Source organism: Bos mutus, chromosome 8 (assembly GCF_027580195.1).
Source record: "Bos mutus isolate GX-2022 chromosome 8, NWIPB_WYAK_1.1, whole genome shotgun sequence".
Taxonomy (NCBI): domain Eukaryota; kingdom Metazoa; phylum Chordata; class Mammalia; order Artiodactyla; family Bovidae; genus Bos; species Bos mutus.
This window is the reverse complement of record NC_091624.1, coordinates 89,705,116-89,849,294: the sequence shown is the minus strand read 5'-3', so window position 1 is coordinate 89,849,294 and position 144,179 is coordinate 89,705,116. Positions and strand designations below refer to the sequence as shown.

The 144,179-nt window shown below is 39.1% G+C and overlaps 1 long non-coding RNA gene across 1 annotated transcript; it reads right to left on the bottom strand.

Annotated features, from left to right (window-relative positions):
- Nucleotides 1-41,107: 41,107 nt before the first annotated feature.
- On the bottom strand, nucleotides 41,108-100,704 carry LOC138988921 (uncharacterized). Its single transcript, XR_011465189.1, has 4 exons — nucleotides 100,462-100,704; nucleotides 56,458-56,625; nucleotides 54,768-54,949; nucleotides 41,108-52,740 (listed from the first exon to the last, which is right to left on the bottom strand). It is a non-coding gene; the product is annotated as an uncharacterized lncRNA (long non-coding RNA).
- Nucleotides 100,705-144,179: the final 43,475 nt, after the last annotated feature.

Here is a 144,179-nt window from a genome sequence, read left to right as displayed (position 1 = left end):
GACTCTCAAGAGTCTTCTCCAACACCACAGTTCAAAAGCATCAATTCTTCCGCACTCAGCCTTCTTCACAGTCCAACTCTCACATCCATACATGACCACAGGAAAAACCATAGCCTTGACTAGACAGACCTTTGTTGGCAAAGTAATGTCTCTGCTTTTGAATATGCTATCTAGGTTGGACATAACTTTCCTTCCAAGGAGTAAGCATCTTTTAATTTTATGGCTGCAGTCACCATCTGCAGTGATTTTGGAGCCCAAAAAAATAAAGTCTGACACTGTTTCCACAGTTTCCCCATCTATTTCCCATGAAGTGATGGGACCAGATGCCATGATCTTCGTTTTCTGAATGTTGAGCTTTAAGCCAACTTTTTCACTCTCCTCTTTCACTTTTATCAAGAGGCTTTTGAGTTCCTCTTCACTTTCTGCCATAGGGTGGTTTCATCTGCATATCTGAGGTTTATTGATATTTCTCCCGGCAATCTTGATTCCAGGTTGTGTTTCTAAATATGGCCCAGCACTAAGACTCTGAAGCAATTTTCAACTCTAGTCTCAATTAAAACAAAGGAAATCATCTTTTTAGGGAAAATGTCAGTGGAGATAATGTATCACTTTGTAATCGTCTATAGCTACCAAGACACCTGGGAGATCAAAGCTCTCTGACCAATTTCTTCATAGAAGCACAGTCTTAAAGGTTTTGCCGTTTCTTGACTCAAAGCACTGAGATAAGCTGGGCCAGCTGCTGTATTCAGCTAACCACCACAAACGACTTCGCCCTGTGGCCAGTTTTGCTGAACTTCAATGAGAGAGTTACAAGGTTATTGAAAAACTCTTAAAAGGGGAGAAAAATAAAAGAAAAACTCTCACTAAGAATTCAAGGTTTTTTCCCCCTACAACATGCCGTATCAAGGTTATAGGTCAGTTTTCATTCCAATGCCAAAGAAAGGCAATGCCAAAGAATGCTCAAACTACCGCACAATTGCACTCATCTCACACGCTAGTAAAGTAATGCTCAAAATTCTCCAAGCCAGGCTTCAGCAATACGTGAACCGTGAACTTCCAGATGTTCAAGCTGGTTTTAGAAAAGGCAGAGGAACCAGAGATCAAATTGCCAACATCCACTGGATTATCGAAAAAGCAAGAGAGTTCCAGAAAAACATCTATTTCTGCTTTATTGACTATGCCAAAGCCTTTGACTGTGTGGATCACAATAAACTTTGGAAAGTTCTGAAAGAGATGGGAATACCAGACCACCTGACCTGCCTTTTGAGAAACCTATATGCAGGTCTGGAGAAGGCAATGGCACCCCACTCCAGCACTCTTGCCTGGAAAATCCCATGGACGGAGGAGCCTGGTGGGCTGCAGTCCATGGGGTCGCTAAGAGTCGGACACGACTGAGCGACTTCACTTTCACTTTTCACTTTCATGCATTGGAGAAGGAAATAGCAACCCACTCCAGTGTTCTTGCCTGGAGAATCCCAGGGACGGGGGATCCTGGTAGGCTACCGTCTATGGGGTCACACAGAGTCGGACATGACTGAAGTGACTTAGCATAGCATAGCATAGGCCCCTATTGATCACAAAAATAATTTCAATAATGCCCTCACATTGGATTTCTCTCCTTCCCTGTCTTAATCTTGAAACCACTTCACAAATAAGCTACTGGTACAAAAATCTGTGTTTTAGATTCTGCTTTCTGGGAAGCCAAAGTAAGACAAAATGATTCATATTTTAATTATAAAGATTTCTAGTCTTAAGGTCTGGTTAGTTTTTGAAAAATTATAATGCTGGATCTAAATATACTGCTCTTCATACTGTGCGTGTGTGCTAAGTTGCTTCAGTTGTGTCCAACTCTTTGCAACCCCATCGACTGTACCTGCCAGGCTCCTCTGCCCATGGGATTTTCCAGGCAAGAATACTGGAGTGGGTTGCCATTCCCTCCTCCAGGGGATCTTCCCCATCCAGGGATCGAATCTGCCTCTCTTAGTTCTCCTGCACTGGCAGGTGGGTTCTTTACCACTAGCACCAACTGGGAAGCCCCAGTAAGTTAGGCTTAACCACATGTAAAGAAAAAGAACTATGAAATTCTATGAAATTCTGAACTACGGAATTGTGCATTACTCACTGAGTGAAAAACAGACTTGGATTTTTGGATTACTTCTCAACCCACAAAACTCAGGGCATGAAAAAATCTTTTCATTACACAAAGCTATCTGTTGTGATGGGAATTTGTCCAAGAAGAATTTGTGCTATTATAAGTTTAAACAAAAAGATATGTAAGGAGCATTAATTGAATTGTCTATTTTAAGGGGGAAAAGTATCTTCTGAATGGTAAAAAGATAGAGATTCTTCTTAGGAAACAATTTTTGTTCATTAGAAACTATCAGCAGCCAAAAATAACCTCTGAGGCAAAGGGGAATCCCCAGAAGGCTGCTGAACAAAAATACTTTGTGGATGGAAATGTAGGGCAGGTTAGTGTGCGGAAATGATAAATGGACTTTCCTCATTAATAGCGTTGGCTTCATTCATTCAATAATGAGTGCTCTGCATGAGCCAATATCTTGCTAGGTAAATGAAATAAATAAAAATGCCATGTCCCTATTTTCACTGAAAATCTGTTTCTAGTGGGAACACAGACAATAAACAAAATATAAACATAAACACATAGCTAGAAATTATGATAGGTGCTAAGAAGAGGAGTATAAGGAAGAGACTAAATTTAGATTAGTGTCAGGAAGGAACTTTCCAGGGAAGCAACCTGTATGAATCCTCTAAGAAGGAGTTAGTCAGATAAAGAGTAGAAGAATGAGAGGTCCGGAAACAACCCTCGTGTACAAATTTCACAAGGCAATAAAGAGCTCACTTGGTTTATGGGAGATTTTTTTTTTAATTAATGGGTAGGAATGTAATAAGCAAGTCCAAGAGTGGATCATGATGCAGCTTAAGAGGTAGGCAGAGACAGTTTTGTGGCTCCTTAAAGGCCATATCAAAATGCTTGGACTTTATACCAAATGCAGTGAGGTTTGTAGAAACCATCCAGTCTAAACTTAAGCCAAAAAAAGCAGGGGGTAGGGGATGAGCGGCTTGTTGGCAAAGAGCTAATCACATCATCTCTTCTTGACCATCAGGGAAGGAATTTACTGTTAAAACAGTCCGTTTTGATGCTGGGTATCATAACTAACAGGAAACTCTGCCTATAGAGATTTAACTTTGTGTGGTTTATCTCCTTCTAACAGAATAGGGTTGTAAGATGGATCCAGAGCAAGTCAGTAGATCTGTATTGCAAGTGAGAATGAAAGTGGTGAGATGTGTTAAGTTTCTGGGACTGAGATGGGGATGAATCAGAGTGAAACAGTGAACAGCTGTCTTCTGTCAGGAAGACAACCAGAGCAAGGGCCATGCCCCAGGTCAGGAGTAAAATTAGATGAGTAGAGAGGGAAGGCTCTTAACAATTATTTAGTATCTACCAGATACTAGGTGCTATGCGAGTTATCGCGAGATTTCTTGTAATCTTCACACCCACCTTCTAACCTAAGCACAGCTCACCTCCATTTTAGAGATAAGGAAAAGGGAAGAGGGATGAAGTCATGGCTCTGAGAATACAGCTGAGAAGGAGCTCTTCACCATCAGAAGAGATTCCCCCTCCCCCCCAAAAAATCCCATGCACCTAGATCTTTGTCTTATATTTCTAAACTCTTCAAAATGTCTGCCTAAAACAGACCGTCAGGATCTTTTCATTAGTTGGTGAATTGACCAGATGTTGGTCATCCTGTAATGTTTAAAAAGAGGTCATTGGTGGCAAATAAAAAATGAACTCATTAAAAACCACTTGTGAAACAATTAGGCAGGGGATTTTGTTTGATAACTGTGAAAGGTGAGGGTAGGGATTTGGCTGTAGAAGGTGGCAAGGGCCAGCCAATCACCCAGGGCCAGAGCAAGTTTGTCTTCAGTCTGAAGGTGTTGAGAAAAACAGGCTCGCCTGCGGTTACTACATCCTGTAGCTTCTTCCAGCTTTAAAGGACACAGGTAATAAACTAGGGCTTCCCTAGTGGCTCAGACAGTAAAGTGTCTGTCTGCAATGCAGGAGACCTGGTTCCATCCCTGGGTTGGGAAGATCCCCTGGAGAAGGAAATGGCAGCCCACTCCAGTATTCTTGCCTGGAAATATCCCATGGACCGCGGAGCCCGGTAGGCTACCGTCCATGGGGTCGCAAAGAGTCGGACACAACTGAGCGATTTCACTTTCAATAAACTGCCACTAGGTGTCCTCAAAGTAAAAATAATCACGACTTCAAAAGTACTTGAGGACCTTTAAGAATGAACATGACTCAAGCCACCTGTTTCCTTTGAATGACCCTTGCAGTGAAACTTTCTCTGTGCTAAATGCAAAAGAAAAGGGAAAAAAAAAAGAACATCATGCAGGTTCTTTGAACCCTCAGTGCTAAGGGAGAGCACGGGCATTTACTAAACAGGAACTTCTGACTGCTGTAAATGATATGGAGTTCTGTAAAGAAAAGGACATTTCAGCTGCTGACTTTTATTTCCAATTAGATTTTGTATTACTCTGCTTCAGAATGCAGGCCAAGGAGACTTTCAGTGGGAACACTGTTCTTGCCCAAACCTAATAGTCTTCTGGAGAGCTCTTCAGAATAGAAAACACCCAGCGGCCAGCTTATCCTTGGCTCTGAGCTACTGAGCAATCTCAAGAATACAGAAACTGCTCTGGAAGATGTTTAAAGTCAAAACACCTTAAAACTTAAATTAGGTGAACTTCAACAATTGCCTTTGTTTTCTTTAGTTGTAGCATGGGCAAACAGAAAATTATTGTTTAGCAAAGTATGACATCATCAGTCTGTCTTTTAAAGGAACACAGACTTTGCTTCTCCTCATTGGTCTCTGCAGGCTCAGGGTCCTGGTCCTCCTCACTTTCCCTCCTCCCCTGCTCTTGCCCATCTCTACCTCTTCTGTCTCTCCTCTTTCATCTTCTCCCTCTTTTAAGCATTTTTACATAGATCAATCCCCTAATGATGGTCTGTTATACGTGCAATATAAATAAGTGTCTGGTTTTAAAAGTCAGGAAAGGGGGGGTGAAAACAAAAGAAGAAAGGAAGATTAGAAAACAAGCAGCATCTCAATCTGTACATGTCCAAAACTAAAGAAGGAAAATTAGGCTTCCAAGAGGTAGAGGTGGTGATAGAAGCCGTAGAGAGCTCCCTTCTTCGTTTTTCCCCTCAGATCTGGACTTCTATATCATGTTTTAAGAATTTCTAATCTGACCACAGCCGGGTGACTCATACCCACTGACTGACTGTTTAGGCTTCTACACAACACCTGGAGAGATAAAACTGACCGAGAAAACAGTCTCTCATTCCACATTAGCCTTTCAAGGTGAGTAGGGGAATTTTCAGCATTTATTTCCATTTTGTTCACCAAAGACTCACAGGCTTTAATCTTGATTTCAGACATAGTTGTGTCTGACAGTCGAAAACAATTTCCAAATTAAGTGATAAAGTGGCATGGACCAAAGCTTTCTTCTGCCTGAGGAGGGAAATTAAAATGAGTCAAAGATGACTTTATTTGGGGCCAGCAAGAACTGAGGTTTCTGTGGTGGGCATACCCTGTCTGCTGGCAGAAGTTTGCCCCTTGCCCCTCAGACCACCCCTCCCCTCATACACCTAACCGGGCCCCAGTTGCCTTTCAGGGACTTGTCTTCTTCTCTGTCTCTCTCAAGGATAACTGAGATGATTTTTGTGATTAAAGTCTTTCTGAAGGCAAGCAGTCAGGGAAAGAAAAAGTATGGTCCACAGAGTCTAATCCATAACCTACGTGTTAACTAAACCCGTAGAAATGATCATATACCAGCACACCTCTTCTTTTTGTATGAGAATCAGAAGGGAAAATGAACCAAGAAAATACTTTTCTGAAATTCAGGAGTCCTGAATTTAGAAACCCTAGAAGTAGAAGAAAACTGTACACACAAAGAAATAACCACCTGTTCAACTCTTATGTCTAAGAGAACAGCTACCATTAATCAAGCACTTAAAATATCCCTGGCTTGGTGCTAGGACCTCCACAAACTTTAATTAATTTCATGATCTCAACAGCCCTACAAGATATATATCAATTTTTAAACTGAGACATAGTTGACAACTTTGTATAAATTTATGGTGTACAACATATATAAATACACATTTATATATTGCAATGTGATTACCATTGTGTATCATTATTATCTCCATTGACAAGAAAATTTTTGCTCAGAGAGATTTAAAAAAATTTTTTTAAGTAGACAGCAATTTCTTCTGACAAAATTTGAGATCCTCACGCTGTCTGAGAGCCTTGAGAAACGGGAATTAGGAGAAACTCAGCATTTAGATGGGAGATTAGGCCATTCATTAATTTTTGAATCTTCAAAAATGGAAATGGTATTTCTCAATATACAATGGAGGGAAACATACTCTCACATCCCCTGTCTTTGTCTTTCTCTTTTTTAGGATTGTATCCATATTCTTTCTCAGTAGACCCCACTTACCACTCAATGGCACAGAGCTAGTGGATTTGAATCCAGGAAGATTCAGTTCAGAACCTGGACTCCTATTTACTTTGCTCAGCTGACTCAGCCTGTTGGCAGCTCACTGTGTCCCCTCCCATGCCACTGCTACTGAGACTACGTTGAAGGGTAGAGGACTGACACTTTTAGAAATAACTGTGCTCTTGTGTGAATGAAGAGGAACAACTGTGAAATGACAAAAGAATGGAGCAAGATTCACTCCCATAGCCAACTTCCATTAGAAACTAGCTTGTCTGTAGCACTATATCCCATTTGAAACACATTCCCTGAGTTTGGTGTAACTCAGTGTGTGCCAGGGTTCTGAATGAAAAAAGAACAAAAATTTGGTAGTACCACATCATCCAACCAAAAGATTCTAGATTTTCAAAATTATCTGTCTGCCACTGATTGGAAATGGAAACAATTGGTCCTTCAAGACAAACAGTTTAAGAAACATTAATTTCATTAGGATCTTTGTAGGTGTCTCCAGGTCTCCCTTACAAGGCCTATGAATCATTCAGCAAAACCTAAGTTTGTTGTCTGCCTCTCCAACTAGAATCTAAGTTCCCCAAGGATGAGACTTTGTTTTATTCACTGCTCTACCCCTAATTCCTGATGTTCAATCAACCTTTGTTTAATGACTAAAAAACACTCATTTCCCAGTAAGAAATGCCCAAAGTCTTGTTTAAGAGTTGCTCTGGATCACTTTGAGAATGGGTCACAGGACCCAGGTGATGGCAGTCCTCTGTCCCCAGCCTGCCTCCTCACCTTCCTGTCATCTATGTCTTGTTACTCAGCCCAGACCTTCACCTCCCCAGGAGGACAGGTAGGAGAAATTATTTCCATTTCTTTTCCCCAGATGAGCTTCAGAATCATTTGGGCATATTTTCCACAGAGTTCCATTGAGATTTTGATTGACATTACTCTTAATATACAGATTAAAGATACACATCTTTAGAACATTGAGTCTTCTCACATGAGCATGATATGTCCCTTTTCTTGTCTTATTTTATAAATCATAGTAACATTTTATAGTTTTTATATCATTTCTACATATTTATTGACAAGCTAATTTTAGGATGCTGTATTTTTATAGCTGCTATGGTATATGGGCATCTCCCCATAACCTTTTATTTCCTAATTATTGGTATAAAAGAAGAAAGGAATCATTTTGTGAATATTTACTTTGTATTAATTCAGTTTAAACTTTTACTAATTCTAAGAACTTTTCATTTATTATCTTCGGCATAATATCAGTATCATGTTATCAGCAACTGATCACTTTATCTTCTTCAGTTTCTTTCCTCTAGTTGTATCTCTTTTTCAGCTCTTTTTTTTTTTTTTATGCACTCAGCTGAGTGAATTCTTCTTAAATAAACCTTATAAAATAAAGGAAAAATAGAAAGCAACCTATTTTCACCTGGATAAAAATTCAGAAAGTGAGTCATATGTCACAGCAATTTTTTTTTCCCCTTTGGTCATGCTGCACTGCATGACAGATCTTAGTTTCCTGAAAGTGAAAGTGAAAGTCACTCAGTTGTGTCCGACTCTTTGTGACCCCATGGACTATACAGTCCATGGAATTCTCCAGACCAGAATACTGGAGTGGTTTACCTTTCCCTTCTCCAGGGGATCTTCCCAACCCAGGGATTGAACCCAGGTCTCCCACAATGCAGGCAGATTCTTTGCCAGCTGAGCCACAAGAGAAGCCCAAGAATACTGGAATGGGTGGCCTATCCCTTCTCCAGTGGTTCTTCCCGACCCAGGAATGGAACCAGGGTCTCCTGCATTGCAGGTGGATTCTTTACCAACTGAGCTATCAGGGAAGCCCTGACCAGGGATCAAACCCGTGCCCCCTGCAGTGGAAGCACAGAGTCCTAACCACTGGGCCACAGGGAATTTCCATGTCATAGCAGTTTAAATGGCATGGAAATGCTATATTAAGTCAAATCCCCCACTGTACACCTAAGACAAATGAGGATCAGAGACAGTAATTTTCTTTCCCAGGTTATTAAGTCTACTTAAGGAAAAGGACTCATTTCCTGTTTCCACTAATTTGTAGCTATACCATGTCTACACAGCGTGTCTTCCACACAATTGCTGCTTTATCTCATCAAATCTTTCCCCAAGTAGGCCCTGAAGAACTTGATCTGAGAATATAAATAACAATTATAGTAATTTACGGGAATTTCTTATTATGTACACCTCATTAAATTATGGCAAAATTGTGTATATCCCTAAACAATTCTCAGCCAAACACTGCTATAAGTTGTATTTTATCACAAAATGATATTGTCTTTGTGTACTTATTCTTCATAATTTCTACCATTTTTATCTGCTTTCAAGGAAATATTGATGCAACTATTTCTGAACTGCCTACCTACATGGTAATTGTTGTTGTCCATTCACTCAGTCATGTCTGACTCTTTGCAACCCCATGAATCACAGCACGCCAGGCTTCCCTGTCCTTCACCATCTCCCAGAGCTTGCTCAAACTCATGTCCATTGAGTCAGTGATGCCATCCAACCATCTCATCCTCTGTCACCCCTTTCTCCTCCTGCCCTCAATCTTTCCCAGCATCTGGGTCTGTTCCAGTGAGTTGTTCTTCACATCAGGTGGTCAGAGTATTGGAGTTTCAGCATCTGTCCTTCCAGTGACTATTCAGGCTTGATTTCCTTTAGGATTGACTGGTTTGATCTCCTTGCTTCTCCAGCACCCCAATTTGAAAGTATCAGTTCTTTGGCACTCAGCCTTCTTTGTAGTCCAATTCTCACATTCATACATGAATACTGGAAAAACCATAGCTTTGACTATATGAACCTTTGTCAGCAAAGTGATGTCTCTGCATTTTAATACACTAGGTTTGTCATAGTTTTTCTTCCAAGGAGCAGGTGTCTTTTAATTTCATGGCTGCAGTCACCATGTGCAGTGATTTTGGAGCCCAAGAAAATAAAATCTGCCACTGTTTCCACTTTCCCCCTTCTATTTGCCATTAAGTGATGGAACCAGATGCCATGATCTTAGTTTTTTGAATGTTGAGTTTTAAGCCAACTTTTTCCCTCTCCTCTTTCACCCTTATCATGAGGCTCTTTAGTTCCTCTTTGCTTTCTGCCTTTAGAGTGGTATCATCTGCATATCTGAGGTTGTTGCTATTTCTCCTGGCAATCTCAATTCCAGCTTGTGATTCATCAGCTCAGCATTTCACATGCTGTACCTATATGGTCAGAAGAGGAAATTGGATACCAGAACTAGGTAATGATCATTTATCCTGAGTACGTCTAAAGTCCAAGGCATTGCATTGAATAATGTTTTTCCAAATTTTTTTACAAAGATTTGTAGTTACACTGTGAGATATGACATGCAACATACATTCAACACGTCTCCAAAGCTCATATTCAAAGCCATCGGTCCTGTTCTCCTGCCCAATTTAGAAGTGCCTCTGTGAACTTGCAGTTGGAATTCAGAAAGACTCTTTAGGAGTCCATTTGTTTATGGATAAGACATTTTCTAAGGAACAGGAGAGGTGCTGCCTTTCAAGAATCTGAGCCTTCAACATGTTAGAAAAATTCTTTTTGGACTGGAAAAGTGATTTCATCGTCAAATTTTTTCACATTGTTTTTTAAATATATCTTTTTCGTAAGTTTTTAAAATCTATTTATATTCAAAAAAATCTAAATTTTAGAACTTTACTTTGAGAACTTTTAGCTGTCACCAACTACCTATAGCTACCTGGGTAACTCAGTTGGTAAAGAATCTGCCTGTAATGCAGGAGACTCTGGTTTGATTCCTGGGTCGGGAAGTTCCCTTGGAGAAGGGATAGGCTACCTACTCCAGTGTTCTTGGGCTTTCCTGGTAGCTCAAATGGTAAAGAATCCGCCTGCAGTGTGGGAGACCTGGGTTAGATTCCTAGGATGGGAATCCCCTGCAGGAGGGCGTGGCAACCCACTCTTGCCTGTAGAATCTCCAAGGACAGAGGAGTCTGGAGGGCTGTAGTCCATGCAGTCACACAGAGTTGGACACAACTGAGCAACTACACACAATTACCTATGACTAAAAGTCCCCATCTTTATTCTTTAAGAAATTAACATTTTCTGTCTGGGGACATTTTAGTATTTGCAGCCTGTAGCACAATCAACGGAGAAGGCAGTGGCATCCCCCTCCAGTACTCTTGCCTGGAAAATCCCATGGATGGAGGAGCCTGGAAGGCTGCAGTCCATGGGGTTGCTGAGGGTCGGACACGACTGAGCAACTTCACTTTCACTTTTCACTCTCATGCATTGGAGAAGGAAATGGCAACCACTCCAGTGTTCTTGCCTGGAGAATCCCAGGGATGGTGAAGCCTGGTGGGCTGCCGTCTATGGGGTCGCCCAGAGTTGGACACAACTGAAGTGACTTAGCAGCAGCAGCAGCACAATCAAATACAAACTAAATCCATCACAGTGATGCATTTGAAATTATTTTACTGTATCTAACTAAACTCTGAAAAAGTGATATCTGTATACTTAACTAATACCCACATTGATCATGAGTCAGCCTTAGTTATTTTATGTTTACTTAGAACTATATGCTTCAAAAAATTTGTTTGAGATTTTTATTTCTCCTATCAACAGCATTTAGTTGATTGTTTTAAATGTGTCTCTTTAATTCAAAATGAGTATTTAAAATAAAGTTGGCTCAATTTTCTAATGATAAACCTTATAGATAAAAAGTGACTTGATTTTAAAATAATGAATTAATATAGACTGAAAAAAATTTTTTTAATAAATTAGCATTTCCCAACTACAGACTGACAGGAAGTAGCTTTTGGTATCTGAATTTACTTCATTATTAAGACCCTAATGCTCCCCAAATCAAATCATTTTTAATACATTTTAGTACATATATGATTACAACATAGTGAGAAAAAAAGAACTTTTAAATAGTTGTCTTCATAACAGGAGAGGACTATATGATATGACTATTATAGCAATGTAGATTATAAGAAGTTATTTCAACCTCTGATTTTAATACAGTCAACTAACTCGGGCTTCCCAGTGGCTCAGCGGTAAAGAATCTGCCTGCAATGCAAGAGCCACAGGAGATGTGGGTTTGATCCTTGGGTTGGGAAGATTCCCTGAAGGAGGACATGGCAACCCACTCCAGTTACCTTGCCTGGAGAATCCCATGGACAGAGGAGTCTGGTGGGCTACAGTCCATAGGGTCACAAAGAGTCAGACCTGACTGAAGTGACTGGGCATGCGTGCACACAACTAACTTTAGAGAAAAAAATCCTGCTCCTGGGAGTCACAGTCATTTTCCAGTTTTATGAATTCATTGACTCATCTTTCGTTTACCCATTTCTTCATTTTTAAGCATATGTATTAAGCACTCATTGGGTAGGATGTAGGCCCACAGCTAGGTACTAAAGAAAAAGAGCTGTAAACAACATGAAGTCCTTCTCATACTACCCATCCCCCACCGTCCCATGGGGTTCACATTCTAACAGCAAAGAAAAACCATAAATAGAAATGTGTAAGGTAGTTTCCAGTTTTATGAAGAAAATAACAACAGAGCTACAGTGGGGAGAGTGATACTGGTGTATAAGGTGGCAGGGTAAGGAATCTTTAAGGCAGTGACTTGTGAAAGGAAGCCTGAAAGAACTGAACACACAAGCCAGAGCAAAATCTGAGAGAAAGACTTCAGACGGAAGGAATAAGCACAAAGGCCCTGAAACAGGAGTACTGAAGGAGGAGTCCCACTTTTTTTTAGGGGACTCAATCCTTTCTCTTTTTCACAATATTTTTTGTCTATATAATCATACATTTTTAACCCAGGATTGGTGCACACAGTCAAAAGATTGTCACCAAGCACCTACTATGCCAAAACCAGGCTGATTACTCTAGAGATGCAGCCCCTGTTTGAAAGAACTTAAGTGCAGCCTCTGTAAATAGGATGACATAGAACTTGAGCTTCACCAATCAGCCAGAATCTCTGAAACTGGAGGAAAATGTGCTCTTTTTTGCTTTGTGTAATCTATGTTTAATTTTTTTTTTAAGGGGGGATATCACTTGCAAAACAGAAATTGAGGTTTATCTTTCACAGTCTAAAGTAGTCCAGTAGGTCATAAATCAACTGGTCGTTTCTCCATTTAATGATTTACCACCTTATCAAAGGAATCTCCTTGTTAACTTTTTATGAGGCTTATCATCTAGAGCCAACCTCCAAAATTAGAGGCTAACAAATGAATAGTTACATGTCTAGATGTGCAACAGCTGATTGAGGAGTAATAAAAGATCCTTCCCCCATTACCTTTCAGCTGGGTGACTTGTCTGTGTCCACTGGCACCATCCTGAAAAAATCTGAAAATTACTCTGCTAAATGTGTTCATAGGCAGCTACAGGCATAGGCCTCTTCAAAGTGGCTGTGGGGGAATCTCAGCAATCTCATTTGACTGCTTATGCTAATCACATTTTGAAGTCTCAAATTTCCACCTCCCTCTGCTATCTGTCTATAGACAGAGGCAGATATTGATATTTTTATTTCTATTTATAATTTCCAATTTGGGCTTTTCAAATGTGCTGTCAAACCTCACCCAGCTTGATTAAGATTCCACTAATTTTGGAAGTCCAAGTAATGCTGACAATAGCTGCAAAAAGATCATCTTTTTAAAGCCAAGCTTTTCTTTCCTGGTAAATTCACAAGCAGATTATATAAAAATATTTGTAAGGGGCAAAAATGTTTTATATTCCATTAGAAAGCAAAAGTTTTCATGTACTTCAGAAGTATCTTTTCTATCCCAACCTAGATATGTAGGTATGTCCTGCCTCGAAGGATGATGGATGGATGGATAGATAGATAGATAGATAGGTAATGGATGGAAGGAAAGGAGGGAGGGAGGAAGAAAAGGGAGGAAAGAAAAGAAGGAATATACACATCACTAGGCCCAGGGACCTACTGCTCAGGTTTGCAAATGTAGAAACTTGATATGCTTGATTTTCTTAAGATTTATGAGCCTTTTGGAAGCTGACTCAGTCTAACAATCTCATACAAAAATATTTATTTAAAAAATTTTATTGAAAATCATTTAAAAAAAAATTCCCTAGAAGAAATCTCCCTGACCAAGATCTAAGGCCAACCACCTGCCTTCTTATGGATGCAAAGGATGTATTCAACAGTAAAGTTTGGTTGGTGGAGAGAGAATCGGAACCTAAGGAGATGGTATTCTCTCACAGAGGTCACTATTGTTATTGTAGAAAGAACAGAAAACAGAACTGCTAGAGTAAGTGAGCGGATGGCTGAGGCCAAGGATACAAATGACCCTCCCTTTATAAGGTCATCACATGCAAGATTTGGTCCTCAGATCTGAAAGTGCCATACCTCAATGCAGATGACACAATCACCGAAGATCAAAGACAGAATAACTCTTGTTAATGTAATTCACAATAGATGAGTGTATATGCTGGTAATCAGCACTCCTCACAAAATATTCCTGGCTCTTCACTTTTCTGATACGTGGTAGGACTGTTTCCCACCCTACTGATATTAGCCATGCTCAGTATTTCAGCTTAAAAAAAAAAAAAAATGAAGTGAAATGTGTCACTGTCATGCTGAAGGTCTAAGAAACAGAGTGTGATTTGCCACTTCCTCTGCTTGGTTACTGTGGATGTACAGGTTTTGGTGACTTGCAATGACCATGCCCTATAACAACCTTTGTTGAGTGCATGTGTGAAAAAAAAAAAAAAAAACATAATTGCTGGATCAAGCCACTGAGATAGTGAGGTTGTTTATTACAGAAACATAATCCAACCTATCCTATCTGTTGTGGTATACAGCCCAGAATTTTACATTAATCCTACTTGAATTCAGTGTATATTGACAACCCAACTAATACGCAGAAGTTGTCTTGGTGTTTCTTTAATCAGAACAAAAGGAACTAGAGGGCGTTGTACAATGCCTGAAAAAGCACAATGAAATAGGACTGCATTTTAATCGAGCATACTCTGGTGATTCCATTAGACCTGCCTGCAAAACACCACAGCTCATTCACTCATTCATTCATTGACCAAATATACAGAGATTGCTCACTATTAATATATACCAGAACCTGTTCTGGACCCTGGGGATACAACCATGGAAAGATTGAGACAGTCCTATACCTTTCAGATGTACTTATTATCTCAGCCTCTGTACTCCAATTCCAGATTCCATGACAATCATGTACATTTCACCAACACATAGTCCTTTATCATAATTGCTTAGGCTGCCACTTACTTGTTCTAAACATATCTTCTCATCAGTGCTTCTCAAACTATTGGGTTTCTTTTCTAGTCCATTCCAGACTAATACTTTTGTAAAATACATGGAAAATATAATAAAATGCAATAAAAATAAGTTACTAGAAAATAGGTCATGCAGTTGGATGTCAATGTAATGTCAGTAAGCTATAAAAGTTTCTAGATGATTACTTGCAATTTCTGTACTTATCTCCTCCAGGTGAACAAAATGTTCTCAGTCACTGATCTATGGACCACACTTTGAGGAGGACTACTGTGGACTAGCAGGGGAGGACTTAAGCAAGCTATGTGTTCTATATTCATCTGTGAAACCATCTGCCTCTTATCAAAGTTATAAAGTTTTATATGCTGTGTAACCTCTTCAGGTCAATTCCCCATTGCCCATTCAGCTCACCATATGTATTATTATTTAGCTAATATTTTTAAAATCAACTCACTCTTTCATATGCATAAATTTTAAACTTCTCCATGTATATGAAAAAAGCAATTTCACTTGCCATAAATAAAATGTAACTGTACAAAGAAGTGCTTGGAGTAAGTAGTTATTCACGTCTAGGGAAGTGTGGTTGCCTACTCTGAGACTTCAAATCTCACTAATGTCAAAATGAAATTTCCTATTTGATGTAATCAGAAAAGTGAGAGGAAATTAAAAAGAAGGCCTTACTCATCATGTGTTTCAATGCTGTGTAATACACTACTTATGTTCCATCTAAACCATTTTAAGGATCAAATAGTGGTCTCATAATCAAATGGGTAACTGTGATTGAGCATGGGTGTCAAATATCACTGCTTCCTGTCCTGGTGCCTGTCCTACAGACAACTAATGCTGTGGACCATAGGCTCACTTCAACTTCTGAAAATAATATTTTTCCCCAGATATAAATAATATTTCTGAGGCTGGGAAGTCCTATTGCAGCATCTGGCACACCATAAGTATCAAACCAACTTGTATTTCCTTCCTTCTTCCATTAATAATCAGTTTCTTTTCCTGGTTTAAAAAAAAAATGTGTTTCTGCTATATTTAAAATGGATAAGCAACAAAGACCTACTTTACAGCACATGGAACTCTGCTCAGTGTTATGTGGCAGCCTGAATGGGAGGGAAGTTTGGGGGAGAATGGATACATGTTTATGCACGGCTGAGCCCCTTTGCTGTTCACCTGAAACCATCACAACATTTTAGTCAGCTATACTCCAACACCCAACAAACAGTTAAAAAAAATAAAATACGTTTATCAACTTTTAAAAAAAGAGAAAAAAAGTGTTTAATGACTAAAATCCCCCCTTGGGCTCCCTCATAGCTACAAGGAGAAAAACTAATTCCTTCCCACTTTTTTTTTTTTTTACTGTTGTAATTATTTAATCATAATCCACAACTATAATATTGGTGATATTATTATCCAACAGACCAGAGATTTAGCTTGCTCTCTGTTTTCACATGGCTACAATTCTATCCAGTTTAGAGCGTTACTTTAGCATTAGGAAGCAGAGACTCCCCGGGACAGAAGAAGAGTCATTTAACCAGTTGTTTACTCTCTGTGTATTACTCCCAACTAAATGTGAGGTCAGGGCGTCTGCATGCGCTAGGTTAAGCTGTGAATACGCACAGGCTAAAGAATATGATTTATATTTCCAGAGACATGGCTATGAGCTGAATCTTCATAACAAAACAAAGTCCTTCCACATGTATTTCTTACCTAACACTGAACTTTTATCAAAGAATTATTTTTTTTCCAACTAGCTGTTTCAAATAAATGCTAACCATACAGTGTCTCTTCTCTCCCTTCAGGATATACAAACCACAGAATTCCGATGACTCACCCCAAAATAGCTTATGAATATGCCAGGGGCGGAAGGGCATGCTGTTTAGTTCTTTAAAACTTCCTGCCAAACTGAAGAAACTGAACATACACAGATATTTGGGGACTAACTATGAGTAATAATGAGAATTTAATCCCTTTTAGTCTTCTGGGTTAGCAACAGCTTGCCTAACATGTCCGGCAACATCCTGTTTGCTACATGTGACTTCTCAAAAAATAATAATATAATATTAATAGCACAGTGTTTCATTGTTAAGACTGCTGTTATCTATGTCAGTGGTTCCCAAACATTTGCAACCATTTGTAGATAAAGGCCGTATCTTGGAAGAACTGTCACTAACTGCTTTATAGAACAAACATGTTATCAGTTTAACTTTGAAATTTAAAACAAAGGATTTAATGCATAGAATTTTAAGTCTGCACCAGCCCTTAAAATGGGTTTGAATCTCAGATATGCCACCTGTAGCAGTTACTTGAACCCTAATTGAAATTCTAATTTCCCTATATGTAAGGTGAGGATGATAATGTTATTGTTAGACGTGTATGTACACAAAGAGTACTGCTAAGTGAATAAGTTATCTAGTGCTAATAAGGAATCTGAAGTCCACAACCATTAACTGACCTAAGAAGGGTCACACACTCATCAGTCAAGGGCCAGGACAGAGCGTTTTATAAAGCTGTGGTTAAACACAGTCTCTGGAGCCAATCAGCCCAAGTTCAAGCCTCAGTTTTCCTATCTGCTAGCTGCATCACCTTGAGCAGATCACTTTTCTGTGCTTCAATATTCTTCTCTATAATATTAAGATAATAATAGTTCTTTTTATCACTGGATTGTTGTGACAACTTAAAAAGAATACATGTAGCAGTGCCTGGCACATAATAATTAATCAACAAATACTACCACCCCCAAATTGGAAAGTTCCAGTTCTTCCAAAAAAAATTTTTAAGTAAAATAAACATCAACAATGACAGACTTTTTTTTTTAACAGTGACAGTTTTTAAAAACTTGATCCAGAAAAGCAACCCAAACTTGAAACACACACACACACACACACACACACTTACTTAAGATAGTTTATAAAGCGATCAGAATATTTGCAGATGTCTTTACAGGTCAAGGTACTTGTGCTCTGCAGCCGTGTTGATGTGTCATCTTTCCCTTTTCCTGTAGAGGAAGGATACAAAGCAAACAAAAATATTACACACAACAACCCCAATTACTAAAGAGTCACCTTGATTAGAGTTTGAAAAGAATGCCATCATCCAGCTGCACTTGACAGTCGTGGAAGAAGCTTAGTGCAATGGGAGGAGCATCAGACTCCCCTTTTCAGTCCAGGCTCTGCCACTTGACTAGCTATAGTAAGTTGCTCAGACTCTGAGTTGCCATCTGTAAAATGGGGACAGTAAACAGAGACCACCTTATTATAAATACTATAAATTCTCTTGATGCAAATTAGCACTAACCCCCCCCATATATACACACACAGAATAACTGCTAAAGACATATTTGTTTAAATAATAAATAAGATACAAATTAAAGATTTTAGGATTTATTGTGTCCAGTCCCTAACTGACACCACTATATCCCTGCTCCCACCCAAATAGTACCTAATTTGAAAATCACAGATCTAGGCCCCGCCATTGATGGCCTCCAAGAGTTAAATGACTATAATCACTAGCTCCTTAATAAGAAGCTTGAAAAGAATAAATAACTTCTTCCCAACTCATCATTTGTTTTTCAAATAATAGACATTTGCATTGTCTTAAAAGTTCTGTGAGTGATTTCAACCCCAATTTGAAACCAAGTGGTCAAAGGACCTAAGAAACCATACTCCCCACCCTCAATAGACATCATTTCCAAAAACAAGAGAAAAAAATACCCACATGGCCCTTGTACTCCATTTGTCTCTTGAAGCACCATAAGAAATAAATGGGAATGTTTTGTGATTCGGGAATAGGTTGTGGGTTTGGACAGGTGTGGGCTCTTATAGCTCCTTACACCTTCAAGGAGAAAACTTGCTGAATAGAACTCTGCTTAAAAACTTTGGGGATCACCACTGTTCAGACTACTTACTCTGATCATGTCACAAACAAAGATCAGACGGAGACCGCCCTTCAGGGTTGCACATGTTTGCTGGCACGGCATTCTTACTGCGTCAAAGCCTCACCTGACACTGACTCATTATTGGATGAAAAGCCAATGCCTGATAGTGTTGGTCATGTGTAACTTGCCATGTCCAGGCCAAGTATCCCGGGCCCTTTCAAAAATAGTCCACCAACTTACTTCCCCACTATACCCTGAGATATTTCTATGACTGTAGCCATCACAGACTCCTAAAATCTCTTGTCACTATGAGCTTACTCCTGTCTCTTCTGATGGTTCTTTTCCTCCATTACAGCCAGTTTTTATATCAGACCTAATGCAGACACTGGGAGACTCTTCTCTGTGGGCTTTCAATAAATATTTACTCAACTCTATTTTGTCATACTCAGAGATAATAGGAAGCAAGGATTATTATATTTCCTAAATGCATCTGGAAACTCATTGCCTGGGGTCAGGATGATAGCCGGTTGTTTCCTTACAGAAAAACCAATTTTCTCAAATGCACTGCCTTCATCAGCCTCAATGCAGATAACTGTATATTATTCAAGGTTTATAAAAAAATTCAACATCTGCCATAACAGCTTAAGGTTCCAAAGCAGAAAATCTGAATCAGTAACAAAATTCTCCCCAAGTAATACATGGTTCCTAAATGTCAAATAGAGTCAAACCTGTCATGAAATATGTATTGGACAAAAACAGCATAGAACCAGCTCTTGTTTCTGGATATTTCAAACAGTATGTCCTCCCGTTTTCCATGGTGGATTCCCTGTCTTATTCCTTTGTATACACTCTGTGCTTGCAAAGTGCTGGGAGCATAGATACATATCTGGGGGCTTTTGTTACAGAAATAAAAAAGAATTAATATGGGCTTGCAAGAGAACCAAGAAAGGAAGTGAAAACGGAAGCAAAAAAAAAAAAACCCAAACCTGTGACTAATTAGCAATCTGTTCCTTTAATATAAACACTTAGGTATCGTTTTTTATCTGTATTAACATCTTAAATTTAAAAGGAGCCTGTGAAGCTCAATTCTGTGTCCAGCCTGGACAAAGCTAAACTCTTATCTGTCCTCTGCACCTGTAACCATTTTGACTTATACATAGTTTGCCCTTTTACTTTGCTTCACGGTCAGCTGCACAGCAGAAGGAATGCCTGGGATCACGTTGCTTTTGTGACTAATCTCTACAAAGAATAGTGCAGGAGATGAAAGGGAAACCACCTCCAGAGCCCTCAAAACCAAGAGCAGGGAGCCCACCAGCCCAAGGTGGAGAGTCACAATGCAGAGATGTTGTGATGTGACTTGCTGGGAAAAGAAAAGAAAATAAAGCAAAGGAAAAAACACTTAAAGGGATTCAAGCAATATAGGACAGAGGTGGTAAAGAAAAGAAAATAATTGGCCAGTTTCTGAGCATTTTTGCACTTTGAGGACAGATAGTACAATATCTTAGTATAAAGTTTAAAATGCACTGTCCCAATTCAATCCCCTCATTAGAAAGTTACACAGCCTCAAAAATCATCATTATGAATTTTATGTGCTTAGTCGCTCAGTTATGTCCGATTCTTTGAGACTGTTTGTACTGTAGCCCTTCTCCAGATCTTCCCGACCCAGGGATCGAACCTATAGCTCCTTCCATAATGGACCTAACATTCTAATATAATGCTATGTCAAGGCACAGGATAAAATCCAGGGCAGCAAAAAGGAAAGAACATGAATTTTGGTGGTCTGGCAGATACAGTTTTTAATCTCAGTTCTGCCACTGACTTGCTGTATTGATGTAGAAGGTTAGCCTGCTCATGTTGCTTCTCTTTTCTACATTTATAACAAAGGGGCACATAAGCGCTATCTCATTGTATTATCGTAAAGATTAAATAAGATTAAAACCTGGATTTTTGGCAGTACTAGACCTGACGATACAGTGTTCTAGGTGTCAGTGTCCAAAGAAATCCTCTCTATGTAGAGTATCTCACAGACACAGACACAGTCACACATGTGCACCTGCACACAGACTTATATATATATATTTTTTTAACTAATGCATTTCTGCATTAGGCGGTGCTAGGGGTAAAGAACCTGACTGCCAATGCAGCAGACTCAAGAGACGTGGGTTCAATCCCTGGGTTGGGAAGATACCCTGGAGAAGGAAATGGCAACCCACTGCAGTATTCTTGCCTGAGAAATCCCACGGACAGAGGAGCCTGGCAGGCTACAGTCCTTCGGGTTGCAAAGAGTGGGACACGACTGAACAAACACACACAATGCATTTCTGAATATGCAAAAAAGCCAGGGAAATCCTCAGAGGCCAGAAACGATGAGAAAACATATATGCAAAGAGGGACGCAGGTGTTTGAGACAGCATTTGTATTCTGGGCATCTTCTTCTCTGATCCACCATCAAAGAACCAGCAAGGTAGGGGCAAAAACCTAAATCCAAGATTCTCAAAATCACCTTCAGAGGGGCATTAAGATATTTCCTGTGTTACCGTTAAATCTGAGTGATAAAATATGTATCTACCCAGAAGGTTACTAGCCATAATCTTGCACTCACATAGGTTCACAATATTGTTTGAAGCTTAAAAATAAAAATAAAACTGAATATTTAATTTATGAGATTTCTGGATTGGTGATACCTCTCCTCAACCCTCCCCATCCACCCACACCTGACAGAAGTAAATATAAATTCTTTCTAGGGGAAAGTACTTTAAATTCAGGCCTCAAAACATTCCCACAAATAAGATAGCAAGGCATATGGTGTTTGCACACAGTAAAACCAGGCACTACAAATAAAAGTCAGTAGAAATAAATTTTAATTTAACAAGTAGTCAAAATATGTGTGATAAACACTTTAAAGAAATAAATAAGTACAAAAATATATAAAAGGAAATGAGACTTTAATTACCAGGCAGATTTTTGAAAAATAAAATTCTTAGAAATGAAAAATATAATCATTTAAAAATTAGAAATGCACTGGGGGACATGAACAGGCAGCATATGGGAACATGTTTAGCTTTAAGCTTGTATCATTGATCCACATTTTTTTAGAATTATTCTTTTCAACAGCTTTATTAAGATATAATCTATATACAAAGAACTGCACATGTTTAATGTTATACAGTTTGAGGAGTTTGGAGATGGGCAACACCCATGACTTCATCACCACAATCAAGGGAATAGATACATCCAACACCTCCTAAAATTTTCTTGTGTGCTTTTTTACTCATCTTTTTTCTTTTTTTGTGGTAAGAACTCTTAACACGCGCTCCACCCTCTTACCTAATTTTGAAGGGCATAATGCTGTCTTGTTAGCTACAGTTACTATGTTATGGGGCTTCCCAGGTAGGGCTGTGGTCAAGAATCCACCTGCCACTGCAGGAGACACAAGAGACACTGGTTCCGTCCCTGGGTCAGGAAGATCCCCTGGAGAAGGGAGTGGAAACCCACTCCCATATTCTTGCCTGGAAAATCCCATGGACAGAGGAACCTGATGGGCCGCAGTCCAAGGAGTCGTAAAGAGTCGGACATGACTGAGCGCGCACACACTATGTTGCACAGCAGATTTTTAGAACTTTCACAACTTTCTTAACTGAAACTTGCTACACATTGAACAGTAGCTGCCCATTTTCCCCATCCCAGCCCCTGTCCCTGGAAACCACTACTGTATTTTCTGCTTCTATGCATTTGACTTTTAGATTCCTCATGTAAGTGGAATCCAATAGTATTTGTCTTTCTGTGACAAGCTAATTTCAGTCAGCATAATTCCTCCAGATTCATCCATGTTATCCTAGATGGCAGGATTTCTCCCTCTTTTTTATGACTGAGTAATATTTTAAGCATGTATATTTATGTATATAAAATGTATATTTATGTATGTATATCCATTCATCTGTTGATAGACATATTGTTTATTTCTGTATCTTGACTCTTTTGAATAATACTGCAGTGAATGTGGAAGTGTGATCCATACATTTTTCATTGAGAAATGAAATATAATGATTTTTTAGAGCAAGGGTTCTTTTTCAACCTATTTATTTTTAGTTGGAGGATAATTGCTTTATAATATTGTGTTGGTTTCTGCCATACATCAGCATAGGTATTTTAATACATATGTCCCCCTGCTTGAGCCTCCCTCTCACCTCCCACCCCTTCCCACCCCTCTAGGTTGTCACAGAGCACCAAGTCCGAGCTCCCTGTGTCATACAGCAGATTCCCGCTGGCTCTCTGTTTTACATATGGTAACATGTATGTTTCAGTGCTGCTCTCTCCATTCGTCCCACCCTCTCCTTCCCCTACTGTGTCTGCAAGTTTGTTCTCTGTGTCTGCGTCTCCATTGCCACCCTGCAAAATGTTCATCAGTACCGTCTTTCTAGATTCCATTATATGCATTAATATACAATATTTGTTTTTCTCTTTCTGATTTGCTTCACTCTGTATAATGGACTTAGAGCAAGGGTTCTTAACTGGGGTCATAACTCAGAGAATTCAGGAGTCTGCAAACTTGAATTAGAAAGAATTTACATATTTATTTTCATTAACTGATTTAGCATGGCTTTCAGAGTGTAAACAACAAACCATAGTATCGATAGTAATAACTTTGACTTTTTTTATCAATATAAATCTCAGATACTTTTATATCACACAATCACTATTTCATATATCACAAAATATTATTTATTTTCATCTCACAGAATCATATTACTCATTGTGATGGATCTATATATTTCCCTATTACTTAATGTATTAATTTTAAAATGTATATATTACTATATCATAATTTTTATATTTTTGAGAATTAAATTTTAATAGAATTGGGTTCTTTTATAGTCTATTGTATATTATCCTACCTGCTTTTAAAAAATCACTATTTAGAGAAGTCCCTAGGCTTCATGTGACAGCCAAAGGTGTCAGTGGCATAAGCAAGGTTAGAATAATACCACAAAAACAAACTCAGAAAAAAAAAATCTTATGACCATCTGCAAATTTAAATTAAAATGAATTCCCTTTATATTTTTTAACTCTAAAATTGCCCCTTAAATATAGTTCTTGAACAAATTTTACTAAGTATATTTTTGTTTGGGCTTTCAAGTTTTAATGTAAATGTTTGTCACAGTTTTAATAGTGAAAGAGGAAAGGAGTGAAGAAAGAAGAAGTGAAAGATTTATTTTGCAATTTATCAAGCTATGTGCACTTACCTCCTATCTTACTAAAAAAGAAAAAAAGAATATTTGAATGTCTCTACTTTCTTTTAGTTGTTTTCAAATCACTCGTCTAAGAATTTATACCAGAAATAAAGCAAATTTTCAACCTCTTGAGGAAGTAAATCATTAGCATTTACTACCTGACATTTAAAATATTATCTAGTTTTCAGAAGTTTCAACATAAAACTCTGAGTTTATATATAATATAAAGGTATCTTATAATTTGACAAGGTTGCTTTATCTCATTCCATCTTAGATTCTTCATAAAATATAAAGTTCAAATATTTTATCTTCACTCTGATATTTTACCCACTTCAGCTCCCTCTGTGGACCTTTCTATGGATTCTGTCGTAGTCATCGGAGTTCTTCATGTTTGTGTCTCAGGTTCAGTAAACACCCCAACCAGAACTTCAAAAGAAGCTATGAGCAGCAGCACTTGTTCTAACTGGAAGATCATCCTGAGTCATGCCCACCCCCTCCAGCCCCTCCAACCCCACACCCTTTACTCTTGAAAGGTTTGGGCCTCCTTTCATCTCCAGTTCTCAGATTCTGGCATAATAACCCAGCCCTGACATCAACATCTAACCCTCTGAATCCCAGGCCCTTACCAAAATATGTATGCTTTGCTGTTCTGACTGCAGCTCTGCTCACTTAGCTAATACTGTCTGGGATGAGCCTTCAAATTCCCAGAGCACAGGGCTCAGGTCTTGAAGGATCTATGCCATTAGCCACAGTTGAAATAGGACTTTTAAATGACCCCCTGTATAATATCATTAATCCTCTCCTGAAACTCAAATAAAATTAACCTCTTGTTACACTTTCAAAGGTATTTTAGCAAAATGACATATCCAGTAAAACAGTAAAGTGACCTTTTCTGAAAATTTTCTTGGAGGATAGAGAAATGCAGTGAATTACACCTCACAGCTCCAGCTCCCCTCATAGTTCAGTTGGCAAAGAATCCTCCTGCAATGCTGGAGACCGGGGTTCGATTCCTGGGTTGGGAAGATCACCTGGAGAAGGAAATGGTAACCCACTCCAGTATTCTTGCCTGGAGTATGCCATGAACAGAGGAGCCTGGCAGGCTATAGTCCCTGGGGTCACAAAGAGTCAGGTATGACTTAGGGACTAAACCACCACCACCACCACCACACCTCACAACCCAGAGAAATACTTCCAAAAAATGTTCTCTATACATCTCTCTCTCCCGTGTCTGTATACCATACAGCAGTAGCCCTGTCTCTCTCTTTTTCTCTCTCTCTCCTCTTTATTTCTCTCTAAATCTCTGGCTCATTGCTACTTTCTGAATTCCATGAAGCCATAAGAAAGATCTCTGTGAACTCATGTGAAGCAATCGCCCAAAGATATTGTAAAGTGACTGACAGTATAAAGTATTAGAGGATATATAGTATGCTACTTTGGTGTAATAAAAGACAAGGATGCAAGAAATGGTACATATGCCTGCATACTTCACAAACAGAAACAAAAAGGAGAAACCTAAAAATAAGGAAGTTGGTTACCTACAAGGGGTGAGGGAAACAGTGGAAGGGATATGCAAGGCAGTGACATTTCCCAGTGAATTTCTGTGGTTTTTTTTTAGTTTTGACTTGAAATTACATTAATATTCTACATACTCAAAGAATGAACATACATATTTTTAAAAGGATAAGGAGAAAAAAACTAAAACAAGTGAACTCCATTATTCAAAAAAAACACATAACACTATAAGGATGAGATGGCAAGAAAAGAACTTTTAGTTATGATCACAGTATTTGGCATATTATTATTTGACGCTTGACATGATCACAGTCTTAGGCAAGGTATAAAGCAAAGGGTGGAAGACAGTAGACACATTTTGAACTCTTTTTTTAAAAAAAATTTTATTGGAGTATAGTTACTGGGTTTGGGAGTAACAGAAATGTCAATATGCTTAGAGACACACTATACTGTCTACACCTTTGTCACCAAATAAACTATTTAGGACATTAACTTGTAAATTGAGTAATATTAGTGTGAAAGACATATTTATCTTTTTTTTTGATAGACTTTTCCTCAATTAGGTAGAAGTTATTCAGGAAGGTCTCAGATTTGTGGGTTAAATCAAAAGTTTGTCACTAACGCTTTTCCTGACCTCCTTGACAATACTAAGTGAACATTGCTCTTAGTCCAAGAAAGTTGACCCTATAAGAAGATTCCAGCCATACACCTTTTGTTCACCCCAGGCAACCTTCTGTTTTGCATCCTACCTCACTTGACTTAACTTTTTGGCACCAAACTTTTCTTTGTCAAAGTTTTCTGTGTCAAAAATAGTTAGCAGCCTTAGTAGACCAATACGTTTTGAAGAGTGGCTTCTTATAAAAAGTATAAGATCTTAGCCTGATTTTCTTGTAATGAAAACCTTGTAATGAGGTATGGCCATGGGTTCCTTCCTGGGACCGAGGTTCAGATGCTATCAGCAGCCAGCCTTGCGAAACACCAACACCCCCATCCCCCAACCCCCAGCCCCCACCTCTAACAAATGACTCATCCTGCTTCCTATTGGTAAGGTCAATGAAGAATGGAGTGGCCAAAGCCCCAACACGGGGGAGAAAATCTGAAAGTGGGAGCCAAGGCACTATCCTAGGCTGTTAAACCTATATTCATTTGAGGATCTGACTATAATCAAGTTGACTATAATCAGCTTGCCAACAGTTCAGCAAGCATGGATGTCCTGAGAATTCAAAACAGGAAAGAGACTTGGATGTCATTCAGGTCCTAGCTCATTCTTCAGAGATCAAAAGTAAGGTTGCTCAAATGAATTGCTCAAGACAAAACAGTGGCACACCTAGGTCTAAAACCCTTTGGTTTAGATTCTAGAATTTTCTCTGAAGCAGAAGTTATGTGGTGATGATTTTTGACATAAGCTGTTTTAATCAGCTAGTGGATATAAGGCATACTTATTAAATTTATATGAAGAAATTATTGAAGTAAAATTCTCAATTTATGAAAATCATTACAGATGAAAAACCAATGTGTTGTAAAGAAAATGAAGACAATTTAAAGTATAACATGTTAGCTGTGAAAAAAAACAGTGGAGGGTTATCTGCCTCAGCGATTTTACAAGGGGTTTTTTGCTGTTGGGTTTTTTGAGGCTAGTTTGTGGGGGAAGAGGAGAAGTGTTCTATTGTTATGTTTTGGTTTAGATTGTTTTTAAACAGCGGCCCCAGAAGCACCTTTTCATTCCTAGGAACTCAACCACATTTTGAAAACGCCCATCTACTTCAGTCCCCTCGTTTCACTGAAAGGAAACTGAAGGCCAGACACCAGGGCTGCTCGGTAAGAAGCAAAGACGTTTACTTAATGAAGTAACGAAACAAAAAGACTTTCTCAATCCATTCTTACAATGCTGCAAAGGACAGCAGGGAAAGGGCGAGAATGGGGAATAAGTCGGGGAAAGGGTCTATCTCCGAGCCTTGCGAGCGGGTGCCCAGCCTTTGGCGGGGCGTTTAGCCCCGGACCGAGGCCGGCGAGCCTGCAGAGCTTAGCGAAGTCAGGCAGCCACCGAGTGTCAGAGACTGGCGACGCTGCGGGACTCCGCGGCCTCCAGGAGACTGGGAGGTGACAGCAAGGCCCGATCCACTCAGTGGCTCGGAGGGGAGGAGCGCAGCAAGGTGCGGGTTTAGTCATGGAGCAAGCCTCAGTATTCGTCACTCGAATGCAATACTGCTGCGGCCGCTGCTGCTGCTGCTGCTAAATCGCTTCAGTCCTGTCCGACTCTGTGCGACCCCACAGATGGCAGCCCACTAGGCTCCTCTGTCCCTGGGATTCTCCAGGCAAGAATACTGGAGTGGGTTGCCATTTCCTTCTCCAATGCATGAAAGTGAAAAGTGAAAGTGAAGTCGCTCAGTCGTGTCTGACTCTTAGCGACCCCATGGACTGCAGGCCACCAGGCTCCTCCGTCCATGGGGCTTTCCAGGCAAGAGCACTGGAGCGGGGTGCCAGTGCCTTCTCCAGGAGGTTGCAAAACCCGTGGAAGATCTAGTCCCTGTGAGGATGGAGTTTCTAGTGGAGTTAGGATGTGTGTGTCCCCGGAAGCGAATTCTTAGGAGAATGTTGTTGAGATGTCCCAGAACTGGCTGGCATATATGTAAATCCTGCTGGATTGACAAGACATAATGCAATCTTCAAAGGTGTTTTGTAAAAAATGTCTGTAGGTTACTAGGGTTTGAGAGGTAACAGCTCAGCTGCATCACAGTTGTTTCAAAAGAATGATGAATTCAAATGCTTTGAATCCATTTTAATCCTGATCCTAGGGACCATGAGAAACTGATGTTCTGACTAGGAAAGTGACTGAATTACTTAAGTTATAGAAAAGAATCATCAACTGGAGGGTTTGTTAAAGAACCCTTCAGGTCCAGTGCTCTTTTTTCCAAAAGTTAAATATTTAAACCAGTCAAAACAGACATTCATTTATCTTAGAGTTACTACTTTCCCAGATATATTAATGACTCATTAATTGTTTATTTCATACAACAAATTTTACTGACTACCACGCTCAAAGCAATGTAAAAAATACAAAGGAAGACAACAAAAGGGTCCTTTAACAGTCTGCTAGGGAAAAAAATATGTAGACAACCCATTCACTTGTAAATCAATACACCATTATGAGCCACAGTGGACATAAAAGCTTGGTTGAAAAAAATCAGTAAGGAAAGGAAATGTTACTTTTTATATGATATGGAGATGAAATGATTGGAAGAAGTCTTGTCAGCGCCTTCCATTACACCATACTCCTAAAATTAATTCAGAAGAAAAAACAAACTAAGCATTTTTAAAAAATCATAAATCAACATGAAGCAAATTTAAATATATATTATCTTAGGATAGGGAGGACTTTCTGAGTAAAATTTCTAAAGAAATAACAATAAAAAATACTGATAGGTTTGACCGTAAAAATTTTAAATTTCATTGGAAAAAACAAATGAAATTAGAAGAAAATATTTAACAACACAAGGTACACAAGAAGTTTATGTCTTTACTATAAACAAAGTTTTTACAAATCAGTAAGATGAGCCCTGAAATAGAAAGTTGGTCCAGAATCATGCCAGGCAAAGAATTACAATTATAGATAGAAACATTTGAAAAAGAATTAAAAAAAAAATTGAAAGATAATTCATTCTCACAAAAAGCTAATTGAAAGATGTGATATTTCATACATCATTTTATTAAAACTTACATGTTATATTTTATACTAATGAAGTTGAATTAAAATAAGTACTCAGTTTCTAGAAATTGAATTGGAAAACAATTTCTGGGGGATAATTGGGGAATGAAAAATCATTAAAAAAATAAATAAAAATAAAAATCTTACAAGCATTCACACTCTCGAACACTGTAATTCTATTATAGGAAATCAAATTAAATAAATTTTACAAAAATTAAAAAGCAAAACCTATAAATTGACTTTCTAAAATAATATGCAATTAAAAGTAAACATTTTGCAACTTAATCTCAAAGATAATAATTATTTCTCCTATAATAGATCATGTCTGTCATTATCACCACCAACATTATCATTATCAAAATATTATTGCTAGATAGGTTTCTTCAAATAAGTCTATTATAATTTCCAATAACTTCTCACATTTTTGCCTAATTATAATAAGTGAAATATGTTGTTTAAAAATATGTGAAATAAGCAAATCTGAATATGGGTTGAATGTTAAAATTGTTAATTTTATAAATTGGGATAATGACATGGTTGGTACATAAAACATACTCTTTCAACTAGCAATGCATAATGAAGTGTGTATGAGTGAAATGAAGCAATGTCTGAAATTTGCTTAAATACTAGCCCCTCCCTCAAAAAAAGTAAGGGTTTACACTATGAGGTACCATTTCACACCAGTCAGAATGGCTGCGATCCAGAAGTCTACAAATAATAAATGCTGGAGAGGGTGTGGAGAAAAGGGAACCCTCTTACACTGTTGGTGGGAATGCAAACTAGTACAGCCACTATGGAGAACAGTGTGGAGATTCCTTAAAAAACTGGAAATAGAACTGCCTTATGATCCAGCAATCCCACTGCTGGGCATACACACTGAGGAAACCAGAAGGGAAAGAGACACGTGTACCCCAATGTTCATCGCAGCACTGTTTATAATAGCCAGGACATGGAAGCAACCTAGATGTCCATCAGCAGATGAATGGATAAGAAAGCTGTGGTACATATACACAATGGAGTATTACTCAGCCATTAAAAAGAATACATTTGAATCAGTTCTGATGAGGTGGATGAAACTGGAGCCTATTATACAGAGTGAAGTAAGCCAGAAGGAAAAACACCAATACAGTATACTAACGCATATATATGGAATTTAGAAAGATGGTAACAATAACCCGGTGCACAAGACAGCAAAAGAGACACTGATGTATAGAACAGTCTTATGGACTCTGTGGCAGAGGGAGAGGGTGGGAAGATTTGGGAGAATGGCATTGAAACATGTAAAATATCACGTATGAAACGAGTTGCCAGTCCAGGTTCGATGCACGATACTGGATGCTTGGGGCTAGTGCACTGGGACGACCCAAAGGGATGGTATGGGGAGGGAGGAGGAAGGAGGGTTCAGGATGGGGAACACATGTATACCTGTGGTGGATTCATTTTGATATTTGGCAAAACTAATACAATTATGTAAAGTTTAAAAATAAAATAAAATTTAAAAATAAATAAATAAGTAAGGGTTTAAATGAAACAAGATGAGAAAAATATTGATAATTCTTGAAGCTGGATAATAGATTCATGAGAATTTATTATACTTAATTCTCTTCTTTTCTGTATGCTTTAGATTTTTCACAATAAAAAGCTTTTTTAAATAGTGGAATCGTTTAAGCAGCTACCAATAAACATATTTTACAAAGAGAAAAACACTGTCCTAGAGAAATCATACAGAATGACACCTTCTAAGCAGTAGAATTTTTTTCTCAGTACTCTATTTTAACAAGTACATCTTGTTAAAATGTAAAACATCTCTGGCTTTTGAGTTATCTCCCTTTATTTGGACCTCTCACACATTATTCTCCTTTTTAATAAGTTCATGTCACTGCATGAGTGCTAGAAGAGGGTCAAGAACCACAGTGGAAATCATTTTTTAAATCTCAGTACATCTTAATGCTGCTTATCATATTTTTATATTTTTACATATAGTGTTGGCTCATAGAGATAGCAGAGAAGGCAATAGCAACCCACTCCAGTACTCTTGCCTGGAAAATCCCATGAACGAGGGAGCCTGGTGGGCTGCTGTCTATGGGGTCGCACAGAGTCAGACAGGACTGAAGTGACTTAGCAGCAGCAGCAGCATAGAGATAGCAAGGGAATTTCAGAAAACAATCTACTTCTGCTTCATTGACTACGCTAAACCCTTTGACTGTGTGAATCACAACAAGCTATGAAAAATTCTTAAACAGATAGGAATACCAGACCACCTGACCTGCTTCCTGAGAAACCTGTATGCAGGTAAAGAAGCAACAGTTAGAATTGGACATGGAACAACCAACTGGTACAAAATTGGGAAAGGAGTACTTCAAGGCTGTATATTATCACTTTATTTAGTGCCTATGCAGAGTACGTCATATGAAATGCCAGGCTAGATGAAGCACAAACTGGAATTAAGATTTCCAAGAGAAATATCAACAACCTCAGATATGCAGATGATATCACTCTAATGGCAGAAAGTAAAAAGGAACTAAAGAGCCTCTTTATGAGGGTGAAAGGAGAGAGAAAAAGCTAGTTTAAAAGTCAACATTCAGAAAACGAAGATCATGGCATCTGGTCCCATCACTTCATAACAAATAGAAGGGGAAAGTGGAAGCAGTGACAGATTTTATTTTCTTGGGCTCCAAAATCACTGCAGATGGTAACTGCAGCTATGAGTTTAAAAGACACTTACTCCTTGGGAAAAAAACTATGACAAAGCTAGACAGTGTATTCAAAAGCAGAGACATCACTTTGCTGACAAAGGTCCATATAGTCAAAGCTATGGGTTTTCCAATAGTCATGTGCAGATGTGAGAGCTGGACCATAAAGAAAGCTGAGTTCTAAAATCATGGTGCTGGAGAAGACTCTGGAGAGTCCCTTGGACTGCAAGAAGATTCAACCAGTCAATCCTAAAGGAAATCAAATCTAATTATTCATTGGAAGGACTGATGATGAAGCTAACACTCCAATACTTGGGCCACCTGATGTGAAGAGTGACTCATTGGAAAAGACCCTGATGCTGGGGAAGATTGAAGGTAAAAGGAGAAGGGGATGGCAGAGGATGAGATGGTTAGATAGCATCACCAACTCAATAGCAATGGATTTGAGCAAACTCTGGGAGATAGTGAAGGACAGGGAAGGCTGGCGCGCTGCAGTCCTGGCATGCTGCTGTGACCATGGGGTCACAAAGAGTCAGACACAACTTAGCAACTGAACAACAACAAATATAAATGTATGTACATATCTAGTATTTTAAATATATAACATTTATGAAAAGTATATTTTATATAAGTATATTGTATATTTATTAAATTGTTATAGATTTTTTAAAGCTATATGTTTTCAAATAAGTCAGTATTCCCATCAGTTACAAGTAGAAGTAAAGATTTATTCACACAACTGTGGTCAATGCCAGTATGCAAAAAAGTATCATCTAAAAACTGCTCCTACCACACTATATCCTGTAACATTTCTCATTGCCAGCATTGGGGACAAAGTTTGAGAGACCATTAAGACAGAATGAAATGATATTTCTCTGGTGTTATTTCAACTTTGGTCTTATACCACAAATTTGGGATGTAAGGCAGATAGAAATATAATATTATAAAAGATGAAAACTCTTGCTCAAGAAAATCTCTCATCACTTCCAAAATGGTATGAAGTTTCTGCTTATGTATGGCAAGCCCTTGTCTTTGTTAACAGAGAGCCCTGTCCTGGAGTCTCTTTTAAACTAGTTTAGTGGCAGATTTGCCGTGCATGATCTGCAAATACAATGGAATTTGAGGCCATCAAGCTTGTTTGATTCTTCCACATGCCTATGATCCTTACTCAGCTCTGAACTCTTGACTCTATGACCCAGCCTTGCCTGTACCTCCATAGGTCTTGACATTTGTAAGTTCCCTCCCTGTTTGTTCCTTCGACTTCTCTCAACATACTTTGTTTTATCATGCTTTCAGTTATTCCCCTCTGCCTTTGCCTTGTTCTAATGAATTGTACACCACCACTCCTAGGTTTTCTAGCCTCTCTGCTTTCAGGTCAGCCACTCTGACCACAACCCAGTGGAGAGGAACATGGGTATCTGATGCTCCCAAGGCTACAGACTTATGAAGGCTCATCTACCAGCTCTAAACCAGTGATTCTCACAGCCATATCACTTTGACTAGAATTTATAAAATAAATTCCAATGATATGTATTTTCTAGGGTGTTTTTACCATCACCTTGGCCAGAAGGAAAGGATGTGGGCTTCATTTGCAGTTGTGGGGACAATGAAGCACCTTCAGAATCTGGTGCATTGCAAAGGTATGACTTTCCTATCACCCACTAAGTTCAGATATTGCTTCCTGGTAATCAGGAAAATAAGTAAAACTTAAACCTGAAGCTAAAACCAAAAGTTTCATTTGAGTCAATAATTTTTAACATTGCCATAACCAAATATCACACTAGAAAAGTTGACCAGATTTTTTGTTTAATTAGAATTTTATTTCTTTTTCCCCAGTTTGCATTCAAACATTGTATAATTTAAAATCCTTTCTTTTCAGCTATTCACTTTTCCATGAAACATGTTCTCTTGTAGCCTAATGACTCTGTTCAACTCAGCAAACATTTGGTAGGCATCAATTATCTTAAAAATATTATAAATGCAAAGTGAGTCATAGTAAGTATAGCTAACAGTTCTTGACTGCTTACTCTGTTCAAGGTACAACAATTGCCATATATTATTTTATTTAACCCTCATAGCAACAGTATGAGACAGAGGGAATGCTATTTTCAGCTACCAAACTAAAAATTACCTGTAAAATTATAAAACCTTAGACATTGAAATTTAGATGTATTCTAAAGTATTGTAAAAATATATTTATCAAACTGACAAATGACATATGAAACACAAATAGGCAAATACGTAATCTTAGGGGCAAATGTGCAGAAGACTACTGCCCACTTACTTAGACTTTGAATTCATGAACAGTCTTTGCCATTGATGTCCTACTATAGGCATTTCATTGTTTGTTAGCATTTCTTCCAAGATTTGGAATGGTGTGAGGAGAGACAAAAAAAAAGGAGAAAATAGAATTCAGGATTTTTCCACAGCTACACTCTGGTGAGAAGTTTGTTAGGGATAATTGGAATGACAGATTCAACTAAGATTTTAAATTCCCATGGTCCCTGAGATTCAGGTTTACATGTTGAATTTGGAATTGAACTAGAAAGCACTCAGATTATTTGACCACTTGTAAAATCTAAAGGCTTTCTGTGCATTATCCCATTTAGTGATTACATCTATATGACATAGTATTCATATACCAGTTTTATAGATAAAGAAACCAAGATTCACAAAGTTACAGTAATATGTGCAAGTTATCAAACTTGTGAAAACTTGGAGGAAAGTAGCAGAAAAGCCTCAATGAAATAATGAGTTTTGAAGTCAGGTAGATATGGGTTCAAATTAGAGCTCTGATATATTTCTGCTGTATAAACTTGGACCAGTTCCTTAACTTGCTTGAACTCTGCTTCTCTCATTTCAGTTCAGTTCAGTTCAGTTCAGTCGCTCAGTCGTGTCCGACTCTTTGCGACCCCATGAATCGCAGCACGCCAGGCCTCCCTGTCCATCACCAACTCCTGGAGTTCACTCAGACTCAACGTCCATCGAGTCAGTGATGCCATCCAGCCATCTTATCCTCTGTCGTCCCCTTCTCCTCCTGCCCTCAATCCCTCCCAGCATCAGAGTCTTTTCCAATGAGTCAACTCTTCGCATGACGTGGCCAAAGTACTGGAGTTTCAGCTTTAACATCATTCCTTCCAAAGAAATCCCAAGGCTGATCTCCTTCAGAATGGACTGGTTGGATCTCCTTGCAGTCCAAGGGACTCTCAAGAGTCTTCTCCAACACCACAGTTCAAAAGCATCAATTCTTCAGCGCTCAGCCTTCTTCACAGTCCAACTCTCACATCCATACATGACCACAGGAAAAACCATAGCCTTGACTAGACGGACCTTTGTTGGCCAAGTAATGTCTCTGCTTTTGAATATGCTATCTAGGTTGGTCATAATTTTCCTTCCAAGGAGGAAGCATCTTTTAATTTCATGGCTGCAATCACCATCTGCAGTGATTTTGGAGCCCCAAAAAATAAAGTCTGACACTGTTTCCACTGTTTCCCCATCTATTTTCCATGAAGTGATGGGACCGGATGCCATGATCTTAGTTTTCTCAATGTTGAGCTTTAAGCCAACTTTTTCACTCTCCACTTTTACTTTCATCAAGAGGCTTTTTAGTTCTTCTTTACTTTCTGCCATAAGGGTGGTGTTGTCTGCATATCTGAGGTTATTGATATTTCTCTCGGCAATCTTGATTCCAGCTTGTGCTTCTTCCAGCCCAGCATTTCTCATGATGTACTCTGAGTATAAGTTAAATACGCAGGGTGACAATATACAGCCTTGATGAACTCCTTTTCCTATTTGGAACCAGTCTGTTGTTCCATGTCCAGTTCTAACTGTTGCTTCCTGACCTGCATACAGATTTCTCAAGAGGCAGATCAAGTCGTCTGGTATTCTCATCTGTTTCAGAAGTTTCCACAGTTTATTGTGATCCACACAGTCAAAGGCTTTGGCATAGTCAATAAAGCAAAAATAGATGTTTTTCTGGAATTCTCTTGCTTTTTCAATGATCCAGCGGATGTTGGCAATTTGATCTCTGGTTCCTCTGCCTTTTCTAAAACCAGCTTGAACATCAGGAAGTTCACGGTTCATGTATTGCTGAAGCATGGCTTGGAGAATTTTGAGCATTACTTTACTAGCGTGTGAGATGAGTGCAATTGTGTGGTAGTTTGAACATTCTTTGGCATTGCCTTTCTTTGGGAAGCTTCTCTAAGTAACTATAATACTATTTCATAGGCTTGCTGTAATAATGAAATAAGGTAACATATGCTGCAGCCAACAGGGTGGCAAAGAGTCAGACGTGACTTAGCGACTGAACAACAGATGCTCAATAAATGATAGCTCTTCAAATGCCCACACTTTGTAATTACTGTAATAAGGGAAAATGCAGGCCTGCCTCAGCTGAGCCCAGGATCTTCCTCAGATGGCAATCACTATGTCCTAGAGGAAGATGTAAAGCATGACAAAAAAGAGAGTAAAATTTATATGAGGAGAGGATAAAGGTAGGAGAAAACTAAGGAGGGCCAGAAAGAACTGTTCATATTAAATGATACCAAATCAGGAATTCTTTGGTTTTTAAACAGCATAAACCACATTTTTTTAATGAGTTTATTGGCAAGATACGGGATGAAATAGCTCACAGAATCAAAGGAAACTTGAATAACTAGCTTTTTGCAGGACATAGAAGGTAGGGAAGGCAAAACCTGTCATTTGGCTGGTTGGATAGTCTCTTCAGGACATGACCATAGGAATGAAGCCTCCAACTATTTCTTTCCCTAAGACACTCTCAAAGATTCAAAGTCCTAAGAGAGAGTGTGAGTTAGCCTACATTGTATCACATACTTGCCCCCTTGGTTAAAAGAGTCCAATCATCTTGAATGATAGTTTCAAATGACAGGTTGTATTGGGAGGCAGGATTTACCAGGGAAAGCTGGGGTCCTGTAAGAGAAGGAGTCGGAGAAGGCAGTGGCACCCCACTCTAGTTCTCTTGCCTGGAAAATCCCATGGATGGTGAAGCCTGGTAGGCTGCAGTCCATGGGGTCGCTAAGAGTCGGATGCGACTGAGCGACTTCACTTACTTCTCACTTTCATGCATTGGAGAAGGAAATGGCAACCCACTCCAGTGTTCTTGCCTGGAGAATCCCAGGGACGAGGGAGCCTGGTGGGCTTCCTTCTATGGAGTCACACAGAGTCAGACACGACTAAAGCGACTTAGCAGTAGCAGCAGCAAGAGAAGAAGTAAGGAAGTCTGAGTCAGCAAAACCCACAGGGTCCATGACAAAGTATTTCTGGGTATGTGAGAAATGGTACAGGAGAAAACCTAATTCTGGGCAAATCTCTTTTATCTCATTGATCAAAATACTTTACAAGTGTTCCTTTATTTTTGGCCCCCATGACATTATGAACTCCTTGCAGGCAGGAGGCTGCTTTGAATATTTGTCCTCAGTACTTGTCACGTAGGGAGTTCTCCTACAAGTCTTAGACTCACAAAAAGTTTCCATTTCACTGTGCAATAAAGTTTCAGTAGAACCATTATGGGTTAGGTCCCATAAACAAAGGAAGAATATTAATTTGTATGAATCCTGAATATAGATGATTAAATTCATAATTAGATGATGCATCAAATTAGTTAAAAGTTCAGTTTTCAGTCTTTAGAATCTGTGAGTAATGTAGCAAACAAGAGTAATAAACTTTATTGTGTGCTTTGACATGTGCAGCAATAGATTTATTCCTGGCTAGTTGGCTTTTTTTTTTTTTTTTTTTTTTTTAAGGAGAAGGCAATGGCACCCCACTCCAGTACTATTGCCTGGAAAATCCCATGGATGGAGGAGCCTGGTAAGCTGCAGTCCATGGGGTTGCTAAGAGTCAGACATGACTGAGCGACTTCCCTTTCACTTTTCACTTTCATGCATTGGAGAAGGAAATGGCAACCCACTCCAGAATTCTTGCCTGGAGAATCCCAAGAACGGGGGAGCCTGGTGGGCTGCCCTCTCTGGGGTTGCACAGAGTCGGACACAACTGAAGTAACTTAGTTGGTTTTTAAAAAAACTCAAAATCTCATTTAAAACATAAATAAGATACATAAAGAAAGATTCTGGCCCTTCACATCCATCCCTGATCAGGCAGTGATGTAATTTATCCAATACCACACCCCAACAACCTATAGTTCTGAATGGTTTTCTCACAGGAGCTTGTGTGTATATCGATTTAGCTATATCTCTTACCAGGTTCCCTTAGTGAGTAAGGATATATTTCAAAGGCTTAGAGATATAGTCTAAAACCTTGAGATGTAGTCTAAAATATGGCCCTTAAAACCCAAACTCATGTTTATTAGCATTGAACACTAGCAATTGATAACATACTTGGTAGTATTTGTTTTGTTAAAACCTGAAATAAATTAAGTTTTAGGGTCAGAGTTTAAAAGAAAAGTTATGGAAGATTCTTAGAACTGTTATGACTATTTTTATTTCAAATAATTAATTGCAAGTGACCTTCAAATTTTATGTAACTAAATAATGAGTCAATTTTTCAAAGAAACTAGAATTTTTTGGTCATCTGTAGATGATATATAGTGAGCTCGGGACTGTATCTTTGTTTCTCTGTTGTTGGTGTATTTCCACCATGGCTCCAAGATGTACTGGGCAAGACTTTAAAAACTAGAAAATAGAAAGGAAACTCTCCCGTTTATGTCACCAAGCAAGATTGTTAACAATCTTCCACAACCCATCCCAGTATCATTTTTCATCTTCTGTAAACACAATCATTGATGTTTTGTAAATATTTCCTCCTTAGAAGAAAACAGTTGTTCACTAAAAGTAGAGACATTCATTTTTACATGGAAAATTCCAATTAATTAAGGCTTCCCTGGTGGCTCAGATGGTAAAGCATCTGTCTGCAATGCAGGAGACCCGGGTTCGATCCAATTAATTAACAAAACATCAACTAGTAGGTTTCCACAATGTCAGTGATGAAGCTAAAAGTCATTAGCCCTTATCACAAAGTTGTCAATAAAGGGATTGTGTGATATAGGACAAAAAGGGAAGTGTTCAAATAGCGGTAATTATCACTTGGATTTCTAGAGGGCTGTAAAATACTCCTGTTACCTTATGCCTCCCCTTCCAAGTGTGAAGCAGATAACAAGAGTGGTCCTCTCTCTTAACTGATTGCAAGCCTAAAGCAAAATGGTCAATTGACTTACCTGGGCTAATAAAATCACTTCTAAACCAAGGGTAACATCATAAATCTTTACTATCTGCAATGGTTAATATTATGTGTCAACCTGGCCCAGTTTTTTGGCCAAAGTGAAGTGAAAGTAGCTCAGTCATGTCCAGCTCTTTGTGACCCCATGGACTATACAGTCCATGGAATTCTCCAGGCTGGGATACTGAAGTGGGTAACCTTTTCCTTCTCCAGGGGATCTTCCCAACCCAGGAATTGAACCCAGGTCTCCCGCATAGCAGGCGGATTCTTTACCAATTGAGCCACCAGGTAAGCCCAAGCATATGGAGTGGGTAGCCTATCCTATCTTCAGGGTACCTTCCCGACCGAGGAATCGAAACGGGGTCTCCCACATTGCAGGCGGATTCTTTACCAACTGAGCTACAACTGGCACAGCTTTTTGGCCAAACATCAGTCTAGATTTTGCTGTGAAGCCGTTTTAGTTGTGAAAGTGAATGTCGTTTCGACTCTTTGCGACCCCATGATCTACACAGTCCATGGAATTCTCAGACCAGAATATTGGAGTGGGTAGCCTTTCCCTTCTCCAGGGGACCTTCCCAATCCAGGGATTGAACCCAGGTCTCCCATATTGCAGGTGGATTCTTTATCAGTTGAGCCACCAGGGAAGCCCAAAAATACTGGAGTGGGTAGCCCTATCCCTTCTCCAGCAGCTCTTCCCTACCCAGGAATCAAACTGGGGTCTCCTGCATTGCAGGCGGATTCTTTACCAACTGAGCCATGAGGGAAGCTTAACATTTATTCAGTAGGCCTTGAGTAAGACAAGTTACCCTCATAATGTGAGGGAGTTTTATCCAGTCAGCTGAGAGCCTTAAGAGCAAGGACTGAATGGAAGGACTTCTCTTCAAGACAGCCACGTAGAAACCCTCCTGAATCTCCATACTGCTGCTCGGTAAAATTCAGACTCAAAGTTACAACATCAATTCTTATCTCAATTTCCAGACTGCTGGCTTGCTCCTCACAATCACAAGAACCAATCCAGTTATATATATATACATACATACACTGCTGCTACTGCTGCTAAGTCGCTTCATTCATGTCTGACTCTGCGATCCCATAGACAGCAGCCCACCAGGCTCCCCAGTCCCTGAGATTCTCCAGGCAAAAACACTGGAGTGGGTTGCCATTTCCTTCTCCAATGCATGAAAGTGAAAAGTGAAAGGGAAGTCGCTCAGTCGTGTCTGACTCTTAGCGACCCCATGAACTGCAGCCTACCAGGCTCCTAAGCTTATGGGATTTTCCAGGCAAGAGTACTGGAGTAGGGTGCCATTGCCTTCTCCACATACATACACACATATATGTAAATATTCAATTGAATATATACATTTAAATGTATAAAATTTAAACATATATAATCTTAATGTGAAATATGTGTTGGTCTGCTTCTCTGGAGAACCCTGACTAATACACTATCTTAGAGTGTTTCCAAAGTTTTCATAAATGGAAGTCAAGTGGCTCTTAAATTTAAATAGCTAAAGTAGATGATTTTTTCTAATTTCATATTTTATAAATCTATAAACAGCACCACATTTTCTCTCACTTCCTTATTTAAAACCTACAAATGGCTTTCCAACCCCCAACATCTGTGTTTTCTGCTCCCAGACAGAAGGTTCATCTTACAAGATAACCAGCATCAAGCGTTTACCAAATCACTTCCTTCTCTTGGGCGTGAACAGTCAGTGGAAAAAAGAATGCCCTAGTCTGTGCCCTTGTGAACACAGAACGAAAACATCTGGGAATAGATACTTTTAATCGTTTCAGAAAAGTGTCTGAGCAGATTGTTCTAGCCCATACTAGATATTTCTGCCCAGACAACTGGGGTCTACCCTCCATATCAGATTAGTTTCTATTCTGAGGACTGTTGGCTACCTAGTGAGAAGGTTTTAACCACTGGCGCTCATTTCTTCAAACTCCCTTTCTATAACTCGAGCTGTTTTCACAGTACAACGTTTCCCTAGATGTGATGCAATACTTACTGTCCTGTTTTCCTAGGGTATACTTTGATGTACCTGGTCACTTTGATGCAATTTGAAAAACACTCTGGTGCCTATAAATGAATACAGAAGACACATTGGTCTCATTTGTTGTTGCTCAGTGGTTTCTGATTCTTTTGCGACCCCATGCACTGCAGCCCACCAGAGTCCTCTGTCCATGGGATTTCCCAGGCAAGAATACTGGAGTGGGTTACCATTTCCTTCTCCAGGGGATTTTCCCAACCCAGGGATTGAACCCACAACTCCTACATGGGCAGGCAGATTCTTTACCACTGAGCCACTCGGGATGCCCCTTGGTCCCATTAGCAATACATTTAAAAATTATCTTTAAATAAATAAATAAGTAAAAATAAAAATTATCTCTTTGGTTACTGCTGTAGAGGGTACATCTACTTTGGCTCTATTGTTATTTTCTTCAGTGTGAGTGGAAAACGTTTCCTGACACAGTTCCTACAATCTGAGAATAATGTTCCCATTTGGTATCTGAGGTTCCTGTGTGCTACTTAAGCTGTCCTATTCCTGAGTAATCTGGCCATGTGATTTGCCCCTGTGTCTGAGTTATTCAGCATCCAAGTCCTAAACCTAGTAATCCTCTGTTGTCAACATGTTGGAAAGAACTTGGGTTATTCCATTCCCACCCCTCACTAAGCATTGTACACTGTTTACCTTTTGAGACAGTAATAAAATGTCCCATAACGGAAGCAGAAATCTGTAGAAATCTCCCAACAAAAGATTAGTCATAAAATGAGTGTGTAGAAAGTTGGGCTGCACGGAAGTCCAACAGGGTGTTTCACTTCAGGGTTCCAACGCATAGGCATGACGGTGCCCACCACCGCCACTACCATCACAACAGCAAGGAAAAGACAAGAAAAGGGGGGTAAACCTCACACAATTCTAATCAATTATAATCACAGGAGGAAACCTTGACCTGATTATGTAAAATCTGGATTGTGTGCCTGTATTAAATCAACAGAAGGAAGAAGGTCTATATAAGACCTAGTAAAAGAGAAGTAAAAAGTAAGAAGTGGTCAGTGTATCTCACGCATCATCCACAGGGGAAATGCCTTAAACTTTGGGCTTGGAAATTTCATTCCTTTAGGCAGAAAATAAAGATAAAAATTTACACCACATGGTTCTTAGTCTGGGGCAGAAAACATTCTAAGCACTCTAACTCATTTGATATGCATCAGTCAGTCAGTCAGTTCAGTCACTCAGTCATGTCCAACTCTTTGCAACCCCATGAATCGCAGCACACCAGGCCTCCCTGTCCATCACCAACTCCCAGAGTTCACTCAGACTCACATCCATCAAGTCAGTGATGCCATCCAGCCATCTCATCCTCTGTCATCCCCTTCTCTTCCTGCCCCCAATCCCTCCCAGCATCAGAGTCAATGTATAGCAGGCTATAAATAGGAAGTATTATTATCCATATTTTCATATAAGAAAACTGAGGGACAAAACTTGCATTTATATCACTTGCCCAAAGCCAAGAGTGGAGCTGAACTTGAATCTAGAGAGCCTGACCCCAGGATCTGCTCTCTAATATTAGAATATAGTAAAAGGGGAAAGACCGCTTCACTTTCTCTTTGAGAAGAGAGAAGAGTAAACTAGCATTGTTGCGCACCTGCTTATTGCTGAGGACTGTGCCAAGAGTTTTACGTACATTGTGCTGGAAACAATCCTATGAGTCAAACCATCTAATCCCCATTTTACAGAAGTAGAAACTAGGCCTCAGGGAGGTCCCCGTAGAAACAAGTACTTTCTAGGGGATCACCGGGAACTTGTCAAAATCAAAGCTAGTGTGTCTGCTCCCTTTCACTCATCTGGAAACTAAGCAACAAACAAATTTTGTATGTTAAACAGGCCTTGACGAGAAACCCAATCTTGAGACTGCGGTCCATTTGTTCATCTGATACGGACCACTGGACCAGTTGATAAAACGGACACACATACACACCACACACACACACACACACACACACACACACACCATGTGCAAGAAACAAAAACAGGAAATTCAGTTTGGCCGTCTTCTGAACTAATCAAATTGAGCTGAGCATGACTCAACTTTAATAGACCTCTTTCTACTGATTATGTGAGTCAACAGAGAGTGTTATGTTTAAGGAAAAAGGAGTCTACAGAACTTAACACATTTAGAATCCCTACAATTGTTTGGTTAGCTCCATAAAGACTCATTTAGATATAGGAAGGAAGATCCAAAGTTACAATAGAAGTCAAAGCCAGAACTAAGATCACCACCCGTAATTTTCTTCAAGTATGACTTTCCCAGAGACCTTTCCTTTAAATAAACTCACATTTTCTTTTTTTAAGTCTGACTATATAAATATATATAAACTTTTTATTTTGTATTGGAGTCTAGCCTATTAGCAATGTTGTGATAGTTTCGGGTGAACAGCAAAGGGACTTAGCCATTCATAAACATGTATCCATTCTCCTTCAAACTCCCCTAACCATGATAAAAGTAATGTATTTCATAGGAAGTTCTATGGAAAATAAATAAAGAAATTTTAAGATTCTAAAACTCACTATCCTATAATAATCAGGTCAATATCTGAGACTGAAATAGGACTTTGCAATGTATGTATTATAGATATTTGGATCATGCTACATGTATATTTCTATGTCCTTTTTCATTTAATACTTCATCTGAAATATTTTTCTATATTATTAAACATTCTTTTATGTTTAAAGATTGCACAGTATTTATAGCACAAATATATCACAGGATATCTTCTACTGCTGGACATTCATGTTGTTTCTAGACTGCACCATTATAAACCAATGAATAGAAGTAACAAGAGCATAAACACATTACTCTGAAAATTGATAAATAAGAGAAAGAATCAAGGACATGTATCTTACCTGTCCTGCATGAATTATTTTAGAGTAACCAAATTGTTGAAAAAGAGAGGTTTATCTTTGTAGAAAATTTCTAGTTAATTAATGCAAAAGAATTGGCAGAATTAGAAGAATATCATTTTGTATTCTAAAGAACATTTGGGTACATATATCTTTAGAAAACAAAATAGTTACTAAAGGGGAGAGGCAAATTAGTGGTATGGAATTAAGATACAAACTACCATATATAAAATAGATAAACAACAAGGATCTATTGTATTTAGGGAATTATAGTCATTATCTTGTAATAACTTTTTCTAACCTTTTTATTTTGTAATAACTTTTAATGGCATATATTCTTTAAAATACTGAATCATTATGTTGAATACTTGAAACTAATATTGTAAAAAAACTATACTTTGATAAAAAAAATCTAATGAAATAATGAATGTAGGCAATGATCATTAATGAAAGTTATAACTAACAATAATGTAAAAAGTCAATAAGGAAACTGATAAAAATAAAGGGGGGGCTCACCAGAACCTATAAATCTTCAGTAAAAGTGGGGCAACCAGAAATTTTATGCATGATACAGCAGGAAGTACAAAACACCACACATACAGTACTCTTGCCAAAAAATAAAAATAAAAATGAGCCTGTCTCTAATAAGCCTCACCCTAAGTACAACTTTACAGGAAATAAGTGGGCTAGAAAAAAACTGAATGAAACCATGAAGCAAACAACAGCTAAATCTAGAATGAGGAACATTCTACAGGACAGATAACCTAATTTATTTATCCAAATAAATAAAGAGGAAAGAGGAAGGGGGCAACTGTTATACATTAGAAGAAACTTATGAGACATAATGTCAACCAACATATGCATTGTGCAGACCTCTTTTGGATTCAAATGTGAAGAAAATAGGAGAAAAACATTCTTGGGACAATGAAGAAATTTTAGCATAAAACCTGTTCAATTCTCTAGACTTAATAACAACCTTTGAATAATTTTTAAAGATTTTATCATGTTCAGGTATTTACAAAGAAAATAAGATTTCTTGGATTTGCTTTAAAATACTCCTGGAGAAAGAGAAAGAGAGGAAACCAGGGACAGAAATAGAGCAGAAATAGATGAAACAAGACCTGGAAAATCTCACCAACTGTTAAAGCTGGATAAGGGGTACATAGAGATTTGTCATAATAGTTTCTCTATGTTGGTATAAAATTTTCCATAATAAAAAAATCCTAAAATATTGATATAAAACTCTTTTTGTGTGTGTAGCTTTGAAATTTTTACTGAAACCACAGAATATATTCCTAGGAAGAGAACTATGGGGTCAAAGGCATAAGCTTTTTGAGGTTCTCAGAAAAAAATTTTAAGTGCTCTCCAGAAAGTCTGTACCAGTTTATTAACTGCACTAAGATGTATGTGTCCATCTCACCAGACCATCACCAAATTGAATATATATTTTAAAACATTCATTCTATTTTGATAGATAAGGGTATATTGTTTCAGTTAATTTTTTTTCAAGAAATGGGTTGAAATCTTTTAATTGTAATTAGTCATGTATTTCTTCTTCACCGAATTGTCTGGTATATTCTTTGTCCATTTTTTATTTAAGCCTTAGTGATTTTTGTTCTTTGATTGTAAGGTGTTTTTAAATAACAGCTCTTCTTAATCTGATGCCAAATATTTCTCCTTTATTTATGTTTTAAATATTCAGAAATAAATTTTTTATGTAATCAAATCTATAGACTTTGGTCTATGCTTTTTTTCATTTTGTTCAAGCTTAAAAATTTTTGTCCTCCCTAAGATGAGGTAGATTCACTTTCTCATAGTTTTATTTTAATGACTTTACCTTTTTAAATTTTTTATTTATCTAGATTTCACCTTGGTGCATGGTGAAATGCACTTTGTGAAATGCACATGGTGAAATACAGGCTTACTTTATTGTTTACCAAATAATAAGCTAGTCATTTTTTTTCTTTTTCATTAAAATTTTTTTCTTTTATTATACCATCTGACACATAATAAGTCTCTTCATAGAGTACTCTCATATGTTCCTGGTTCTCTTGATAACATGGCTTCCTTTTTACTGTTGAATTTTGTGCCTATACCATATTATTATGGCTTTGTACCTGGTGAATAGACTTGTTAAACTAACTAGATAAGAAATGAGAGAAACAAGAAGAGGGCACATAGAATATATATATATATTATATATATAATGTATACAGTAGATTTTTATCAGATAGAGTGTATCATCTATATCATCCAGCATTTTGTTAGCATCTACACAAAGTCTGTATACTATAGAAAAGAGAGCAAAGACTCTGGAGTGAGTATACAAAGATCCACAGTCTGGTTTTGTTTATTTACTGGTTGTGTGTTCTTGGATGAAGCACTTAACTTCTCCGATTCTGTCTCCTCCATTGCAAAATGAACATAAAAACATCTATACCATATGAGACATCCTTATAAAATATAAAACACCGTGTATTTTTAAATTAAATGTTGACAATGCCCAGGATACTTAAAAAAAAAAAAGTAACAATGATTTCATTGGGAAGATGCTGAAGATACTTGACATGTCTTTTTCAGTAATTTCTGCAGTAAAGATGTCCACTTTTAATACAAATGTGTATTATTCAATCTGCCAGTTATGCTGAAATGGGTTTAAAAAAAAACACACAAAAAAAAACTTTCTTTGGCTTTTGGAAATTCTGCATCATTAACGGAATTAAACATTTTCAATTAATTTCAATCTGGTACGATCAATTTGACTGACATATGGGATAGACAAAAATCTAGCTTCATTACTTTGTGCCTCTTGGCAACTGCTTACAGACTTGGCTTCACCTGCACACTGAGGCATTCTAAGTAGAAGAGGAAAAACTCCCCACCACAGTCGTAAACAAATAGGTCAGATACTGTGCTTAAAATGATCTTTGAAAATACTTTCAACAAGCAAGCTCTGCATAAACTCTCTTTGGTATCGGAAGCTGTGGTCTGTGCCTTTAAAAAGATGGAGAGACCACAGCCCTTGCCTTAGTGCAGCAAGGAGGGATGAAACACAGCTGGGACTTGGGGAAGCTGCCAGGTTTCCAGCAGTACTTTGGAGTGCTTGCCCTCCCTCCTTCTGCGTTAACAACTTTGCGGCTACCTACAGCTGACAGCCCTGCTCTCATAACCTTCAACCCCCAATTTTACCCACGCTGGCTGTCTTCTCTCACCCAGCCAGGCGCTGGTTCCTAGCTGGCTTTCCAAACTTCTGTCCTCGCTTGGTGTGCCTGGCTTCCTCCCTTATGTCAACAAGTTCTAGCAGGTAGAACATGAGTAGGAGCAAGCTTTCAAAATATACTTGGTGAGTAGAACTGAACTTCAAATGAATAGCATAAAAAGTGCTACTAGAAAGGTGAAAAATGCCAGACTTAATGTGAATAATACAGTCTCATACAGCTACCACCAGTAAATTTTATGAGCACTGAATTCTAGTGGAACATAGATTTCTTGACTATTCATATTTACATATCTTTCAAAGCGGAGAGAAGAGATTTAAGTGAAAAGCATATGTACTGTACTAAAGCAGTACAATTAAATTCTCAGCCCAGCTTGGCTTTTTTTCCATGCAAAAAAATAGAGGAAAACAACAGAATGGGAAAGACTAGGGATCTCTTCAAGAAAATTAGAGATACCTAGGGAACATTTCATGCAAACATGGGCTCGATAAAGGACAGAAATGGTAGGGACCTAACAGAAGCAGAAGATATTAAGAAGAGGTGGTAAGAATACACAGAAGAACTGTACAAAAAAGATCTTCACAACCCAGATAATCACAATGGTGTGATCACTGACCTCGAGCCAGACATCCTGGAATGTGAAGTCAAGTGGGCCTTAGAAAGCATCACTACGAACAAAGCTAGTGGAGGTGATGGAATTCCAGTTGAGCTATTTCAAATCCTGAAAGACGATGCTGTGAAAGTGCCACCCTCAATATGCCAGCAAATTTGGAAAACTCAGCAGTGGCCACAGGACTGGAAAAGGTCAGTTTACATTCCAATCCCAAAGAAAGGCAATGCCAAAGAATGCTCAAACTACTGCACAATTGCACTCATCTCACACACTAGTAAAGTAATACTCAGAATTCTCCAAGCCAGACTTCAGCAATATGTGAATCGTGAATTTCCAGTTGTTCAAGCTGGTTTTAGAAAAGGCAGAGGAACCAGAGACCAAATTGCCGACATCTGCTGGATCATCAAAAGAGCAAAAGAGTTCCAGAAAAACATTTATTTCTGCTTTATTGACTATGACAAAGTCTTTGACTGTGTGGATCACAATAAACTGTGGAAAATTCTGAAAGAGATGGGAATACCAGACCACCTGACCTGCCTCTTGAGAAACATGTATGCAGGTCAGGAAGCAACAGTTAGAACTGGACATGGAACAACAGACTGGTTCCAAATAGGAAAAGGAATACGTCAAGACTGTATATTGTCACTCTGCTTATTTAACTTATATGCAGAGTACATCATGAGAAATGCTGGGCTGGAAGAAGCACAAGCTGGAATCAAGATTGCCAGGAGAAATATCAATAACCTCAGATATGCAGATGACACCACCCTTATGGCAGAAAGTGAAGAGGAACTAAAAAGCTTCTTGATGAAAGTGAAAGAGGAGAGTGAAAAGTTGGCTTAAAACTCAACATTCAGAAAACGAAGATCATGGCATCTGGTACCATCACTTCATGGAAAATAGATGGGGAAACAGTGGAAACAGTGTCAGACTTTATTTTTGGGGGGCTCCAAAATCACTGCCGATGGTGACTGCAGCCATGAAATTAAAAGACACTTACTCCTTGGAAGGAAAGTTATGACCAACTTAGATAGCATATTGAAAAGCAGAGACATTACTTTGCCAACAAAGGTCCGTCTAGTCAAGGCTATGTATGGATGTGAGAGTTGGACTGGGAAGAAAGCTGAGCACCAAAGAATTGATGCTTTTGAACTGTGGTGTTGGAGAAGACTCTTGAGAGTCCCTTGGACTGCAAGGAGATCCAACCAGTCCATTCTGAAGGAGATCAGCCCTGGGATTTCTTTGGAAGGAATGATGCTAAAGCTGAAACTCCAGTACTTTGGCCACCTCATGTGAAGAGTTGACTCATTGGAAAAGACTCTGATGCTGGAAGGGATTGGGGGCAGGAGGAGAAGTGGACGACAGAGGATGAGATGGCTGGATGGCATCACTGACTCGATGGACGTGAGTCTGAGTGAACTCCAGGAGTTGGTGATGGACAGGGAGGCCTGGCATGCTGCGATTCATGGGGTCACAAAGAGTCAGACACGACTGAGCGACTGAACTGAACTGAACTGAATGAAATCTCCCGAGATATTTATTAGTTTCAATATGAGCACAATTAAAAGGAGAGAAGATTGGTGTCAAGTTTATATAGCTTTAGGTGTGAACTATCATGGAAATCTATATACCATCCCATACTTAAATTTAATTCATTCAATGTATACCTTGTTGATCTAACTATAGTAGATTTATACTTATATGCATAAGATTTAGTTGAATATAAACAAAATAGTCATGTATAGTCTACTCTACAATCACCAAGCATAGACCAGAACCCCAAACTGACTATAATTCAAATAAATAAATCCTTTATTCTTATGCTTTAAGTCTTGAAATTAAAAGTCCTTTATATTTTCATCTAATTTCTCAAACTCCTATTAAATGCCTCCCGTGTGATAAGCATAGCTAAGCATTTAGCCATACATTTCCTCTTTTAAATCAGATAATAACCCTGGGAAATTGGTATTATCACGATTTAACATTTTTTATTTATTTATTTTTGGTTGCTCTGGGTCTTCATTGCTGTGCCAGCTTTTCTCTAGTTGTGGTGAGCAGGGGCCACTCTCCAGTTTGGTGAGCAGACTTCTCATTGTCCTGGCTTCTCTTGTTGCAGAACACTGGCTGTGGGACGCGCTGGCTTCTCTCTAGTTGTGGCACATGGGCTCAGTAGTTGTAGCTCCCAAGTTCTAGAGCACAGACTCAATAGTGTGGTACATGGCCTTAGTTTCTCTGAGGCGTGTGGGATCTTCTCAGAACAGGGATCAAACCCGTGTCTCCTGCACTGGCAGATGGATTCTTCACCACTGAACCACCAGGGAATCCCTGTATTATCACTTTAAATTCACCAAAGAACACAAAGCTGAGAGAGCTCAGGCAGCTATAAAGAACAGAACTGGAGTTATAGCTTAGGTCTTCTGATTCTCAGATTTTCCATAGTTTATTGTTCCTTTCCTAAACTTCTTACTAAGCTCAATTGGTAACTATGGTTGAAAAGTATCATTACCACTAAAAAATAACAACAAACGTTCAAAGAGAAAGTGTCATTATAGAATACACTGAAATATAAGATATTATGTCACCTCATATTTAAAAATAGATCATGGATTTTCAAAAAGATTCCAAGTCCAACCACTCTCATCATGTGAAAGCAGAGTAAAGAAAAAGCCCAGCAAAGGCAAAGCTCTAAACAGACACAACAAAATTTGACTCTGCCATCATTCACTATCTCTGTTTCTCTGGGTAAGTCACTTCATATCTCAGGACCTCAATTTCCTCATCTATCAAATGGAAAAAGTTATTTCTCCCACAGAGTCTTGACTCAAGGATTAAATTAAATAGTATATAAATGACCCTGGTATATGCCCAGAAAACCGTAGTTAATACGGTAAACATTACATTTTCTAGGGGCAAGTTAGCTGATTTACAGAATAAAGATAGATCAAATGAAAAACACATTCATATGCATAATATGTGTTTGTGTGTCTGTGTAAATTAGAAGGCACATGATATTTGTAACATGTGATGGTAATTGCTGCCCCTGGCACCAGTTGATCAGTACATTGACCTACAACCGCAGCCTCACCAATTGCCACTTTATCTGTTCAGCCTCCATTTGAGCTCTTTCCCTTCCTTCGGTCTTGCTGTTTCCCCCACCCACCCCACTGCACCCCCACTCTTCCAATCCTGGTTAAGATTACTTCTCTGTTTCATAATAGCAGCTACCTAACCTGCCCAGTTATACAGGTCAGCCATGGAAGTGATTAAGGTCCAAGTCCCCTCTGTACCAAACAATAGTTAATTTGCACCTGTAAGATACAGAGCTAGTATGATTACATTCACTGATTATTTGGGATTGTTTGTTACCTTCCAACACCTTACCCTATTCCAAGCTTCCATACACAAACACACTTTCCTCTCAGTTAATTCATATTTGACTCATATATTTCTACACCAGGCCTTCCAAGTGGCTTTTTGACTTAGGTCTCTAGACCCTAATAGCAGGGAAAGAATTTCTTCTTAAAGGTGTATCCTATTTTGATAACTCTGAAAATTTCCTTTCTCATACTAAGCCAAACTCTCCTTTGGATAAGATTAATCTGAGCTTTTCTTCCCTTTAATGATCCTTTAAAAAAAAAAACACTTCTCACCTAATCCTTTTTCCATGAAATCAGCCCTTCAGATAAGATTCTGTATAAATCAGATTGTCCCACAAAGGCATCATGCTAAATGAAAAATGTCAGTCTCAAAAGGTCACATACAGTATAATCCCATTTATATGATATTTTGAGAAAGGGCAAAACCACAGGGACATAAGACACATCAGTTGTAGCCAGGGGTTAGGATCTGGAGGAGATAGGGGAGTGTCACTAGCATCTGACTAGAAAGAGGCAGCATAAGTGAATTCTTTGGGTATTGAAATTATTCTGCTTCCTGTTGTGTTGGTGATTATAACATGCATGTATTAAAATTCATAGGACTATACACCAGAAAAAGGTGAATATGACTATATGTAAATTTTGAAGAATTACATATATTGATCTCATGTGTCAAATGCTTATCATGATTCTTTCATTTTAATCTTCATAATAACCCCGCAAGATAGATCATTTTATTATCATCCCTGTTTTAATAACACAAATAAAACAGCAGCACAGAGAGGTTAACTAACTTGCCAAGGCCACGGAATTTGATAGAGGCAGAGCTTTGATTTTAACCCTAGCAGTCTGAGTCTAGAACTGAATATTTTTACCACTGTCCTACGCTGGCTCTGCAAAGAGAGAAAGTGGCTTCATTTTTCCTCTATCAATGAAAAACACATGACCTCCTTGGCAAGGAAAATATCAGCTAGAACTATTGAGTGAGCCAAAAAGTTTGTTCGGGTTTTTCTGTATGATGCAATGTAAAGCAAACTTTTTGGCTTGCCATATGTAAACGGATCAGCTTGCATGCAGCAGAGCATGTGCCACCAAGACCAGCGTGTTTCTGGGCCACAAAATGTCATAATTGTTGTTTTAATAACTTATATTTAAACTTTTCAATTTCCAATTATCTTTGAAATAAAATGCCTTTTTGTTAACATACTAAAAACTTCCAAAATCAACTCTCTAATGCCTATGGACACTGGTTTGAAAATCTTTGAGTCCCTTAAAAAATTCTGATTCTGATGCAAAGAAAATAGAATGTACCAATAGGAAGCTCAAATAAATTGTTTAAAAATTTAAAAATCTTACTCCACTCCTTCTCCCTCCCCACTTCCCCAAAACTAAATCCTTCCGGATATTTTTTGGAACTAAAACCTCTTAGTAATGAGACAAACGGATAAATACACCCACGCCTGGTGCCTTGTGGTCATTCTTACACATTCATTTAGGTCTTTCAGTGACTGCAGGCTACAACTTCATTCTATGCACTTTGCAGAAATAAAGCTATCCACTGAAGAAGTGAAGCATGGCAAGCCTCATAATTCAGAAGCAGCAGCAGCTGGAAAGAGAAAACAAAGGGAAAAAATTATGATGGCTTTTAGAAACTAAGAGTCACAGAGAATGCCTAAATTTGGTGAGCACAAACTTGAAATAATAAAGGTTGCTCAGTTATTGATTACAGAAAATCTGCTTCTGGATTTTTAATGTTTGGGACTTGTTTATGATGGATTTAATCACTTTAAAACTGTGCCCAAGACAGGTTATATGCACAGCCACGTACACACTGTCTATCTCCACATGAAAAGGGTCTGAGTTCTATGTGACTTTTCTGCCTTAGATCCACTTTCTCTGAAATATTCAAGAGTTTAATGTATCTATTCTCAGCTCACTACCATCATTTCCCAAACATCTTTAGCCCAAACCCCTTAATATACAGAGGCAGTTCTTCTAATAAATTCTACTAAACCTTATGTAACCTACAATTAAACTTCATCCAGAGTAACATCAAAAAAGGAACCAAAGAGAGATCAGGGCAATATAGGACACATTATTTGAATTCTCTGGTCATCTTCCATAAAATTGCTTTAGCTATATTTATCTTTCAGGGTTAGCATTAGAATCAAATAAAATGATACTGACCTAACAAAGGCCTTGCCATATAACTAGGCTTCCTATAAGTAGTGGTTATAATTATGATCAAGGAAAGAAATCCCGCAGATGGAACATTGTTCATCTATGGCCATTTGCAACTTTATTTCACAATATTTCCTTAGGCAAATTTCTCTACTCCTTGCCTCAATATCAGGTTTGATCTTGCTGTAAACTCATGGGGTTTGCAGTGTTAATTATCAGTTACCAGCATACCTCCTATGAAATACAATGGTTTTGGTTTATGAAATTAGGCTTGCTAGAGAAGTGTTGAAGAGATGTGAAATGACTTTGCAACTTGATGCAGCTAACCCGGGAGATTGCACAATCTTAATTCACAGGCGCAAGCACACACACCCACGCACCCAGGAAGTGCGGGGGGTCTTGTGGAAATCAGTAGCTTATCTATTATGTGCACTCCGGAGCTGTAAACAAGACCATGTGAAGACTCAGCTAGAATGTTTCCTCTGAGTCAGTATTAAACAAACTTCCGAAATGTTAGAGAAGGAAATAAAGCCAGTGTACCCTGAAGACACCCAGGACAGAGAGCTGGGGATGTAGAAATTGTGTTCAACACTGTTAGAGACTGACATAATAAAGTAAGTTCTGTAATAAAAAGCAAATGCTGCTTAATAATCAATAGCTAGTGTGAAATAGAACAGGCTGTAATCCATCAGAATTTACATGACTTATATGTGGACTGGCAAAAAAAATTTTTTAAACCTTTGATGTTTTATTCCATGAGAGTGATAGCACGATTTTCTATTTAGTAATAATAACATTATGTAATAGTCTCAGTATAATTTGGTTCAGAATAAATCAGAGGGAAAGAGCTCATCAATGGTGAGAAAATAAAACCCCAGAAAAGCAAAGATTTTTCACAGACAGCATAGTGTGATACAATGGAAAAGACACAGGCTTTGAAATCAGAAGTGTTCTGACTCTACATTTGCAAGTTTTGTGATCTTGGGCAAGTTACATCTCCTTATTGAGATTCCATCTTCTTATCTATAAGATCATGACATTCATGAAGTTCTTATTATGATCAGATTAGATATTAACTGAGTAAGCAGTCTGACAAATATGAAGAGCTCTACAAATATGAGAAAATGTTTCACTGCTTTAAACTGTAAGTGTCCACAGGTCAACAAAACAGAGTCGGAAAGAAATCAAGTTTAGAATACCCTGGAATTGTTTTTGCTTGACGTAGATAATGAGTTCTACAACTTACATTCCTTTTGACCTGCAGAACATTTTGGTTTTTAGGAAGGAAAAGAGGAATGTCACCTGTAACTGGAAATCTGCAGTTATAGCTGAATATAGAGAACATAAGTAAGAATATAGCTCTTATTTACATATAACTATATTTGAATCTTAGAAGATTGAATATAGAAATGACAAAATAAGAGGAAATAGTTAAAGCACTTTAATCCTTACCAATGTCCGCAAAGTAGGATGTTTCATTAAGTGCTGTCTGGGTGCTCAGACAGTAAAGGACATTACATTTCCGGCAACCCAAGGATTGACCTCACACTTGGACTTCTGAAGGTAAACTTCCGGAGAGGAAATTAAATACAGAGAACCTCTTCCAGTTTGGAATACTGGTTCTGCCAAAATCACTAAGAGAAACATGTAGACTAAGTTATATTTTTAAATTTTACACTAAAAATATTTAAGCCAACAGAAAGGTTGATGTTTTTTCGAAAAGTTATTTAAAATAGAGAGTGAACTCAAAATCAAAATATCCAAAATGTTTTTTTCTCCTTACCTATTCCCTATAAAAATAGGCTCTAAAGTAAGATGAGTTCTTCCTTCCCTCCCTACAATATTATTTCTTAAGCCCTAAACTCCAGGCCTTAAAAATTAAAATATTCAACTGACAGGAAAAGAAAGAACTATAGCTATCGTAATTTACATATATGATATATGTAAATCAAATAAAACATGAAATTTATTCACCCTATTTTTATTTTCCAAGCTACCCAAGATAATTCAAGCTCACGTTGTTCTCTAAGGTGTGTGTACCTTCTGGGTTCAGTGGATACTCTGAAAGGTCAAATAGAGTCCATCCTTCAGGCAGACGAGATGCTGTTCTATTTTTAAAAAACCTCTAGAGAAGGAAATTCCACAAGCTTCCCCAGTTACACATTCCAGTGTCTATCAAATCTCACTGTCTGAAGATTTTTCCTTTTCTCTTATCTAAATCCCTCATGCTGTAACCTAAGCTGATGCCTCTAATCTGGTCCCTAATGGAGATGGTCATCATCCTTCATAGACCAACCAACAAATCTCTTTTCAGATTCTGTAAGCCAGAAACCACTTGATTTCTAACTCTCTTTATTACAGCTCTTTAGTTATTGTCATACTCATCTATCATTTTTTTCCAAGTTTGCTTCCTCCAACCTTGTATTCATTTCACATATCCTTTGAAAATAATGTTTTTAAAAAGCAAAAGAAATAAAAAAAATTATTCATTAACCTTACTGTACTAAAACAGCCTATTTTAACTTTTTGTTCTTGCTCCTAATTACATATACATGCATCATTATAACCATAATGTATAATTGTATTACATTTATTCCAAGTTTTAAAATTACTCCTTTAGTGTCATTACCCAGAACATGCCTAGAATGAGCAAGCTTATCGTTATGACTTTGATGATGTTGGTGTAAAGTTCATGATTTGAGGACTTTCCTTTGTCTAATAGAATTAAATGATTGATTACTAAGTCCTGAAGCACTCTGCTAGGTTCTACAGATTCAAAACTTTTAACATTCAGTCCTTACCCACAAGCAAATCATTACAAGACACACAACTTATTAATTGGAATGAAAAAGATCTTGTGTAGATGATTCCTGCATCTACCTATATTGTATATATATTGGGTTGGAAATCCAACATCTTATGGAAAAACCCAAACAAACTTTTAGGTCAACCCAATACCTATATAAATTTATGGGGTCAATTGAGAGAGCTAGACCTCAGGGGACAGTTGACCCTGAAGAAGCCAGAATGGGGGAGTCACCCAGCAGGTGATCTGGAGGAGCAGGAGCTGTGGGTAAATGGCCACAGCTTCTCCCAGCTACCATCTTCCACTATCTAGGCCAGAGCACCTGGGAGAGAGTACCTGGTACTATCCAGTGTTTCTGTGATTTCATCAAGAGGCTCTTTAGTTCTTCTTCACTTTCGGACAGAAGTGTGGTGTGATCTGCATATCTGAGGTTATTGATCTTTCTCCCAGAAATCTTGATTCCAGCCAGTGCTTCATCCAGCCCAGTATTTCTCATGATGTACTCTGCATATAAGTTAAATAAACAAGGTGACAATATACAGCCTTGACGTACTCCTTTCCCGATTTGGAATCAGTCTTTTGTTCCATGTCCGGTTCTAACTGTTGCTTTTAGAGGAGAGTGAAAAAGTTGACTTAAAACTCAACATTCAGAAAACTACAATCATGGCATCTGGTCCCATCACTTCATGGCTCATAGATGAGGAAGCAGTGGAAACAGTGACAGACTTTATTTTGGGGGGCTCAAAATCACTGCAGATGGTGACTGCAGCTATGAAATTAAAAGGCATTTGCTCCTTGGAAGAAAAGTTATGACCAAACTAGACAGCATATTAAAAAGCAGACATTGCTTTGCCAACAAAGTCCGTCTAGTCAAAGCTATGGTTTTTCCAGTATAAAGAAAGCTGAGTGCTGAAGAATTGATGCTGTTGAACTGTGGTGTTGGAGAAGACTCTTGAGAGTCCCTTGGACTGCAAGGAGATCCAACCAGTCCATCCTAAAGGCAATCGGTCCTAAATATTCATTGAAAGGACTGATGCTGAAGCTGAAACTCCAGTACTTTGGCTACCTGATGTGAAGAACTGACTCATTTGAATAGACCCTGATGCTGGGAAAGGTTGAAGGTGGGAGAAGAAGGGGACGACAGAGGATGAGATGGTTGGATGGCATCACTGACTCAGTGGACATGAGTTTGTGTAAACTCCGGGAGTTGGTAATGGACAGGGAGGCCTGGCATGCTGTAGTCCATGGGGTCACAAAGAGTCAGACACGGTTGAGCAACTGAACTGAACTGAACTAAACTGATCCAATGTTTAGTTGGGCCTTTGTAGAAGGAATGTAGGTGAAAGGGTGAACTCAATGGCAGCTGCTTCCCAAATCTTTTGTGAGTTATAAGAGCTTTGGTTACCAGAATGAAATGGCAAGTTTGTACAACTGACAAAAAAGATAGTTAATAAGGGTCAGGTGACTCTGGGGTAAATCTGACTTGAGGATTCACTTAATAATTGGTGAAACAATCTAATATTATTAAGAGAGCAAAACCATGAAAGGAAAAATTGGTTGCAGTACCACAGTATCCTTGAACAATTACTCTTCAGATCTGATCCTCAGTTTCTTCACCTGTAAATGTTATTTATAGTATATTCCATGATTTAGATTCCAGGAAATAGCAAGTATTAAAAACAATGCATTGTATTTCCCCAAACCAAACATACAGCTACTTCTTTAAAGAAAAAAAAAATGATGTCCATTTTCACTATTTCTTAGATTAAAAAAGGAAACACACAGGTTATGCTATCCTGTCAAGATGTTTAGTTCTTCAAGAAGGGTAGAAAATAGAGGATAGAGCCATGTTGGGATTTAAGGACTCTTTTTTAGCTTGAGTTTTCCCAACGGTAGTGCCTCAGGTAAAAACATGTAGATAGGGAGCAGGAGTAAGGAACAGTGCAAAAAGCAAACACAGATGCATTATTCAAATCACTGTTGCAAGTAACTGGCACTCAAACCAGCATGGAATCGTCTAAAGAGGATGTAGAATATCTTTTGGAACTGTGTACCTGAGGATTGATGTCTTTTGTCTGTAGCTCATATTCCTCATTAATTGAGATCTACTTTGAGTTAAATAAATTCCTATATACTTCCAGACTCAGCATGCCTGATCGACCAGGGGGCTTCCCAGAGGCAACTGTGGCACTGGAAAAGCCTGAAGGCAAAAGTACAAAACATCCAGTACTTGAAAGAAGATGTCAGCATGAGGTAAGCCAAACTATCACTACATGTGTGCTGACATCAGAGATGAGATTAAGACCAAGTGAGTCAGGAATTCAGAAGCAATCTGTATCCTTTGTACCACTCAGATACAGCTGTGCCCTGTAAAAAGTCCCATCTGCCTCCAAGTCTTCAAGGTGGTGGCCAGCCGTAATCTCCACAAGTGACATTATAAATAAAGATTAATGTAATAAGCTGTACTCTTCACTGCTGAAACTGATCTTGAGGTTATAAGACCTATTTGTCTAGGTTTCTATCCCCGTGGAACGATGCCTACCTTCATCCCTGAGCAGGTTGAGCCCTTGGCTATCTTCAGCCCTTGGCTAATTTCAGGCCATGGTTGCTAAAATTTCCATTCACCATAATCACTGGGCATGTGAACACCAGAAAAAGCTAATGATTGACCTATACCTTGCTGATGCTTTAGCTATATCAAATTGCCCAAAGCTTCAGTTTCTAACATCTTCTCATCCTAATTTATCCCCAGTGAGAATCTAATAATATATGTCTTAGCTTTGATTCTACCAAAAATCAAAGCCTCTGTCCAGGAGATAATCCCACAGCACAAATGGGGAACCAGATAGAATGGGAGAAGGAGGAAAAGTCTCAAGAAAGGTGTACTTTTGATGTCACAGCTTTGAGACCCTCTGGCTTAATGCTGGCCTCTAAGAAACACCAGCTCAAAATGTCTCAGAGCTGATTTCATCCCTCAGGGATTGAGGATTTCCCTCAGAGTTAACTTTCATAAATTTGGGGACTCCATGAATGAGCTCAAACAAGTAGAATCCCATTCCCAGCTATGGCACTGGAGAAGTCCTAGAGCAAAAAGTGAAAATCACATTGTGTCCATTTGAGATAAGATTCTTTTGAGATGAGTCAAAGCCAGAATGCCAATTTCATCCAGGCTGGAATCAGCGGTGAGGCTGAGAAGATGTGAATTAGGGTTCCAAAGGCTCTTCCTTAAAAGCTTCTCAGGGAATTTGGACTGAATTTGATAAAACATAGCAAATATCAAAGACATTTAAGTAGAAGAGACATAATTAAGTTTGTATTGCAGGAAGATTACACTGGAGGTACAGAGGAGCATGAAGTAAGAAGAGAATGGGATGATGAAGGACAGGAGACAATTTTGGAGTCTTAACCTATAGCTAATTTTGCAGTGTCAGTGGGGATGGGAGAAGGCAAGAATCAATGAGTGATTTGAGATAATGAATCAAAGTTGAGAAAAACTTCACACTGATAATTTGATCAAAGATATTATAACAAATTATCAGCTTTTAGCTGTTACAGGTCATTTAATAGTAATAGTTTGTTTATGGAATCAATGTGGTTTCAAATTTAGGCGAGTGAATGGTTCATGAGGCCAGTCATAGTATATAGATGGAAAAAAATAAACTCATGTGTTCACTGTGGTATATCCAAGGAGGTGGGTAGAGGAAGAATTGATATGATTTTGCACTTTCATTTTCTAAATTATTATCTTTGTGTCATTTTTATATTTCAATATGAGATGATAGGAAATTTGAGGGAATGATTTTGAAATGTGCTATCTCAGAATCACATATATTCACATTTTCTTATTAACATTTTAAAAATTTTATTGAAATATAATTGATTTATAATGTTGTATTGCTCTTATTAACATTTTTAATGTGAGGACTACTTCAAGAAAGCTAGATACTTCACTGATAATCAAACTGTTTGTTGATTGGAATTCTGTGGAGCATTTCATAATATGACAGCATGAGATGTCTGTGATATTTGTTTTGATATATGCATTACCTGATTTCTGAGACTAAACCCCACATGTATCTTTACATTATAACATGTAATATAAGCAATAGCCTTGGCATAAAGTTAATGGTAGAGAGATTGCACTCATTTTGCTGATAACAACAAATTTAAAGGAATAGAAATATTTTATTAGGAAGTCAACAGCTTCCAAACATCCTTATTTCTTCCTCATATTCGTAGGATTCACTCTACATAAACATTTTTCATACCACTTGTTATCTGCAATCTAATGTCAACTCTCTGCTTGAGTAAGGCTTTATTATAAATATGTCCACATACATACTTTATGACCTCAAGAAATTTGAAAATCTCTCACAGATACCACCTGTTCTCTTTATCATCATGTCAATTTCAAGACTAACAAGCAGGAACAGGAAGTAAATCTTAATAGAAAATGCAATAGAATAAGAATTAAAAGTTATTGGACAGACCAAATAACTTTGGAATGAGTGGAGTCTTTAAGACTTGAAATGAAGGATATTGCACATAAACACTCTATGCTACTTGATAAAGTTGTTTTCCACAAGGATCTTGGGTTAACAGTTCTGATACATGTATGGTGTAATTGGCAGATGATGGGAGCAAGATTTCCCATTGTTGGAGTAGGAGCATACAGATTAACAAAAGGAAACTAAAACATACAAAGGGTAATGGATTAGAATTGGAAATGTATATGTGAACTTACGTTTAGGTTGCTTTTGATACCAGTGGGTTACATATAAAAATATTTATATATGTGTGTTATACACCTTAGTAGATACACATGCATTACCTTGCCCTGTCAGCTGAGGGGTCCTGGAAGCAACTGCACCCCATAGAAGCAGCAGCAGCAGTGATCAATCTTGCTTTCTAATAAAAGGAAACTAATTATAAGGAAATTGGAGCTCCTTGGAGAAACGGCTGATTCTATTGCAAAGGCAGCAAATATGCAAGATAAACTTGGAGCTTCTTGTTGTGCCAGAAATTAAGAAAGTTCTCTAAAAAACAAAACAAACAAGCAAAAAGCCCTATATTGACAGAGGTATGTCAAAGAAATACAGGAGCCAACTGAAAGAGCTCCCAGTAGCCAAATCTGGAACAATTTGAGCTACAAAAATAAAGAGAAGTGTTAGGTTATAACCCAAAGTGTGATAAATATTCATGAGTACATAGTGATATAAAGAAATGATTGAATAAATAAATAAATGCCGAAGTAGAAAAAAATATTCCATGCAGAGGAATTCCAAATAATTTATGTAAGTACTCCATCCTCAAGAAGGAGGAAAATAACTCCATATTCCTTTTTATTTATTTTCTAATGTTTTGAGCTTTTTTTAATTTCATCTTTTTTGAGGTATAATTGACATCTTAAATTGTAAGATATTTAAAGTGTACATTATGATGATTCAATACATACATACATATATATATATGTATGTATGTATGTGTGTGTGTGTGTGTGTATATATATATATATATATATATATAGGCCTATAGTCCATAATAAAAAATTTTTGCTTGCTTGTTGATGATGCCTGGATAAAAAAATAATTTTTATTAAAAAAATAACAAGATATTTCCTAAGCATGACATACTAGAGAAACTTAAAACTCAGAAGCTTTGAAATAATTCACAGCGCAAATTTTATGTAGATTAAATAACTCAAAAGTTTCAAAATAGGTTCTCAAAGGGAAAAAAAACAAAACCTAGAAAACATATTCAAAGCGAAAACAATAAATGAATTGATATTCTAAACTGATACAGAGCCCTTACAAATTTACTTTTTAAAGGAGATCTCTGTTTCAAAATGGGCCAAAGCCAAAAGAAAGCAATTGAGAAAAGAGGAAATAAAAGTGCTTAAAAAGCAGTGGGAAATTATTTTCACTGCTACTCAAAGAAATAAAAATTGAAGCATAAAAGAGATACAATACTATTGCCTACTAAATTCTAAAATTGTATATATTTATATATAATGTATATGTATAGCTGGTTATAGACAAACAGTAGTCTCATCAGACAAATGCTAGGAAAAGTGCCCGTGGATACATAAACTTTTAGTTTATGTTTATAAGAGCCTTAAAATGTTGTTCACATGTGACTCTAATAGTTATCCTCATGGTTGGTAAGCTGTTTTTGGAAAGAGCTGGTGTGCAAATATTTTAGGCTTTGTGGGCCCCATAGGCTCTGTTGCAAATACTCAACTCTCCCTGAAGCATGACAGCAGCCATAGACAATTCTGGAAGTTAATGAGAGTGGCTGTATTCCATCAAAACAGACAGTGCACCAGATTTGGCCCATAATTTGCCAACCTGTGGTCTCTCCTAAGGAATAACATAGTGAAAGAAAATGCATGAAGCAAAATTACATGTACCTTATGAATTCCACACAGTTGCACACATCTCACATGGTAGCAAAGTAATGCTCAAAATTCTCCAAGCCAGGCTTCAACAATACATGAACCATGAACTTCCAGAAGCTCAAGCTGGATTTAGAAAAGGTAGAGGAACTAGAAATCAAATTGCCTACATCTGTTGGATCATCGAAAAAGCAAGAGAGTTCCAGAAAAACATCTATTTTTGCTTTATTGACTATGCCAAAGCCTTTGACTGTGTGTATCACAACAAACTGTGGAAAATTCTGAAAGAGATGGGAATACCAGACCACCTGACCTGCCTCCTAAGAAATCTGTATGCAAGTCAAGAAGCAAAAGTTAGAACTAGACGTGGAACAATGACTGGTTTCAAATCGGGAAAGGAGTACATCAAGGCTATATATTCTCACCCTGCTTATTTAACTTATATGCAGAGCACATCATGAGAAATGCCAGGCTGGATGAAGCACAGCTGGAATCAAGATTGCTGGGAAGAATATCAATAACCTCAGTTACATAGATGACACCACCCTTATGGCAGAAAGTGAAGAACTAAAGAGCCTCTTGATGAAAGTGAAAGTGGAGAGTGAAAAAGTTGGCTTAAGACTCAACATTCGGAAAACTACCATCATGGCATCTGGTCCCATCACTTCATGGGTAATAGATGGGGAAACAATGGAAACAGTGACAGACTTTATTTTGGAGGGCTCCAAAATCACTGGAGATAGTGATTTCAGCCATAAAATTAAGACTCTTGCTCCTTGGAAGGAAAGCTATGACCAACCTAGACAGCATATTAAAAAGCAGAGACATTACCAACAAAGATCTGTCTAGTCAAAGCTATGGTTTTTCCAGTAGTCATGTATGGATGTGAGAGTTGGACTATAAAGAAAGCTGAGTGCTGAAGAACTGAATGTTTTTGAACTGTGGTGTTGGAGAAGACTCTTGAGAGTCCCTTGGACTGCAAGGAGATCCAACCAGTCAATCCTAAAGGAAATCAGTCCTGAATATTCATTGGAAAAACTGATGCTAAAGCTGGAACTCCAATACTTTGGCCACCTGATGCAAAGAACCAACTCATTGAAAAGACTCTGATGCTGGGAAAGATTGAAGGCAGGAGGAGAAGGGGACAACAGAGCATGAGATGGTTGGATGGCATCACCAACGCGATGGACATGAGTTTGAGTAGGCTCTGGGAGTTGGTGATGGACAGGGAAGCCTGGCATGCTGCAGTCCATGGGGTCGCAAAGAATTGGACACGACTGAGTGACTGAACTGAACTGAACTGAACTGTACTTATGAATTCAACTATGTAAAAAAGCATTTGTGATAAAAAAAAAAAAGTTAGCAGAAACAGCATTAAAATATTAACCAGAATTTTTCTTGAAAGGCGGAATAAGCACTTTTTCCCTTCCTCATTCCTACCACTCCAATTTTGCATGTATTATAAATAAGAAAAATCCTAAAGCCATTTATCTGAGTTTTTACTTTATCAGTAAGCTAAAATTTCCCAGACCAGTTTAGGATTTGAAAGTATTCTTATTCGTGTTATTTATGTACATTCAAAAAATATTCTGGTTAATCTTCATCCAGTTCTCCATAATAATGGGTTTCTTTGACATTCAGAAATTATATTTTAAAATATTGCCTGCTTCTAATCAATTCAGATTAGGATTCTGAATCCAGTATTAGTTACTCATGAAACTGCTTCACCTCTTTTGGAGCTTCTGATACTTTATAGGGATCGCCTAAAGCTACAATATTGGAAAATGTTGCCTATTTTTCTAAAGTTCTTTTAATGACTCATGTTCTAATAGCCTCTGTTTAAGTGACAAAAGAACCACTGTTGTTCGGAGGGATGTACAGTATATTACACAAGTTTACCCTGGCAGGCCACAGGCCCTGATCTGCAATCCTGTGTCAGCACTTTTCAGTCCTACTAATATGGATACAGATGGGTGTGTGAGCTGCTCCAGGCTTCTCACGGGGCCAAGGAAAACATGGAAAACAAAGGTCTTTATGAGCTCCATGCTGACCACAGTCCCTGCGGTATTGCTAAAATCACATTTTTCTCTGGACTTGCCATATACAGAATACTTCTCACCTGAGAGAAATCAAATTTCATTCACAGCCTAGGACCTAAGTTTGTTGTTCTAGTAAGAGTAAGTAATTGCTCCCTTTGGAAAAGAGAAAATAAGGCCTTTTTCAGCCTTTCTCTACAAACTTGCAAAACAGCTCAGTAGCTCTGAACACACAGAATGCAAACCATGGACAACTAGTTAGACTAGAGCAAAGGCACACGGTTGGGCTGACACTACATATATTTAGAAAAATGAAAAAAAATGAAACCATTATCTGCGACCATTCAAGCGAGAGAAAGACGTGCTTGCACAGCTCCTCCGTCACCTCCAAGAGCCCCACCCTAGCCACCACCAAGGTCGTCATCTCCTGTCCTTCACCGCATCTATTATTCTCTCTCGGAAGGACATGTGTGCTATTATAAGAGTTTCTCATTAGATTAGGTTTAAATTTACTTGCTTTTGTCCACTTCCTTCACTAGAAATAGTTTCTTCGCAAAGGCAGATGCCATAGTCTGTCTGAGCTTTGCTGCTGTTGTTGTTCTGTCTTCCGTATTAAATACATGATGAATTTGTGATGAATGCACAGATGAATGGCAGGCTAATTTAGTAGGAGCACTAGATTGCTATGGATTACTGGATTACAGACAATGTGTGTTCTACTCTGGCTGGACCATCAGCCTGTTATTAATGAGGTTCCCACTGTGATAGTGCTGGGTGACACCCACCATAAATCTCAGCGACCTACATTAGAAAGCATTTTACTTGCTCACAAGTCTGCAGGTTCTCTGGGGATCTGCAAGGCTTGCTTACAGTCAGATTAGGGGCAGGTTGGCTTCACACATCTCTGCGTTCTGACACCAGCAGCTACTTTTAACGCGTGTTTTCCCAGTAAAGGGCAGAAACATGAAGAGCAGATTTTCTGTCCTTCCTTTGTCCCCCTATTCATGTGCCTTTCAGGTTTAGCCGCATAATGCTCTGCCTCACACCAGCCCACGCTGGTGACTCACCATCCTGCCCTACTGTCTTTTGTAGAACAGTTTCATCATCCAAAGGAAAAAACCTCTGGCTTCCACCACCACTCTTTTTTGGATGGCAGTGTTTTGCCCTGAAGTTGATTTTTAACCCCAGGCTTTTCAGAAACTCACTTGAACACCAGGATCCAGTACCAGCAGTCTGCCTCATATGTGCATCTCTGCTTTTAGAAAGTTCCTTACTAAACTCTTCATAATGTATGGGCTGCTTAGGCGGAATATTCAGTCCCTCATGATCTATCTTTTAGTTTATAAAAATAGCATATTATCTCAAGTCAGTTCTTAGACTACTTGGTACATGCCTTATTCTAGCAAAAAGCTTTTCTCTTCTAACTGTATGGGCTAGCTCTTGTCAACTTTTCTATTCCCCCATCTCACACCATCTCTCCTGTGCTCACTATCCTCAAAACCCACCTCTTTTTGTTCCTTCAGTATGCCAAGACCTCTTATTTTTTAGCCTCCAGGACATTCCACTAGGTTCTTCTTCCAGTTCCTCAAAAGTCGGCTTATTCTCAAACTTCACTCTCACTCTCCAATACTACTTTTTGGAGATGTTTTCTCTGGCCATCCTATCTAAAACAACTTCCTTCCATTCTCAAACTTATCATGCCCTTTATTTTCTTCTAGAATCATTTGTCCATTTCTACATTTCCTGATTTATTGTGTGTCTCCTTTAAAAAGAGATAGCATGTCTGCCTAGTTCAGTAATAGTCTCTGCTGCTCATACAGTACCTAATATGTAATAAGTGTCTAACAAATATGAATTAAATGAAAAAAGAAAACTTTGGGCTCAGATCTTTCAAAATCTTCATAAGTTTGGACTCTAAGAGGGAAATGTAGAAACATTTGACTGTGTTGCCTATTAGTGCTGGTGTCCTAGGTTCTGTGACCCAGATTTTTTGGCCTGGATTTAGAACACTGACACAGTATTCTAAAGTCTCTTATCTTGGGCATTTAATTTAGCTTCAAAGTTTTGTGTTCCAGACTCTGTTTTCAAGAAAAGGGATCTAGAGTATCAATTGGTCCTCTTGCTTACTATTTCTGAACCCGACCTCTTACATGTTATTACAATAACTGCTGTTCCTACTATTTTAGAGTTCAAATACAGAATGACCCCAAAGCTGCCCAAATCCTCCTTAGACAAGGATTGATTTCCTGTCTTTCTCATCTGTTGTCTTTCCACTCTAAATCTTCCTTCTTCTATTTCTACCCTGATCGTGGCATGACTGTAAAAATAAGCAAGGGGTTAATGTGGCACATTTTTAAAAGCTAGTCATTCCAACTCACAGTACCCTCTCTATTAGAGGCTTGTGCAAAACTCCCATGTACTCATCTCACTGGATACAATAAACCTCCACATCAGCAATTAGGATTTAGGCACTTGCCAACTCTGATATAGATAGGAGCTAAATCTGCAACGTTTTCAGCTTTGGGTGCTTTTAAACAACTTTTTGATACAGTTGAGACCATTTATAGCATTGACAGTGGGTATGCCTTGAAGACTCTCCTCTGTAAACCTAATTTTACTACTTTCCTTAAAATCCAGTGTCTACAAAGCATTTAAGAAAAGCTACTGTGAGTTGCCTGGATATTTTCCAAGCTCTGGATACCATAGTTAGTCACATGGAATGTGGAATAGGCTAGACATCTTGGAATTGTTCTTGTTAAACTGGTGTAAGCGATTGACCCAATAGCTTTAATAATCGTTATTTGTTTAACAAGTTCCTGTGAGGAAAGCTATGCAGTTGTCTTGTGAAGTAGCTTCTTAAAAGGCTTTTATTTTGTCTGGATATGATAAGGATCATACATGGTATGTCTAACTGATGACTTAGTGCTCTTTCAGTGCATAGAAACTTCTATGGGAAAAAGAATTAGACAATAAGTACCAATGACTTAATACATGCCATGTTTCCAATTCAATTTGCTTTGATAAAAATCAAATAATCCCCAGGAACACAAATATTTATCTACAGTCATTGGACAGTCTGTTAAAATTGGCATTCTCAGTCCCTCCAAAACATTCATTTGTCCTTTATACGACCCACACATTGTCAGGAGGTTAATAATGTTGAAAAATTCCTGTGGTGTTCTTAGTTTTTGTGCTATCTGGCAGAGAAACATCAGAATCTTTAATTTTCTTTTCAACATAGCATGTTCTTTATTCACAATCAATGCTCTTCTGTCTTAATCAACAAAATAGGAAACAGATTTTAGAATTCTAAAAGCACTATAAATTCATAGCATTTTTCCTTTGAAGTATAATGTTTTATAGGACTACAATGAAACATGAAAAGAATTCATATGATCAGAAGGCTCTACAATTAAAAGCATAATAATCTGTTCTCCGTGGCATAGTCCAAGATTTTAAGGGCAAGCAGCTATTATTAAAGAGTTTGGTAAAGTGATTTTTTAATGTGCTAGGTTTATATTATAGAATATATTTTAAAATATGATTCAGCTCTAAATATAATTATATACCACATTTCCTACTTGCAAAGATTATTCTTTCCTACTTAGGCTTTTTTTTTAAGTATTAACATTTTGCCTTAGTATCAATTACCCTGGCACCAAGGAAAAATGTACCTGAAACAAAAGATAAGTTATCCACTCTAATAAAACCATAACAGATAAACCCCTTTATTGAAGGTCAAGTACATGTTAAATGGTAAAATATCATAGGACTAACTATAGAGGACACCTTCATACTTTCATGGTTATTATCTTTCTACACATGCCTAATGTGCTTTCAAACAAGACTTTAAAAAAAGGAAAAGTTGTCACTTTTTAGAATGGCAATTAATATTAGTCGTCAAAGTCAAAAGCATAGGAATGTTTCACTTTCTTCAGTAAGTTTCAGGTGTTTAGAAGAAAAGTATAATAGGAAGAAAACTTCTCAGATCAGAACCTCAGGAAAGAAATTTAGATCCAGAACTCCCCTGGTGGTCCAGTGCAGAAGCATGGGTTTGACCCCTGGTCTGAGAAGATCCCCTCTGAGAGCAGCTAAGACCGTGCACCTCAACTACTGAGCCAGTTCTCTAGAGCCTGCAAGCCACTATTGAGCCCACGTGACGCAACTACTGAAGCCCAGGCAGTCTAGAGTCCGTGCTCCACTAGGTGACAAAAGAAGCCACCATAGTGAGAAGCCCATACACCACAACGAAGAGTAGCCCCCACTCATTGCAACTAGAGAAAGCCTGTGCACAGCAATGAGGACCTAGCATAGCCCAAAAGTAAATAAATCAATCTTAAAAAAAAAAAAGAAAGTTAGAACCCAGTTCTAACCTATCACAGAGATGGAACATGAACAGTATATTATATAGATTATATGCATCATATAGATTCTCACTAGTCTATATGGTAAGAATGTTGCTATTAAAAGGAAAACAATAGACCACTGTTTCTCTTAAACTGACTAGTAGCCTAGAGATGTTTCCATTGTCATCTCTTGTCCCCAACTTCTTTCTTAGACCTTGAAGTCCCTCCACCTTTATCTAACTTAGCCCTGACTACCCTTCCTCTCCTCTCTACCACTAATTTCCCATGACCTTTACCTCCTTTGCTGATCTTGCACACTGAGCCCATTCTGATTAACCCCAATCAACCTTATTTATGTCTATGTCACATAAGCACTACAGCTTCACTCTCACATGCTGCTCCTCTACTCACAGATGTTTTGCCTGGGATCTACATTCAGAGGTTTCGCAGGTTGCTCAGTGGTAAAGAATCCATCTGCCAATGCAGCAGTTGCAGAAGACTCAGGTTCAATTTCTGGGTCAGGAAGATCCCCTGGAGGAGGAAATGGCAACCCACTCCAGTATTCTTGTCTGAAAATTTCCTTGGACAGAGGAGCCTGGTGGGCTATAGTCCATGGGGTGACAAAAAGTCAGACATGACTGAGTCACTGAGCACCCTACTTCCAGAAATTGTTCCGTGGGTATGTGTAAGATTTGAGCTCTGGAGCTATTCTGCCTATGCTCAAATTCCAGCTCTGCCCTAACTGCTGAGAATCAAGTTAACTGATCCCATTAAGCCTCAGTGCCCCTACCTATAAAGATTATAACAATTTATTAGTACCTAATGAGGATACTGTGAAGACAAAATAAGGTAATGAAAGTAAAGCAAGCATTCAGTACAGTGCTGGTAAAGAACAAATCAATATTGGTTATTATTATTGTCTTTTTTATTATTTCACCAACACAAAGGCAATTCTCTTCAGTGCAAAGGCAAAGTACTTCATATTATTTTGTATCATCCTGTAAGTATGGTGACTGCATTGCTTGAACTTAAATCTGAACAAATGCTCCCACAGATCACATACCCTTATTGGCAAAGGAATAGAAGCATTGAAATGAGAACAGTACCAGTTGATTCAGGGTGGGGAAATCACTGTATGTGTAAGTCTTGTGCTTTGCTTTTTTAATAGATTGAGTCCTCAGATAAAAGCATGCCAGGGACAAGTGAAATACAGGAGTGATTTGTTTGGGATAAGATTTTTGAATTTACAAGCAAGTTAAAACAAGTTGTTTTCCTTCCAGCTTGGAGTGCATAAATATAGACACCTATGCAATGTACTAGGCTATTGTTCTTGCTGCTGCTATTTAGTCACTAAGTTGTGTTCAACTCTTTGCTAGCTCATGGACTATAGCCTGCTAGACTCCTCTGTCCATGGGGTTTCCCAGGTAAGAATACTGGAGTGGATTGCCATTTCCTTCTTTAGGGTATATTCCTGAGGCAGGGATTGAACCTGCGTCTCCTGCATTGGCAGGCAGATTCTTTACCACTGAGCCACCTGGAAAGCCCCAGGCTACTGTTCTTAGTGTGTTAGTCACTCAGTCATGTCTAACTCTTTGCAACCCCATGGACGGTAGCCTGCCAGGCACCTCTGCCCATGGGATTCTCCAGGCAAGAATACTAGAGTGGGTTGCCATTCCCTTCACCAAAGGATCTTCATGATGCAGGGATGGAACCTAGGTCTCCCGCATTGCAGGCAGATTCTTTACCATCTGAGCCACCAGGGAAGCCAGCTAGGGTAAAATAAAAGGGTTCAAAGTAACTGAATGCTAAACTATTAGAAATCATACAAATGATAGTTTACTTTCACAAAGTCTAGTGAGGAAATGGAGACAATATTTCCAATTAAGTGACTGAAGAAATTTGTGTTTTTTCTTCTTATAATTCTTTATCTGTCCTCTGGCATTTAAGAGGTGGATCTTCATGACTGTTTCAATTTACAGTCTGGTTCTTGTAAAGTATAGCAGCAGGAATCCAAAAAGAGATGCATAACATTTCCTTGTTAGGGGCCACTTTTCTTACTACGTGAACTGAACTACATGCCTCCACGGAGATGTCTAACACAGTTCCAGCTCGTTGCTGAACATCCTTAGCTAGATTAGCATCTTTGGAAAAGCTGTGACAGTGCACAATGGGAAGGAGTTCACTGTCTCACGGCTGTCCGTCTAAGAGTGCTTTGAAAGTGCTGAGAAACTCAATAGCCTTTGCTGGCAAATTCATGACAATGTGCGCAGAGTGTTTTCTTTCTTTTGACAGTAGTCCCAGCTGCTGCATTAACTCTTCTCTGACTGGTCCTTGCAGGAAGTCTTTCCTATCCAAGTTAAAGACTTTAACCTTCTGGTTCACTTTATTTAATTTACAATTGTGCACTAGCCATTTATGGGATTCAGGATTGAGATCATTAGCAAACACAGGACAGTTTTCGTACAGAAAACCTTATCTTCATTTACCAGAATTTGTTGTGAGGGCAGTATCAGGAGAAAAACCTTCCCAGTACCAGGGTGGAAGAAGTCAGCAGATGAAACAGGGGGGAAATAGACTTACTATCATGTGAGAACCAAATCTGGAGGGATACTGTTGATATAACTGGAACCCCTGTGGAAATAGAAAATGGTCCAGGATGGTCATGGTGTCTAAAGTGTGTTAGTTGCTCAGTCACGTCTGACTGCTTGTGACCCCATGGACTGTAGCCCACCAGGCTCCTTTGTCCATGGAATTCTCCAGGCAAGAATACTGGAGTGGGTTGTCATCCCCTAGTAATTGTGTGAAGACTGACTTGACTTGGAAAATCCAAGCTTACCTCTCCAAATCTCATCTATTTAGTTGAAACTTTATTAATATTAATATTTGAAAGCTATGTTATAGTACTAGGACCTTTTAAAACCCTGTCATTAAGGTAACACGAGAGTGACAGACAGACAGAAATAGGACAGAGAGCGTCAAAGAGAGATGTGTAGCTAAAGGAAACAAGAAAACAGCTCCAACAGGCCCTAGCTGTAGCAGAATGGCCTCCTGTTCTGTCAAGGGACTTGCCAGATAGACACACCCCCTGGACAATTTAAGTACAGCAGTACATTCCAAAGTCTAATACAAATGCTTTTTATTATCTTCTATCTTTCATAGTCCAATGTTCCCAAGCATTTTGGTGGATAATTGAAAAATAATGTAACAAATTTCTTTCCTGAGTCTCTGTTTCTCTCAGGGCAGAGCAGCTATCGTACCCAATGCAGACAGACACTCCATGTAACCAAAGATAATTATGTCTCTCAGGTAATCCAGTGGTCTTAACCTGATCATTGTGCCCTTTTACTGTCCTTCCCAACCTTCAATGAAACCCATATACATACACTCATGGGAACAGAATGGCTCCAAATGATCTTTTGTTTTCACAGTCCTAATTTTCAGTCTTTACACACTTCTCCTGACTTTGCTTTCTTTTCAAGGTGAAATATTTACATCCCTACTGTATCTTAGTCTGATAGCTGAGTTATTGTTATCTCATATATTGTGCTTTTTAAAACGTTGGTGCTAGTCACCATTAAGACTTGGTATTGGAAGGAAAAATATTCATCCTGTACTGGGGTAAGAACCTGAGGCTAACCACGAGAGACAGACACACCATAATTTATGGCATTATTATACAGAGCATAAAATCAGGGCAGATAATATTGGAGCCAGGTCAACATACCCAGGTTTTTCATAATGCTATTTCCTCTACTTTAGTGTATGCTTGAAAATCTCCGTCATATAAAACTTCAAAATTTTATAAGAGATCAGTGGGACAGTCTCAGAAAAGGGGAAAAAGTGATCTGAACAAGAGGCTCTGAGTTCAGATTACTCTAGGAAGCACTCAGGTTTAGCAGAGATCCTGAGTTCCTCTCTTAAACCTTGGGAAGCTCATGGGAGGAAGAAGGGTATTTATTTTTTAGTGCAAGCTACTTCAGTGAGAGAGTACCCAATTGTTTTGTTGAGGTGATCCAGACATGAAAAGCTGTATATTTAATTTTCAACCAAGATGGAGACCAGGTAAAGAAAAGTCTGAAGACTTTGGTGGTAGACAGACTAGATTCAAATCCTTCTGTCCATATAATTTACAGGAAATGACTAATTTCTCAGACTTTTTATCCCTTGTAAAGTGCAGTTAATATCAGCCTCACAAAGTCATTATATGTAAAGCACATTCTGATACATCTGGCAAATAATAGATTCTTCACATTTATTTCCTTCCTGCCTGCCATGGTTTCAGTTGCTTACCACATAACATATTTGAGAAACACTGAAAACTTTCTGGATATAACTTCGAAAATATTTTCAGTTCTCCAAAATACCAGCAAGAACCAACCATATTCAGTCACTGAACATTATTAATAGAAGGGCTATTAATAGATGAGGAACCCATATCTTTAGACAGATTCTTCACCAGATTCTTTGGTGTTTTAGAAAGGACAGTGAGCTCCCTGTTAGGGACCTGAATTCTCATCTCCACTCTCCCACTAAGAAGCTGTTGCCTTGGAAAGGAATACCTAATCACCCCTTATCCTTGGAGAAATTCTCAAAAGGATTTTTTAATTCTCCACTTTCTAAGACATAAAGTATAATGGGCACAGAGACTGAAATATATGAAATTAAGAATTTTCTATGTTATATATTAAATAAAGATCACTTTTGTTTTCCTCAGATATTAAAACTTCACTTATTTGGGTTTGACGAAGTAAAAAACACGATACGAATGTGAGGTTCTGACTCTGAATCAGTGACTTTGGCCAGAAGCCACTGCAAATTGTCATGCTGTGTGTGTTGTGTGATTATTATTGCTTTTACTATGATGAAAGTAGCATCACGAATTTAATGCAATCACTGAACAGTTGCACATTAACTAAAGTTCAGCACAGAGACTAATTAAGAGTATGGGCTCTCAGGTGTCAGACATAGCAGGCCTCGACCTAGTTCTGCACCTTTGGCAAGTTACTTCACATTTCAGAACGTAAGTTGCCTTGTATCTAAGATAAGATATAACTATATTTAACCCATCACAAGCATGGAAATCAAAACTGTAATCAAAAATCTTCCAACAAACAAAAGCCCAGGACCAGATGGCTTCACAGGTGAATTCTACCAAAAATTTAGAGAAAAGCTAACACCTGTCCTACACAAACTCTTCCAGAAAATTGCAGAGGAGGGTAAACTCCCAAACTCATTCTATGAGGCCAATTCAGTTCAGTTCACTTGTTCAGTTGTGTCTGACTCTTTGCGACCCCATGGACTGCAGCACATCAGGCCTCCCTGTCCATCACCAACTCCCAGAGTTTACTCAGACTCATGTCCATTGAGTCAGGGATGCCATCCAACCATCTCATCCTCTGTCATCCCCTTCTTCCACCTTCAATCATTCCCAGCATCAGGGTCTTTTCAAATGAGTCAGTTCTTCGCACGAGGTGGCCAGAGTATTAGAGTTTCAGCTTCAACATCAGTCCTTCCAATGAGTATTCAGGACTGTGAGGCCACCATCACCCTAATACCAAAACCAAACAAAGATGCCACAAGAAAAGAAAACTACAAGCCAATTTCACTGCTGAACATAGATGCAAAACTCCTCAACAAAATTCTAGCAAACAGAATTCAACAACATATTAAAAAGATCATACATCATGACCAAGTGGGCTTTATCCCCAGAATGCAAGGATTCTTCAATATTTGCAAATCAATCAATGTGATACACCGCATTAACAAATTGAAAGATAAAAGCCATATGATTATCTCAATAGGTACAGAAAAGCCTTTGACAAAATTCAACACCCATTTATGATAAAAACTCTACAGAAAGCAGGTATAGAAGGAACATATCTCAACATAATAAAAGCCATATATGATAAATGCACAGCAAACATTATCCTCAATGGTGAAAATTGAAAGCATTTCCCATAAAGTCAGGAACAAGACAAGGGTGTCCACTCTCACCACTACTATTCAACATAGTTTTGGGAGATTTAGCTACAACAATCAGAGAAGAAAAAGAAATAAAAGGAATCCAGATTGGAAAAGAAGAAATTAAACTCTCACTGTTTGCAGATGAAATGATCCTCTACATAGAAAACCCTAAAGACACCACCAGAAACTTACTAGAGCTAATCAATGAATATAGCAAAGTTGCAGGATATAAAATTAACACACAGAAATCCCTTGCATTCCTATATACTGACAAGGAGAAAACAGAAAGAGAAATTAAGGATCACCATTGCAATGAAAAGAATAAAATACTTAGGATAAATCTACCTAAAGAAGCAAAAGACTTATATATAGAAAACTATAAAACACTGATGAAAGAAATCAAAGATGACACAAATAGATGGAAAAATATACCATGTTCATGGATTGGAATAATCAATATAGTGAAAATGAGTATACTACCCAAAGCAATCTATGGATTCAATGCAATCCCTATCAAGCTACCAATAGTATTTCTCAGAGAACTAGAACAAATAATTTCACAATTTGTATGGAAATACAAAAAAACGTGAATACCCAAAGCAATCTTGAGAAAGAAGAATGATACTGGAGGACTCAACCTGCCGGACGTCAGGATCTACTACAAAGCAACAGTCATCAAGACAGTATGGTACAGGCACAAAGACAGAAATATAGCTCAATGGGACAAAATAGAAAGCCTAGATATAAATCCACGCACCTATGGACACCTTATCTTTGACAAAGGAGGCAAGAACATACAGTGGAGAAGAGACAATCTCTTTAACAAGTGGTGCTGGGAAAACCAGTCAACCACTTGTAAAAGAATGAAACTAGAACACTTTCTAACACCATACACAAAAATAAACTCAAAATGGATTAAGGATCTAAATGTAAGACCAGAAACTAAAAATCTTCTAGAGGAAAACATAGGCAAAACACTCTCCAACATAAATCACAGCAAGATCCACCTCCCAGAGTAATGGAAATAGAAGCAAAAATAAATAAATGGGAACTAATTAAACTTAAAAGCTTTTGCACAATGAAGGAAACTATAAGTGAGGTGAAAAGACAGCCTTTAGAATGGGAGAAAATAATAGCAAGTGAAGCAACTGACAAAGAATTAATCTCAAAAATACACAAGCAGCTCATGCAGCAGAAAAATAAAAGACCCAGTCAAAAAATGAGCCAAAGAACAAAACAGCCTTTTTCCAAAGAAGATATACAGATGGCTAACAAACACATGCAATGGCACCCCACTCCAGTACTCTTGCCTGGAAAATCCCATGGACGGAGGAGCCTGGTAGGCTGCAGCCCATGGGGTCGCTAAGAGTCAGACACAACTGAGTGACTTCACTTTCACTTTTCACTTTCTTGCTTGAAGAAGGAAATGGCAACCCACTCCAGTGTTCTTGCCTGGAGAGTCCCAGTGATGGCGGAGCTGGTCGGCTGCCGTCTATGGGGTCGCACAGAGTCAGACACGACTGAAACGACTTAGCAGCAGCAGCATGGAATTTAGAAAGATGGTAAAGATGATCCTATATGCAAGACAGCAAAAGAGACACAGATAAAAGAACAGACTCTTGGATTCTGTGGGAGAAGGCGAGGGTGGGATGATTTGAGAGAACAGCATTGAAACATGTATATTAGCATATGTGAAACAGATGACCAGTCCAAGTGTGATGCACGAAACAGGACACTGAAAGCCAGTGCACTGGGACAACCCTGAGGGATGGGATGGGAGGCAGGTGGGAGGGGGATTTGGGATGGGGGAACACAAGTACACCCATGGCAGATTCATGTCTATGTATGGCAAAACCACCACAATATTGTAAAGTAATCAACCTCTAATTAAAATTAAGTAATTGATTTTTGAAAATATATTTATATCTATATTTAAAAGTTGGTAAATGAGAGGATGCAGGTAAAATGTTCTTGGCATTTAGGAAGTGCTTAAGAATCTATTCATGAATTTCCACTGGTCATTCATCATTCATCACTGTGTATTTGTGTGTGTAAGAGAGAGATTACACATTTATATGGCTTTAAAAATGGCAAAATCTTTACAAAGTAGTAGAAGGACAGTATTCAGTAAGGCTGAGCAGTCTGGGAGGCAACACGGGACTCAGAACAGACTAAAGAGATTTAAGATTAGGTGATTCTCTGTAGGAAACTTCCTTCCATCAAAAGCCACAGATATCTCCAAAGCAGACCCAGTCGCAGTCAACCTGTGCAGGCACATTGATCCAGACAATTTGCAAATCACCTTTGAATAACAGGAATCTCACCTCCAGCATATCACTTATCTAGACAATTCAAAGCTAAGAAATAACCTGCACAATACATTTGAGTACAGCTGATGCTTTTGAACTGTGGTGTTGGAGAAGACTCTTGAGAGTCCCTTGGACTGCAAGGAGATCCAACCAGTCCATTCTGAAGGAGATCAGCCCTGGGATTTCTTTGGAAGGAATGATGCTAAAGCTGAAACTCCAGTACTTTGGCCACCTCATATGAAGAGTTGACTCATTGGAAAAGACTGATGCTGGGAGGGATTGGGGGCAGGAAGAGAAGGGGACGACAGAGGATGAGATGGCTGGATGGCATCACTGACTCGATGGGTGTGAGTCTGGGTGAACTCTGGGAGTTGGTGATGGACAGGGAGGCCTGGCGTGCTGCGATTCATGGGGTCGCAAAGAGTCGGACATGACTGAGCAACTGAACTGAACTGAACTGAAGAGTCTATATTTGAGAAGATACATTTGGAACAATTGTCAAAGGAGACAGAATTCTACGTGGAAAAATCAGCATTGATTCAAGAAAGTGACCCCTAAAACCTGGACAGTGCAGGATGTGACCCAGCACTCTTGACACTGACACAATTCAGCAGGTGAATCAAATTCCAAATGACCAGAAGAAGCAAACCCACACCCAGAACAACCCAGACCAGCCATTCCCCGACCACATTTTTCATCATCCTAGTGGAGTTACATCAAAGGACAAGGTATTGTTAGTATTCAAAGCATTTTGTGGTGGATGCTGACTTTGCTATACATAAATTAAATGTTGGAAATGAGTGTATTTTTTCCATTATTTAGGTTGAATATTTCTCAAAGATGGCCTGTAGTTTTGTTAAGAAAAGTCAGGTAAGCTGGTGCCAGGACACAACATTCACAGAGAAACATGCCCATAACATAAGGTGACCAAGACAGGCCTTAATGCTCTTCAAGAGCACCACCTCTTAGGCACACGCTACAAATATTGACTCTGGATATTATCATTTTTCAGGCATCTCACCGCAAGATGAGATTTAGAACACTTATGTAAGTTGGCTATCTTTATTTAGGGGGCTCGATAAAACCATTTGTGCTCCCAGAGCACAACAGACACTAGGGCTTTATTGATTTGGAAAGAAAAGATTATGTCACTGTCTGCATTCCAAATTGAAAAAGGCAACTATCTACCTTTGCACTTCATCTATCTCATTTTCTCAATGTTATCTTCTCATTTTTCTTCTTCCCTTATATCCTCGGTTTCTTTCCCCAAAAGCTATTCATCTTTTCCTCACCTCATATCAGCAAGGAAATCATTTAACTGATGAGACTGGTTGCCCCAGTTTACTATTTCTTTTAAAGATAGACTTTCCCCACGATGGAATCCATGCCAGAAAGACAGCTCCACAACCACCCCCACCACCCGACCACCCCCACCACCTCAGCCTTGGATAAGAAAACCCAGACATTTATCTGGACCTGCCACTGCCCTGGCCTGAGAAAGCATGAGCCCTGTGAGACAAGAGAGGAAATGCTACAGACAATAGCAGAAGCTGCACAGTCCACATATGCTCAACTGTTCACCACACCCATTGGTGGAATTTGTTACCAGTAAACATGCATTGCTCAAAGCACCGTTATTTATTATAGATGAAAGAGAAAAATCATTTACTTTTAAAGTCAGCTCAGCTCCAATATGATACCTATGAAAATTGGATAGTTTTCCTTCTCTGAACTTGAAACTAGAAAAGGTAGCTTTTTCTTGCCTAGAGACGGCTCTTTTCCAAGCACCTTGGATACAGTTTCTCTCTTAAAACTCTAAAAGGGGCAATCATTTCAAATCATATTATAAATCAATGGAGGGCAGGGAAATATGGAAAACCATGGAACACCAGAAATCTTACAATCCTCTAGAAATTACATGTAAAAAAATGAAATTTTAGTGTTTGTAATTAGCCTTACTAAGCAACAAGAAGTCTTTAGCATCTAACCTAGGTAAAATGATATTCAAAGAATAATGAAGAGTAAGGAACAAGGACAATGTACCAGCCATACTCCACATCCTGAAGAGGTCTGCCCTATCTTATTCTATCTTGTCTCCATGTTGGCTGTAACTCTTAGCACTTCCAGAAATCTCTCAGGATCCTCTTCCTCCCTTCCATGGTATCTCTCAGTTCAGTCTGGTAGCTATATATCTGCCTCTCTCTAGCTGTGTCTAATGACAAGCAGATCATTCAGTCTTCCCAGCTGTCAAACATAGTTCTCCTCCAGAGTCTGTGGGTCTCCCTGGGTTTCACACTTTGCAGCCTATGAGCCAAACAAATGCTGCTCCCTCTCACTCTGGAATCTGATTCATTGCTTTATGCCTCCAGTTATCTGGAAGAAAGTCAAAACTTGAACTTCCCGCTTATTCCCTTAATTAACCTCTCTGACCTTCAGTTTTCTCATCTATAAAATGGGCTAGACCATGCCCTCCAAATTGCTATTAGGTTTATAAATGCTACGGATAAAACACTTAAACCCAGGTTTAAAACACACTAGATACTCCATAAGGAATGATAGTAATAACAAAAATAATAATAATTATACTACACTGGAAGTAAACAATGACATATTATAAAACAATACCAAGTTTGTAAGCAAGAAGTTCTTCCCGTATAACAAAACATGTATTGAGCCAATAAAATTTATAGGAGTCAGAAATTTTTTCTGTGTTGTATCTTAGTTTAGAAATATCCCATGAGGTAATATGATTACCATTTTCCAAAAGAGGATATTGAGGCATGAAAGGATTAAATAATTCACCCAAGGCTAACCAGTTGTAATGTCCTAACCCTTTTTTGAACCCAGTTCTCTCTGAGTTCATGCTCTTATTGAATTGACAGTAAATTCATTTCGGTTTTTCATAAGCTGTAACAGAAAGAGCTGAACTACCTTTTCGACCAACCTAATATTTCACCATTCTAGTCCCCCTAGATTGAGAGAGTGCCTTTGTTTCCATACTAGAGATTAGAAAAGTAGATAAAAGCCTTCTGCTGTTGAAACCCATCTCACTTTAGTTTCAAGTGACCCACAGAGAGTTTTCATTGTTCAGCATCTCATTCAGTGAATCCACAGTCCTTCGCCTTGATAACCCACCTTTGTTAAAACCATGATGGGGTCAAAACTGTTCCTCCTGCCTCCCTTCCTCACAGTATTTCTTTTCCCCCCTTCTCTATCCAAGATCCTCAGTGGCTCTATGCAGAACACTAAATGCCCTCCAAGCTTACCCCCAAAACATAGATGCTATGCTAAGTCACTTCAGTCATGTCCGACTCTGTGCGACCCCATAGACGGCAGCCCACCAGGCTCCCCTGTCCCTGGGATTCTCCAGGCAAGAACACTGGAGTGGGTTGCCATTTCCTTCTCCGATGCATGAAAGTGAAAAGTGAAAGTGAAGTCGCTCAGTCGTGTCCCACTCCTAGCGACCCCATGGACTGCAGCCTACCAGGCTCCTCCATCCATGGGATTTTCCAGGCAAGAGTACTGGAGTGGGGTGCCATTGCCTTCTCCGCCAAAACATAGAATTGCCCCCCAATTCATCCTTTCCTCTAAAATAACCTCCTTTCTTTCCTCATTAAGCTCTCATAAACTCAGCATCTCACCACTAAACCAACTGTAAGAGAGGGAGGTAATTTAATGAAACTAATTCATCCATAAGATTTACTATGTGACAATGTCCCAAGCACACTTACTTTACTTTTAAAGAAAATGTTTAGTACCAAAAAGCTAATAATTGGGCAAGTGTCCAAAAATAAGAATTTCTTGTTTAGTGTTTAAAGTAGGAGAGATCAGACAGTGTGAAAGATTTGACACAAAATGTCATTATTCTAGGCTCAGTACTTCACCTTCAAATAAAAAGCTATGACACTTCTTTCATATTCTGATTTGATCACTGTTTTCACTACTTCCCAGAACTCACATCTTCCCCTCTACCAAAGTATACACAAAAACAAGAATCAAAATTTACTTCTCCACTTCTGAAAGAAGATTAAATCTTGTTCTCAACCATACCTTCATCAATACATTCCTCCACTGTATATTTCATCTTTTAAAATTGTTTTTATTATTTTGAAAAGAATAATGCACATGATTAAATAAAATTAAACATACAAGAGAGTATACCATAAAAAGTTATTTTCTCACCTATAATAGACCTCTTATTTTATTCCCCCAAAGTAATTCCCATCACATTTTCTTATGTACACTTCCAGATATTTATCATGAATATAGACATACATGTATGTGGTTTTTCCTCAATTGAGAAATATAAATAGTTTTTTACTTGGCTTTTTAACAATATGTCTTATAGATCTGCATATACAAGCTATTTAACTATTTCCATTGTTGTGTATTATTCTATTCTTCAGATATACCATAATGTAGTGATCAATTTCCCTATTGATAGACATTTGGTTTGTTCTTAATATTTCCTGAATACAAACAATACTGCAATGAACTTAATTTGCATATATGTCTGTATATATTTTTGAACATATCTATAGAAACATCGGAGAAGGCAATGGCACCCCACTCCAGTACTCTTGCCTGGAAAATCCCATGGATGGAGGAGCCTGGTAGGCTGCAGTCCATGGGGTCGCTAAGAGTCGGACACGACTGAAGCGACTTAGCAGCAGACTTAGCAGCATAGAAACATAAGGCTCAAATCACAATTGTTGAATAGAACAGTAAGTGCATTTTGCATTTTGATAATCTCAACTTATCCTTCCAAAGTTTTTCCAATACACAGTTCCTACAGTGAGTGTATAAATGTAACTGCTTTTTCTTATCTTCATCAACACAGATTTACCATAGATCTTCCTTACCTCTGGATGTGGAACTATTGATTGTGTTTTCAGTGAGAGAAGCGACAAGAGGGTAATGATCATAGATTAGGAATGAAATGATACCATGAAAAGTGCCCTAAACAAGTTGGACTATGAAGTGAATTTCATTAGTTTTCATTTTATAAATATTTGAATAATTATACCTTTAAATATATCCTTCAAAATAGCATCTTTGTTGTTGTTCAGTCATTCAGTCATGTCCGACTTTTCATGACCCCATGGACTGCAGCATGCCAGGCTTCCCTGTACTTCACCATCTCCCAGGACTTGCTCAAACTCATGTCCATTGCGTCGGTGATGCCATCCAACTGTTATTCCTCTGTCATCCCCTTTTCCTGCCTTCAATCTTTCTCAGCTTCAGGGTCTTTTCTAATGAGTCAGCTCTTTGCATCAGGTGGCTAAAGTATTCGAGCTTCAGCTTCAGCATCAGTCCTTCCAATGAATACTCAGGACTGATTTCCTTTAGGATGGACTGGTTGGATCTCCTTGCAGTCCAAAGGACTCTTAAAAGTCTTCTCCAATATCACAGTTCAAAAGCATCAATTCTTGGTGCTCAGCCTTCTTTATGGTCCATACATGACTAGTGGAAAAATCATTGCTTTCATTAGACAGACCTTTGTTGGTAAAGTAATGTCTCTGCTTTTTAATATGCTGTCTAGGTTGGTCATAGCTTTTCTTCCAAGGAGCAAGCATCTTTTAATTTCATGGCTACAGTCACCATCTGCAGTGATTTTGGAGCCCAGAAAAACAAAGTCTGTCACTGTTTCCATTGTTTCCCCATCTATTTGCCATGAAGTGATGGGACTAGATGCCATGATCTTAGTTTTTTGAATGTTGAGTTTTAAGCCAGCATCTTAGAAAGCTATTCTCTTATGCTAAGGATACTACCAATATTACAAATATCTTTGCAGCTTTTCTTTGGATATGGTCTCTGTAGTCACCACCACATTACCTTTTTCCCTCTTTGGTGGTAATAGTCTTTTAATGATGGATTTGATTCTTATAATAGCCAGAAGCATTCACAGCCAGTCCTCTGGGAAATAAAACTGGTTATCAAGCAAGATAAAACATTTTGGTTAAAAATGAAGTATACCTTAAAATACTGTGTGTGTGTAAGATAGAGAGAGAGGTAGAAAGAGAGAAAGTGGGCCCAAAGGATGTTTCCAATAAAGAGTTTAAATATTTTATGCCAATATATGTGAAAAGCTCCCCAAGGTCACTGCTCTGAAGGACAAGTTGCTTTTGGATGTAGACATTGTGGTATGTTTGGTTTAAAAGATTGATTATTTTATAGCTGCAACTCATAAAGCTGGTGATTGTAAAACACCTCACTCTTTTGGAGGCAGACCACAGTTGTTATGTAAATAGTGGTATCAGATTCTAGCTCAGCTAAGACCACTTCTGACCCTAACACAGCTAGATTCTACTCTGGACCCAAGTAGCCAGGACCACGTCTATTCCCACATAACAAATATGACTTCTAATTAACATCGAAAAGAAGAGAGAAAGTATTCTTTTGTTTCAAAAGAATAACTATTCTTAAAGGATAAAAAGTTACTAAAAAACAAAATAGCTTAAAAGATACAAAGCTAAAGCTGCTCAGTTGTGTCTGACTCTTTGTGACCCCATGGCCTGTACAGTCCATGGAATTCTCCAGGCCAAAATACTGGAGTGAGTAGCCTTTCTCTGCTCCAGGGGATGTTCCCAACCCAGGGATCAAACCCAGGTCTTACCAGCTTAGCCACAAGGGAAGCCCAAGAATACTGGAGTGGGTAGCCAGCCTATCCCTTCTCCAGCAGGCCTTCCTGACCCATGAATTGAAATGGGGGTCTCCTGCATTGCAGGCAGATTCTTTACCAACTGAGCTATCAGGGAAGACACAAGCATAATATTGGTTGGTGGACATTTTTGTTTCTTATAAGGACTTTAAAATAAAGGAGGAAGGCCACACTCTATCTTGATTCCACATCCGCAGCTTGCTAGGATGATCATACCCTGGCTGCTCAGCCACCAGTAGCCCTGCTTTGTCACAGTTCAGTTCCAACTGACTTAACTGTCTCCTTTATCACTTTCTTGTTATACTCCCCAAATCTGCTATTTGCTGTTGAAATGCTCCTAAGTGTCTACAACATATTATTGTATACCTACTACCTCCACATCTTGTCTACTTTTCCCCTTCTTAATTCCATAAAAGGTAGGATTGTGGTTTCCTGAAAAAAAAAAAAAAAGATTAGACTTTAAGTCAGAGATGAAGTCAAATCTTAGCATTTAGTTAAGACTTCAGTAAATGATGGACCAAGAACATCCCCAAGAAAAAGAAATGCCAAAAAGCAAAATGGCTGTCTGAGGAGGCCTTACAAATATCTGTGAAAAGAAGAGAAGGGAAAAGCAAAGGAGAAAAGGAAAGATATCCTCATTTGAATGCAGAGTTCCAAAGAATAGCAAGGAGAGATAAGAAAGCCTTCCTCAGTGATCAATACAAAGAAATAGAGGAAAACAATGGAATGGGAAAGACTAGAGATCTCTTCAAGAAAATTAGAGAAACCAAAGGAACATTTCATGCAAAGATGGGCTCAATAAAGGACAGAAATGGTGTGGAACTAACAGAAGCAGAAGATATTAAGAAGAGGTAGCAAGAATACACAGAAGAACTGTACAAAAAAGATCTTCACAACCTAGATAATCACCATGGTGTGATCACTCACACTCTCCTAGAGCCAGACATCCTGGAATGTGAAGTCAAGTGGGCCTTAGGAAGCATCACTATGAACAAAGCTAGTGGAGGTGATGGAATTCCAGTTGAGCTATTTCAAAACCTAAAAGACGATGCTGTGAAAGTGCTGCACTCAATATGCTAGCAAATCTGGAAAACTCAGCAGTGGCCACAGGACTGGAAAAGGTCAGTTTTCATTCCAATCCCAAAGAAAGGCAATGCCAAAGAATGCTCAAACTACCACACAGTAGCACTCATCTCACACGCTAGTCAAGTAATGCTCAAAATTCTCCAAGCCAGGCTTCAGAAATACATGAACCATGAACTTCCAAATGTTCAAGCTGGATTTAGAAAAGGCAGAGAAACCAGAGGTCAAATTGCCAACATCCACTGGAATTTTCCTTGGAAGGAAAATTATCACCAACCTAGACAGCATATTAAAAACCAGAGACATTACTTCACCAACAAAGGTCCATCTAGTGAAAGCTATGGTTTTTCCAGTAGTCATGTATGGATGTGAGAGTTGGACTATAAAGAAAGCTGAGCACCAAAAAATTGATGTTTTTGAATTGTGGTGTTGGAGAAGACTCTTGAGAGTCCCTTGGACTGCATGGAGATCCAACCAGTCCATCCTAAAGGAGATCAGTCCTGAGTGTTCATTGGAAGGACTGATGTTGAAGCTGAAACTCCAATACTTTGGCCACCTGGTGCAAAGAGCTGACTCATTTGAAAAGACCCTGATGCTGGGAAAGATTGAAGGTGGGAGGAGAAGGGGACAACAGAGGATGAGATGGTTAGATTGCATCACCGACTCAATGGACATGAGTTTAGGAGCTGGTGATGGACAGGGAGGCCTAGCATGCTGCAGGCCATGGGTTTGCAAAGAGTTGGACAGGACTGAGTGACTGAACTGAGCTGAAATGTAATTAACCTTGCTAAGATTTCCTAAATTATTGTATGATGTTCTAAATTTGTATTTAATATATGTTCATTAAAAAATAAGAAAAATTATTATACAAGGCAAGTGTTTGAGTTTGGTATATTTTTACATGCTTATGATACATATCAGTTCAGCCTACCAGGCTTCTCCATCCATGGGATTTTCTAGGCAAAAGTACTGGAGTGGGGTGCCATTGCCTTCTCCAGTTCAGTCATTCAGTCGTGTTCAACTCTTTGTGACCCCATGGACTGCAGCACGCCAGGCTTCCCTGTCCTTCACCATCTCCCAGGGCTTGCTCAAACTCATGTCCATTGAGTCAGTGATGCCATCCAACCATCTCATCCTCTGTTATCCCCTTCTCCTCCTGCCTTCAATCTTTCCCAGCATCAGGGTCTTTTCCAGTGAGTCAGTTCTTTGCATTAGGTGGCCAAAGTATTGGCATGTCAGCTTCAGCATCAGGCCTTTCAATGAATATTCAGAATGCATATAAAATGGGAATATGATATAGTATTTATTGTTATGCAGTTTGGTTTATCTCCCTCTACAGTGTTACCAGTAATCCTGTCTCTGTTTACATATCTATCTATGGATCAAGAGGAATATGATTGCAAAAGTAATCCTTTTTGTCCTTGCTGTTATTATGCTATATTATACTTGATATTGAACAGTTCTTCTCCATTTTGATTTTAAATCTTCCACCTTCTACTTGCATACATTTTCCCTACTTCTGTCCCCTAGAACAACACAGATAATCTAATCCCCTTGCTACATGACAACCATAAAATATTAAAAGTAAACCTTTGTATCTTTTCTTCTCTAACCTAAGCAGGCTTGGGGTTTGGGGATTTCTTTATCCATTTCTCATCTGACACTATTTCTGGGTCCTCAGTCTACTTAAAATTAGCACATGCCAACTCTTTAGCCTCTCCCACCTCTTGAGGCCTCCTCCAGTCCCCATCTCTCACCTGAAACTCTTACCTGTTCAGTGTAAATTCATCTCTCTTCAACTGGAAGAGAACTTCAACTGGACTTTACTTTGTTTTCATTTCTGTACTCAATTAGACTGTAGAAGATATGTCTTGCAATTCTTTTGGAACAAATCTTCTATCTACTCTTCACCTCTGCCATCATCAGCCTTATAGGAAAATATCTCAAAGCTATCTCTAAATTAATTTGGTTGACTTTAGCAGCTATTTCCTCTTTTTATGTAACCAATATATTGAATGTGAATCATTTTAATCTTTAAAACATTCTCAAAAGTTAAATAATAAGGGCTTCCACGATGGTCCAGTGGTTAAGACTTTGCCTTCTGATGCAGCGGATGCAGGTTCAATCCCTGTTCCACAAGCCTCTCAGCCAGAACATAAGACAGAAGTAATATTATAACAAGGGGCTCCTTAGGTGGTACAGTGGTAAAGAACCCATCTGCTAATGCAGGTAACACAAGAAATGTAGGTTCGATCCCTGGATCTGGAAGTTCCCCTGGAGCAGGAAATGGCAACGCATTCCAGTATTCTTGCCTAGAAATACTACAGACAGAGGAGCCTGATGGGCTACAGTCCACGGGGTCTCAGAGTCAAACATGACTGAGCACACCCATATATATATTGTAACAAATTCAATAAAGATTCTTAAAAAATGATCCACATTAAAAAAAAAAAAAACTTTTGAAAAAGTTAAGTAGTAAACTAGAATGTGTTGTGAAGTGAAAAAAGACTCAAAAAGGGAATTCTGTTGAAATCAAGTGGTTAGTACTCTGCTTCGGTTGCAGGAAGTATGTGTTGGATCCTTGGTTGGGGATCTAAGATCTCATAAGCCAAAAAAAAAAAAAAAAAAAGGAAACATACAAGAAAACGGTATTCATCATCTAAGCCCATATTTATTTTTAAGTATATGTTTGTACACCATACACATACACATACCAAATACACTGTGAGCTAAGTCATTTCAGTCATGTCTGACTCATTGCGACCTTACGGACTATAGTCTGCCAGGCTCCTCTGTCCACGGGATTCTCCAGGCAAGAATACTGAAGTGGGTTGCCATGCCCTCCTCCAGGGGGTCCTCCTGACCCAGGGATCAAACCCACGTCTCTAACATCTTCTGCACTGGCAGGTGGGTTCTTTACCACTAGCACCATGTTGTCAAAATGATTACTCTGGAATCAGACTGATAAGGTTCAAATCCCAGCCACTTGACAGCTGTTGGGACCTCTCTGTGCTTCTGCTTCTTCATCTGTAAGATGGGATAATAGTAACCACCTCATAAGGTTGTTATGAAGATTACCATTTACCAGAGTTACTGGTGATACATATAAAGTGCCTAGATCAGTAATTGGCACTAGGCAAGCACTAGATTTGCTGCTAGAAAGAGGATGAGAATGATATATATGTTCAGGAAAATCAATTTTTGTCTTTCTAGATCTCAATTCCTAACCTGCAGAATGAGAAGGAAAACATAAGTCGTGACAGTAGTGATAATACCACACAATCCAGAGCCCTTAACATCCAAAGAAGCACTTCCATAGGCTTCATATTTTCATTGGGAAACACTCATTAGGATCCCCCATAATCTCAATGAACCTGATTTGCTGACCCTTGTGCTGCAAAGTACAAATACTAATTCTGGTCTCTGGCCTTCATTTAGCGAAAAGCTTCAAAGTTCTCAAATAGCTTGTGCCTCCTCCAGTGTCTGACTTGCTGTAACAAAATAACTTAGGCCTGTAAAAGCTGGACTCTCAAATGGCACTACATGACTAAGAAGAAAGAGATAGGGAAAGAATAAAACAAAGACGTTCATATTTGTTAAACACCTACAATATAGATCAGTTTTTCAATCTCACTGAGTTCTCACTACCTCTTAAGGAGAAGGTTTTATTGCCCATATTTCTGAGATAATCTCCTCACGGAGTTCAATACCAGAGCCAAGGTCATATCGCAAATTTCAACCAGGATTTGAATGGAAGTCTGACTGAGCCCAAAGCTTGAGCTGATGCTAACATTCATGCTGCCACACTGAGACTTGAAGTCTACAGAGACTGAAATACTGGTTATCATTTTCATTCTTTTGCTAAATCTTAAGCCCACTAAAAAGCTCTGCTGGGTAAAGGTCCCAAGAACATGATGCTGTAAGGGAATTTATTTTATTATGAACAATTAGTCTAAAGATGGCGCTGTCTTTCAGTCATGACTAATTCAGTCTGGCACCCATCATGAAAGCTTCAGTGCAAGAATGGCACTGTATTTCGAAGGCACCCTGAGACACCTGCACCTCACAAATCCTGGTAAGAGACCAAGACAGCTGTTGAGCAATGGTATTTCTTCCATATTTACAGTTGAACAGAGAGCAAATACATCTGACGAATGATCACTGTATAATAAATATTGCCAGTGAATAAACTCATGACACTTTTTTTTGTCCTTGTCCTTCCTCATTTATTTCTCACCAACACACTTCTTTGCTCCCACGATTTTATAAGTGAAAGCCTGAGGGCACATGAGGGTGAGGTCAGCATAATGTATACCTGCTGAAAAGTCTTGAGTCATCAGCTGGGATTTGCTGGCCTGTTTAAAAGCAGTAGCGTAAAAATGAGGGAGCAACAAAGCTATGGTCTTGACATCCTGGAGACTTCATTTTGTTTGGAAAATTCTATTAAGTTAAGATAGTTGGCAATGGCACCCCACTCCAGTACTCTTGCCTGGAAAATCCCATGGACGGAGGAGCCTGGTGGGCTGCAGTCCATGGGGTCGCTAGGAATCGGACACGACTGAGCGACTTCTCTTTGACTTTTCACTTTCATGCATTGGAGGAGGAAATGGCAACCCACTCCAGTGTTCTTGCCTGGAGAATCCCATGGACAGAGGAGCCTGGTGGGCTGCTGTCTATGGGGTCGCACAGAGTCGGACATGACTGAAGCGACTTAGCAGTAGCAGCACTTGGCCTTGAGTAAGCAAAATTGCAATTATGTGTTAAGATAACATCTGCATTATCTTTGGTGTCATTTTAACCGTACCAGGCAGGGTGCACTAATTATTTTGTACTTGAGCCTCACAATAATCCTATGAGGTTTGCACAATTATGCCCATGTTTAATGAGGAAACTGAGGCACAGAAATGTTATGTAACATTCCCATTGTCATGGAGTGTAACTGTGGTAGCCTGAGGATTCACACCCTCCCAACCTGACTTGAGTGCCCATGCTTTCTCAAAGCAAGGTACTGGTAACAATGGTCAGATATGCTGTAAACAGGAACTGTGTAGGTTAATGGTTTTCATGAGATCTTCCAATCCACTTAACTCTGTACTAAGTATTTGGTGTGAAGAAAATGAACATAACAATTCATATATGCCATGAAAGCCAAAGCCACCATGACCAGTGAATTTTCTCAGTGAGGTCACTTATCTGTTGGGTCACAGACCACAATTGAGTTGGAATCACAATGACAATTTTAGTATGGTTGGAGCAATGTGATGGTCAATGTACTTCAGGGATTACATTATATACTTAACCATTACTTTTCTTCTACGTCTCCGACAATGAGATGTACAACTGCTAGAAAGATGAGGGGAAAGTTGTCAGTCTATGGAACAACTTGTCACTGATTTGTTTCAGAGCCTAGAGTGCACACACCTTCCCCTTCTTTTTTTCTCCACAAAGATTCCTCTTTCAGAAAGTTCCTCTTCCCAAAGCCAAGGGCTGATAAGGAATGAGGACAGAAGAGCTGGTGCCTTGTTGTCTCAAGTGGCTTTTTGACATCGCTAAGATTTTTCAGGCTAGAAAATACCCATTGAGTTTTTTATGTCCCTCAGAGCAATAATGTTCTTTCAGGTACTTTCTCCCTGTTGAGAAGGAGTGGGGTGGGGTGAGGTAGGGAACCTGCCATAAAATGTCAGGCATTCTCTCTCTCTCTCCCTCACCCCCCAAATTCAAGTTTAATGTGACTCAACCTATGTCAAACAGAGATGACCCCAGTCCAGGAGCTGACCGAAGGTAGCTATGAGGTACAACTGAAAAGCCAAGGGAAAAGAACAGCTCATGACAAGCGAGCTAGGATACCCCATGCTGGGCAGCTTTCCTCTGTGTTGTAAAGGTCTCCCAAGGAGTAGTGATCAATGGAAGATGACACAACCGTAGGAGTCAGAAAGTCTAGATCCAAGTGCTGTTCCCACCATGGTCTTAGGCAAGCTGCTTCTCTGTCGAGGCACCAGCCATCTCTCTGTTAGAAGGGATACAGTGTCACCAGAGGGTTGGGAGGAACCGGTGAGCTGTCACACAGGCAGAGTGACTCTAAGTCACTGTAGGGACTTATGTCAAGTCCCAGTTGTGAGTTTATTTTTTGGAGTCTGGCCTTGCCTCTCATTCTAACCAGGAGCATATCCTTGATCTTTGAACCTCTCCCCAAGCCCAGGAGAGGTAAAGCCCTGATATTGCCTTGGGTGTGACCCTGGTCAGGCTTATTAATAAACAACACTTCCTGTTTCTCTCCAGTGAGCAAGGAGAAGGGAAGCAAGGTCTGAAGAGAGCGACAGGGGCCACACTAAGGGAGGACCTCAGCAGAGACAGAAAGAGCTCACTCAAGCTGAGTCAGTCCGTGTTTTTTCCTGTTAAATGATTCACACGCCGAGGCAAATCGGTCTGATATGTGCAAACTCTACTCTGCCTTTCATGAGTTTCTAAATGAGTTGGTGATTTTTGTTTTTGTTTTTCCCATCTCGCTTCTCTTTCCTTGGAAACATGATTGCAGGTTAGAGTTCAGGTTACAGTTCACCCCCTCCTCTTATTTAATATCATGGGGAGGAGGAGTGATCATATCAAAGAAACAGTGTGATGATACGCTCAACTTTTAATCTACTGAAGTGGTCGTTTTAAATGTTACTCAGATTCCTTAAACTTCCTTGTGATTTTGACTCAAGTGGGTTAAATTATAAATAAACAAAATTTCCTAACATATTATATACAATGAAGTCTGAGCTCTTTAGAAGTCAGGCTCTAGATATGTGAATTTTCCATTTATCTTAAAAGGCTTATTGTTATAAACATCCTAGACTTTTTTTCAGTTATTTTGAATGAGAATTCCTTTTGGATTGTATAACATACATAACATTCTTCTCCATAATAAAATTTAACATTTTATTCATTATTGAAAGTCATCTTTACATCCTTTAAACATTGCTAGCTATCATTTCATCTTCCTCTCATGTTAAAGTGAGGTCAGTTTTAATTGGAGCCCCTTCTTCCATGTTCCACTTAATTGTCATGCATATCCATAGCCATAATATCCTTTTTTGCCAAGTAATTCAGGAAGAGATGGTTTTACTATTTGGGTAATTTGGACAGTGATGACATTCCCCAGCTAAGGCCTTCCAGTAAATTCTCAATGTAGTTAGAATGTCAGCCAAACTGTTTTCTGTGAGACTGAGCCCCAGCCCTTCTCTACAACCAAGCTCCCCTTCATCCACTGTGCCCCACATGCAGGCTTCCTCTCTGTCACTCCAAAGGGTCCAGTTGTCTCCAGTTCCTTGCACTCACCATTGCTACTTCCTGAATGACTCTTCTCTCATTTTCGTCAGACTGACTGCTTATTTCTCTTTATAAGATCAAATGTCACTCTCTCAGAGAAGCTGTCACTGTATACCACATCATAGAGGCTAGAACACTTTCCTGCTTTATTTTCACCCCATCAGTTAAAGCTATTGGAATGCTTTATTTTCTTATGTATTAGTTTTTACCAATATTTGTTGTCTCTCAGGTTTGTTATATTGTGTGAGAAGAAGCCATTTATCTGGCTTGTTCCCTGCTGTGTCACACTTTCCAGAAGAGCTGCCGGTACATAGGCACTCAATAAATACTCTTAAAGGACTAAATCGTGGCTCATCTCCACACCTACTTACAACCCATTTGCATCTATCCTGGGGCATTCTGGCTGCCTTGAGTCTTGTTACACATTGGATAATCTGGACTGAATTATCAATTACAATGATATCCTTAAATGGCTGTCAAAACAGTAGGAAGCTGGTACTGTCCAATTTTGGAAAGAGACAGAAGAGCTAAGAGAATGTTGAAGACACACTCTAATTTCTTGGGTAGGTCTTTTTAAACTTCTCCGATAAGATAGCTTAGAATAGTGAATAATAATACTTAGAGGAAGATCTAAACAGGAGTATAAAGTGGCCCCTAAGGACAATACATCTTTGAAGTCTCATAATTTATTTTTAAAATCCAGATGAATTTCACATTCTAATCCACTAGTATGTATCTGGGTTTGATTTAATATAAAAGAAATTTCCCCTCAAATTACTGGGGGGAAAAAAAAAGTGCCTTTCAAGAAGATGTGTCCTGTTTACCCTGGAAAACAACCAAGAATCTCCAAGTACATATGGTCCAAGATGATAATCACTTAGGAACGACACTGGAAAAGCCTTGAAGGGAGCACAGCCCCCACACACGCCTTGATGGCCCACCCACCTATTCCCATCTTTGCCCCTACAAGGAACAGCCCTGGAACAAAATCACCTCTGTGAACTGGGAGTTCCAAAAAGTGTCATATCTTGAGAAGGAAAAATTGATAAAAATTCTTTCTTTCTGCATCTCTCTTAAAAAAAAAGAAAGAGACATTTCTCTTAAATTATTGCACTGCTCTCTTTCTTACCATGTGCTTGGTGAGATAAGAGGTTCAAGTCTCCTTCACTCTTGAGAAGAGAGACCTTAGAGTGAGCTTTTAGTCCAGTTTTCTCAGAACCATCCTGGTTATGATTGTTGTCTTGGCAATGTTAATAGTGCTTCTTTTTAACTTGTGCAATGTACGGTCACTCTAAGGGATAGCTTTCCTGCTCTTCCCTCCACTTAAAAAGACAAGAAGGAACCAAACTAAAAGAATCATAGACAATAGAATGTAAGTCTTCTCCCAGGTCAATGTCAGACCACAGGCAAAAAGGAGTCCTTCTGACTCAGATCAGTTGTCTATTTTGTCCATTAAGGAAATCCCAAAAGAATTTGGGGTCCAAATCCAAGCTCATACTAATGAAATTTTTTGTCTGATGTATTTGTTAGGAATCTGTAATCACTTCTGGTTGCTCACCGAAGATTAGAGGTTTAGGATCCAGGATACGGTGCATGCCTTACAATAATATTTATAAGGAGACAGAAGAAGGAACCAGGATGATAATGGTGAATTGGGTTAATTAGTAAAAGTATTTTTAAATAAAATAAAATGTGATGAATGGAAAGTATTCAGTCAGTCAGAGATGCCACATGAATTTGAATGACCTAGCCTTTCAATGACCTAGCATTTGAAGGGATGAAAGAGGAGAACCTTATCCCATGGATGTACCAGAAAACAGATTGCTAGGATAGTAATTATGGTAGCCGCTGCAGGAAACATAGTAGACTGATGGTTCCAACTACTGCCCTCTGAAATTCATCACCACATTTGTTCCGAGGCCATGCTTTCTGTGGCTGCCCCCAGCCATGACTAAGCACAGCAGCGCTGCTAAGGCAGGCGCATTCCTGGAAGATGCAGGATTCCTCTGACGGGCAACTTTAGCTTAAGAACTCCAGATAGCCTGGCCAAAACTTTCTCGGAATTGAATCTTCAGGCCTTTCTTCCTCGCCTTCCCTGCCTCGCTCCTTCACAGGGATCAGCCCTGCATTATGCTCTGTCAGCCCTCCCAGCTGCCACCAGCTCCCACCCCATTTTCTCCCACAAGGCCTCCTTCAGCAAATCTCTTGCATGTCTAATCTCACCTTAGCACCTGCTTCTCCGAGGACTGGATGGTGGGAGTGGAGATAAGAATAATCAGGGTCTGAAGTTATTAATTTGCATATCTGATGCTACATTAAGACCAAAAACCAATTTGAGAATTTAAAGAGATTTCACTGTCTTTCGGAAACATGGATAGTTTAGCTGATATATGTGGCCGGAGCCTTTTAAAAATAACTTTTTTTTTTTTTTTTTACTTTGGAGTGTCTTGCTTACTATGTTCATAGCTGGAGGGTTTTGCATAATTAGAAAGTATAAATCACAAAGTTAATTCTTTGCATCAGAACACATTTTCAAGAAGACAGAACACCCATTTCCTCATGTTTATTGTTTGTTTGAAAATATTTCAGGTAGATTATATGTAAAATAATTCAAAGAGAAAATATGATAAGATTAATTTGTTGTCATAGCTTGGGATCATTTTTACCCTCTTTATAAAATACTGAAAATATCATGGGGATTGTTTAAACTAGTGAAAAACTATTATTTTATCTGTCCACTGTACCTCTCTCTATAAACTTTACTCCCATTCTTTTGGAAATGCTCTTCCCAGAGTCAAACCAAGTGGTTCTGAGAAAATGTCCATGTTCATCTATAACTCCATCCTCCCTTCCCCAGAGAACAGAAAACTGGTCTAGAAATGGACAAAGTCTTCCGGCTGAGGCAACAAATCTCCCTCCCCTGGTAATTTTTAACTTTTCGCTGGAGAAAGTATAATTTAATCCATCATCCATCAGGATGTAGAACTCGGGAAGTGTGATAGCAGTGTTTCTTACCATGAAGAAGAACCCAATTTCCAGAGAAAGAGAAGGGAGCCATCGCAGAGAGAGAAGCAGAAGCAGGAGCTTTTGGAAAGAGAGTCCCCAAGAGTTTTTGACCGGATATTTCAGTTTTTCTGGACAATCCATCTGCATCCCTGAAGTTCCCATGGTTTGATTGTTCAAGTCTTCATGACATTCCATGAATCAGCATTTCTCATTTTACCTAAACAAGTTCAAGATGAGTTCAGTCATTTGCAACCAAGAGAGATGTGACTCACAGAACGGAGAAACTTCACTTCATTTTTCCTTGAGAACATTTATCATCATGTACTGGGAAAAACTTCTAGCAAAGAAACTCATTCAAGTGTCTCCAGGACACTGATGATTCAGCAGGACTTACAGTTTGATTCCTTTCATGTCATCATCTGCCGTACTTGCTTGGTTGTTTTTGCTCACCACACCAAATACTCCTTCCCAAATGCTTTGCATATGTAAAAGAACTTTTAAGTTATTGCTGCTGTCTTGATTATAGCAGCCTATATTCTGTCAGTGTCACATCATAAACATTTATTAGATACATGTCTCCCTTAATAGTACATCAACTTTTGAAAATCTTTAACTGACAGTGAACTTAAATGTTTACAAGTGCTAAATGTTGCTAAAGAGATTTGGCAGGCTGAGACAGAGAGAGAGAGAACTATTCCTCTAAAAAACCTGCTTTTCTTTTCATCTTTATTCATATTCTTAAAAGAAAAATACTATAATAATTTCATGTCATATATATATGGATAATGTGAAATTATATTTTTACATTTTGACATCTGATCACTTGTAAAGGAGAGATAAGGGTGCTGAGTATTGGGTTGGCCAAAAAGTTCATCCAGGTTGTTCCATACAGTGTGACAGCAAAACCCAAACGAACTTTTTGGCCAACCCAATATAATTTCATTCATCTGTGAGTCGCTAAGAGTCAGACACGACTGAGCAACTTCACTTTCACTTTCCACTTTCATGCATTGGAGAAGGAAATGGCAACCCACTCCAGTGTTCTTGCCTGGAGAATCCCAGGGACGGGGGAGCCTGGTGGGCTGCCGTCTATGGGATCGCACAGAGTCAGACACGACTGAAGTGACTTAGCAACAGCATCTGTGAGTGGTTAGTTTCACATATGAATCATAATATGTGCTTTAGATGATACAGAAATAATGAAAAGCATTAGTTAGGTTGAACTTTGTTGAGTCTCTGCTCTTTAAGCAAGTGATTTAAATTCCCCAAGGCCTAAAAGTGGGGATCCGTAGCGTGTTGTGGCTAAGGACACAAACTCTGACAACAATTTGTGGTTCAGACTTTGTCCTCATCACTCTGACCTTTAATGAGTTGTTTGGTGACTGTGGGCATTGGTTTTCTAGTGTGTTCTAAGTGTATTCTAAGACAGACACATACACATATACACACATATATACGTGTGTATGCATATGTATATATGTACTTATACACACCAGGAATATATAAGGATATTCAAAGCCACGTTGTTCATAATGCCAAAAAATAAATAAAAGGAAAACAAGTCAAATATCCACCAACAGTAGAATAAATTATTGTAGCAAAGTCATCCAGTGGAATATTATTCAACAGTAACAATGAAGAAAAGCTTTGCACATCAATAATGATAAACCTCAAAATAAGATATGGAAAAGCTAGTACATTCTAGAAGAATACATTCTATAGGAGTCCATTTCCATCAAGTTTTAAAACAAGAACAACTAAATCTAGGGATACATACAGGGATGGAAAACTAAAGAAAAGCAAGGTAATGATTTACACAAAATCCAGGATAGTGGTTGCTTTTAGAGGTAAGAAGGGAATGTGAGTGGAGAGGGCACACAAGGACATCTAAGGACTGATAAAGTTATAGTTTTTAAACTAAGAAATGTGTATAGGGTATTTGCTTTCTAATTCTACAAATTGTGTGTATTTATGATAATCATCTATACATGATAATTTCAAAACAAAAATAATAATTATAAAGTGGCTCAGACAGTAAAGAATCTGCCTGCAATGTGGGAGACCTGGGTTCAGTCCCTGGGCTTTGAAGATCCTCTGGATAAGGGAACAGCTACCCACTCGAGTATTCTTGCCTGGAGAATTCCATGGACAGAGGAGCCTGGCAGGCTACAGTCCATGGGGTCGCAAAGAGTCAGACACGACTAAGTGACTTTCACTTTCACCACATTTTGAGAACCAAACAAGATTATAGATGTTTAGCAGCAGTGTCTAGCATATAGTAAGCTCTCAATAAGTGATAGGAGCCATAATGATGTTATGACATGGAGATGTTTTTATCACTTAGAAGACGAAAATACCAAAAAGTGTGTTTTCATCTGTTTACACTATTATATTCCAAAGTGCTTGAACACCTATTTTAGAACCACAGTCCTCTTAGAAAATGAAACTTGATGGCTTTTAACCTTCACTAAACCCAAGGGATTATACCAGAGAGAATCTTAGAGTCTCAGCCACAGGGGAGCATTCTGCTTGGTTAAATATCAGGTGCCTAATGGATATCTATACTAATGAATATGAGGTATTTAGTTACCTAATACCAGAGAATTAAGCCCAATCTTTAAAGAAAAAAGTGATTAATATATGCATCTTATTAGAGGATTAAGTATTGAACTTAAGGTATTGTAACTAGTGTCTAGTCAAAGAATAATAAAATCATAGAATTAGTAAAGCACCTTGACCATCATCTCATCCAGTTATTGTATGGCTAAAGAAGCTAAAGCTCAGGGATGTTAACTGACTTCTGCAAGGTCAACAATAAGTTTGTGACACACTCAGATCTAGAACAGGAGAAGGCAATGGCACCCCACTCCAGTACTCTTGCCTGGAAAATCCCATGGACGGAGGAGCCTGGCGGGCTGCAGTCCATGGGGTCGCTAAGAGTCGGACACTACTGAGCGACTTCACTTTCACTTTTCACTTTCATGCATTGGAGAAGGAAATGGCAACCCACTCCAGTGTTCTTGCTTGGAGAATCCCAGGGATGGGGGAGCCTCGTGGGCTGCTGTCTATGGGGTCGCATAGAGTCGGACACGACTGAAGTGACTTAGCAGCAGCAGCAGCAGCAGATCTAGAACACAAGTTAAGATGGAAGCTGCAAAAAACATTCTACTATTGATGTTCACCAGACCAAATAGAAGGGAAGATGGAAGGAGGATGGGAATAGAAGGGAAACTAAGAGAGATCAGAAACACCTAGTTCCTTTCAAAGGAGCATAGCACCGGAACCCATTGAAACTTCCCTAGGTTACAGGCCTAGCTTACCACTTTGGTGATAACACCTCTTTATGAGCTCCTTTTGAGCCAAATTCCTGGGAAGAAGACAGACTCTGCTCATTCTAATAGCAGATAACATCTCATATGCAATTTCAGTGAGCTCTGGCACCTTCAACTTTACCCATGTCTCCACCACCTGCAACTAATCCTCTTGATGGGCATATACAATACTTGCTCTTACTTATTCTGCTCTTGAATTATGTTTGTCCCCAACTAGTCAACAATCTAAGGCTAAGTTTATAATTATTTTCTTCAATAGTACTTACAGGAAACCTGTTAGGGGTAAAGGCTCTGTACTGGCTACTAGAAATTTGATGAAAAGTATTTACTCAAACTCCTTGTAACTTGTCCAATCAGGGAGACCATGATTTATTCAAAAGAAAAACAGACCAATGAGAAGTAACTCTGTGCAGACTAACCCCCAACCCTATATCACACAGACAATTAAATAAAAGTCATAAAAAGTCTTGCTTACTTCAGGACCTTATCAGCCTGAGCCAGCTGATAGGGAAAGTAGGTCTTATGGTTGAACTCTTGAACCAGGAAAGGATCAGTCCAAAGTTTCTATCAGGTGATGTGACCTACAAAAGTATTCCCATTCCCTGGCTTATCCTTATAACCGATGAATGATTGCCTCTTATTTGCCTTATATGCTTGGAAAATGTGGTTAAATTGTTGAAGCTGTCCCAAGCAAGAGGTTTCCTTCTGGGACAAAAGAAAAGTAATCCCCTAAACATAAGGTTTAATTAATGCGAAAATAGCTTAGATTATCAAAATGTGCCTTTTGTTGTCTGATGTTTGATGGTTTGGGAGCTTTTTATTAAACAATCAAAAAGACCGCTAAGCAGAAACTAGACCCTTCTCTAGCTTTTATATTCTAATCTGTTCCCACTCTACAGTGCTCATAATAACATACTTTCATACTTTCCTAACAAGAAAGTCTGACTTCATTAGTTGTTCACTCGTTGCCATTCACCAATTTAATGTTTCATTGGAAACTCCCATTTAGGGAAAGTTTCTAAATCATAAAATAGCTCGCTTTTTTTGTTGTTCTTTATAAATAAAAAAACATTAAATTGTCATTGAGGTACAGTGGATGATTTCTCGAAAGGGATAATTTAGTGGGCAAAGCCAAGTTTAAGCCTGCTTGATGATTAAGGGAAGCGATTTGAGATCCTAAAGCAAGACTGTGACCAAACTGTGTGTGCAGCTAGTGACCTCATGCAGTGGTACAGCTGTGCTAGCTTATGCCTTCGGAGACTGACAACAAATGGCAGACTTAATAACTATCTAGTAAATGACCAAGCAACGTGCATAGACAAGTGTTCAAACAATGAGAGCAATTCTCTCTCCTCAAGTGATTTATTGTCAGAAACACTGAGTTAAATGGAGCTCCCACTATACCTAAATGTACCAGTCAGTGGACTAAAGCTGTTCAGTCAAATGCCAGCCTCCATTGTTCATTGCGAGAGGCAGTAATTTATTCAAAACGTAGCATCAGAATAAAGTTACTTTTCAGAAATTAATCCTATTATAAAGGAAACAGAAGGATGAGACACAAGCAAGTAAATAAGAGTAAATACATCTATCACAAAAGATCATGGCAATATTTTTAATCTTAAAAATTATTCCAATTTTAAGGAAGTAATTTGAAAAGACATATTTTCCATACAGAAAAACTAGGTTTAGGGGGTTGTCTGTTGGTTTCTTCACTTGTTTTAGTTTTCATCAAGGGCCAGTTTATTTCTTAGACCTTGACCCAGCAACAGATAAAAGTCCTTAATCAGAGACCTGGAATGCCTTATCTAATGACACATATTCTGTCTCTGTCTTTCAAAGCACATATTGTCCCTCTAAAGGAAATTCACATGAAGCTAAATGACACGGTCAGTAAGTACCTTATTTGGAGATCCCCCTGCTTCCTGAAGACAACATCACAGCACTGGTCAGCATCCTTTATAAGAACCAGCTGATTGCATGTGTAGTTACAGCACTGGATAGAGGAAGTAAGGACAGGAGAAAGCAGCCTTAGGTCATCCTCCCAAGGCCCCTGATGTGGAAGGAACAATCGCCTAGTGCACACAAACGATCATTGTAATCCCCAGTACAAGGGTTTAGGGTGTGGGAAAGGAAGCCTGGCGTGGAGGTTGAAAGCCAGAATTGCAAGGTGAGAGATCTGAGAGCTTCAGGAGGAGTCTGTTTTGTTTGTTTTCAGTCTAGACTGAGAGTGGAAGGACTTAGGAAATATGCTTTAGGTTAGAAGGCACCCGGGGGGTTGTTTTCTTTCTCTACTTAGAGCCCTGAGTAATAATGCACATGCCAGTGCCTGCACGCAGCGCTGATGAATGATGGCAGAAATTCCCTCTCCTTCTTTCCACATCCAATCAAAAATCAAGGCTGACTGCCACTACCCTCATAGGACCTCCTCCACTTCTCATGTCTCCCACACTACTTTTATCTTCAATATGTTACATGTCTCAGTATTTCTCACCTGGACTAAAGCAATCATCTGTTAAATGTTCCTCCCTGTTTTCCATGCTGATGTCTATGGAGCAACTTTGACCACAGGACTGCCCAGTTTAAAAATTTTTAGTAGCTTCCAGTAGCCTCAGGTTAAAATCCCAACTGTCCTGGTATAGGCTTTGGTAATGCAATCACCTTAATTCATATCCTGTCACTGCTACTTACCAACTTAGGAACATTACTTAACCTCTTTGATCCCGAATATCTTCATCTATAAAACGGGGTCACAGCCGTCCTTCACCATAGGTTTGTTGTGATGATTCAGTGAGATACACCTTTGAAAGAGCTTAGCACTGTGGCTAGTTTTCAGTAACTTTTAGCTTTTAATATTATTATAGTTTCACCAGCTTACTATTAGCTATGAAATCCTACCCCCCACTTGACCCATTCTCCCTCTGCAATTCTCTCTCTTACTACTAGCCCATCAGTAATCAAAGGTCTTATGAAATATGTGCCAATCCCCAATGCCAAAGGATTTACATATATTCTTAATCATTAGCAATTCTGTAAGATCAGTCCTAGCTTCCTCATTTTACAGATAAGAAAACTGAGACTCAAAAAAGTTAAGCACCTTGGCCAAAGTTACCCACCTAATAAGTGTGAAGTCCATCGTTGAATCCAAGCCCATCATAAGCCAACTCTATTCTTTAGGACCAACTGTGCTGCCTTCACTTCATGGGAAATAGATGGGGAAACAGTGGAAACAGTGTCAGACTTCATTTTGGGGGGGCTCTAAAATCACTGCAGATGGTGATTTCAGCCATGAAATTAAAAGACGCTTACTCCTTGGAAGGAAAGTTATGTCCAACCTAGATAGCATATTCAAAAGCAGAGACATTACTTTGCCGACAAAGGTTTGTCTAGTCAAGGCTATGGTTTTTCCAGTGGTCATGTATGGATGTGAGAGTTGGACTGTGAAGAAAGCTGAGCGCTGAAGAATTGATGCTTTTGAACTATGGTGTTGGAAAAGACTCTTGAGAGACCCTTGGACTTAGGAGATCCAACCAGTCCATTCTAAAGGAGATCAGTCCTGGGTGTTCTTTGGAAGGAATGATGCTAAAGCTGAAACTCCAGTACTTTGGCCACCTCATGCGAAGAGTTGACTCATTGGAAAAGACTCTGATGCTGAGAGGGATTGGGGGCAGGAGGAGAAGGGGATGACAGAGGATGAGATGGCTGGATGGCATCACCAACTCGATGCACGTGAGTCTGAGTGAACTCTGGGAGTTGGTGATGGACAGGGAGGCCTGGCGTGCTGCAATTCATGGGGTCGCAAAGAGTCAGACATGACTGAGCGACTGAACTGAATTGAACTGAACTGATGCTGCCTTTTATCCTACTCTACTTCCACCCCACCACCTCCCCCTAAAAGAAAAAAGTATGCAACAGTACTTCTGTCCCTATGCTTTTCCAGAACCTTGCTATTTGTCCAGTAAAACCTACAATCTGTGTCCCCTCTACTTGACCCTGGGCAGGATCTTTTGACTGCCTCCACTAATGAGTTCTGGGATAAAGTCAGGCTATATGATTTCTATGCATGCACCTTAGAGCCCTAGGCTTCCACGTAAGTTTAGTTCCTTGAAGCTGCAGTGTCTGAGACACTACGTGAAGAGATCACAGAAAGATAAAAATTCGTAAGAAGCCCCAGTTGTTCAGGCATACTTGAAGCAGCCCCAGCAATCAGTGCATAGACTATAAAGGGGCTGTCCCCACCAAACCCTGACCAACTTGCAGATCTGTGAACTAAATAAATGATCATGATTATTTAAGCCACTAAGTTTGGGAATGTTTTGTTATGCACCAATAAAAACACCAGATCACCCACAGAAACCTCCAACACTATTTAATCATTTTCATTTCCCCTGACAACACACCTCCCATGGCCTTCAGATATGCAGCTGCCTCTGCCTACTAATCACCACCAGCCCCTAACACCCCAGCCAGCCCACCGATATCCTCATTTAGAGAGTTAATTTGCTTTCAAGAGTCATAGTAGGGTAGTTTTGTTGTAGTTTTAGTCATCTTTCCCCAAATCTGGAAATGTGTGGCTAAGGACCAAGTGTCAAGTCAAAGTATCTAAGCTTAAATTTTTTGGTTCACTGCTTCCAGGCTGTAGGAGTTAATCTCTTCAGCCTTTGTTCCTCCAAAAGGAAGTAATGACCAAACCCCTATATTGGTATTCTAAGGGTTTATAGCTCCAAGCAAAGTTCCTGGTATTTAATACATGAGTTCAATACATGTTGCTGTTATTAGAGAACTAAATGTATTTAATTGTAATTATCTATTTCTTTCTCTGCTTCCTCTTTTGAATAAGAACAGTGTATTCTCATGCTTGCCACCTAGGATATGCAAGAAATATTTTTATTAATTGAATAAATGAATGAACAGATGAGTGAGTGAGTATGTATAATCTAGCCTCCCTTCAACTCTTTTTGTCCACATGTCAGAGAGGAAAAATTGATAGAGATCTCCCACCCTGTGGGAAGCAGTCCTAGTGCTGACTGCATGCTTTTCTTCCAGTCCAGTTCTTCTGTCTCTTCCTAGTGTTGCTGTAGTACCACAGCCGTGCAGAGAGCATCCTCACTTGACTAAGCAAACCTTTTTACCCCTGAAATCCAAATCAGATGGCAGGACTGTAAGGAAAGCCAGTGCCAAAATCCCAGGTGGCCTCCAACTACAGATTCCCTTCCCTCTTCTAACCATTTTATAGCATGCCATCCAGATACCTGACCTTGCCAAATAAAACCTGTTAATCTTTTACAACGTCAGTCCCTTTTATGGACTCCACAATATGCCAGTGCCATATGGTGGCAACACTGGAAGGGACTCTGCTCTTAGCCGACAAGCAGGTTTGTGCTGCACTAAGCAAATAATTCACCTCTGGCCTCGTGCATGTATTTCCCCACTGACTTCTGCTCAACAGAGAGAAATTGAGAGGAATTACTAAACAGCAACACAAACCTGATTAATAAGATGATAAGAGGGGATTTGCCTGGTAGTCCAGTGGTTAACAATCCACCTTGCAGTGCAGGGGATACAGGTTCTATCCCTGGTTGGGAAACTAAGATCCCACAAGCCTTAACTAAGACCCGATACAACCAAATGAATAAAATAAATAAATTTTAAAAAAATAAGATGAGAAGAGATAGTCTACACTTAATTTTCATTTTCACCATAGAATTTACATATATACAAAATGTATACATAAAATTCTAACTATAATAGCTAAAAATCTAGATACACTGGCTGAGTTCCAGTTGGAACTCAGTGCCAGCCAAGGATGTCAATGTCATTCCAGCACATTTCAATGTTAATATCCAGAAGACCTCAAAGCCCCAGTGGGTCCTTCAGTATGTCCTCTTGCCTCAGCATAAAAGGAAAAGTTTAAATATTTTTAAAATGAGTGAAAACCAGGGTGCTGGCTGTCCTAAATTACTTTAAAAGTGAACATGGAGTTTATCTTATTATTATTGTAGATTCTATGCTGCTTATGAGTTTAATCATTTCTGCATTTTTTCTCTGGACGGAACTATTTGAAGGCTGCAGAATGCTGAGGGTTGGAAAGATTTCTGAGGTGTGGCACCAACTTCTCTGATTGGGCAGCTGATCTCGAACGATGTGGGCCTTTTGCCGTTGACTCACCAGAGGGCAGCAGTTTTGCAGCTTGATGTCAGCAGGCAAGAATGTCAGACGCCTCTCTCTGCCAGCCGCTCCCCCAGCCCCCAGCAGTAGCCCAGAATTAAGCAAAGCTGTTGGGGTTAGCCTCTGACCAGCCTCCAGGGCTTCTCGCTGCCCTGGTTACCATGCTCCAGCTAAGAAAACCCCCACCAACTCTCTGCAGGGGAACGCTAAACTCTCCCAGCTATGTGTGTCTAGGCATTTCAATATAACTGCCCAGTGACAGTCTGGATGTTGGGGAGACTAAGTATGGTTTCCCAGGCATCCCTCTTTAACATACACACACACACACACACACACACACACTCATACAAGTTTTTTCTAGAAGTGAAATACCAATAAATCTGTAAACAGGCACTAGAAAAAATTCTAGATTCTAGATGGATCATGTGCAGTTTGGACTCCTCACATTTAATCTGCCTCAATTTTCCCCATATTTCTGACTGTTTCAACTGAAGCCTCTAGAACTATCCCTGAAGCTCTTTATACCCTAACTTTCTATGACCCCAGGAAATTAGACAACTAGGAGCCTTCTGAGAGGACTGGCTTTCTGGTGCTCATGAGATGTGGCAGAACTGCCTGCCCCCCAGGAACTAGTCTATGAGTACATATTTTTATGTAATATTTTATGTTTCACATCTATTCTCCCACCATCTTTCTGCTAAGCAGAAAAAAAAAGACTTGGTTGTAAGTTAATTAAAATATTCATCGTATTTGTTTTACCTTTTCAATGAGTTATAGTTTTAGGCAACTGAAAGCTTGCACAGATAGTAGATCACACACCTAGTCAACATCATCACTGCCAAGGTCAAGCAGACAATTAAACTAGTATAGCTAAGCCAAGGTGAAATTGATGAATCTCTGAAACTTAGCATCTGCCAATTCAATTTGCTGAAGGGTAGGTACCCCAGATTTAAGGCTGTCTGATTCCCTCGTTATCCTGAGACCTGAGGCAGAAATGCTCTCTACAGTCTTGTCCTCATTTCATTTCTTTATCCTGATAGATGGCACCAGCCTTAACTCCCCATCCTGTTTGAATGTCCTCCAGGATCTTCTAGTTTGATTACCGTAGTGGTATGTATAATCCCTAACAAGATATGACCACATCCTAATCCCCAGAACCTGGGAATATGAGCTCTTTTGGAAAAAGTTAAGATCTAGAGATGAGATCGCCCTGGGTGATCCAGGCAGTCCTTTTATCCAATGACAGCTATCCTTGTAAGAAACATACAGAAAAGAGACACAGGGAGATGAGGACAGGCTCTACAAAGATGGAGGCAGAAGAGGAGTGATTCAGCCACAAGCCAAGAATCTCCTGGAGCCACCAGAAGCTGGAATAGGTGCGGAAAAGGTTCTCCAGAGCCTCTACTGGGAGCACGGGCCCTGCTGACATCTTTGATCTCAATTTTTCTGCCTGCAGAATTGTGAATACATTTATGTTGTTTTAAAGGAAAAAGTTTGCAGTTATTTGTTACAGCATCCATAGAAAACAAATACATTTACAAACACAAATGCCTTATAGGAATCATACAAATAATGAAATGAGCAAGCAGTCTAGTTGGGGAAATTCTAGTTTTAGCAGCCCCTAAACTTTTGTCTCAAAGCAGGGAAACAACAGAAAGTGCAAGTAGTCTGCAGCGAAAGCGAGAACAAACATCCTAGCCAAAAGAAGTACAGCGCATCACTCAGATCCATCCAGTTGGTAGTATGTGAAAATAAGTCCGGTATGGCCAGATCTTCCCATTTTTACTGCCTTTTTTATTTTAAATCTCCTGCATTTTAAGTGTTGGTTCAAAAATCAAACAGGCAAACTGCGCTCTGTGGGCCCAACCAAATATGCTTAAGGTCTGAATTATGACCACAAGTGGCCAGTCGCTGCCTCTAGAGCCAATTGACCCTTTAACAGTATTTAAAGCATGTGCCACAGACCAGTTAAGACAAATCCAAGAGCAGGACCTTTTTTGCTCCTACTGAATCTGGCCTGCCAGCCTAGGCCACCTGCATTCAAAATTTCTCCCACCCTTGGTGTAGGCAGAGGAATTTTTGTACCCCTGACCATGTGAAACCTAGGAGATATGTGTGTGTGTGTGTGTGAGAGAGAGAGAGAGAGAGAGATTTTAAGAGAATTAGGGGTAGAGACTCTGCAATGTGTGATTACTTTAGAAGGAAAAATAAAAGAAAAAATTATTCATCAGGAGGAATTAAAAATCAAAATGCTTCTTTGGTGGTTATTTTATTACAGAGTATTAAAATATATTTTACTAAAAGGATTAATAAGTCAGACAAAGCATGAGATATAAAACTGAAATATAGCTTAACATTGACACAGCCTCTATATTTAATTTACTAAAGGTAGCTACTTCTGTGATCATTTATCACATCTCTAGAGCAACCTATTTCCTAATTCCATACAGTCAGTGTCCTTTGGAGCACAGCAAAGTAAGACATAGTTCAAGTAGATTAAATTCAGTCTGACTGTGAAAATGATTATGAAGACAGTTAAGAGCTTTGGAAGCATTACCAAAATGAAAGTAATACAAAAATTTATATTATAATTCTTATTGAGTCGGCAGTGAGAAAGAGTTGTGACCAATTTTCATGAATGATCCCTGTGTTCTCTTGGAAATAATCTAAAAATAAATAGAGGAAATTTTCGAAGTGCCCTCTAAAAGGTACAGGAATTTAAGGTTTTCAGGAATGGATAGAAAAATGAGTCTCCTTACTGGCAGACAAGGATCTTTAGTCAAATTAAAGTTAAGGGTACAAAGAACGCTAATAGCTCAACAAGAAGACAACTCAGTTTTTAAATAAGCAAAAGATTTAAATGGACATTTCACAAAAGAAGATGTATATAAACAGCCTACAAGCATATGAAAATGTTCTCAATAATCATTAGTCATAAGGGAAATGCAAATCAAACACATAATGAGGTACCACTTCACACCCATTAGGATCATGTCTGTCAAAGAGATAGACAATGACAAGTATTGACGAAGATGTGAAGAAGCTAGAAACCTCATACATTGTTGATGAGGATGTAAAATGATACAGCCTCTCTGGAGAGCAATTTGATAGTTTCTTACAAGTTAAATATTAATTTTCCATTCAACACAGCAGTTCTATTCCTAGGTGTCTAGCCAAGAGAAGTGAAACAATACTCTCACGCAAAGACTTGAACATGAGTGTTCAAAATAGCTTTATTAATAATAGCCAAAAAATAGAAACAACCAAAATGTCCGTCTACTGGTGAATAGGCTTCCCAGGTGGCACTGGTGGTAAAGAAGCTGCCTGCCGATGCAAGAGATGTAAGAGATGCAGGTTCGATCCCTGGGTCAGGATGCTCTCCTGGAGGAGGGCTTGGCAATCCACTCCAGTATACTTGCCTGGAGAATCCCAAGGACAGAGGAACATGACGGGCTCTCGTCCATAGGGTCGCAAAGAGTCAGACACCACTGAAGGGACTTTGTACCACACACTGGTGAATGGATAAACAAAATGTGGTATATCACATAATAGCATATTATTCAGCCATAAAAAAAGAATGAAGTACATCTGAAAGACATGGTAACATTTATAAACCTAAAAAACATTGTATTAAGAGAAAAGAGCCAGACACAGAACATCCTATATTATCTGATTCCACTTATATGAAATGCCCAAAAAAGGTAAAACCTTAAAAATAGACATGAGTGGTTGTCTGGAGCTGGGATGGAAATGGGGATTAATTAAATGAGTGTGAGGATGAAAATGTTCTAAAACTATTGTGGGAATGATTACACACCTCAGTAAGCTTATTAGAAATCATTGGATTGTTCATTTAAAATGGATAAATTTATGGTATATAAGTCATATTTCAATAAAGTTGTTTTAAAAAAAAAACCTAGAGAATCATTAAAAGAATAAAATATAAAAAATTCTCTCTCCTTTATTTCATATCACATTCTGTCAATAAATTCATCCATTTCTCCTATCAAGCACCTTCTTTTTTTAATCTTTCCAGAGCATAATACATATATTATACTTCAAAATACATGTATAAAATGGAGCACAGTGGAAAGTTTTTCTTCTGTTGTCCTTCAGCCACCCAATGCCTCTCTCTGGAAGCAATGTTGCTAGTTTCTTGTGCATCATTCTTGAGACATTTTATGCATCTCCAGAAATGTGTGTGTGTGTGTGTGTGTGTATTCTACCCCCAGCATACACACACACACACATACACCCCTACCTTTTATTCCACAACTTGTAGTGTTCTGCACATTTCTTTTTTTACTTAATAAATAATTAGCACCACATCAAAATCTAAATATCACTCAGTTCTTTCCCCTCTTTACTATCCCATAGCCAGGAAAATGGGTAGGACCCTTAATTACCTCTTGCCTAGACCAGTATATTTCATCTAACTTGAGACCCATCAGTGGTAAGACATATTGGTATTTGGGGGCCAGTAAGAGAGAAAATAAAACTGCCAATTAAATTATGACATACCATTGACTGTAGAATGCATCCCAATGTCAGAAAACATGATTAACTATATATATATATATATATGCATCTAGAAATAAAATATATGACATTCTCTCAACCAATTCTCCAAAATCATACCTGACTACCTTTCACTTCATAGCCTCTAGATAAACAACAAGGATTTATTACATAGCACAGAGAACTGTATTCAACATCTTATAATAAACTATCATGGAAACCCCCAAATATAGATATATGCATATATGTGTGTGTATAACTAAATCACTTTGTTGTACACCTGAAACTAACACAATATTTTGAATCAACTGCACTTCAATTTTCAGAAGTTAAAAATCAATTTATAGGACTTCCCTGGTGCTACAGCGGATTAGAATGTGACTGCCAGTGCAGGGGACATGGGTTCAATCCCTGGTCTGGGAAGATTCCACATGCCTCAGAGGAACAAAAGCCTGTGCACCACAGCCTCTGAGCCTACACGGTTAGAACCCATGCTCTGCAACGCAAGAAGCCACCACAATCAGAAGACCACACACCGTGACAAAGAGTAGCCCCTGCTCACTGAGAGAAAGCCCATGCACAGCAACAACGACCAGCAAAGCCACAAATAAATAAATAAACATTTTAAAACAGAAAATCAATTTATAGGCTCCTGTCAGAGTAATTTTTCTAAGCTCTGGATTTAATCTTTTCACTGCTTTATTAAAAATTCTTTATGGTCTCCCACTGCTACAGGATGAAGTTCAAATATGTTAGTGTGACTTATAAGACCCATTCCTTTTCTGGCCTAATTTCTCTCCACTATTCTATGCTCTAGACATGCCCAACTATTGACTATTCAATTCCTCAAAGAGGTGGTGCTCTTTCAAAACTGTGTGTTTTGGTACATGTTGTTCCCTCTGCCTGGAGTACACTTGACCCCTTTCCTCCTGACTAAATACCATGCGTCCTCCAAGACTCATCTCTGGGAAAACTGCCATGAGCTTCCAGAGTTCAATCAAAAGTTCCTTCTGGGATGCCACCCTCTGTGCTTAATTCCATTAAAAGCACTTTTTGCCTAGTACTAGGCTCCATTGTTTCCTTGTCTATCTTCACTACTCTTGTTTTTCTTGAATCACAAGGGATTGCCACTTTGCCTAGTCCATGGTCAGCACTGAATACATGTTTACTGAATAGATCTGTGCTTTGGACCCTGGATAGAATCATCACAACGGCAATAGTGGAGGTGTGGTCAGTCAGTGTAGGGGACGGACACTGGGTCTGAAATCACAAGATGCGGGCTATAGGTTCTGATACCTAAACTTTCTGATCTCAGTTTGGTCAGTTAATGTTTTCAAGGCTTGGTTTCTTCGTGCAAAAACATGAACATCGTTAGCTTCCTAGAAGGACTGCTGAAGAGATTAAATGAAGCAAGCATCTGAAGGCCCTGGCATGGGGTTGGCACTCTGAACACAGCAACTTTTTTAGAGTGATCAGAACACTCTACACTGCTGAACAGATATAACATCCCCTGAAAACAAACACACCACTAACTTATTTTAGTCCTGAAAGGACTTCACTTTCCCCATTGTTTTACTTCAGTTTTGAAGAAAGTGGTATATACCATGTTTCAGAAATAAGTGTGAAAAAAAAAAAGAAAGAAGTGTGAAAAAAAAACACATACACACCCAGTTCTTGCGATGTCATTACCTCCAACCCGTCAGTAATTACCTTTAATAGTTTCTTTTAAATCTTTCCCATATTTTTATCATTTTATTTTATCCCATATTTTATTATTAACACAAAAACAAGCACATAAAACTGAATATTATTTCCCCTTCTTTTTGACACACAAGGGACTGTGTTTTTAACATGTGTGTAAAGAGGTACAATACACACAAACACACACTGTTCTGAATGTTGCTTTATTCACTTAATAACTCAGGGGCTTTGTGAACTTCTAAGTTTGCTCAGAAGAAGTCCAATCAAGTAGACAGGTATGTTGAAAGAGAGGCTTTATTCTTCACATCACAATTCTGAACTATAAGCAAAAGGTTACAGTTTTGACTCACAGCCTCATCTCCTTCGAAAGGGAGGTGAGACTACTGACTAAAACAATGAAAAGACCAACCGCGGGCGGAAAAATCGCAACCAGGCTGAATCGGCAACGGCAACTTCTCGCTGTATTGCCTGGAAATCAGAAGAAATCTGCAAACAGCAGACTAGTAAGTCTTCCGCACTGCTGTGTCCTACTGGTTTTTCACCAACGACTGATATGCCTTCACTTTTAAATGAAAAGATTACTTTTGTATTTGCAAACAGTTTCCATTTTAGGACTCTGGTTCAGATATGGAACAAGATCTGCATTTTTTTTTTTTTTTTAAGGCAATGTCTGTTTAGAAATCAGGAGATGGCAGTATAAGGAGGTGGTTTGGGCTTTATAAATAGTTCTTTCAGTTTTGCTGATCACATAAATGATAAGATTATAAGTACAAGGTTATTAAATATGGATATTAGAATAACAGGCCTTTGTTTTGTTGGCAAGTTTAATTATGGCCCAGAGTACCCATGTCCTCTCTCCCTTTCTCTGACTTTTTTCTCAGGCATCCATACCTGAGTTGATGACCTGAAAAGTTTAAACTCTCATATGAATGGCCCCAATTTAATCACTATGTTCCCCATTCCCAAGTCCCTGTCTGCCCACTGCCTTTACTGAAGCTATCCACGTAGGCAGGAAAACAGATTCATCAGGAGATGCCCAATGATTCAGTCAGTACAGACAGCCGATTCACCGTCTCATGCCCGGTAGATTACTGTCACTCTGACCCCATCGTCATGTATACACAATGCAAAAAAGTTAGCGGGATTAAGAATGAGCAGGGGAAGAGCACAGAAACTCCTGATGGCCTTGAGATGGGAGCACAGCACTGTGTCTTACCACATGAGCCGAGAGAAGTGGAAGCCTGAGTCAGCTCTCTGCACTGTACTGGCCACAAACACTGCAAACCCAGCAAGGCAAAGAAAAATGCAGGGAGCTATGGAAGCCAGAAAGCAAAGACATAAAGTCTAACAAGGGGTGGGGCAGGGGAGTAGGGAGGGTTGTTAGAGCAATCAGGTAAAGCCCATTAACAGCCGATTTCTCAACAAACCATAAAGATACTGGCACGGTATATTTACTATTTGGTGCTTGAGCCATAATAGTAGAATAGTCTAATGAGTGAGCTGGAGACGGCCAGATGGAGGAGGGCAGAGGTCGCAAAAAGTATTAAGTCGGTGGCAAAAAGTATTAAGTCTCTAAGACTTGAAATAACAAGGTCTTTAAATAACTCCAGATAGTTCCCTGTGAATGGATGGAAGAAGAGGCAGACAGGGCCAACATCATGGTGAGAGATGAGATGAGGATGGCCAGAGGCAGATAATGAAAGATCCTGTGAGGTCATGCGATAGATCTTGGATTTCACCCCGAAGCCAGGACCGTGAGCCACTGCAGGATTTCAAGTAGGGAATAACAAAATCGAATTTAAGTTTTGGAAAGGTCACTTGTATATAGATCATGGGTTTGAGTGCTGCTTTCATAGCACTCACTATACTATGCTGTAATAGGCATTCATCTGTCTCCACACTAGTCTGTAACCTTGGTGAGAGCAGAAAGCATGACTGCTTTCTCGTTATTACACCTCCCAATGGCACCTCACTCCAGTACTCTTGCCTGGAAAATCCCATGGACGGAGGAGCCTAGTGGGCTGCAGTCCATGGGGTCGCTAAGAGTCGGACACGACTGAGCGACTTCACTTTCACTTTTCACTTTCATGCATCGGAGAAGGAAATGGCAACCCACTCCAGTGTTCTTGCCTGGAGAATCCCAGGGACGGGGGAGCCTGGTGGGCTGCCGTCTACGGGGTCGAGCAGAGTCGGACACGACTGAAGTGGCTTAGCAGCAGCAACAGCAGCAGCAGTACCTAAGAGTCAGACATGACTGAGCAACTGAACTGAACTGAGTACCTAATACAATCCCTAGCACACAGTTAGCTAAGGATGGATGTAGGGTATCTAATCTCATTCATCTTTTTTTTAATTGAAATGTAGTTGATTTACAATGTTGTGTTAATTTCTGATGTACAGCAAAGTAATTCAGTTATATATATATATATATATATATATATACACACACATCCTTTTATATATATATATATTATTTTCCATTATGGTACATCACAGAATTTCAATATAGTTCTCTGTGCTATACAGTAGGAACTTGTTGTCTATATATTTATATATAGCAGTATGCATCTGCTAATCCCAAACTCCCAATCCATTCCTCCTCTACCTCCCCTCCCCCTTAGCAAGCACAAGTCTGTTCTCTATGTCTGTGAGTCCATTTCTGTTTTGTAGATAAGTTCACTTGTGATTTCTTTCTGTCCTCTTAACTTTTATGTCTGCAGATTGAAGTCTGATGAGGAATCCTCATAAGCATCTCCTTTTTTATTTGCCCTTCAGATCTTACCTTTATCTAAACTCTCCTATAGGTATAAAGGCCAAAACCATACAGTATTCTAGGGACATACATAAGCTCCCTATCATTATACAAATAGAGGGTAATATATTTTTTCCTCATTTTCAAAATTTTTCCAGTGATGATTATGATTTTGTTGGCTTCTAAAGTAAAAGCAATAGATCAAATTAGAGTCTTTGCAATGACTGCTCAGCCTCCTTTTCATAAACAAGAGCTCAAAGCCAGTGCAGTGTCCCCTGACAAGTATCCTTTTCCTTAATTGTGATCATGATCACCCACTCTCTGCAAGGATTTCTTCCAGCCCTGGTTACCCTAGTCCTGCTCAACAACTTATGAAGTACAACTTACTCTTTCCAACTAGAATATGTGGGGAAAAAAAAACCTAGAAACCACTGATTTTCTGTTTTCCCTAAATTAGCCATTTTCCATCTTGCCATCTAATTTCCTCTCTCAACATTTAATAATTGTAGTTAATGCTTATAAAGTGCTAGATTTATATGGGGCACTGTTCTAAGTGGTTCTCATTATATACAAATACTCATTTAATCCTCACAAAATCCATATGGCATCCATATCATGATTATCCCTATTTTACAAATGAAACTGAGGCACAGAGCAATTCAGTTATTTGTCAATAACAAATATTCTGTAAATAATATATGGCAGAGTACAGCTTTAAACCTCTGCAATCTGACTCTTAACCTAGAGCTAGTGTTTGGTGGAGAGGGAGAGCAGGAGAAAAGACAAAGAGTCTTATCTGAGCCCATCTACTATTAGCAGACACTTTGGGTGAATCTGTTGAGTCTCGTTTTTGACATCCATACTGTGAAGATAATAATCAGATACCTCACAGTTTGTTAAGAGTAGTAAATATAACCACGTATGCAAAATATCTGGCTGACAGAAAGTGCTTAACAAATGTCATTTCTCTCTCTCCTCCACCCAGTTAGTTCTGTTTTTAGGGTATCACAACCATTTGCAAGCCACCATTAGAAATTGTACAGTTTATTTCTCAGCTCTGTCCTGTACTAATGGTGTGAACTGAATCCCCATTTCCTTTACTGTAAACTGGCAATCATAAAACCCATCGTAAGATTAAATGAGATCATGTTTGAAAGGCAATTAACACAGTGCCTGGCATATGGTAAATGCTCAATTAATGATAGCAGCTATAAGGATGGTGATGATAAGGAACAGGAGGGGATTATTAAGAATTATGGTGATATTTCCAGCTTAATTCTCTCTCTTCACCTAAAAAAAAAAAAAAAAAAAGACTGCCATCTGCCTCCAGGACTATAAGAAATAGAAAACCTTGACATTGCTACTTCCTTGAGGGAGACACTTGAGTCCCCAGAGACTATCCTCAAACACAACAGTCTCAACCTTCTAGTGCATACGATCATTTAGGAGATTTACTAAAATTTCAGATAGCAGGGGCCACCCAGTAATTCTGGTCAGTAGGAAAGGCATGGGGTCCAGAGACCCAGAGATCTACACTTTAAACAAGCTCTCAAGTGACGTTGAGTTGGGAGTCTTGGGATCACACTAAAAAACATTCCTGTGATTAAATCAGCATATGTATTTTCCTTGAACCAAGATCATTCCTAAGAATCTAAGTGAAAGTTTTAATGAGATTTAAGATTGGTTGTTACTTTAAAGGGATTATTTATTGGGAAATATTTATCACTGCTTGCCAACTCAAAATATTTGTTTGAATACCTCACAATTTTATTCTTGAGAATAAAAGAATAAAATATATGTATACACACACATATATATATGTATACACACACATATATATATGTATACACACACACAGAGATTAGTATATATACACATGTGGCATCGATCCCAGCAGTTTGAAATATCCTTAAAGAAACTTCCAGTCTATTTTCATGATCTCATACGGCCTAGTCTTAAATTTTAGTCCCTGCCAGACAGATGGTGTCATTAAATATTAATCTATTGTTACTTGAAGGATAATGAATTTGTGTTTTATGTAATCCTGAAAGGGATAATCTTGTTTTGTTCAAACTGTATTCCTCACACACTTATCAAGAATGCTTTAATGCACTTCTCAAAGTTCACCAGTGAACAAGTTTCCAATACTAGTAGACAAAGTTATGTGTAGATAGTGCCACCCTAAAGATTAAGAAGCTGAGAGGGGAGAGTTTGCATTTTCACAGACCACAGAGAAACGCACCATAATAATGTAACCATTATCAAACTGATTCTGTGCTCAAGTCTCTAGACCTTGTCTGCCATCACCTAAGTTTGTTCAGCTTTGGTTGGCTTTGGAGAAAAAGAATTTTCAAAGAAAAATATAACATTTGCATAATATTTTACTTATGGCCTTTGTGACAGCTTCCACGGTATTATTAAGAAGTTAAATTTTAAATTCTTCCAGATACAGAATTAAGTTCACACCTCAGTGAAGCAGATGAACTCATCTTTACTGATCTCAAAAATGTTTGAGACATCTGATATTTTTAGATGTCTCTGGCCAAGTGTTAAGTAAACTACAAGCTAAAGGAAAACTTATTAAAGGTCCTTCTTAATATAAATCAACTAACTTGAAGATAATGAAAAACTCACCTTTCATATTTTTTTAGTATTTTTCCAGCATTTGTTATGTAAAGAATTATATCAGATAACCTTCACTAATTAGATCTCCTCTTCAAGACCAAGAACTTTTAACCTATTTTTTGCAATGCTTGGAAGAAACATGTTTTAATTAATTAGCTCAATCTAATACCAAATTTAAAGGAAAAAATAAGCTTAGTTTGTGGTTTCAAATCCGTTAAAATGTGTTCCAAAAACTATTCTAAGTCTTATTATATATTTAATGTCTTGTTAGTCATTCAGTCATGTCCAACTCTTTGCAATCCCATGGACTGTTGCCCACCAGGTTCCTCTGTCATGGAATTTCCCAGGCAGGAATACTGAAGTGCGTTGTCGTATCCTTCTCCAGGGGATCGTCCCTGACCTAGGGTTTGAACCTGGATCACATGCATTGCAGGCAGATTCTTTACCATTTGAGTTAATGGCTTAGTCCTACTATTAAATGTTTTTAATATTATCTTTTGAAATTAGAGGTTAAAATGGTCTTTTTCATCTTGCTACTCATTCTATGCCTTTTAAAGGTAAAGCTATTTGACTGGAAAAAAGAGGAGAGAGTATTTTTAAGGACTGAGGGGCCATGATAAATTAGAATCCTGTGAGAGCCTTGCGCAGTTGATTGTGTAAGAAACAGGTGCCTGTTGGGTTTCTCTTTGCTTTGACAAGCAGGTGTGTGGTTTGCAGCTTTTGCTGATCTATCCAGACACTCAAGTTCAGACAAAAGCAATCCAAAGTTCCTGTCATTTTTTGTTTATTTTACCTAAGTAACTCTTGTGAACTCCACCCAGGCCTGGGAGTCTGCTTGCCCAGGAATAATTTTACTGGGTACATTCAGTGGCATTTCAAATTTCAGAAGGATGACTTTATAGAGTTGGCTAATACTCTTTTCGTAGAACCTGGCCTTGTCTCTTAAAGCCTCCTGGAAGGTAATATCAGTATAACCTACGTCTATTCAAAGTAGATATTTAAGGGAGAATAAGTCTCTAGTCTAGTGCATTTAAATTAACTTCCTACTCTTACTCACTCATAGACATATTCAGAAAACCATGTTTTGCATTTTCCTGGGTAGAAGAACCACAATTTCCCAAAAATTCTCAATGGGTCAACTAATTTCAAAAAGTAAAAAACAACAGACATAGAGAAAATAATAAATGATTACTTGTCTTTGCTTTAGTATAAAGTATGATAAAACACTGTGACATTGACTTCTTATGTCCTTTTATAATCACAGCAATCAAAGGCTGATTATTAGGCCTTTTTTCCTCTCCTCAAGGTTGATGTGAGCATCTGCACAGGAGGTATTGCTCAGGGTGCCAGGCCCTTGAGAGGGCTGTCTGCCAAGCCAGTTTTAGGGGCAATCAGAGCACTGGTGGATTATCAGATGACTTTAGATGGCACCAGCTTGATATTTAGGTAAATTCAGCTAGTCATTGATGTCTCCCTTGACATACTCTTTTAGTGCTTCCGGTTACAGCAGGAGCATGGTACCAGTTGGCATAGGGATTATTTCACCACTTCAGTGACACTCCCTAGTGTCTCCTTTCAACAGGAATAGCAGGCCTCCAGCTCAGTCTTCACAGGAAACTATATCTGACAAGAATTTAGTAACATTACTTAGCTCATGGTATTTTTTGGGCGGTATTTCTTTTTATATTCTATTTAAGGCAAATAATCCTGGTTTTCAATTTTAGTTAATAAGAAAGTTTATTTTTAAAATAAATATACTATTAAATAGGAGGAACAACTTAAAATGTTTTTATTAGTACAGATGACACAAGGATATGATAAAATCATAAGATTGGGATGTAAATAATAGAAGTTTGAGGAGCACCAGACTAAACAATTGCTAATCAAGTCATGCCTTTTATTTTTACAGAGATTAACAATCTTTTAGAAAATTCAGTCTGTTTAGGATGTCTTATAACCAGCAATAGCAATTTCTAGTAAGCTTTCCTGAAAAAAAGTATTTGTATGAGAGATGCCTTTAACATTAATTACTTAGGATGCTTTTAAATGCTTATAATAGAAAACATGCAGGGTTTCCCAGGTGGCTCAGTGGTAAAGAATCTACCTGCTAATGCAAGAGACACGGATTTGATCCCTGCATTGGGAAGAACTCCTGGAGGAGGTGGAAGCAGCACCCCACTCCAATATTCTTGCCTGGGGAATCCCAGGGACAGAAAAGTACAGTCCGTGGGGTCACAAAAGAGTCAGACACAACTTAGTGACTAAACAACAACAATAGGAAACATAACTAAAAGTATCTTGAAAGTGAAAGTGAAGTTGCTCAGTCGTGTCCGACTCTTTGCAACCCCGTGGGCTGTAGCCTATCAGGTTCCTCTGTCCATGGGATTTTCCAGGCAACAGTTCTGGAGTGGATTGCCATTTCCTTCTCCAGGGGATCTTCCCAACCCAGGGATTGAACCCGGGTCTCCTGCATTGTAGACAGACGCTTTACCGTCTGAGCCACCAAGGAAGTTCCTAAAAGTATCTTAATAAGGACTAATTCCTAATAGTTCCAGCATGGATTCAGGCAGTGACTCAGTGACATCAGGGGCCCAGGTTCTTGCCATCTTTTCCTCTGCCATTCTTAGCATGTCAGTTTTGTCCTTGGATTTGTTTTCTCATCTCAGGAGAGCTTCCATGGCACCAGCTCTCATCCAACAATAACCAGATGCAGAAAAGTATGAAACTTTTGTCCCTTTCCAGAGCAGACAAAACCTAAAAGTTCCCTTATTTGCCTCCACATTTCTTAAGCAAGATTACACCTGTATAAAATCAAACATTACCAGGAAGAAAAGGAATTACATCAGGATTGCCTTAACCTAATGCTCATTCATCCACTGAGGCCAAGGAGGGACCAATAAAGATTATGGGCTTTCATAGGGTATATAAGGTTTTCACAAAAGCTGGTCAGGGTTCTTAGCTAAGAGGAGACTCTGCCTTGGGCCCACCGGTGTAATAAACTGTGCTCCACTATCTGAAAAAAAAAAAAAAAAGATTATGGGCTTAGTAACTGAACAGTGTTGGGATTCTCTTGGCAAGGAAGTAAGAGGGTTATGGCTGTTGAATTTCAGTCCACATTGCTTGCCATGAGCTTGCATTAACACAAGACTTGAACAAGTTAGGACATGCAGAAAGCCTCAGGATTAATGTTGGAGAAAACTCTTATTTCAGAGTCACAAGTAATAGAAACCTTGGCTGAACTGACAAGATACACACAGAAAATGGAAGCTAACAGTTTTGTTTTGTTTTTAAGAGTCCAAATAGAGTAAACTCTCAAAAAATTATATCTCAAGGATTTAAAATACACTGATTGGTTGATAATCATTCTCCTTTATTCCACCCGCCTCAGCTATTGTAAGCAGAAAAGACCTGAAGGGCAATGCCGGGCCAATTTTTAAAGTGGCTGTGACTGTTATTACTTTTAAGAATACGATATTGTTTAAAGCTGCAGAGTAGAAATCATGGAGGGAAAATAAGAACACTGTTTGAACTTCATTAGACATTTTTTTACACTTTAACTTACATGTGGAGTATGTGAAGGGGCATCTTTATCTTGTCTGTGCAGAGGCCTTGGCCATTTTTAATCTGGTCCTGACAGATAACTTTAGCTCCAGCAAATGAGATGTTCTGATAGCCTCCAACTCACCTCAGTTGAGTTACTAGTGTTATAAATGCACTCTAAGCATAATTCTTGGCTTTATTCCCCATTCCAGAATGAATGGAATCAAATAAATGACTGAAGCTGGATCTGGACTGAGACATGAGATAGGAAATGGCCATTCAACAAATATTGAAATATTGTTTGAGCGCATAAAGGGTCCCAAGTTCTTTGTATTTATTCTGTTTTCATCCAAACAATTACTCTATAATAGTCATTTTTTTAATTTATTTTTAATTGGAGGATAATTGCTTTACAATATTGTATTGGTTTCTGCCATACATTAACATAAATCAGCCATAGGTATACATATGTCCCCTCTCTCTTGAACCTCCCTTCCACCTCCCACCCCATCCCATCCCATCCCACTTCACCCCATCCCTCTAGGTTGTCACAGAGCACTGGTTTGAGCTCCCTGAGTCACATAGCAAATCCCCACTGGCTATCTATTTTACACATGGTAATGTAGGGCCAAAGAAAGGGAGTGATTTCTTTGAGTTTACAAAACTGGTAAGTATGGAACCAAGACTTGAACTTGGGCTTTTCTAACCCTAAATCCTGTCTTCTTTCCATTGAACTATCCTGCCTCCTGAGGGTCTGTGCAACCAAATACCAAAGAACAAAATTAAGAGGTTATGAAATGAGATCCAAGGTACAGGCTGAGATGTGAAGGAACAGAAAAGCAAGAGTCAAAACCAAATCTAGGCGACAAACAGATATTTAACCCCTACTATGTGCCAAGCCATGGAATAGAAGAGAGGTTGGCATACATGTCTAGACATGATGGAAAAGGGAGAGTGGGTCAAGAATCAATAGTGACTCCAAGACATTCTGTGATCTCAAAGGAGGGGCTTTTTATATATTCCTTGGTGTGGGGCCAGAACAGGGAGTAGGTGTGGCTGGGACTTGGGGATAAACAGGCACACCTGGGCAATAGGAATGCACTTGGCTGGGTGGGGTTGGGGAAAACAAACTTATTGGTAAGCTTGCCTTTTCACAGCTGGGTGAGATTTCCCTTACTGTATACTTATGTGCATCTGAGGGCAAATTCTAGCTACCCAACTCTTAATTAACTGACAGACATTCTCTCCTTAATCATCACCCAAATATTTCCATATTTTATATCCTGGTAGAATTTATTTTTATCTTGAATTTTAGTAACCAGAGTGTATTGGGGATTATTAAATCTCTAATAGTGTTACCATAGCTGAGATCCCCCTGGAAAGAATATTGCTCCATTAGCATTTATTCTGTTCTCATTCCAAAAAGCTGGGCTATTGTTCCCTGAGTTGTCATCTGGGTGTAGTTATCTTAGATATCTGTCACTTGGAGGGTAAATATTATTATTATGGTTGTTGGCCCAGATGATACCACATAGTTTCAGCTGTATGATTCATCTTGCCGAAAAGAATGTAATTTCTTTTAGTGTATCGACTCTAACCTGCCAGTCTTCATAGTGGCCTGCATATTTTTGACCAGGTCTTCTCATACTTGGGCTTCCCTGGTGGCTCAGAGGTTAAAGTGTCTGCCTGCAGTGCAGGAGACCTGGGTTCGATCCCTGGGTCAGGAAGATCCCCTGGAGAAGGAAATGGCACCCCACTCCAGTATTCTTGCCTGGAAAATCCCATGGGCGGAGAAGCCTGGTGGGGTCCACGGGGTCGCAAAGAGTTAGAAACGACTGAACGACTTCACTTTTACTTTCACTTTCTCATACTTATCAGTGCTACCAAGACAATGTGGCAGATGTCTGTATCTAGCCAAATCTAAAGAAAAACAATGTTAGTGCTGAGACATACTTTCAATTTGGGCGTACCTAGAGCCCATTTTGGAGAAGGAAATGGCAACCCACTCCAGTGTTCTTGCCTGGAGAATGCCAGGGACCGCGGAGCCTGGTGGGCTGCCCACAGAGTTGGACACGACTGAAGCGACTTAGCAGCAGCAGCAGCAGCAGCAAGAGCCCATTTTAGTTTCATTTATGGCCCAAAGTTGGATATATAACCCAAAGCAAGTTGGAAAAATCCTGGAAGGTCAATCCAGGCAAAAGAATTTCCTGAGCCAGAAAAACCAACGCCATACCCCTTCCTACCCTCTTTCTCCGAGAGCACAAAGGAAACTACCCTACAGGCTACTGGGCAAAGGTAAAAAGGTACATGGATCAGTTTAATGCTACTGACCTCAGGAAAGTACACATAAACTCATTTTACTAAATATAGTTGTGTCTCAAAAGCATTGAGCTCATTTTTTTAAATGTATTTTTCTGTATTTAAACATACTTTGGAGTTAGCCTGTAAAAGTATCAGTTCAGTTCAGTTCAGTCGCTCAGTTGCGTCCGACTGTTTGCAACCCCATGAATCACAGCACGCCAGGCCTCCCTGTCCATCACCAACTCCCGGAGTTCACTCAGACTCACGTCCATCAAGTCAGTGATGCCATTCAGCCATCTCATCTTCTGTCATCCCCTTCTCCTCCTGCCCCCAATCCCTCCCAGCATCAGAGTCTTTTCCAATGAGTCAACTCTTCGCATGAGGTGGCCAAAGTACTGGAGTTTCAGCTTTAGCATCATTCCTTCCAAAGAAATCCCAGGGCTGATCTCCTTCAGAATGGACTGGTAAAAGTATAGGTAATGTGAATATTGTCTGCTTGACTTGGGAGCAGCTCTAATTGTGAAATAGCCAGAAAGCGCTGAAGCTGGAGTCAGAAAGAATCTTAGGTTCAAATTCTGACTCAACTATTTGATTCTGCATTACTTTAGGCAAGTTACACAATTTCCCTAAATCTCTTCATCTAAAATATAGGGATAATAAATTTTACTTTAGCAAATCGTTGGTTTGAATCCAATGAGATGATGCAAATGAGTACTTATAACAGTGAGTGACTCTGAAGGAACTATAAAGTGGCATTTAGATTTAAAAAGCAATAGACTCAGTCACAGGTCAGGAAGTGAATGTACTTAACATGTAGAGTGACTATTTGATTATTGAGAAAAAAATTGGAAGTTTGGATATTTTGAAAATTCCATGTAAGATATACAGCAGAAAGTGAAAGTCCCTCAGTCGTCTCCGACTCTTTGCGACCCCATGGACTATACAGTCCATGGAATTCTCCAAATACTCCAAATACGGGGTCATTGGTATTTGGAGATATACAGCAACCACCCTCCAAATACCAATGATCCCCGTATCTAAATTCGCAGCCTTGACCTCTCCTCCAAGTTTTAGACTCTGATATCCAGCTCCCCACAGGACTACTACATCTCAACATGTCCAAAACTGAACTCAGCATCTTCACCCTTCAAAACCATTGTTATTTCCTAGCTCGGTGGAGTGTGCCCATAATTCACTCAGTCACAAAATTCAGAAATTTGAATGTCGTCCTAGAATCCTCCATCTCTCATGTTCCACCCTAAACATCTGAATCAAGGGCAGTAGAACTGTGTTTCTTAAACCTGGCAGAGCTTCAGAACTAGGGTGCTTTGGAAAAATATCAAGTCCTGCCCCAGAGGTTCTAATTCAGAAGGCCTGAGGTATATATACTGTGGGAATCCACTTTCAAAAATAAATATGCTGAACTTCCACAAAGAACTGATACTCTTCAAGAGTTGGAAGCCACTGTGGTAGTACACAGTCTTACCAGATTATGCATGTATCTTCATCTCCATTCCTGCTGCAGGTCCTTTACTTTATACCCTCATGTCTTTTTAAAAATAATTGTATTTGTTTATTTTTGCCTATGCTAAGTCTTCATTGCTGTAAGGGCTTTTCTCTAGTTGCTGCGAGAGGGGGCTGCTCTCTTGTTGCGGAGCATAGGCTCTAGGGCACAGAGGCTCAGCAGTTGCAGCTCCCAGACTCTAGAACACAGACTCAGTAGTTGTGGCACATGGGCTTAGTTGCTCCATGGCATGTAGGATCTTTCTGGATCAGGGATCAAACCCATGTTTCCTGCATTGGTAGGCAGATTTTTTTTTTTTTTTTTTTTTACCATGGAGCCACCAAGGAAGCCCCTTGTCTCTGTCTTGAATACAGAAATCACTGAATTAGTGGTCACTCTGCATCCAATCCCCCAGCCACCATCCCATTTTATCTATCTTTCCAGTGCTGCCAGATCTATGTGAACCTAAGCTTTAGAGGAAAACACATCTCAATTCAAATTCCTGCTTTGCTAATTACATGTCTATAACCTTATGCAAATTAGTTCATCTCTCTAAGATTCAATTTTCTCATCAGGAAAATAAAGATAATACTAATACCTATTAAATGAGATTTGGATGGATGAAATTTATAAATCTCTTAATATAGGTACAGGGACTGGCATATAACAAGCTATTAGAATTATTTAGCTAATATAATTATTTTTGCTATTATGGCACTGCTGCTACTGCTGCTAAGTCACTTCAGTCGTGTCCAACTCTGTGCGACCCCATAGATGGCAGCCCACCAGGCTCCCCCGTCCCTGGGATTCTCCAGGCAATCCTGGAGTGGGTTGCCACTTCCTTCTCCAATGCATGAAAGTGAAAAGTGAAAGTGAAGTTGCTCAGTCGTGTCTGACCCTCAGCGACCCCATGGACTGCAGCCTTCCAGGCTCCTCCGCCCATGGGATTTTCCAGGCAAGAGTACTGGAGTGGGGTGCCATTGCCTTCTCCGTTTTATGGCACAAATCTATGTAATTCCTGTTTCATTTTCTCCTCTGGCTCCTAGTTTCCTTTTCAGCGAATAAACCCTAAGTTAGGCTTTCTTCATCCCAATTGCCTTTCTCCTACCTGGACCTCTGTGCTTCCCTGATAGCTCAGTTGTTAAAGAATCCGCCTGCAATACAGGAGACCCCGGATTGGTTCCTGGGTTGCAAAGACCCTCTGGAGAAGGGAAAGGCTACCCACTCCAGTATTCTGGCCTGGAGAATTTCATGGGGTCGCAAAGAGTCGGACACAACTGAGCGATTTTCACGTCACTTCACTTACCTGGATCTCTAGTGATCACCAGTCCTGAAACATCCTCTGATGTGGCATTTATTCTTCTACATTTCTTCCCACTCATACCTGAGGCATGCACAGATTATACAACTCAGCCAAGTGGGAAATGGTGTGATTTGGTTCATCCACTGCCTAGGTCTGACTTACCCAACTACCACCTAACCAGAGTTGGGTGCCCTGACACTAAATAAAGTTAATAAACACAATTCTCTATATGTTTTGTATAGGCCCAATTTACCACAGATAAAGGGCATACAGTACATAACTGTACTCTCCTCTCTAAACATAAAGTTCTGAGTGTTCTTGCCTTAACAATACCTAAAGTTTAAGCTCAGATAGAAGTAAAGAAAAGTAGAAGCTCAGATAAGCTCAGGCAGAAATAAAGGGAAACAGTCTGGAGAGAGTTCATTTTCTGGAGGTGGGCGAGTTTGGTGGTCAGATCAGCTTTGTTATTGTTGTTCAGTCACTCAGTTATGTCACTCTTCACACGCCAGGCTTCCCTGTCCTTCATCATCTCCTGGAGTTTGCCCAAACTCATGTGCTTTGAGTTGGTGATGCCATCGAACCATTTTTCCTCTGTTGTACCCTCCTCCTCCTGCATTCAATCTTTTCCAGCATCAGAGTCTTTTCCAATGAGTCTGCTCTTTGCATCAGGTGGCCAAAGTATTAGAGCTTCAGCATCAGTCCTTCCAATGAATATTCAGGATTGATTTCCTTTAGGATTTTCTGGTTTGATCTCCTTGCTGTCCAAGGGGTTCTCAAGAGTCTTCTCCAGCATCACAGTTTGAAAGCATGCCAATATTCTTTATCAGGGTGTAAAACATCCTGATTCCAGAAACTCTGTGCCTAGGGATATTTGAAGGACTGGGGAGGCAGAGTGAAGCCCTTGGGAAAAGAGATTAGCAAGACACAGCAACAACTATCATGATGATGATGCTTGCTAACTTTTATTGAGTTTTCATTTTAGACTAGGTGCTATGTTAATTCTTTTACAAACATTTCCTCTAATTGCTATATCAACCCTTCAAGAGGTTAAGTACCAGATGGAAAAACTGAGTCTCAAGGGGTTAAGAGACTTGCCCAAGATTACACCAAACCCACTCCCCACCAACTCAATTCCCCCGCAAGAGACTAAGTGTTAAGTGCATTTAAAGCAGGGATTTCAGTTCACTGAGCGCATGTCCCAGGGGCTCTCTTGAATCAATTTGCATACTTCACTCAGAAGAGCAATTAGTTCCTGTTTCTTTCATCCCCAGAATCCCTTCCTCTTAGTCCAGCCAGACAGGTCTGTGCCCGCTGGTTGTAAGTGAGGCTGGAGCAGAGAGTGACCTGGGTGATTCAAGTGCCACTAGGTGGACAAGACAGTTGTAGACACTGGCCTAGACCACACTATGCTCTTAAATCACACAAGAATTCTATCATAAATCCACTAGACTCTGCCCATCACAGAAAAGTAAATAGCCTCCCTAAGAATTAATTTTGAGGAATTTATCCAAAATAGTCAAGACATGAGGCCTCAGTAGTTATAATACCAAAAAAAAAAAAGCCTAACATCATAGGAATGAATAAGTAATTTTTGACTCAAACTTACAAAAGCAGTCATTAAAACTTACATGACAAATTGTGCCTGACAACTTTGAAACAACAGAAAATAGACTTTGATAAGCTAAAATTTCAAAAGGAGTCAAAATTATATCTACCATATGGACATAATTATGTTTTTGTTCAAAGCATAGAGAACAACTCTGAAAGAACACACCACAGTATGAATGGGTGGTGGAAGCAGAAATCATACTGTTTATTTTTCATAAGTGACATCTTATAGTATTTTTAATGAGCATAATTATTTCTCAGTGCAAAAAAAAAAAAAAAAAAGCCTTATTTTTTAAAAATAAAAAGAATAGTCTCCTAGAAAGTCCTAGCACATTTTGGAATTGTTTCTGAGTCTAACTCAGCCCACCTCCTATTTTCTTATCATGCACCCATGATCCCATGACCAAACAGCCTGGTGGCCTTGTGGTAATCAGAGCTGTTAAGTAACTTCCCTGAAATTTTGAGGGTTTTGACATTTTCTCTACTACCTTACAAAGAACGTTCAACAGGTTTTTGGCTTCATAAACTACCAGAAATCCATTCTTCCTCCCAGCTGTCCATTTTATTAGAATGATGTGTTGAAACACAGGACCACACAAGCAAGGGCTGGTTTTAATTGTTAAACGTTCCCCATTGTGTCTGGTTTCTCTCTGCTCCCTGATGGGCTCTACTAGAACTCCTGTAACCTTGTGTTCCTGAGGGACTCCCAATGCAAATAGGACTGCCCCTGCCCCATGCCAACAGTGCATCCTGAGCAAATGTCATGTCACAAACCATGTGACAAACTTGCATCAGCTAATGATATTCCAGAGTCCTTCCCTAAGAAGGAAGTGGATGCCAGGTGATCACAGTGAACACAAAACTATCAAAGGATCCTTGTTACTGTCTTCCAGCGATTGGTACATTTGCAAGTTCTGTTCCAAATACACTGGCAGCCATTTTACTCCAGGAAGCCAGGGAGGGGAAAGTCTGTTCTTGCATCATTACCAACAGCCTGGGGAAAACCCAGTCCTTTCACACACAAACCAAGCTGGCTGCATTTGATTGCACAGAGCCTAACTGAGTCTCCTTACCAACCCATGCCTTTGGCAGGTACTCACTCAGCACCCCTCTGAGATTTAGTCAAAAAGAATACTCCAGTGGCGCCTTTCAGACATGTAGGTGTGAAACACATGTGATTTTCCACCCCCGCCCCCCGAAGATTCAAGTTCATTTCCATAAAGCAATGTTGCTCTATATGACTACAGAAACCACACTAAAGGTACGAGTGAGGGCTATCTGTATTACTAGAAAGACACTTTGACATACAGTAGATTTTCAAAAAAAGTGTGACAAATGCAGTGCAGGGCTAGATGAAACCAAGAAGATTGAGAAAAAAAAAGCTGTAACAGCGGAGAAAGGACAGGGGAAATGTAGATCTATAGATGATAAAGGAGTAAAAAAAAAATGGAAAGAAAAGAAAACCTGGGGCAAATTTCCATTCTGAAGAAAAAAAAAAAACACCCACTTTTTACCTCACTTTGGGTCTACATCTGAGAGTATAAACGGCACTGAGGAACCCAGAACCTTCTAACCTGGTAAATTCACTTTTCCACAAATTGTTTCCTCATCTATAGCAACCTTCACATCTTCTTTCAGCCTTCCTCTCTTGCCCACACAAATGAAAAGAAAGGATCTCTGATATTTATGTTTTGCATTTATTTCTTTTTAATTTTAATGAAATGAGTTAAGACTGAGGAAATCAAAAATGCCATAAAGCGAATTGGAAAAATATTGTGCAGAGACTGACAGCCACTTTGGTGTTAGTTACCCCCGCCTCCTCAGTAAGTGTTGCATGACCGTGGCCTTGTCCAGCTCTCACCAGGGAGCCAAACAAACTCAGTAAAAATCAGCACCATTTATTAACACTTCATTTTATCAGACTATGAGAAAACCCAGAAGAAGAGTGTACATGGCTTCTTCCCTTAAGAAACTGAGAATCTCAAAATGCTGCACACATAAGCCCCAGCTAAGATTGTAAAGGATCTCAGAGCTGGTTAACAGTAAGAAAATGCACATTCATCATATAATAAAAAAAAATATGGAAGAAAGATTGGAAGAAAAATATGGAAGAAAGAAAACCCTTCAGATATCCTAAAAGATTTTGTAGTACAAAACGTGATCCATGGGAGCTCATTAGAAATGTAAGGTCTTGAACCCTACCCCAGATCTCCTGAATTAGCGTTAGCATTTAACACAATCCCCAGTATAGATGTGTGTTCACTAAAGTTTGAGAGGCATTTCACTAAGACTTCTCAAGCCACTTTACACCCGCTGTTAAAAGGAGCCCAGTCCAGCACTCTGTAACAATCTAGAGGGGTGGGAGGGAGAAAATATGACTGTTTTTTGTTGTACAGCAGAAACCAACACAACATTGTAAAGCAGTTACCTTCCAATTAAAAATTAAAATTTTAAAAATTGAGCACAATTTGGCTTAAAACTTTAGATGGGTAAAGTGACTGAAAGTCGCTCAGTCGTGTCCAACTCTTTGTGACCCCATGGCCTATACAGTCCATGGAATTCTCCAGGCCAGAATACTGGAGTGGGTAGCCTTTCCTTCTCCAGGGGATCTTCCCAACCCAGGGATCAAACCCAGGTCTCCCACCTTGCAGGCAGATTCTTTACCAGCTGAGCCACACGGGAAGCCCTAGATGGGTAAGAAAAGGTATCGATAGTATAGAGAGAAGACCAACTGTTGGGGTTTCTAGGGGGTTTTTTGTTTTGTTTTGTTTTTAAAAAAAGGGGGGGAGGCATTTCAGAAAGTGCAACAAAATTAAACAAGTACAGGAAGAGGGAAAACAGGGGCTTCAGTTACTGATAAGCTTGATATGAGTCAAATGTCTGTGGCTACCAAAAAAGAAAAAAACTGAAAAGCAAGCAAGTACAAACGCTAGAGACTGCATTAATAGAAGCACGGTATCTAGATCAGGAAGATGACTGCCCTACTCTACCTTATACTTGTCACATCTTATCTTAAGTGCATTCAGTTCAAGACAGTGCAATTCAGAAACAGAGACAAACGCAAGAACACGTTCACTTGAGAAGAACCATGATCGTGAAATTAAAATAATGCCCTGGGGAGGGGAAGGGGGAATTGTGGAAGGAATTAGAGTCGGCCAATTTATTTAAGAAAAGTTTGCATGAAAAAGAAGCTCAAAAATATGGAGGAAAATCATTTGGCCTGTGGACAAGCTTTTGAGAACCAGCTGTTAAGATACCTGAATACCATTCAGGCCCCATAAATTTGTCATTCAGGACTTCACTGGATCTTCAGAGCATCTTTTGCAAAACCCAACAAGGCGGAGAAGCAGGTGTCATTCGCCTCAAATTACAGGAGAGCATGATCAACAATGGAGCTTGGTCTAGAGCAAGGTTTTCTGAGCCTTTGTCTAATGTACTTTCATCATCCAGCTTGCTAAGAAATTCCTACTTTGGTAGTCATTACAGAAGAAAAGGAACGAAACGTGACCCAAAAAGTTTATTTTGGTTTTTTCTTCTACGCTGTCATCCAGATACAGTTGCCCCTGCCTCTTGTGCAGTTGTGTACCTGACACACAGAGAGTGGAACTGAGGCACTGACATTTTATTTTCTTTTAACTTAATTGAAAAACTATAATTATTTTAAACTAATATTTAACTCAGGTCTGAGAAAACTTTAAGACATTTTAGATACATAAATTTAGTTTTTCAACATTATGAGATCTAAATATTATTTTCAATGACAATTTAGCACCTAATTGATGTGGGCTGTATGTGGAAAGTATGCCCCAGATATCAAATATTTACATGGAAAGAAATACAAAATATTTCAGTATTTTATATATATTTTAAGCTAAAACATTTTAGATATATATTGAGTTAAAATATATTATTAAGATTAATTTCACTTCTTTATTCTTTTATGATGTGTTTATTAAAAACTTATAATGATCTATGCAGCTCACATTATATTTCTATTAGACACCCCTGTTCTGTGTCATTCTGAAAAAGTTTGAAAAGGAACTCAAACCTCTCTCTCCAAGCTAAGGCTGCCAGTAGTTGACTTTTCTACCAAACATGCCTGACTTCATAAGGAAAGATGCAAACCCCACTGAGAAGAGCACGCTCTCCAACATTTGTTCCTCCATCACCCCCCAAGTATTGCAGAGGTTTGAGTCGAGTCCCTTAGGAATGCATAGTTTCCTTGCTGTGAGGCACTCTCAAACAATGAAATGAGACATTTCTGGAATGTATTAAATATAAGGAGAAATCCCTTCTCATTCCTGCTCCTTAATTTCGGGTGAGTGGTGATCCCTTAGATGATTCATCTCTTTTGCTACTTCCTTGTCACCCTTCGGGTGAAACTGGTCATAGAGGAGATCACCACCCTGTTCCATCCTCCGCAGGAGAATCAGTAAAAATCAAGCTACATACACTTGAATAACAGGAATGAAGTTACAGATAGCCCAACTCTTCCCATCTCCCCCAGACAAAGCCCAAAAGCTCACAACTGGGAGCTGTGACTTAAGAAATAAGCTTAGACTACATCATTCCTTTCTTCCCCACCTGGCTAACTCCTGCTCATCCCAGTAAAGATTTCTTCTTTCAGTAAACATTTCCAATATCCCAACTGCTAAATGTCAACGTCCTTTCCTCTACCCCTGTTGTACCTTGCGACTCCTTCTTTCATATTTATCACCATTCTCTATGTCAAAGATCTCCTAGAATCTCCTACGGTGTATTTCCTCATCATTGCCTGACATTCTTAAGGTAAAGGCCAACATGCCAAGGACATGCTGACTTTTTGAGAGAATCTGACTAGTTTATGGTTCTAAGGGTATAGGAGTATATAACGGTGCTTCCCAAACCTCAAGTAGCTACATGCCAATTTCATGTTTTTTTACCATACCTGAGATATTATTAATAAACCTCTTTAAATAACTCATGTTTTTCATTTAGATGTATTTAAGGAAGGAACTTTACATCACTGTCATAGATGGAAACCTAATACATTTATACACATTGATAGTATTTAGCAATTAGACATTTATCCATTACCACCTAAAATGTTCTCTTCCGCCACCAGTGGTATATCCATTGAGGAATAATGGTATAGAACCTCATGGCAGAACAGACGGAAGTCTGAACTATGGATACAAGCTCATGAAAATTCCACAGAAAACTAATTTGGCTTAGGATATCAGATTTTCTCTGAAGATTTTCTCTGAACCAAGATCCCTAAGTATGAAGATCCTTTTTCTGAACTCAGAGCTGAGGACAGGATGGGGCATAGGGAAGTGCAGGAACCCAGTAAAGTCCAAGAAAAGTAAAATGGTCCCAAGAAACTCATTCTCCAACACATTCTACCCCCAGGCTGTAGCTCCCAGCAGTGGCATCTGGGTAAGCAGCACCCGGAGAGTGTTGGCATGGAGAAAGAGTTTAACTGGGAGGCAAAAAGAAGCAAATAGATGAAGTCTGAAGTTTAGAGTGTGCCATGTATCCCAAAGTGACCAGACAGGTTTCTCAAGTGCTTCACTTCCTCCTCTATCAAATCTTTTTTTGTGTGTGTGTGATAGTTTCATAATCTCCCTTAAACCAAGTTTTGCAGATAAAATAAATTCAGCTTGACTTTTTCTTCCAAGTTCCCCTTTCTTATTTGGGAGTTACAATTTTTACCAGCACAGTTTAGTTGTTCTGTATCCATGCACATGGAATGAAATAAAGCTTCTCCCTTCAGAAAAATCACCTTAAAATTCTAGGACCTCAAACTTTATTACAATCCTCCAGGTATGTATAATGACTTTAGATCTAGACTACATGTAGTTTTCTGTACATGATCTTATTTCAGCCAACTCTCAAATGGGAAAAAAAAACGATGGTATTAAAAAAAACTAAATAAACATGGATTTTACACAGTATATCCATAGGGATTTAGGCAATTAGGATGGCAAAGAAAAAGAGCTTCTTTTAGCTAAATGGGTGAGAAATAAGCAGTTTCCTTCGCAGCTAATAAAACTAAGGGTGCTGCAGAGGTTATTTTGAAGGCAGATTTCCACGAACTGTCAATCACTTTCAGTTAACAGAAATTACACCCATATATTCTTAGAAATCTCTGTTTTCTTCTTACTACACAGTGCTAGGGTGATAACGTTCCTCTTTGAGGTGGTGTATATTAAATACACGTGGCTTGACATGAAAATGCTAGGGGATTTTTGCATACTTTCCTAGCCTAGATGCACATATGCTCTTAGAAATATTTTGCAGAGGGAAATGTTTTATGATTTAACACATGTTCCACACAATCTTTTTGAGTAGTAAAAATATTTTTCTAAAAATTAATGGCTCTTTAGAAAGAAAGGATTATTTTCTTGGTAGAAAAAACATATATTAATGATTGCTATGTTTAACATGTATAGCTATTCCCTTTTTACTCTTTTGCCTGCAATATCTGACAAATATTGCCTTTCTAGGACTCTTTATAAAGTATGAAAGCAATTTAGTCTCACAGAAATTAATAAGCAGAGCAAATAATATTTTAATAAACAGTAGGGCCAACACATAAATATAACTATTTTTACTATGCAAAAAATGAATGACCTGTAATATTATTAACTTTGAATGTTAATTGTACTAATAATAGCATGCACTTTCACATTTACATTTTCGAGTCTCATAGAGTGCAGAAGGCAATGGCACCCCACTCCAGTACTCTTGCCTGGAAAACCCTATGGACAGAGGAGCCTGGTAGGCTGCAGTCCATGGGGTTGCTGAGGGTCAGACACGACTGAGCGATTTCACTTTCACTTTTCACTTTCATGCATTGGAGAAGGAAGTGGCAACCCACTCCAGTGTTCTTGCCTGGAGAATCCCAGGGACGGGGGAGCCTGGTGGGCTGCCGTCTATGGGGTCACACAGAGTCAGACACGACTGAAGTGACTTAGCAGCAGCAGCAGCAGTCTCATAGAGACTTTCATATTCATTATCTTCTTTCAGTTTCTATGAAATAAGATAGCAATAGTATTCTTAATATAACTATGAATAAGTAAAAATCTAGAAAAGTAAAATGGGCTTCTCTGGTAGCTCAGGTGGTAAAGAACCTACCTAAATACTTTTCCCAAAGTAACAAAGTAAGGTAGTAATTAACTAGGACAAATTCTACCAGTTTATCTTACGGTCAAATGAACATATCAAACTATGGTACATCTTCATACTGTGTATCTACCTTGAAAATTAGACTGTCTCATGCTTCTGCCGTTTTTCCTCTTTGGAACCTAATGTGTCACTTGAACACAGTCCCAAGAAAACCTCACTAATAATTTATTACCCAGTAACATCCAGGCTATGCTGTAAATGATCACTGTGTTGGATAGTCTTTTGAGGGAAATATCATTATTCCCATTTGACTGATGACAAAACTGAGGATTAGAGAGCTCAGGTCGTGATTGCATGGCCAGACAGGCAAGAAATAGACAAGAAATGGAATCTGGCTCTAGTAAACTACAAAGCCAGCCAGCATCTTTGTCCCTCCCTAAGACTCCTCAAATGAGGTCACAGAACTCCAGGGTCATCTTCCAGCCAACGGAATTGTTAAAATGGGGACAAGCTAAGAAACTGACTGAAGTTGGTCTTTATATAAGCTGGAAAATTACTTTGGTGAATCAAATGAATCATTATATTACACAAAGATTATCCAAAAGAATTCATCAAGCATTAAGTGTTCATAATATCTTATAAAGAAAAATATTAGCAAGTTGTTGTTAACTTCACAGGCAACTACTCTGAAAAGATAGTTATCCACAGTGATCACTGTGGTGCAGATCTGTGGAAGACTACTGGTAAAAAAAAAAAAAAAAAAAAACCATTCTGTGTGGGCAAGAATGTGCTTTTGTACACATGTGTGGTTCCCAATCTGCCTGTGCTTCTTGGGACTCTGCTCTGTCCCTCCTCCTGACTGCTGAACACTGGGCATCACCTTTCCAACTGATGCACAGTGATAGGTCTTTCCTCTGTCTAATACCACTCCTATCTGGAATCACACATTTCCTGGATTAGAAGGCATTATTTAGTACTTTGAAGCTGCCAACAATATCAGATTGCATATGAGAATACAAAAGTACGTAAGCAATACTGCTTAGAAATATTCTCTTTTGCAACACCTATCCCTTAATTAGTGTTAAGTAAGTATCTGTGAAGCTAAACCCAGTAATATCAAAACAGTTCAAAAGGAAGCTTTCCTCAGGGAATAGAGCCATATGTAACATCCACAATGGATAATTGAAAATTGGGTGTATTTATGCTTAGAATCATAGAAATGAAAGAAGATTTAGAGATAATTACATCTCATGAACCACTAAGGCCCAGAGAGATAAGCCCAAGGTCACAAAGGTAATTAGTGGCAAAAGTGGGCCATGAACCAACAATGTCAGTGTCTTGGTTGAATGCTCCCTCTAAATCAGTTATGTAGAAATGCATTTTTAAAATAAACTCGGTCACACTCTCAAATATGAGGTTACTGCAAAAAAGATTTCTAAGTATATGCATATTGAGACCCTCACATTGCAGACAGTTTTTAAATGCTGGGTATTCCTAAGTCTGACCTAAGTGAAGAGACCTGAGTTCAAGTCTCAATTTTTAATGAGGCCCTTAACAACAAGTCACTTTGCCATCCTGGGTATTAGTCTCCTGAACTATAAAATGAAGATGCCAGGTTCATTAGGTAACAACTGACCAAAATGGAAAAAAAATAATGATAATAACTAACTTAAGCAAAAACTTCAAACTGGTTTGTGTCCAGGAGTAGACATGTTTCAGGTGAGTCTTAATCCAGGGGTGGAATCATGTGGCCAGGACCTAATGTTCTCCTATCTGTCTGCTATGCTCCTCTGTATTGCTCTGCTTTCAGGCTCCATGTGTCACAAAATGATTACCAGAAACTCTAGGCCTATATCCTCCACAAGTCCTCTGAGTCAACAACTATCTTGGACAAAATGCCTTTAAGGTCACTGGCATTTGCTCTGATTCCTGGTTCTATGAGATCCTACTAAGGTCTTACTTAAGAGTATCAGGATGTAGGAACTGTCTGGAGGATCTAAGTACCTCTCTGTACCCCGCAAAGGAAGGAATCTGTTACACTTCCACTGCCATGGCCTTGATGTGGCTGGTGCTTCCTGGTGTGCCCCACACTTCAGCTCCTCCCAATTGTAGTTTCCTCCGTGTAGTTTATTGTCAAATGTCATTTTGCCTTTTAATACACTCTTCCCTCCATCTGGGATGCCCTTCTTCCTTATCTGTCTGCAAAATGCTTACTCACTGAACAAAACATCATTTTTCCTCTGAAATCGTCCCTGATTACAATACTCCCCTCAAGTGAAATTGATCACTCAGTTGTACTTAGGCCTTCCTACCTACCTAGACTGGAATATATACTATGCTATGCTATGCTAAGTCACTGCAGTCGTGTCCGACTGTGTGTGACCCCATAGACAGCAGCCCACCAGGCTGCCCCGTCCCTGGGATTCTCCAGGCAAGAACACTGGAGTGGGTTGCCATTTCCTTCTCCAATGCGTAAAAGTGAAAGTGAAATCGCTCAGTCATGTCTGACTCTTAGCGACCCCATGGACTGCAGCCCACCAGGCTCCTCCATCCATGGGATTTTCCAGGCAAGAGTACTAGAGTGGGGTGCCATTGCCTTCTCCGACTGGAATATATACCATATTGTATAGTATTCTTGTATGTATATGTCTTCTCTAAGGGGGCTTCCTTGGTGGCTCAGGGGTAAAGAATCCGCCTGTGAATGCAGGAGACATGGATTCAATCCCTGGGTCGGGAAGATCCCTTGCAGAAGGAAATGGCACCCACTCCAGTATTTTTGCCTGGGAAGTCCCATGGACACAGGAACCTGGCAGGGGGTCACAAAAGAATCAGACACAGCTGAACAACAAATTCTCCAAGGAGTATTTCCACTGCCATTTGCAGATGAGGGAGCATGCCTTATTTATCTTTATGTGCTCAGGGCCAAATACAGTTCCCAAAACATAACAATCATTCGATAAATTTTGATGAATTGATAAAATCTTGTTCCTTTGAACTAGAACATTACTGACTCTCATTCTGTCACCTACAATTTAAAATAATGCATCTCCCTCCCACACGCCAATCCAACTATCAATAACAAATGATTTTACAGTCTTATGTGTTCATAAAGTAGAGTTAATCCTGCTTTCTAATCATTTTTAGGACAAATGTTTATTTGGTTTTCACATAATGAATGAGATTCCATCACTAAATCTGAGGCATCTGAGCACTAGAAAAGGTGCTCCCTAATACCCATACAGTTATACAATGTATCTCAGTGTTGCATTCATTCTCCTAGGAGTTCTCTGAGGCCTATGCTGAAGAATGCTTTTTAAATTATTTTATTTATTTACTTATTTTTCGCCTGTGCTGGGTCTTTGCTGCTGTGCAGGCTTTCTCTAGTTGCAGCGAGTGGGGGCTACTCTCGTTGCAGTGGGCTGGCGTCCCATTGCAGTGGCTTCTTTTGTTGCAGGCAAGGGCCCTAGAGCGCCCAGGCTTCAGTAGTTGTGGCGCACATGCTCAGTAGTTATGGGGCACAGGCTTAGTTGCTCTGCACCATGTGGAATCCTCCTGCACCAGGGATCAAACCCACATCCCCTGCATTGGCAGGCAGTTTCTCAACCACTGGACCACGAAGAAAGTCCTGGAGAATACTTTTAATGAAGTTTGTTGAGTGTACAATTTGTTTCCTATCAATATTGCCCAGCTATTGTGTTTAATTTGAGAAAAAATGTCTCTGTGTTTTGGGAATCTGTTAACTGATAATATTCCTACTCACCCTCCGTAGCCAGAGGTTATTATGCCAGAGGACTCTAGGGTGCAAAATCTTGCTGTAGGGAGCTGCGGGACAGGGACCCGGGTGCAGGGTATTCACTCTATGTGCCACACCTATATTCCACTTCATTATTTTTATACAGGGAGAATTGAATTTTTTAAAACCTAGGAAAGGAAAGATAATGTTCAAAGAGGACGGCAAGCCATTCCTCTTGTCTTCAGTTACAGGAATGATGACATCTACAGCTACTAGCAAGGGAGACCAAGGCCTGGGTCCCTGGCATAATTTGCAGGACTCACTGTAGCCCAGGAAAAGCTCTGCCTAATGGGTCGCATTATCAACTTGGGTGTGGCTATTACTTCTTAGACCTCAATTATTAGGTTGACCATCAGTTTACTGCCAGCTTTGGAATTTAAGGAACTTAGTGGGAAGTATTATCTAAGCTCCATGAGGCTTCATTTACTTAACTCACTGACCATAACTTGGAAAAACAAGCCAACAAATGAGTTCAGAAAGCGTGTATGTTTACCAGAAGAGTTCACATGGTATTGCCATACTGATGTTATTGTCACTGCAAATCCACTTAGAGACCACCCACTACAGCACTGGAAAAGAGTTACACCCTCATGCTCCTGCTGTGGAAAGTCCACTTCTCGGGTTTCTTGAATGATTCATGCTCTCTCTCAAATCCTGTCTGCCTGGAATACACTTCTCACTGGCATTCTGGTTCCCCAGTGTCATCTAGTCAGCCTTGTTTTCCTTCAACTTGCAAGTTCTCCAGGAATACTTCTCAAGATCTCTTGGACTCTATCATACCTCCTCACGTCTAGAACTTTCCTTCCCTAGAGTTCAGTGCTGCCTCCTTTGGTTGAGGCCTGTAAAGTCCTCAATGGCCAGGATCCTTTCTGTCATGTTCACAGATGGGAACAAGAAAATGGGAGTGTGGAGTAGTCTTATCAAATTTGGGGAAAATGAAGAAAAATTTTCTTTTTATGTTTATACAAATGAAAAAAGGGGAATATCTGGGAAAGGAAGAGAAAATAAAAACCAAACTAACATTCCACTATATTTAAATTCCCTCTTATGTACAAGGCACTAGACTATGATGTGCATGGGGGCTACAGAGTCCAATAAGTCATGGTTCCTGCTCAATGAATTATAGTTGTCTTGAGTCAAAATACAAGAGGTTGATGAACCAAAAGAAAATTTGTTGGATTCCTGAAATAAGAAGAGGAAAATGAGAGAAAGAAGAATTGGGAGGTGAGGGGGAAAGTAGGCTTTGAATGTTTTCAAATTTCATTGATTCCTTTTACCTTCTTCACCTGCAACCCAACAAATACTCTGAATTCAGACTTGTGTTTTGTAACCGAATATGGAAATGTTAAAGCCTGTTTCTTACACTTTATAAAGACATTTGGAGGCTCTTTGATTTGTATGCTACAGTACTATTTTTAAAAACAGCTCAATCAACAAACATTATAGAACCATTGTTATGGGGCCAGCACTGTGCTTACTGCTGTGGGCTGTATGCTTTAAAAGAGAGGCTTTATTCTTCCTTCATATCTCAGCTCTCCACATCCTTCCAAGATGCATAGCTGTTTACATTTGTGCAGTCATCCTTTTCATTTTCCCTTTAAATCAGCACTCTGTAATTGCAGTAACACATTTTAGCGCTGTGTTAGGTGAGGAAGCTGAAATAGTTGCCTGTATGACTCAACCAAGCTCATGTTCTCCCAAGTTTCTTTTACTTGAAATTCCATCCTCATTCTGACCACACTGCCTTGGCAGAACCACTAAGTACAAAAGATGACAATGATTAAGTCCCATCTCCTAAAGAGAAGATACAGTACAGATTTTCTTCTTACAGTAAAAAATTAATACTAGTCTCCATCTGAATGTTAGAGCCCATAAAATTATGCAAAGAATGCTCACATATTAAATTTCCACAAACTTACAAAAAAAGGAAGACGATCAAAAATATGTTTATCCTTGGCAATTGGGGTTTTCTTCCAGAAGATGACTCTGCAGAGGGCAACTGTAAAAAAAAAAAAAAAAAAAGTCATCTCTTCCCTATGCATTGATGGGTATACCCCATGGAGCCTAGAGTGGTATGATACTAAAAAAATAAGAATGCTGCAGGAAACCTGGGTTTGACCCCTGGTTTGGGAAAATCCCCTGGAGAAGGGAATGACTACTCACTGCAATATTCTTACCTGGAGAATTCCATGGACACAGGAGCCTGTCAGCTACAGTCTGTGGGGTCGCAAAGAGTTGGACACAACTGAAAGATTAACACTCACGCATCAGAGAAAGACGGCAGTGGGATTTATCCGCCTTCCAGGGAAGCATTTAAAGCCTTAAAAAAATATCAGTGACAGTTCAGAGAACTTCTGCATACAGGGTGTACTCCTAAGGCAGTTTCTACATGAAGTCAATAAAATGGCCCTTTTGCCCAGTATAAAGGGACGGAGTACAAACAGATGCTGAAGAAAAAAGTATCTTCTCCTTCTATTCAATTCTCTGGAATGTTGTAAACTGTTGTAAACATATAGCTTAGTTTTTTCTCCCAAGACTGACTCACATTTTACTAAAAATAATTTGTACACCTCTTAATAGTTGACCAAGTGTGTTATACTGCACTGAACAGAAAAGTGATGACACAACAAAGATAATGAATTACTTGGGAATTAACACCCCCTTGCCTAAAAAAATAAAGCCTATGCAACCACAAGAGTATACCTGTGGTGGATTCATTTTGATATTTGGTTTTAAATTATTTTTAATAAAAAAAAAAAGAGCTTCTTTCCTCTTCCAAGAAAATTTAACATCTAAAAAGTCAAGTACAGTCTCAGTTAAATTTCAAAGGGACATAGGGGGTTTAATAAAGGAAGGACTTTTTCTTGGCTAGTATCATATCTGCCTCTTTCCAAGAAAGTCTGGAAGACATTGAACACTGTAAAACTGCAGTTCTCAGAATCTAGTACCACTTTCCTGTGGATGCCTTTCTATCAAATCATCAAGCAGTACCTGGAAAACTAGACTAGATTGGCATCCCTTGCTTAGGTGTGTCAGTCAGCTCTGTTTTACAAATGAGCCTGGAGCTGTGGGCACCCTTAAGACTGGAGCAAAGAACTTGGTGGGTGGCCTAGAAGAGAGTCTGGGCGTTGTAATAAAAAGACACAGAGATGGCGCATCTGGCCATGAGAAGCTGCTGAGGAAGATACTCAAAGGTCCAGGGAAAGATGCCAGTCCACATCAAGACTACATAAACACTACAGAGAATCAGCCCAGGTGCCAGGCTAACACTGTAAATAAAGTATCTTGGCTTTGTCTTTATTAGAGGAAAGTCCTTATTATCTTAAGGAATATGTTACAGTTACATGGAAAAACATAGAAATACATCAAAGGTGTGGGGAACACTAAAACTTGGCAAACTTATTGTGATTATAGTTGTTAAAGTGCTTTCCCACAAATGATTGTGTTGAATCTTCACAACTCCAGGGAAATGAAATGTTAAATGACAACTACCCTGCATGTGGCCACTCGGTGCATCTTGAGACCACGCCAGGGAATAGAGGCCGGGTCCTCCATCCTGCACACAGAAGGGGGTCCATGTTCAGATGCTTGATGACCCTAGTCCCCAGACAGTGAGTTCACCCACACATGACTGGGCCAGACCCCACCTCAGACCCGACATCTTTGTTATGACTAATTCCACCTTTGGAATGTCTGTGGTCAATTAATTCCAATTAAGGCTTCCATCCCTATAATCCTCATATGCCAAAAGGAAGTCAGTTTCCCTCCCCTGTTCTTAACCCCTTCATGCTCTGTACCTCTTCTCTCTGGCTTCTCTCCTCAAACCACTAAACCCTCTGGAATCTTCATCCTTTATGTAAAAGAAAAAGAACCAATAAACACAACATCTCCCCACACTAACTGTACATTTCACCTACCATAGAACTAAGGATAGGGGTGACAATTTATTAACCCATTAATGCCACTTTAGAACCACCACAGCTCCATCCTGGCATCTTTGACATCTGACAATACTACTATGTACACTTACATGTTTCTATCATCTACTGACCTCTGGTCACATGCTTTAAGACAGAACACTCCTCCTCTCAAACCCAACTTCTGCCATTGTTCCAGAAAACTTCAGTGTCTTTGGGAGCAATCCACCTTCAATCTGCTGTTCCTTGGCCTCAAATACGTAATAACAATTCTCACCTCCACTCCAATTAGACTTCCCCACACTGCCAGCATACACCCTGAGACTTGTCATCAACCAGAATGGTTCCATACCATTAACTACAACCACTGTAATTCTCTAACCTAGCCATCTTTCCCTCAAAGCTCTCAGGACCCCCACTTGAACATATCTGCTCTTCAAATTCATTGAGTCCTCCAGCTCCTGGGTCTTCATTTCCTCAGAGTCCATGAGCATCCCCTAAAAGGACTCTAAGTAGTTGGCTATCTGAACTACTCACCACCAGTGCCTTCAGCTAGATGTCTCTTCTTATGCTGCAGTTACCTGGCAAATTCCCAACACAGGATCAATGCCATCTTGGTACCTAGAAGGTTGAACCTTCCCAAGTAAAATGTTAAGCCATTCAGATTATTGTCATAACAAACATATGGTCTCTGATCTTAAAACTTTAATACATCTCAATCTTTTCACTTGATTAAATTTCCTCCCTACTCTCCTATACATCTCTATTGAGGCTATAATCTTTTTCTTCAACTCCCCCCCCCTAAAAAAAGATGTCCAGAGACAGAAGAGGAAAAGGAGGGGATATGGTGACATAAAAGCTAACTTTTGAGGGAAGAATCCTCTACTCTCTATAGAGTATTTATTTATTTCTTAAATAAAGAAATTCTTAGGGCTCACCCTGAGCTCTCTTCTCTGCTCATTTGAGAAGTATCTCTCACCTACTTCTACAGTTTCAATTATCTTCTTTATGCAAAGGACTTTGAAACCTCTATTATCAGTCCCGGTCACACGCCTATGTATCATTAAAGTAAGCTTTAATATATCTGGAGAATATTGCAAATCCTTATGTTGAAATTGATCTCTATCTGTCTCTGTCACACACACACACACACACACACACAAATTGCTTCTCTTATCTCCTCCTCAATAAAATGCATCGTCACCCATTTGTCAGGATAGAAACCTGGTGGACATCCTTGCCTCTTTCCTCTGCCTCACCCAAGTCATCAACAGCTGCTACTAATATCATCTCCTGGCTTTTTCTCAAATGCAGCCACTTTTCCCTGTTCAAATAATGAACAATAGCCCTGTTCAAACAAGGAAACTAAAGTTGAGAGAGGTGAAGACATTGTACAATGCCACACAACTAGTAAGTGACCAAGCCTACTCATCTGCCTCCAAAGCCCATGATAGAAATTGGAGAAGAATTTTGGAGGGGGCCCTCAGAGCCAAAGAAGCACAACTTAGACCATTCCAACTGCAGAATGGCCCAAAACCAAGGGGAAAAAGGCACTGGGGGTAACCAGTCTTCCAAGGAAGCATTTAAAGCCTCAAACAAAGTCAATCAAAGAACTTCTGTGTGCAGGGGTTTCTCCTGAGGTAGTTTCTACATGAAGCTAAAAAATGACCCTTGTGCCCAGAATGAAGACATAGGGGTTCAACAGATGCTGGATAGATGGAGAATATATCATAGAATGTGGCCGTTGATGGCATATGTCATGAGTGAGTGAGCACTCTTTAAGGCACTGAGATTTTGAGGTTGTCACCATAGCATAACCTGGTTTATCCTGAGTCAATCTCGTTTTGTTTTCATTCAGGCTTACGTGGTACTCTCACTGTCAAGTACAAAGATCGAAATGGCTGCAATGAATGTTCTTCCTCTGAGAAACTTTTCTAATAATTCACTTCATCCTCTCGTTAGGTTCATGTTTGTTCCTGGTTTCTCCCTTTACAGTTTTGAAGTCAGTGAAGTCGTCCATTAGAGAGACTGAGAAGAGATGAATGTTAAAGGAAAAAAATAAATGAATGGCAATTTTTCAGCACCCACAAAGTGAAGTTACCTTGGAAATTATGTAAAAATAGACCATGGGGCCTATAGAAAAGTGACGTAAAAAGGTCTATTTTATTATATTATATGATCTTTCTAGAGCTAATCTTTATATCTTACTGAGTGTGGCAGACAAAATATTCTTTGCAAGAGAAGATTCAGTGGTTCTGAATTTTAAATTATTTTTGGTTAAAAACATGGGCTTTGGAGTCTGGCAGAAACAAGTCTATATCCAGTTTCTCTGCCACTTTCCATCTGTGTAACCTTGGGCAGGTCTAAGATGAGGACAGTAATAGTATCCATCCCAGTGTCACTGTGAGGGCTAGACCATCAGTGAATCTACAGTGCTTTCTGCAGTGCCCACAGGTCTTAATAGGTGCTAATTATTAATAGTATTATTAATACTATTGTTGTCATCATTATTGTTATTTTTACTATGAAACAAGTTTTTAAAAAGGGCATATAGGTCTGTATCTAATCCACAGCATCTAGGTCTGAAGGGTAAGAAAATATGAAGGCCCTTAAAGAAGTTGGGAAAAATAAATTCCAATGCATGTGCAAACTTAAGAACACATGGGTCTTCTGGGTAATTTAGGAGCTAATTGCTAGAAAGGAATCAAGAGACAATCTCTATAAAGGTAATATTTTAATTTAATGCTTATTTTTATCAAGATAATTCATGTGTGTTTCG